General features: G+C 44.2%; 2 protein-coding genes across 3 annotated transcripts; one reads left to right on the top strand and one right to left on the bottom strand.

The window, feature by feature from the left end:
* The first annotated feature begins 28,155 nt into the window (after window positions 1-28,155).
* On the top strand, window positions 28,156-56,998 carry LOC136612378 (lamin-B3-like). Of its 2 annotated transcripts, XM_066592678.1 has the most exons (12): window positions 28,156-28,552; window positions 32,121-32,277; window positions 36,997-37,122; window positions 37,896-38,066; window positions 45,881-46,006; window positions 47,619-47,839; window positions 49,257-49,485; window positions 49,856-49,963; window positions 51,389-51,508; window positions 52,248-52,343; window positions 52,462-52,522; window positions 54,453-56,998. In XM_066592678.1, exons 1-11 carry the CDS (start codon window positions 28,194-28,196, stop codon window positions 52,498-52,500), a joined length of 1,752 nt encoding a protein of 583 aa, XP_066448775.1. In that variant the 5' UTR covers window positions 28,156-28,193; the 3' UTR covers window positions 52,501-52,522; window positions 54,453-56,998. The 2 variants fall into 2 exon arrangements, with proteins under 2 accessions (XP_066448775.1, XP_066448776.1); XM_066592679.1 differs by lacking the exon at window positions 52,462-52,522.
* A 1,689-nt stretch (window positions 56,999-58,687) lies between these two features.
* On the bottom strand, window positions 58,688-127,477 carry SH3GL3 (SH3 domain containing GRB2 like 3, endophilin A3). Its single transcript, XM_066592677.1, has 9 exons — window positions 127,310-127,477; window positions 77,360-77,428; window positions 74,711-74,783; window positions 73,330-73,473; window positions 69,636-69,769; window positions 68,254-68,412; window positions 62,810-62,913; window positions 60,634-60,758; window positions 58,688-59,385 (listed from the first exon to the last, which is right to left on the bottom strand). Exons 1-9 carry the CDS (start codon window positions 127,352-127,354, stop codon window positions 59,180-59,182), a joined length of 1,059 nt encoding a protein of 352 aa, XP_066448774.1. The 5' UTR covers window positions 127,355-127,477; the 3' UTR covers window positions 58,688-59,179.
* Between the last annotated feature and the right edge of the window lie 16,702 nt (window positions 127,478-144,179).

The raw sequence follows: 144,179 nt of genomic DNA, 5'->3' as shown, positions 1-144,179 counted from the left end.
CTGCTGGGGGTAGTTGTCCTAATTCATACGCAGCCAGCTAAGTGTTACAGCAGGCTTACGCAAAATTCTTTCCTGGCTCTGCGTTGCCTCTTACATCACCGCTGTCATCCTGTCCAGAGTGAAACAGTCTGCAGTAATTTTACATAGTCCAGGGCCAGTAGTGGTGGTGAGGCAGGGACAGTGAAAGACATATCCAGTCTATACAGGCAGTGGGCTTTTCCAAAAAAAATTAGGAAAAAAAATCTATTTGGGCTGCCTGTGACCGTCCTGACTGTACTGCGTCTCTGCTGGGGGTAGTTGTCCTAATTCATACGCAGCCAGCTAAGTGTTACAGCAGGCTTGCGCAAAATTCTTTCCTGCCTCTGCTGTGCGTTCCGTAAGCGAAGTCAGCCTCCAACCACAGGCCAATAAGCGGCACATTTAATTACAGCGTTCTGTTTCTGCACTACTGGTAATACAGCATGCTGAGGGGTAGGGGTAGGCCTAGAGGACGTGGACGCGGGCGAGGACGTGGAGGCCCAAGTCAGGGTGTGGGCACAGGCTGAGCTCCTGATCCAGGTGTATCGCAGCCGACTGCTGCGGGATTAGGAGAGAGGCACGTTTCTGGCGTCCCCACATTCATCTCACAATTAATGGGTCCACGCGGTAGACCTTTATTAGAAAATGAGCAGTGTGAGCAGGTCCTGTCGGGGATGGCAGAAAGTGCATCCAGCAATCTATCGACCACCCAGAATTCTGCGCCGTCCACTGCTGCAACTCTGAATCCTCTGGCTGCTGCTCCTCCTTCCTCCCAGCCTCCTCACTCCATTACGATGACACATTCTGAGGAGCAGGCAGACTCCCAGGAACTGTTCTCGGGCCCCTGCCCAGAATGGGCAGCAATGGTTCCGAATCCTCTCCCACTGGAGGAGTTTGTCGTGACCGATGCCCAACCTTTGGAAAGTTCCCGGGGTCCGGGGGATGAGGCTGGGGACTTCCGGCAACTGTCTCAAGAGCTTTCAGTGGGTGAGGAGGACGATGACGATGAGACACAGTTGTCTATCACTCAGGTAGTAGTAATTGGAGTAAGTCGGAGGGAGGAGCGCACAGAGGATTCGGAGGAAGAGCAGCAGGACGATGAGGTGACTGACCCCACCTGGTTTGCTACGCCTACTGAGGACAGGTCTTCAGAGGGGGAGGCAAGTGCAGCAACAGGGCAGGTTGGAAGAGGCAGTGCGGTGGCCAGGGGTAGAGGCAGGGCCAGACCGAATAATCCACCAACTGTTTCCCAAAGCGCCCCCTCGCGCCATGCCACCCTGCAGAGGCCGAGGTGCTCAAAGGTCTGGCAGTTTTTCACTGAGAGTGCAGACGACCGACGAACAGTGGTGTGCAACCTTTGCCGCGCCAAGATCAGCCGGGGAGCCACCACCACCAGCCTCACCACCACCAGCATGCGCAGACATATGATAGCCAAGCACCCCACAAGGTGGGACGAAGGCCGTTCACCGCCTCCGGTTTGCACCGCTGCCTCTCCCCCTGTGCCCCAACCTGCCACTGAGATCCAACCCCCCTCTCAGGACACAGGCACTACCGTCTCCTGGCCTGCACCCACACCCTCAACTCCGCTGACCTCGGCCCCATCCACCAATGTCTCTCAGCGCACCGTCCAGCCGTCGCTAGCGCAAGTGTTGGAGCGCAAGCGCAAGTACGCCGCCATGCACCCGCACGCTCAAGCGTTAAACGTGCACATAGCCAAATTTATCAGCCTGGAGATACTGCCGTATAGGGTTGTGGAAACGGAGGCTTTCAAAGGTATGATGGCGGCGGCGGCCCCGCGCTACTCAGTTCCCAGTCGCCACTACTTTTCCCGATGTGCCGTCCCAGCCCTGCACGACCACGTCTCCCGCAACATTGTACGCGCCCTCACCAACACGGTTACTGCCAAGGTCCACTTAACAACGGACACGTGGACAAGCACAGGCGGGCAGGGCCACTATATCTCCCTGACGGCACATTGGGTGAATTTAGTGGAGGCTGGGACAGAGTCAGAGCCTGGGACCGCTCACGTCCTACCCACCCCCAGAATTGCGGGCCCCAGCTCGGTGGTGGTATCTGCGGCGGTGTACGCTTCCTCCACTAAACCACCCTCTTCCTCCTCCTATGCAACCTCTGTCTCGCAATCAAGATGTGTCAGCAGCAGCACGTCGCCAGCCGTCGGTGTCGCGCGGCACGGCAACACAGCGGTGGGCAAGCGTCAGCAGGCCGTGCTGAAACTACTCAGCTTAGGAGAGAAGAGGCACTGGGCCCACGAACTGCTGCAGGGTCTGACAGAGCAGACCGACCGCTGGCTTGTGCCGCTGAGCCTCCAACCGGGCATGGTCGTGTGTGACAACGGCCGTAACCTGGTGGCGGCTCTGCAGCTCGGCGGCCTCACGCACGTGCCATGCCTGGCCCACGTCTTTAATTTGGTGGTTCAGCGCTTTCTGAAAAGCTACCCATGCTTGTCAGACCTGCTCGGAAAGGTGCGTCGGCTCTGCGCACATTTCCACAAGTCCCACACGGACGCTGCCACCCTGCGCACCCTGCAACATCGGTTTCATCTGCCAGTGCACCGACTGCTGTGCGACGTGCCCACACGGTGGAACTCTACGCTCCACATGTTGGCCAGGCTCTATGAGCAGCGTAGAGCTATAGTGGAATACCAACTCCAACATGGGCGGCGCAGTGGGAGTCAGCCTCCTCAATTGTTTACAGAAGAGTGGGCCTGGTTGGCAGACATCTGCCAGGTCCTTGGAAACTTTGAGGAGTCTACCCAGATGGTGAGCGGCAATGCTGCAATCATTAGCGTCACCATTCCTCTGCTATGCCTCTTGAGAAGTTCCCTGCAAAGCATAAGGGCAGACGCTTTGCGCTCGGAAACAGAGGCGGGGGAAGACAGTATGTCGCTGGATAGTCAGAGCACCCTCCTGTCTATATCACAGCGCGTTGAGGAGGAGGAGGGGGAGGAGGATGAGGAGGAGGGGGAAGAGACAGCTTGGCCCACTGCTGAGGGTACCCATGCTGCCTGCCTGTCATCCTTTCAGCGTGTATGGCCGGAGGAGGAGGAGGAGGATCCTGAAAGTGATCTTCCTAGTGAGGACAGCCATGTGTTGCGTACAGGTACCCTGGCACACATGGCTGACTTCATGTTAGGATGCCTTTCTCGTGACCCTCGCGTTACACGCATTCTGGCCACTACGGATTACTGGGTGTACACACTGCTCGACCCACGGTATAAGGAGAACCTTTCCACTCTCATACCCGAAGAGGAAAGGGGTTCGAGAGTGATGCTATACCACAGGACCCTGGCGGACAAACTGATGGTAAGATTCTCATCCGACAGCACTAGTGGCCGAAGGCGCAGTTCCGAGGGCCAGGTAGCAAGGGAGGCGCGGAGATCAGGCAGCATGTACAGCACAGGCAGGGGAACACTCTCTAAGGCCTTTGACAGCTTTCTGGCTCCCCAGAAAGACTGTGTCACCGCTCCCCAGTCAAGGCTGAGTCGGCGGGAGCACTGTAAAAGGATGGTGAGGGAGTACTTAGCCGATCGCACGACCGTCCTCCATGACGCCTCTGCCCCCTACAACTACTGGGTGTCGAAGCTGGACACGTGGCCTGAACTCGCGCTGTATGCTCTGGAGGTGCTTGCTTGTCCTGCGGCTAGCGTCTTGTCAGAGAGGGTGTTTAGTGCGGCTGGGGGAATCATCACAGATAAGCATACCCGCCTGTCAACCGACAGTGCCGACAGGCTTACACTCATTAAGATGAACAAAGCCTGGATTTCCCCAGACTTCTCTTCTCCACCAGCGGACAGCAGCGATACCTAAACAATACGTAGGCTGCACCCGCGGATGGAAGCATTGTTCTCTATCACCATCAAAAACGTGGACCTTTTAGCTTCATCAATCTGTGTATAATATTCATCCTCCTGCTCCTCCTCCTGAAACCTGACGTAATCACGCCGAACGGGCAATTTTTCTTAGGCCCGCAAGGCTCAGTCATATAATTTTTGTAAACAATTTTTATATGTTTCAATGCTCATTAAAGCGTTGAAACTTGCACCTGAACCAATTTTTTTTTTAACTGGGCTGCCTCCAGGCCTAGTTACAAATTAAGCCACATTAACCAAAGCGATTAATGGGTTTCACCTGCCCTCTTGGTTGGGCATGGGCAATTTTTCTGACGTACATTAGTACTGTTGGTACACCAATTTTTTGGGGCCCTCGCCTACAGTGTAATACAATTAATTTTTTGCCCACCTGCATTAAAGCTGACGTTACATCAGCTGTGCTGGGCACTGCAATGGGATATATTTACGTACCGCCGGTGGCTTCCTGGCACCCACCCATGCTGTTGGTCCACAAGGAGTTGTAACTGCATGTGTCCACTTCTAAAGAACCCCAGTCTGACTGGGGCATGCAGTGTGGGTCGAAGCCCACCTGCATTAAACATGACATTACCTCAGCTGTGCTGGGCAATGCAATGGGATTTATTTATGTACCGCCGGTGGCTTCCTGGGACCCTCCCATGCTGTCGGTCCACACGGACTTCACAATAGGGAGTTGTACCTGCATGTGTCTACTTATAAAGAACCCCAGTCTGACTGGGGCATGCAGTGTGGGCCGAAGCCCACCTGCATTAAACATGACATTACCTCAGCTGTGCTGGGCAATGCAATGGGATTTATTTATGTACCGCCGGTGGCTTCCTGGCACCCACCCATGCTGTCGATCCACAGGGACCTTACAATAGGGAGTTGTACCTGCCTGTGTCTATGAATTAAAAACCCCGGTCAGGTTGGGGCATGCAGTGTGGGCCGAAGCCCACCTGCATTTAATCTGACGTTAGCTCTGCTGTCCAGGGCACTGCAATGGGATACATTTATGTACAGCCGGTGGGTTCCAGGGAGCCACCCATGCTGTGGGTGCACACGGAATTCCCATTGCGGAGTTGTACCTGCCTGTGACTATTTATAAAAAAACGCGGTCTGACTGGGGCATGCAGACACCTTGACAGAATGAATAGTGTGTGGCACATGGGTTCCCCATTGCTATGCCCACGTGTGCAGCTCCTGATGGCGGTGGCACAGGATTATATTTCTCATTGCTTCTGTACAGCATTGTGGGCTATCGCCCCGCCCCTTTTAAAGAGGGTCGCTGCCTAGCCGTGCCAACCCTCTGCAGTGTGTGCCTGCGGTTCCTCCTCATGGCAGACGCACTTATAAATAGACATGAGGGTGGTGTGGCATGAGGGCAGCTGAAGGCTGCGAAGGGACACTTTGGTGTGCACTGTGGACACTGGGTCGTGCGGGGGGGGGGGGGGTTGGGCAGCATGTAACCCAGGAGAAGTGGCAGCGGAGTGTCATTCAGGCAGTGATTGTGCTTTGTTGGAGGTAGTGTGGTGCTTAGCTAAGGTATGCATTGCTAATGAGGGCTTTTCAGAAGTAAAAATTGTTGGGAGGGGGGGGGCCCACTCTTGCCGCTATTGTGGCTTAATAGTGGGACCTGGGAACTTGAGATGTAGCCCAACATGTAGCCCCTCGCCTGCCCTATCCGTTTCTGTGTCGTTCCCATCACTTTCTTGAATTGCCCAGATTTTCACAAATGGAAACCTTAGCGAGCATCGGCGATATACAAAAATGCTCGAGTCGCCCATTGACTTCAATGGGGTTCGTTACTCGAAACGAACCCTCGAGCATCGCGAAATTTTCGTCCCGAGTAACGAGCACCCGAGCATTTTGGTGCTCGCTCATCTCAATTAAGCATGTAAAAAATACACAGGTAATACAGGGGCCACATACACGCATGTAAGGGACCCTTAGAGGGGTTGTCTCACGAAAGCAAGTGGGGTTATACACTTCTGTATGGCCATATTAATGCACTTTGTAATATACATCGTGCATTAAATATGAGCCATACAGAAGTTATTCACTTACCTGCTCCGTTGCTGGCGTCCCCGTCTCCATGGCTCCGTCTAATTTCGGGGTCTTCTTGCTTTTTTAGACGCGCTTGCGCAGAAGGGTCTTCTCTCTTCTGGACGGTCTGGGCACGAGCGGCGTTCTGGCTCCGCCCCTTCTATGCGTCATTGCGTAGCTCCGCCCCGTCACGTTTGCCGATTCCAGCCAATCAGGAGGCTGGAATCGGCAATGGAACGCACAGAGCCCATGGTGCACCATGGGAGAAGACCCGCGGTGCACCATGGGAGAAAACCGCAGTGCATCCCTGGGAAAGGATCGGCAGCCATCTTGGGAGAAGAATTTTATAAGTTCATCTTTCATCACATCGGTGAGTAGCAAGCGGTTTAAAAACCGCTTTAAAATGCTATTTTATGCCAGGGGGGTGACAGGGGGAATGGGGTAATGTAAAATTTTGATGTTTGCCGTGAGACAACCCCTTTAAAGGTGGAAACACAAGGAGCAGAGGGCCACGCAAAGCCAAATAATGCCCACCTGCTGCAGCCGATGCCTGCACTTTTTATTACCAAGATTCTGCAGCTATTGCTCACTGGGGGTGGGCATAATTTGACACTGTAGAGCCAGTACACTGTGAATTTCTACCTTTAACCCATTTCTGTATTTAACATAAACACAGCACCAGAATCAATTTCAGTATATATATATACATACACACAGCACCAGAACCAAGTTCCTACCATAATTGCAACACCAGAAACAAGATTATAACATATGTACATATTTGGTACCAGAACTAAGCTTGTTACATAAATACAGTTCAAAAACGGCATCAAAAGCAAGAACTATTTCCCTTCTAAACATGGCCCATTTCAAACAATGATATCACAACTGCATTTTCACACTCATAATGCAGACGAATGTTTCGACCCGACCTTGTGTCTACTAACCAAAACTCACAGCATGCATCTGGGCGTATTTGCATTGTGGAGTCCGTGGCGAGCGTCTGCCTCCGGACTCCGCAGCAAATACAGACCATAGTATTCAATGGCAAAATGCCATTTCATCTCCATGAGCGGAAATTATTTGTGATTTTCCGCTCGTGGAGAATGAATCGCAGCATGCTGCAATTTTGTGCGGGTTATGCACAGCCGGCTTCCATTGAAGTCAATGGAAGCCGGCCGTCCCACGGCACTTCCGCAGTGAGCACTGCAGAACTATTGCAGGATCTGCGTCACTACAGAGCACCGGTGGCTCCTGCGAATGCGCGACGGAGTGCCGGACGGTACATCTGCAGCGCTGTGCAGAGCCACCAGACAGGTACTCAGGGATCACCGACCAGGCACCGGGACAAACTCCACTGTGGGAATCCAGCATGCGGGGTCCTTTTCACCCGTGTGCTGGGGGTCTTATAGAGGTAGATCCTAATTGGAGTGCTTATACAGAGACTGGTATTGCTATCATACAGTGAACATATAGTGGAAGATACCAGTACTGCACGGGTAATCTGCAGTCCATATAAATGATTACAGTACAGTCATATCTAATAATTCACAAGTGATGTACTCTTTAGAATTCCTTTTTTCCATCTTTTCCATCAGGCCCAGACCACCATAAAGATTTCTTCCAGCCATGAATTGTCTCTATAAAGTTTGTGTTAAAGCATTCTGCTGGTCTGCTGCTTATATATACCAACCTTCTGTTAGTGGCTGCTGGTTTTTTCCTGTTTGTTTAGTATGTTCAGTGTGAACCATGTTATGTTCCTGCATGTCTGTGTATGTTGCCGGAATTGTGGTGTGAGCAGGCATCTTCAGTGTGTGTTTTGATGTGATCAGTGTCATGTTCCTGCCTGTCTGTGCAGGTTTGCCTTTCGCGTAGTATGAACTGTGTCTTGCTGTGGATCCTTTGTTATCTAGGACAAGGTATGTCCCTAGTTCCAGCTCAGAGTCATCCCTGTCTGGACAATCACCCCACTTGCAGGCAGGTTTTCCTGGGGCCACTTGTCTCGTTAGTGTAGGGATTTGCAAGACAACGAGGACCTGTGAAGTAGGCTCGCGGGCTTAAGTATCTTGGCCAAAATACAAACCAATACCTCATACATGCTATAGTTATTCCATCTGGCTAGGTGGGTAGGCATACAGGAGAGTGTTTTGTTCGCTTGGCAGTCTTTGGTTTATGCCTGTCCACGAGTATGGAGTCTGTTTCTCAGTCCTGCATTTCTGTCTGAGGTTCTGTCTGAGTTCGCCTGTCAGCGAGTATTAAAGTCTGTCCGTGAAGTCTGTTTTGCAGGTTTCGTGTTCTGTCTGAGTTCGCCATTTGGTGAGTATGTAGTGTGTTTCTCAGTGCCTGTATTCTGTCTGAGTTCCTGCCGTCTGAGTTCTGTCAGTTCTGTCTGAATCCGAGTTCAGTCAGTTGCATCTGATTCTGAGTTTTGCCAGTCCCATCTGATTCCGAGTTCTGTCTGAATTCCCAAATTTGGACATTTAGAAGATGTAACAGTTTGCAACACAGACATCTTTGGGTCTTCACATTTTTCAGGACCCCTTATCCCTTTCCTAACCTACAACAACTACTGCTACCCCAATTATGTGCCTGTTGCTGGCCATTCTAACTCTATTATTGTACCTGCTGTGTGGTACGGTTTCTGCAAATACTCTGCTTCAGAATAAACTAGACTTGTCAAAACTAAAATTACCTGGAAAAAGTATAGTGCCACGCAGACAGCTCTTTGGAAAACAATAGTGCCAGTTAGATAGTGTCCCTAAAAAATTGTGCCAAATAGATAGTACTTATTGGGTCACAGACTGTAATAGTGAACCACATAGTAAAAGTGCTATTGGCTGTATCCCAAATAGTAATAGTGCTTCTCTTAGTGCCCTATAGAGTAATATTTCCCTCTTTGTGTCCCCACACAGTTATAATAACTCTTTTATGCCCCTACATAGTAATAATGCCCACCGTTGTGACCCTTACCAGGTAATAGTGCCCCCAAGTGCTGCCTTTATAGTAATAGTGCCCCTAAATATCTCCTTAACAGTAATAGTGCCCCTAAATGTCCCCTTAATAGTAAGAATGCCCCTAAATATTCCCTTAATAGTAATAATGCCCCCAAATGGCTCATTAATAGCAATAGTGCCCCCTTAATAGTAATAGAGTTCCCGATTTAGAGGATGAAAACAGGATGAAACAAAACCATTTATTTCTATGGTTTAGTTTTCAGGATTCTTGCGCGTTAATACTAGTTTTTGTATGTGCAAGAAAGATTGGGCAGGACCTATTTTCCCACTTTTTTTTTACCAACACATTTTTTTTTATATATAGCAGCGTGCATATTTGCGCGTACACCAGTCTGTTTTAGCCCGTAATGTGTTAGGCTGGCCCCAGTAAACACTGGTGTGCACACCAGCAAAGACAAGAAAGCTAACCAGCAGGCCTGCTGCGCACTTGCAAGGGCGCGAGTTGTAGATTCACATATAAGAGGAAATCCGCGGTTTGATTTTCCACGGACAAGTTTTTGAATCCTTGTTGCTACGTTTGTATCGTGAGCTACCAGTTCACATATAAATACTGTGCCTTGCTACATTGTGAATTATATCATATGAGTATGGAGTATTGTTATTCTCCAGGTGTATATAATAAGAGTTATCATTCTGAGTGGTAGTCTGGTAGCCAGATTGCATACTGTACTGTGAAATTGGGTTCTTAAACTGCCTCCTATATTATATAACATTGTTCTTTTTTTTAGTTATTTGTTTGAAATAAAAAACTTCAATTTTTGTAACTCTCTCATTCATGTTGTATCCTGTAACCTGTATCGCCTACCATTACTCGCAACAATTCATGGATGATAGTTCGGCATCCAGTTGCTGCTACCAAGAGAACAGTGTCACACCTACCGGAGCAGACAACTTATTCACTTCTGTTAAAGCACCTTGTACCATTTCTGCTGCCATTTAATAAAGTTCCATTGCGATGCACCAGCTGAATGATGTTTCTCAACTTATGTCCATGAGGGGCCCATGTGACAGGTCAGATTTTCTGCCAACACAGATACAACCCATAGTGTTCCAGATCTACGGTAGATACATGTTGGAGATGGCTGCAACTGATTTCCAACACACTGACACTAGGAGGTTGGCTGTGGCCTTAACTAACCTTCCAAGGCCTATGTCTGTTTCTGATTAGCCCCATGTCCCCAACAAGAAGGGTTCTTCATTTTGCTACATCTGTATGTTACTCCTATACTAACTTGTCACACCGCAGCTCTCTGGTTAGTGACGCTGACTTGACTCTTCTTTGGCAGGAAGCCAATCCCTTTTATAGTTTTCCCGATTCTCAAGTCAGTACACAGTCAAGTTTCCAACCATTATGATGCTTGAGGCTGTAGCTCCCTGACACCATATTGGTTAGGGCATGGCACTAAACTCCCGAGAACCAATGTATCCCACATTGCTGAGAACAAGTCTCCAATGCCAAGAGGTAAGATAGGAGGAATACATGTGCTCAAATAACTTTCTGGTCAAATACAGAACAGCCAGGGAGCATTTCTGCCCCATTTACATTGGCACTTGAGTGGAAAAGTTGTGCAAATTGCAGTTCCAGTCAAAGTTTTCTTAGTTGAAGTTCTCTTTATCATTTCTGATAAGTCATTCATATTTACACTGTTATCAAATATAAATAAAGCCTTCCATAAGCTGTCATATCTCAATGTGAAATCTGAAGCGAGGACAACCTAGAACTGATGAAAATTGTAGCTTAGAAAAAGAAAACACAAGAACCAGTTTATCTTATTGTGGGAGAGATTAAGCTGTGACAGTCAAGGTTCTGCATAAAACTTTTTAAAAAGACCAAAAACTTCCCAGGAGGATTGACGTTGCTTAAAGTTATTTAATGCCTTTAGAACTGTCATGAGGTAAGGTGATCAACTATTTCAATATATTTAGATATCGCTAATGCTTTCTTCAGATGCTATGACGGCATTTACTATAGGATACACATTACGCAATCCTGCATTTGTTATGTATATAGCATCACCTAGAGGAAGGAAAGCATACTGCAATTAAAAACAACTTTCTTTCATAAAAGAGTGATTTCTCAAGATTTTCTGCTATTTTTAGTCCACATTAAAGTTTTGTGTTTGCCAAAAATACTGTTTTCATACCTCAGTGGTCAGATATTAAATGTGTAAATGGAAAAGTATTCATTCCTGTTCAAATATGTTCAGATTGCAGCAGATGCTAGAATAATATACAAATTGGGGTCTAATATACAGTTAGGAACCATATTGATAGTTTTTGGAGCCATTTAATGTTTATTAAAGGGGTTTTCCGATTCTTATACTTATTGGTGGCAGTGAGGGGATGAGTTGTATAAATAACAATAATACTTCCCCACTACAATGCTGCACCTCCACCACCAGCTCTGGTCCTCTGGTCTTCTATTTGCTTTGGCTGCAGTGAATTAATTATAAATTAGAAGCCCAAGTGACAGGTCTACATGACATCATCCAACTTTCTGGCCAGATAATGTCACCTGTCAGATGCTGTTGCGCCGAAGCTCTAAAGTAGCAGTCTCGCACCATGGTGAGTATATTACTTTTGTGCATGGTTGGCTCAAAACTATATATAAAAATAACTCAGGAAAACCCCTTTAATGGAAATCTATTTCCCCAGTTAAAAAGATGGACATTTAAGTGGCAAATAGGGACAGAAGGGCTTGGGACAAAAATAAGGACTGTCACCTCCAAAAGAGGGACACTTATAAGGTATGTGTGCTCTGCAGTAATCTGGGCTAGATTTTCCATCAGGCTGGAATTACACAGCCAAAGAAAGGACTGTATGCAAAAGATCAGAGATGCCTTTCCTTTATACTTCTATGAACTCTGCTGATCCCCTGTACCTCCATACAATTCAGCAACTGGGAAGGGTCTAAAGCGTCATGCAACGGCAGTCAGAACTGGTGTATGGTGGCAGTAGTTGGAGTGTGTATGGAAGCAGAGAGTCAGACTCGGGTCTTTCTGTGCTACAGGAGGATCATTCTGGCACTGTTTTCAGTCTATATCCCGGACGGTATGTGTTCTGCTGTGACAGAGATGGTTGGGAAAAGCGTGGTTACACTGATCGGACAAGAGAGAGCGAGGCTGTATGGGTGACAGTTCCCACTGTATGGGATACATAGAGTTTAGAGATGAGCGAGCATACTCGCTAAGGCAAACTACTCGAGCGAGTAGTGCCTTATTTGAGTACCTGCCCGCTCGTCTCTAAAGATTCGGCTGCCAGCGCGGGTGAGAGGTGAGTTGCGGCGATGAGCAGGGGGGGAGAGAGGGAAAGAGAGATCTCCCCTCCATTCCTCCCCACTCTTCACCGCCACTCCCCGCCCCCCACCGGCAGCAGAATCTTTAGAGACGAGCGGGCAGGTACTCGAATAAGGCACTACTCGCTCGAGTAGTTTGCCTTAGCAAGTATGCTCGCTCATCTCTAATAGAGTTCTCTCTATGTCATGTGAATAGTGCCTAATGCCAAAATAATAACTAAAGTTGAAAGATACAATATGAGAGCAAGCCGTGGCCAAATATGCTTGCAGTCAAAAATAATACATCCTTCTTTTCCATATTTTCCCAGAAACAAAACCATATCTACAAAAAAAGCCTACAGCATAGTATATAAAACAACCTAGCCGTTACTTAACTACTCTAATTACTTTGCTTTAAATACTTTTATACAATTTTTAACCCATTCCCGGTGACTCACTAAACATATTTTATAATGCCCCTTGAAAAGCATGTGCTTGACACACATTGCATAGTTAGATGCCCCCCAACAGCCCCATTTTTCAAGGCACTGTACCCACATAACAAGCTGTGAAAGGGACAGAACTTATTCGAATCACCTCTAAAAATGAACATTTCCATGGTATTTTGAAGTTGTTTCCTGGGCATAACATGATGAGACTTAAAATGTCCCATGGTTTGAGATTCAAATACTTGGAGGTGTGAGATAGATATCCCACTTCTTGGCATGGGCAGGGTTTACAAAGTCTTAAAATAATTTTCAGGGTAATTTAGTTTACAATCCACTTATATTCACATTCCACACCAGGATCAAGTATCCGTTATTAAATATGTGTCAACTACAACTATTGCAAATTAGCAACTTGAAGGGAGATAACATTTCTGCTTAAATGGGTATTCCGAACTTTTTCAACTGATGACCTATCCTCTGGATAGGTCATCAGTAGTTCAATGCTGGGGTCCACCACTCGGAACCCACGTCCATCAGCTGTTAGGCCCGCTGTCAGTGCCAATGGTCCGAACATCATCCTCAGCGGTCACAACATGTGGGAATGCCGGCTTCACTCCCATTGAAATCAATGGGAGTGCCGTGCTTCTCGTATGCTTTCTGCTACTCTTATGGCCAGGACATCACATCCTGTCCTGACCATAAGAGAACCAAGAAGTGTAAGAGAAGCGTGACGCTCCCATGGATTTCAATGGGAGTGAAGCCGGAGTTCCCACTTTCTGTTGTGACCACTAATGATGACTTCTGGCCCGCTGGTATTGACAGAGGGTCAGATAATCAGCTGATGGATAGTGAAAACGGTGTGATTTTCACAGACCGAAATTGCATATGCCCATATGAATGGGCCTCGAGGGATGAATTTGACATGGAAACAACATTCAAATTCGATTCGAAGTCCTTAAACGCGTCCATGATTCCAAGCTGGTTTGTCACTTTGGGGTCACAAAGACTCTGGAACTCCTGCTTCATTCCCTCTGGTGGCCTGACTGCAGGAAGGATGTGCTCGGAATAAGATGTGGTCTTGTGAGAAATGTGCTCAGAATAAGATGCCACAAACTCACCCTCTGGGTTTCCTACAACGCCTTCCAGTCCTATCCAATCCAAGGGGGTCTATATCTATGGACCTCATTGTAGAGCCACTTCCCGTTAAAGGGATGACCACCATTCTTGTTGTCGTGGACCGACTTACGAAGATGGATCACTTCATCCCCATCAAAAGATTTCCCACCGCGGAGTATACAGCGGAGTTGATGATCTGAAAAGTTTTCCGCCTACATGGTATTCCTGATGATGTGGTCTCTGACAGAGGGGTACAGTTCACGTCAAAGTTCTGGAAACACTTCTGCACGGCCCAGGGAACTACTGTGAATCTCTCCTCTGCCTTTTTATTCTCAATCTAATGGCCAGACTGAAAAAACAAAATCAGACTCTGGAGCAGTCTCTCCACTGCTTCATTTCCCATCTGCAGGATGACTGGGTGGATTATTTATTAATAGCGGAGTTCACAATACAGTGAGAAGGGGTGTAGTTGTCCACTAAAAACTAAAGACCCATGTATTCTCTCCCAAACGTGGGCAAAAATTCATTGGGCCTTTCCCAGTCTCGGCGAGGGTCATTCAAGTGGCTTCTCAATTGAAGCTCCTGGGCAGCCTAAGGATTCACCCTGCTTTCCATGTCTCCTTGCTAAAGCCATTTCAGGAAAACAACTTCATCGAAAGACATCAACCGCCTCCCCCTCCTGAATATGGGCCAGAGGAAAACTTCTAGGAGCCAGAACAAAATGTGCATGTGCAGAAACTCACAAAAGATATCCAGGGAAACCAGCCCCTGGGATGTCCAGAGGCCATTCTCGAAGAGGAGGGGCTACTGTCACAGCTCAAAACCACGATCTCCTGCTCTCCAGTCAGCAGCTCTCTTCACTAGGCCATCTAGGACTTGGACAGTTCCTTTGCTGAAACCTAGCCTTGTTCTATATTTCTCTTGATCTAGTACCTGCCTCTCTATCCTGGCCCTGCCCTGCCACTAATTGGGACTCTCTATGAAAGGCTGGCCCTGCCACTCCCTCCTTGCATGATTATTCTGCTTCACAGCACTGTTTAGTTAAGCTCGATGTTACTTGCTCTTTCACTATTTCTTTAAGACTACCTGTTAATGACTTCTGGCTTCCATCTAACTACGCTTTCCTCCTCACCCATTTATACTGCAATTGTGACTACCCGATAACAACTCCTCGCTTCCATCTGACTAAGCATTTCACCTCATCCATTGTACAACAATTGCAACTTTGACTACCTGCTGACGACCTCCAGCTTCCTCCTGACAACTCTGTGGTCTAGCACGACTACTATATCCATGGCTCCTATCCAGCACCAGTAAGACATTACAGGGGGCCACTATAATGTTGTAGATGGCACTGAGAAGAGTGACAGTAGGAGCAGAATGGGGTGTTTGTGAGCATCAACCAGTCATGGATGGAAGAAGTCCTCCTGCTGGTCTGAGCCTGGTTGAGAAGAGAAAGAGAAAGTGAAATATGCCAATCAGAGGAGATGACACCTGAATTACAGAAGATAACTGCATTGTATTTAGTATCGCTATGTAAGGGTGGTATCTCACTACATAATATGATGACTGCATTATTTAGAGTGTATCGTCATACATAGAACTGAGCTGCTGTATTTAAGCCTGCTTTATTATAAAAGTTTTCTCCAATGTGTGTGTATATAATTTTTTTGGGATAGGGGGCTTGGACAAAACATATGTCTTTATGCTTATGTCCCTGATCTATGAAGACTTAAAAACAGTGATGCAGCAGAAAGTTCTGAGTAGACCATGACCAGCTGTCATGAGGATTATTTGCAAATGGTGTGCGCGCAAAAGTTTGTCCCCATACAGTTCAATTAATGTCGGTAGCCCTTAACTGTTTACACTTGAACATGTGCAGCCGACAACTCTTGATTTTTGATGCCACATAAAAGATGTGATCACCTGAAAAACAAGTGCTTGCTCATCTGTCGGCATCCCTAATATGGGACAGTGATGGATGACAACAAGTTAGTTGTCAATTATTTTTCCCAGAAACAGATAGATATTATTATGTGACTAAATAAAATTTTAAAGATGACAAATTATGACATATATCTACTGGAAATTTCTTTTTTGACACTTTTTAGGGGTAAAATGATTCTTAAGAAGCATCCCCATTGTATGAATAGCGGTCATACTATATTAATATAGCGCATAAAAGCCAAAGTGTTATGTTAATAAATGTACAGGATAGTTCTAATGCTTAAAGCAGTAATCTAACCCTGCTTGATATTATTATGGTAGCTTTATTATAGCGTAGTGCTGACAGATCACTGCCAGCCTTGAGTCCAAAATGGACACAGAATGCACAGCTATAAAAATACATGGAATAGATCTGGCTACAAGTCGAAGATGTTAATGCTTATCATAACAAGCAGATAGCTTCTTTCCAACAAAACATCACTGTACATTTCTAGCACAGAACATTTTAAAAAATCCTAGTATTTAAGGGCCTGTTTGGAGCCTCCATTGGTGAATTCCATTAAAATCCAAGAATCTAGGAGAGAATCTGGAATTATGCCAGACACCATAACGGAAACCAAATGGGCCACATTAGAATCACTGATGTCTATTTGGTGCCATTCTATTCCATTATAAGGCAGATCTGTTTGGCCATGAGATTCCCCATAGTAAAGTGAATGAACCCTAAAACAGCACTAAATTATTCCATTTAAAAGACGATCATAATCTTGAGTAGCAGTATAACCAAAAACTGAAATATCTACTGGTCTGGTAGACAATATGGTTACCATTACATTTCCCATAGCTGTCATGTTATACAGATAAATATTGCCGACCCCTATAACAAGGTTTGATTAGGCCAAATTAACAATTGTCTTTAAACCTTTCCAATCCGCTGTCTGACCTCTAAAGACCTTATGATTTAAGGCTGTACACCTCTGATGTTTGAAGATGTCCGTCGGGGTTCTCTTACTGTATATTGCCAGCCTCTCTGCTGTCAGAGCCTATCCAACGTGTCACCTCATGCAGTACTGGCTTTAGCCAGCATATAGCGCTGTTGTATAACGGCAGATAAAGAGTGATTCCCCCTAGGAAAACCAGGATACAAATTGGATTGGAAAGGGTTAATACTGTTGTTAAGTTACAAGAGACAACTATAGGCTGTATAATCGCTCGAAATAGCAAATGCAACAGTTGTTCCATGTGAACAGGGCAATCAATAGGGTGACGAGCGAAAATTCACTCACTAGTCAATTTGTTTTAGCTTGTCTAAAAAAATATTCGCTGCTTCATCTAAAGTCGCCTGGAGTTAAGTCGCAATTGTTTATACAACTTGAGAACAAATTTGCATAGAGGTTCTCTTTTTCTCTTTCCTTCGAAGTGGAACAATGGTCACTGCGTAAAACCACACAAACAATAGACGTTCAAGCACTAGCAACTTGCTTGAATGACTATTCGGATCCTTAGAAACAGACTTGTTCTGCTGAACAAACCATGCTGAACAAACAAATATGGCGTTTAACATCTGAGACAGTTGTTAAGGACTGTCACAGTGCAGAGGGATCAGCCTTATTCCCATTTGCACAATGAAAGACTAGAAGCAATGGGATGAAACTGAAAGCGAAAAGACACAGATTAGACACAAAACATTCTGACAGTGAGGCTGATCAATGAGTGGAACAGGTTGCCATAGGTGGTGGTAAGTTCTCCTTCAATGGAAGACTTCAAACAAAGGCTGGACAGACATCTGTGTTGGATGATTTAGTGATCCTCCACTGAGCAGGGGGTTGGACCCTTTGACCCTGGAGGTCCCTTCCAACTCTATGATTCTATGACCCTCATAGTTACTTTTTTACTACATACTTCCTATAAAAGAGGCCCACCTTGAAAACTTTTTTTCCTAGAAGCATGTTCCTTTTCAATCTTCCTACTCTGCATATACACCGCTAAAGCAGTATTTCAGAGTGAAGTATCAGTGCACTAGATAGGGAAGGTGAAGGAGAAGTGGTTGATGAGTGAAGAATGAGGCATTCTTCTCTAGTAAGGCATATTACAAATTATAGTATTACATTGGTACTATTGATTTATGCAAAGTCTGAAAGTATGAAAGGACGATGACTATTTAATCTCTAAATGACAGAACTTGTCCATCATGTGAGAATTACCAGCAAGGTCACATGGATGCACCCAGTTACTGTACACACTATTTTAGGCTCCAAACACATTATTAGAAATTCACTGTCCTACTTTAGCAGGTGTGAAAAGTGTCACAGTTAATAGAAACTGTACTACTGACAGCTCAATATAGCACAGCAGCGCTGCTGGAGTCCAAGGATGCTTATGCCCAGCTTGTGACCTGCCATAATATCACTTGCTATTTATACATGGCTGCAGACATGTCACAGACACTAGACACAACTCGGGCTACGAGAGCTATCACAGAATGACCATAGTACGTAGTGATAAAAGTTTAGCCATTACTTTAAGGTAGATTCTTGTCGTAACTTCTCAATACCCCACACTTTGCCCCCTTTGTGTGACTTTCGGTGGATGATTTTGGTGCCATTAGATTTGGGACATCCTCACCACTGCTGTGAAATCATAAAATGTGAGTTTGATACATTGAGTGACCGGTCAGGCCAGGGCAAAGTTCCTATGTTAAGTCTAGTGGCGCTGTTGTGCTTCAGCCAACAGCACCGCTAAGGAGAGTCAGGGCTCCTTCACACTGCGAGGAGACTATCGGGCCGTGAATCACCCTCGCAATCCATGTGGAACCCCTGGATGCAGGGCTGAAGGAATCCCCGAACACGGCTGTCACAGCTGCGGCAGGGGATTGTGATGTTCTCCCATTGTTTTCAATGGGCTCGATGCTGCTGCCACCGGCCCCATTGAAAACAATGGGCAATATAGCATAAAAAGACATGCTGCAATTTTTTTCCCCTGAATAGTATTGCAACGCGGTGCCACGTAGGGAAACATCGCAAAGGTGAATAAACTCATTTCATGTTATACATAATATATATACAGATAGTCCCCTACTTACGACCATTCGAGTTACGAACTTCGCAAGGTACGAACAAGCCTGTCCTGCAGTATAGTGTAATGCTATGGTATTACATCATACTGTGCAGCGATCCAACAGGCTTCTATTAAGCTGTGCCATAGGTCCGTGATGTTATCGCAGGAGAACGTATGGGACCTCCAAAAGTCAGGTGCAGGCTGTTTCTTCCAGCAGACACCCAGCGGCAGCAGATCCGACAAGCCGAGCTGCTCATCGGAACTGTCAATTCTTTTCAATAATTTTTATTGGGTTTTATAATAAGCAAAGATTAACAGAAAGTTGACATCTTTGTTGCGTTAAATACAATTTCTGTACCGTGACATAAATATTTAAATCCTACAATATGTTGTTGAATAGTAATGAGATTAAGGTTCCTTCTTACAAAAGAAAAAAAATAGTTGCCAGGTTAATGCAGTATGTTACTTGAGTAATAGATATCAACTGTGAACCAGAAACTAGAAACTTATTTGTACCACTTAAAGGCTTTTACTTTATGGCAGAAGGGCCTATTAGGGAAAGGAGGGGGGCTTAAGACATGGAGATATTTGGGAGGGTGATATGTGGAGGGATTTGTATGCTAGTTAGTTAAAGGAAGATGATTTGTCAGCCAAATGTTCCATTTGGATATAAAGAAATCGAATGTCTCATTTTGGACTGCCAGCATATTTTCATAGGTGCAGTTGGTCGAGGAATCTGACAGCGGCATTTAATGTGTTAACAGTTCCGACGAGGGGCGCGGCTTGTCGGAGTTACTGCAGCTGGGTGCCAGTTGTAAAATTCAGCCTGCACCCAATGTTGTATGGAGCGGAATCTATCCGCTATCCCCCTCTATACAAGCATTTGTTTGGACATACGAAAAAAGGAACTTACAAACAGCTTCCTGGAACAGAACCTGTTCATTAGAAGGGGACTATCTGTATATAGTACAGTGTAATGGTTCTATGGCAGCACTCCACTCAATATCAAACATCTGCTGCAAGTGTAATCAGAATCATGTCATATGCTAAAAATGGAAATAGATTGAAAAATTTCATATGTGAGTCTGATCTCATTAATGCAGTCACTAGCCATTGCATGACAATTATGCCATAGCAAATGGAACCCAATGACTGGCGTTTGTCAGAGTTCTGCTGAGGTGTCTTAAAGCATACCTGAGTTTTCAAAAAATTTTCAAAAGCAGATCTTCGTTGGCGGCTGCCATTTGCACCCAGTTTGAGTTCTATTAGTGCAGTTTTTCATGTAAATGTTCAGATTTTTGTGTTGCCCTTCAGCTTGCAATCCACTTACAGGTGGGAGCGTGCCCTAAACCAGCTATTCTGCCAGTACTGTATTGGCCGAGACCCTCTCTCCCACATATCCCATGTTACCTTGCATAGTCCTGCTGCAGTCAGTTGCAAGGCAGCATCTGAATGCTCTCTGCTGCACCTAGTAACTAGCAGCGTCCTCATGTCTCTGCTGCTAGAGAAACCAAATGCCTAACAGGCAGTGGAGTACAAAGCTGCTGGAAGGCAGACCCTTGTTGGCAGGCACTTCAAACTTGATTTTCAGTAGTAAAACAAAGAAATGCTAATGCATGTATATTACAAGGTTGATAATACATAAACAGGCTGTTTGATGAGCATAAATTGAGTAAAAAGTGAGTGTCCATTTATGCTATAGGCTTCATTCACACGGGTGACAAAGTTGCGCGATTTTGTTGCGTTGCTTCAATGCTACAAATCACATGTATGAGAAGCCCATGCTTTCCTATGGGTTCCTTCACACATGCGATGTTTTGTAGCATGCAACAACCCGACAGGTCCCGCAATATGCACGCGACTCGTAAGGTTTTGTAGCCCATGTTTTCCTACAGAGCCTTCCTCTCTGTTGCATCGCATCGCTTGAAAACGCGGTTTTTTACATGCTGTGCGATGCAACTTTGACAGTAGGAAATCCTACTGTCAAAGCCTAAACTAAGCCCTAAGTGCAGAAAAAAATTAAAAAATACAAATTCATCACCTTAGACACGATGTCACCCCGGCCGCATCTTCTCCCCGGGTTCCGGCACTGATCAGCTTCTTCTGGTCTGGCCGGGGATTGAAAAATCTCTGGCTCCTGGAAGCGCTGGCTGTGATTGGCTGACGCTTAGCCAATCACAGCCAGCACTTGATTAATGGCTGTGATTGAACCGGGCTTATTCACACGGGAGTATATCGGCCAGGTTTTCACGCCCGGCCGATATACACTGTCCTGTGATAGACATGATGATTATTTTGGTATAAAATGTCTATCGATTTATATAACCCAAATGTATTTTGCTGTTGTAATGACTTTTAGCTCTGGAGTTTGATCGACACACAATCTAATCATAGTATTTACTAGACAATGGGATGGTGAAGGATGTCTAATGTTAATGTTAGCTAAGTACATAGGAATTACAGAAGTTGCACAACCAGCCTCTAAGAGTTAAAGGGCCATAGTGTTGTGTATATCTGTGTTAAACACTGAGTGTTTACCTAGCCCCCTTCCACTCCTCACAGAAGCTAGTTAAACAATGGGTTGCCACATACACAGAAACTGCTTAAGGTTGTCTGCATGCTAAAGAAGACAAAGTCCATACTATGGCGGACGTGAGGAAGGGTGGGCAGAGAGGTGGGAGATTCTATATGATCCGACAAATGAGAATCCTATATGTTACTGATGTAATTTGTTGCAGGCCCATTGAAGGGCGGTTGTCATGTGTTATAATAAAAGGCTTGAGCCTCTATACATTGTAGAGACTCTCCCAGTTTTAGACCAGCATTTGTGTCTGATCTGGTTCGATGATGTGTGCACACGATACAATTCGGAAGCGGCAAAATACCCCAAAGCCTGCTGGAGAAAATCATAATCCAGAACAGTCCCTCTCTGCAAGGAGAGGAGGCGGGATGGGATGGGAGCAGTGCACTGAGCTCCTGCCCCCTCTCCACGATTTGCAATGGAAGGGGGCAGGACATTGCAAACAGTGGCGAGCGGTGGAGAGGGGTCGGGAGCTCAGTACACTGCTCCTGGCCTGGCCCACCTCCTCCCCCCTGCAGAGAGGGACAGCGTATATCGGCCGGGCGTGAAAAGCTGGCCGGTATACGAACGTTGGAATAAGCCCTTAAAACCGGTTTCACACACGTGTATTTTCGAGTGCAAAATTTGCAAGCATAGTACTCAGAGAACAGCACTCAATAATTTCAATGGCCTCATTTACATTTCCGTATTTTGAGCGCACATTTGGGTTGCCCAAAAAAGAAAATAAAACATGTTCTATTTTTCTGCGTATTTGCAGACCAAAAGTCCCCACAGAAGTCAATATGTGCTCAATACGTAAGGAGATGAGTGAAACACTGTGTAATTGTACTGGAAAAAGAACACATCTAAGGGGGGCAAATATGACAGTAAAATACACCAATGAGTGCGCAAAAAAGTATCATTCATTCCGCAAAAACGCAGCACTCAGGTGTGTGCAAATGCGCTTCTGCTCGCAAGAAGCGGGCCTAAATTTTGTTCAATAACAAGGGGGCAGCTGGGAGCGATGGTGACGTTCCGGATGTCATTATATTCCAGCAGAGAGAGACGGTGAAGCTCTGGATGTGATTAGACTGCTCTAGGGAAAGATGGTGAGGCTCCGCATGTCAAAAACAGGCCAGAGATTCAACTCCTGGGCTCTAATAAGAAACAAGCCAAGCTTTTTCTATTTAGAGAACAATTCAGGTGCCAATACACTGATGTGTAGGTATTATGTTTTGTTTGTTTTTAGCCATTGTTGTATTTTGGAAAACATTATTTATTTGGTGTTCCCCAAGTTCAAATGTTTTTCCAAGAGTGTCCCAAGATTGAAAAGGTTAGGAAACACTGTTGCAGTTTGTGTTTACGATGTTATTACTAGAGAAGCCAGCATTTCACAAATTAGATTACACTGTATCTAATATCATGTGTCACTCTCCTCCAAAGGGCTTATGCAGACAAGCATACATTTGACTCTAGGCGTATGTGTTTATTCAATCTGTATTTGTTGTGTGTGTCCATTTTTTACTCACATGCATATGAAGGCCCAATTGTTTTCTCCAGCTTTGCTTAGCAATGATCTGTGAAAAAGAGCAGGCACATGGATGTTATCTGTGTGTGCTGCTTTCTTCAAGCACCCATTGACTTGAATGGGTGACTGACTTCTGAAAAAAACAGACCAGAATAGATCATACTGCAAGTTTTTAACAAGGACAATAGGTCCAGGAAAAAAATGCATATCTGCATTTGATCCGGTAACTGTAATGGATCAGCGCTGTCCATGTGCAGTCAACTGCAAAAACAGTCAGTTCAGGATTGTGAAAATCGCCTAGGTGAATAAGCCCACTATCTGGAGTAGTGTGCATGTTGCGCCTGAGAAACTCAGATGCAACTCGCATCAGACAGCATAAAAGCACCCATTCGTGTGCTGTCAGATCCCTGCTTGTGCTATTCTCATCCATAAAAACAGATGAGAATAGGATACTCCGAAATTGTTTTCACCTAAATCTGTGTGAAAAACTGTTCATGTGGATAGCCTCATAGACTATTATTGGGCCATCCGTGCGCTTTCCATGGAATGCATGAGAGGCACACGGCGCAAAAATACAGTCATACGAATACATGCATCTTCTCTGCATGTCTGTGACTACAGATCACTGCTAATAGTGATCTAATGGGCTGTCTGGGAATAGCAGGGAAAACATAGATAATAACCTGTGTTCCTACAGTGATAAAAAATGAAAAGCTTGTACAAAAAAATACTAAAGAAAATAAATAAAATGTGGAAAAAGATTTTAAAAAATATATATATTTTTTAAATAAAAAGCTGCCCTACCCCTAAAAAAGTCCGCACAACTCGAATTTTGCATACTAAAAATATTTCTGTAAGTCAATGCTTATCATCCATGTACAGAGGCTGCGGAGAAAAATAAGGGAGCGAATTACATTAATGGCTATTATGCAGTGTTTCATACATCTCCTTGCGTATTGCAAGCACATTTGCTCCCCCCCAATGACGTCTAAGGGGACCTTTGGTGCATAAATATGCAGAAAAATAGAGCATGTTCTATTTATTTTTGAGCGAGCAAAATGTGCGCGCAAAATAAGGAAATGTGAATGAACCCATTGAAAGCAATGGGTACTACTCCCTGCACATTTGGCACGTAAATTTCACACGCAAGTACGCCCATGTGCAGACGGCCTAAAACATAGCATGGGAAAATTAGCAAAAAAGTACATTTTTACTGGGCATTTTTCCTTAAAAAAAACTACTAAATTAATATCCGCTCCAATTTAAAATAATAAGGAGGCCTCATGTGTCCCAAAATAAAGGAACAAAACATTTTTGGTTAGACTAAGGGCTCCTTCACACAGGTGATTGTGATTTCGCAATGTGAAAATCGCATTTGTGTTCAGGCCATTTTCTTGCGCCAGCAATGCTTTTTCCTGAAAATCTTGCATCGCATTGCTGCCGCCAACGATTTTCTTGCGCAATGGAAGTTTCTAATGTTAAAAACGCATCGCACGAACATTGCAAGTTCATGCATTGTGAAGCGATAAAGCGAAGGCTCCATAGGGAAAAAAAAATCGTAAAACACAGAAAGAAAGGGCAGGCAGCGATTTTCAAATCTCACAACATCGTAGGATAGAAAACATCGGAAATGGGAATAAAGCCATGGAAAAGCATGTGTTTCATAATTCTGCGTTTTCTAGCACTCTCGCATAACCCCAAAATTGCACGATTTTCTAGTAAGTGTGAAGGCAGCCTAAGAAACTAAAATAAAATCACCTTTAAAACACAGCATTCCAAAAGGTGAAATTTTGATCTGGGTCCGAAGGTCCAAAAGACCTCTGGTCATGAAGGGGTCAGATCGTCACGCTATATTTACAATAACCCAGGACCGTATACCTTTTATAGGGTGTTTTCTTGACATAGGCACTGTGAACGCTCGCGGTACATACTGTGCATCCATAGGCCCCCTATTTCCCCATAAAGTGTCCTTTTGGTCTCTGCTGGCTAGGACACACCAGTAAACCTTTTTATCACTGTATGGAATAGCGCTATCTGCCACACTATTCCATATGGAGGAGTTCAGCAAAGAAGAAAAAACTTGTACCAGGTGATACGGTTTTTGTTTTTTATGGCTCAATTCACTTTAGCATTATACATCAGTTTTTTACAGATCACTCATAAAATTAAAGTAAGCTGTCGAAAAACAGAAGCATAATAGAAACAAACGGAGATTTAAGTGTCCATTTTTAAAGGAAAAGTTTGGTGAATCGGTCAAAAATGGACACTTAGATCTCCGTTTGTTTCTGTCATCCTTCCGTTTCCCTGTCTGCACATATGCAGTTGAGGAAAGTGGATCCATTAAATATAATAAATAGATAGAAACGGAAACAATTACATTTGCATCTATTTTCCAATAATAACAGTATAAAAAAAAAAATAGAATAAAAACACAAACGGAAGAATTAGAGCTGCAGACTGCGCTATTTTCTCCAACGAAAAACAGAAGCATGACGGAACAGATGCAAACTGAAGGTACATAATATATATATTAGGAAATCAATGGGACTTTTAATGGATTCATTTCTCTGTTTCGAAAATAGAACAGAAAACATAATGTTGATGTGAATTGAGCCAGATGGAAGCCTATGGACAATAAATCCCACTGTACGGCTATATAGCGGCAGTGTGAAAGTACGCTTACATTTACAGTGCATGGTCCTCATCAGATAGTTCCACTTAGGGCTCATGTCCACGGGTGTATGTCCAAAAGTATATGGTTCATGCTGTGTGGTACGAACCATGCTGCGATCTATTTCTCGTGTGTATCTACACAGTGTCTACACGTTCATGTGAATGGATCAATGAAGGTTCATTTACTTTCATTGACTCCATTCACCACGTATCACGCGGCCGTGCTTTGCACACATAATATGCAGTGAGAAAACGCCCGTGGACATGAAGCCTTACTTAGCCAGAATAAAACTGAGGGCAGAAGATGCTGCAGAGATGCAGGACACAGGCTGAGGCTCCTTTCACACGAGTACATAAATGGCGATGTTTTTACGCCCGACCAATATACGTGACCATCTGAGCCATTGGTTTCTAATGCATCCATTCACATGGTCGAATATTTGGCGCGTAAAAACGTTGAACCGTAAAAAATGGAACATACGCTACTGGAATATGTGCCGATGCATATACGGTGCGCAAAAAGATAGTTCTGGAATTATCTTTTGCCCGACATATGTCGGCGGCTCCCATAGACTCCTATGGGAGTTCGACAAAGAAAGGGAGAGGGAGGGATTTTAGCAGCATCCAACGCTGCGAAAAGCTTTCAGGTGCCTCTATATAGCCATTGGAAGGCATCCAAAGGATTTTTGCAGAGAGGTTTTCTTGGGCGGAACGTATTTTTTCACACTCATGGTCGTGTGAATGGGCGAGACAGCCATGATCGCCATTCATGCCAATAAACGGCGTGGATGTGAAAACGTAAACACGCATACGCACGTGTGAAAGAGCCCTGATAGTCAATGCAGCCATAATGGCAAATCCTAACTTGCAGCCCTTAGTTTCTGCATGCATAAAACTAACCAACGGATCGGCCGTGTAAACAGGCAGTCGTTCATTTATAAATGGAGGCGGATGAGCTGGAACGATCCCCGGCCCGCTCCGCCTCCACCCCCTGAGCGATGATCACTCCTGTATAAAAGCGCAAGAATGATCATCGCTGGGGCGCCTTGTCGGACATCTGCGCCCCACAAGTCATCCCGTGTAAATAGCCCCTTAGGCTTGTTTTTAGAGGGCCCGGATTCTCGTGTGAGTCTTGTTTGTTGCGAGACTCACAAAACTAGTGAATATGAAATCCATTTTCTATTTCTTCATGTTCCTCGGAACGCATTGTTCATTGACTTTACTGCTGTGCGATGTGCATGAGAGCGCCATGTGAGGCGCAATACTTCTCATCTTCTGCCGCATGTGAAATCGCGTGAGAGGATTAGAATTTCAAGTGTTCGTTAAAAAAAAAATAGAGGCGTCCATGATTTGTTTTGAGGGTAGGTTATTACACCTTGAGCCGGTTATTATACCTGTAATTAGCATCATTGATCAGCTGACAGTGAATGCGGGTAATGAGCTCATATCAGTATCTGACCCATAAACCTGTCACTCCGGGCAGGCTCACATGAGCGCAATTTAATAGCGTATTACGTGGTGGATGGAGTCAGTGGAAGGACATTGATTTTAATTGAACCAATTACACTTGCGTATATACATTGTGTATAATATGCGCGTATACAAGAACGTAGCATGTTCTACTTTAGGCCTCTTTCACACAAGCCTTGCGATTCTTGGCCGCCCGCAGCACAGCCAAAAATTGCATGAACCAAGTCGCAGCTAAATCCCCCGTATATACGCCACAGCCCGGAACTCGGTGGGTGGGGAGAGACCCAAGATGTCTTCCCCTCCTCTTACCGGCTGATAGTGACAATAGAAGCTCCCATAGAAGTCTATGGGAGCCGCTGCTAAACTCCCTCCCCCTTGCCTTTTTTGGAGGCTCCTATAGGACTCTATGTGAACGGCCTGTGTATTCCGGCAAAAGATAGGATAAGTCCTATCTTCTCCGTCCATCCATGAAAGTGGCCGTCCGGAATCCTTTTATTTTGGCCGGCCAATTTTATGCACCAGAAAATCGCCCATCTGAACAAATGCATTGAAATCCAACGCTTTAGAAGGTCGCGATTTTGGGCGTGAAGAGGCCTTACCGCAAAGCTCCGTGTGATAGCGCCCTATTGGCCTCTGGGCACGCGATAAATGCTGTACATGCACAATCACACTGCAGATGTGCGGGTTTATACACATATGTGCGGGTTTATACACGTAAGTGTCGGTTTATACGCAACGTTGCTAAGCAACAGAGTGGGGAATTTAAAAAAAGAAACAAGTCAGATTGCGCAAAGTGGCGTACGTGAAATACGCTGTCATGCGCAAAGAAAAAACGCTGCCATAAGCAGCAATATGCCGCATCACGCAGCGGTAAAACGCTACGATACACCGTGTTCTCCAGCTCGTGCGGCGAGGCGCCTAATAATCTTTATTAATTGCTCTGTCGGTAAGGTTTTTTGTTAAAATGGCCAAAAATATATAGAACACTTCAGGCTGGTGACGGGTGCAGGTGAGCAGAGCCAGCGGGCAGCACCACTAGTGCCAGCATGCCTCCTCGCACACTGGCCGGTACGTGCGCGGTGGGCCGCAGTTCCCGGGGAGGTAATATATGGGGACACCCGCCGCCGCCGTTGAACCTCTGGAGCTGAGGGCAGCGGTAGAAGCAGCGCAGACATGGCGTCCTCCACACCCGGCAGAGGCGGCCGCTCCTCCTCGGCCGTTGCTGCGTCTTCACCGGGGAGCCCGACCCGGATGAGCCGGCTGCAGGAGAAGGACGAGCTGCGCCACCTGAACGACCGGCTGGCCGCCTACATCGAGCGGGTGCGGGCTCTGGAGGCGGACAAGTCGCTGCTGCGGCTGCAGCTAGAGGAGAAGGAGGAGGTGACCAGCCGGGAGGTGTCCAACCTGCGGCTGCTCTACGAGACCGAGCTGGCCGACGCCCGCAAGCTGCTGGACCACACGGCCAACGAGAGGGCCCGGCTGCAGGTGGAGGTGGGCACCGTGCGGGAGGAGCACCGGCTGCTGCAGGCCAGGTAGGGGCGGCCATGGCTGCTGAGGCTGCGGTCACACAGGGCGGTTTCTGATGCATCACTAAGGTAGAACCGTCATGGTGTAATCAGGCGGCCCAATACAAGTCCCTGGGCTTATGGCCTCAGGTGGGGAAGGTGCGGCGCCGGCGCAGGGGCCCCGCTGAGGTGCGGCGCCCCGGTGCAGCGGCCCCGCTGAGGTGCGGCGCCCCGGTGCGGCGCCCCGGTGCAGCGGCCCCGCTGAGGTGCGGCGCCCCGGTGCAGCGGCCCCGCTGAGGTGCGGCGCCCCGGTGCAGCGGCCCCGCTGAGGTGCGGCGCCCCGGTGCAGCGGCCCCGCTGAGGTGCGGCGCCCCGGTGCAGCGGCCCCGCTGAGGTGCGGCGCCCCGGTGCAGCGGCCGCGCTGAGGTGCGGCGCCCCGGTGCAGCGGCCGCGCTGAGGTGCGGCGCCCCGATGCAGCGGCCCCGCTGAGGTGCGGCGCCCCGGTGCAGGGGCCTCGCTGAGGTGCGGCTGCGACGTATCTTTACCAGCAACCGCATCAGCCTCAGGCTGCGTTCACACCGCCAGGTTCTGGTCGGGGTTTTTGATGCAGGTTTGAGGCCACAACCAGGTGAGGAGCATAGAAAGCCAAAAAGAATAAGGCGGTTTATGTGACTTTTTTTTTTTAACCTAATTGGGGAGGAACTGCAAAAAAAAAAAAAAAAACTCCGGCACTCTTTGGTTAAAGCCCCTGTTCTGCAATCAGAAGCAGGACAGGTAGTCAGCTGTTAGTCATGGCTGATCACCGGGAGGAGGAGGAGGGGTTTTTAACCCTTTCTGCCTTCTCCTTTCGTACACTCAATGAGCGCTATGTATTAAAGTGGAAGTGTTTCATCCATTACCTGAGCCAGCAGTCACGTGACCGCCGGGATCCCCTGGCACAGCAGAGCTGCGGGGTCCTGTTATTTGTAATCTGGGGTTCTTCTCTTGCTGTGAGACCTAAAAGTTGCAGCATGTCCTATTTTCGTGCGAGCCTTGCGCGGGTACAGTACATGATGGGCGGTCTCCCGCTCCGCACACGGATGAGGTGTCCTTGTGCCGTGCAATGAGAGTTGCGCCCCAGGAACTCAAGCGCACATTGCTATCAGACTCTGTAAATATGGCCTAAGGGCCCGTTTACACGGCCGTAGGCCTTCTACGTGGACACGCAGGCGCCTTAAAAAACGCCTGAATAGCAAAGGGCCTGGCGCATATACGCGGAGGCCACAATGCCATGGTGCCTGGGGAGACATTCCCTCTTCTCTCCCCCTCGCCGGCTCACCACCTCTCGCCTCCCCTCCAGCCGTTTGCAATGGTAGGGGGCCAAGCTAAGCTCCTGCCCCTTGTCCAAAGCCAGCTCCGCCCCCTTCTATTGCAAACAGCAGCAAGGGGCGGAGAAGAGAAGGGGGAGGCAGTTTAGCAGTCACACTACTAAACTCCCTCCCACCTCCCTTCTCCAGCAGCTGTCATAGGCTCCCATAGGGATCTATGCAGCTGCTGGCCTTCAAGCGCCTGATCGGGCGCTTTTACGCTGCGGAAATCCGCCCCTGTGCACTGATGCACTGTAAGCCAATGCATCAGAGGGGCAGCGTGTATCGGCTGGGTGCAAAAACCCAGCCAATATACGCCCGTGTGAACAAGCCCAAAGGGTCCATTGGTGAGATTGTAGTATTTTGGACAAAACTTTCCAGCTGTTGGCATCTGGGGGGGTGGGAAGGGTTGAGGGGGGAGGGGGTTGAATGCATGCGTTAACCGCGGTACACCACTTGTGCACAGGAATGGGTGTGAAATTGCAGAAAAAAAATCAACTGCCACAAATTTATCCATCGGCACATACCCCAACAATTTCACACATCATGACTGCTTGAAAATGTCATCTGCGCTCACTCATAGCAGGTGATTTGTGCCCAAAATTGTGCAAATTTTCTGTTTTAACTAGGGATGAGCGAGCGTACTCGGAAAAGCACTACTCGCTCGAGTAATTTGCTTTATCCGAGTATCGCTGTGCTCGTCCCTGAAGATTCGGGTGCCGACACGGAGCGGGGAGCTGCAGGGGAGAGCGGGGAGGAACGGAGGGGAGATCTTTCTCTCCCTCTCTCCCGCCCGCTCTCCCCTGCTCCCCGCTGCGACTCACCTGTCAGCCGCAGCGGCACCCGAATCTTCAGGGACGAGCACAGCGATACTCGGATAAAGCTAATTACTCGAGCGAGTAGTGCTTTTCCGAGTACGCTCGCTCATCTCTAGTTTTAACCTAATTTTGGCTTAAAAGGTTATTCCACATCAGTCAAACCCAGCTGAGACGGGAATACCTGCCCATAGGTCGTGGCCACCGGTGGATGGAATTGTGGAAGAAGCTGATGTGGAATCCGCACCACAAACCTGCTGCTGTCTGACTTGCTATGGATGTGGCACAGATCCATTTGCAGTGTGTTGTGTTTTCACATCATGTGGACAACATCTTGGAAGATGTCACACACGTTGCTGCTACTGTAAATGCCACTGATGTTCCCTGCGGAGATTCTGGACAGAAAATTAATAGCTTGTGTGAACACAGCCCAACAGTAAGACTGTCCTTGTTGCTTGGAGCAGCCAATCAGAGCTCTGCTTACATTTTACTAGAGCAGTTTAAGAATTGAAAGCTCAGCTCTGATGGGTTGCAATGGGCAACAAGGACAGTGGGGGGTTGTTTTTTTTTCTTTTACAATTATCATAAATGAGGCCCAATCAGTTGCAACCATTTTGGTGCAGTTTATGTCAAAATTAGCATTGACAAACGGGGACCATAGTAGTTTTTTGTTTTTTTTTAACTTAGTTTTCTAATTTGGAAAGTATAAAAGTCTCCTTTTGTGGAACTAATGGCCAGTCCAACTTCTTCAATAATTTCCGCTTCATAAATCTGGCGGTCAGACCAAGCGTGTTGCACTTGCTAGAGTCCTGAATGTTTGACTGAATAACCCTATAGATTTGCTCTTCAGGACTCCAGGAGAGCTGGGTGCCAACAGCAGGGGATGCTGTAATGGAACTTACGTTGGTAATTTTGTGTATAAAGTTTCATAGTATCCAGTAATCTGAAATACTCCCTTAACAAAATAATGGTTTAAAGAGGTCGTCCCATGAATATTGTGTACAGCTAAATAAAGATCATAATTATAAACATTTTTGTATTGACTTATTAAAAATATTTCTGGCCCCAAGTATTCTAGAACTGATTTAAAATGGCGCCATCTGCTGTTTGTATTCTGTCTACCTCAGTAATTATCCCACCTTCTCGGTCTTGCTTCTCTCTCTGCCCCATTGGGTATGTGTCAGAAGAGATGTTGAGCGAGCGATAAGAATGAGACCGCATTACCGCAGAGAAGCAAGACTGAGCAGCTGTGACCACATTGAACAATTTCTGAGATGGACGCAGAATAGAAACAGCAGGTGGCGCTGTTCTAATATCAGTAAATACAAATATACTTTTAATTATGGGCTAGATTTAACTTAAAGCACTTTGCATAGGACAGTTCCTTAACTATAGCACAAGCTGTTATAGTAACCATTGCTGATCTCATTTCAGGAATAGTAAAAAAGAATCTGACTTGAGTTTGACTCAGAACCAACTGAGAGATGTGGAAGCCAAACTGAATGTGAAAGAAGCTGATCTCGCCACTGCACTAAGTGCCAAGAGGAGCCTAGAAGATCAGATTCAGGATCTACAGGCTCAAATAGCACAAGTAAGTAGCCACCTGCACCGCGTCTCCTGCCAGGGTGACTGCCTGTATTATGTGCTGAGCCAACCTGTGATCTTATTTATACGATTGTGTATGATTGTACAAAGGCGCTTTGCTCAAGTTTTAATATTCATGTGTTCCAGGATTATCACTGTGAGTTCGGACTACTGTAGCGTGAGATACTGTAGTGTGTCCACTGGTGGATTTGAATTACAGAATCCACGCAGACGATCCGCGATTCAAGCCACCCATAGGGAATCATTGGCGTCCACTGCTGAGTTAAAGGGGTTGTCCCGCGGCGAAATCCAAATTTTTTTTTTTAACTTACCCCCGCATTCTGCCCCGTTAAAATCAATTCCGTTAGTTATTAAAAAAAAAAAAATCACTTACCTGCATCCCCGTTCGTGCAGCATCTTCTTTTCTTCTTTTAAAGATGGCCGCCGGTCTTCTCCCATGGTGCACCGCGGGTCTTCTCCCATGGTGCACCGCGGGTCTTCTCCCATGGTGCACCGCGGGTCTTCTCCCATGGTGCACCATGGATTGTCTTCTCCTTCCTTGCGTTTCACTGCCGCTACAGCCACCTAATTGGCTGATCGGCAGCACGTGATGGAGGCGAAGCTACGTTGACGCGGAGAAGAGGGAGGAGCCAGGACGCCGCTCGTGAGCCCGGAGGGAGTAAGAAGAGGAATCCTTACAGCACAAGCGCGACTGTTCGTGCGACTAAAGAAGCAGCTTTAGTTGGCACCATGGAGACGGGGACGCCAGCACCGGAGGGGTAAGTGTGTAACTTCTGTATGGCCAATATTTAATGCACGATGTATATTACAAAGTGCATTAATATGGCCATACAGAAGTGTATAACCCCACTTGCTTTCACGGGACAACCCCTTTAACCCCTTCCCGCTCCAGGGCGTACCGGTACGTCCTGGCAGCCTGGTACTTCCCGCAACAGGGCGTACCGGTACGTCCTGGAGATAGCGCGGGATCACATAAGATCCAGCGCTATCCCGCAGCGGGAGCCGGCTGTCAGTCACAGCCGGCGTCCCGCTGCAACAGCGGGGGGGGGCATCGGAGATGCGCCGCCCCGCTGTTAACCCCTTCCCTGCCGCGATCTAAGTAGATCGCGGCAGGGAAAGAGTTCACAGAGGGATCGCGCTCCCTCTATGTCTCCGGCCGGAACTCGCGAGGTCATCGCGAGAGCCTGGCCTGTCGCCATGGCAACAGGACGCCAGACACTGGCGTCCTGTATTGCCTGTGCCTATAATCGCTGTATAAGCGATAAGGCATGGCAGAGCAGTAGCTCTGCCATGCCTTATAACAGCGATCATAGGCACAGTGTTGTAAGTCCCTCAGAGGGACTCAAATAGTATAAAGAAAAGAAAAGTGTAAAAAAAGAAAAATTTTAAAAAAAATTTTAAAAAAACCCCTTTTTTTATGCTTTTTCTAATATTAGCATAAAAAAAGGGGAAAAAAATTAAAGCCCCACATATTTGGTATTGACGCGTCCGTAACGAAGTGTACAAAAAGTTGAACACACTTTTTATTTTGTACGATAAAAATCGTAAAAAACAACGCTAAAAAACAGAGGCAAAATGCTAATTTTTAGCATTTTGCCTCCCAAAAAACGCAATAAAAGTGATCAAAAAAGCCGTATGTACCCCAAAATGGTACCAATAAAAACTACAGCTCGTCTCGTAAAAAATAAGCCCTCATAGAGCTCCGTACATAGAAAAATAAAAAGGTTACAGGACTTTGAATGCAGCTATAGAGGAAAAAAAAGATTTCCAAACAAAAGGGGGTTTTATTGCAAAAAAGTGTAAAAACCTAAAAAAAAATAACAATTTTGGTATCGTTGTTACCGTACCGACCCGCAGAAAAAATTTAGTGTGTCATTTATGCTGCATGATTAACGCTGTAAAAAAAGAAAAAGAAATCTCTGGCAGAATTGATGCGTTTTCTCTCCCTGTTATCATAAAAAAAAAATTTTAAAAATTTTACGATATTGTCTATATACCCAAAAGTGGCACCGATAAAAACTACAGCTCGCCACGCAAAAAACAAGCCCTTAGGGCTCATGTCCACGGCGAAAATCGGGCCCGCTACGGATTCTACATGTAGAATCTGCAGCGGGTCCCTCCTGCCCCGCGGACATGAGCGCTCAAAATACGAATAAATAAGAATTTACCTATCCGTAGCGGGCGGCGAAGCTCTGCTCTTCCTCACGGCCGGATCTTCTTTTTCGGCCGGCGGATGAATTCCTGACGCCGGCGGCACATCGCCGGCACGTCGTCGACGTGCCGCGCGCATGCGCCGGGCACATCCGCCGAGCCGAAGCAAGGGAGATGCGGCCGTGAGGAAGAGAAGAGCTTCCCGGCCCGCTGCGGGTGAGTAAATGCTTTAAATTCCTATTTTAGGTCTCCCGCGGATCCGGACGGCTTCCATAGGCTTCAATAGAAGCCCGCGGGAGCCGTCCCCGCGGGAGACCCGCACGAAAATGGAGCATGGTCCAGATTTTTTCATGCTCCATTTTTTTTAAAATCCATTTTATTGACGATCCGCGGGTATTTATCTACCCACGGGTGGTCAATGCATCCCTATGGGGTGCGGATCCGCGTGCAGGTAATCCGCTGCGGATCCTAAATCATATTTTGCCCGTGGACATGAGCCCTTATACGGCCGCGTCCACGGAAAAATAAAAAAGTTATGGCTTTTGAAAAATGGAGATGGAAAAATACCAAAAAATCGCTTGGTCCTCAACGCCAAAATAGGCCATGTCATTAAGGGGTTAAAGCATGCGCATTTGATTTGTGGATCTTTGGATGCGGAAATTAAATCGCAGCATGCTCCATTTCAGTGCTGTTCCCGCAAGGACGGCTTCCATTGAAGTCGATGGAAGCCTTCCGATCTGCGGAATGTCTGCAATTAACATTGCGGATGGGCCACGGATTCCACAGAAAAGCAGGAGTTTGAAAAAAATAAAACACCCTACTGTGCATGTGTGCCGGCCAACGCTTCCGCACACATCCGCAGTGAAGAAATAAGAAATGTTAGATTCTTCTACGGGCTCCCGCATGCAAAATCCGACCCGCCCATGGACATGAGCCTCACTGCTTCTCTGAAAACCCCCAAATTGTTGCTGTTGACCAATAAAAATATTGTTAAATCCAGTCCATAACGGTAAACATTTTGTTTACTCGCATTAAGAAACTTTTTTTTTTTTTTTTTTTTCTGCCAGCTTCTGCCTCTGCTCTGACCACTGCCGGATGGCAAAAACTGCCGCCCGAGTTAGTGGTCGCCGCGTCACAAGTGACGCATCGCCCACTGATTGGCCTGGCCGCATCTAACGTCTGCTGTCCTCAGCAGAGTCGACGCGAGTGCACATGTGTTCCCCCTCCCGGCGCGCATGCGCACTCGCCATCAACTCTCCCTGGACAGCAGAGGTTAGGCGGAGCCTGGACGGCGGGAGCGCGCAGGAGCCGCTGAAGATGACACTGCATGCAGCACCTAAGCAACGGAGGGACCAAGAACAACAGGATTAGGTGAGTGTGGTGTTTTTTAACTTTCCTGTTTCCACAGGTTACACTATAAAGTGATGCAGCGCAGGATGGAGGGGAGTATAATTTTTTTTATTTTGCTGACAGAACCCCTTTAAGTGTAAAATCATTTTCCACAATGCTCTGGAAGGAAAATGTATTATGTGGGATAGCAGTGGCCTATTTGTCACAGAACAATTAGTTGCTCTATTAGCAGATTTTTCTTGTTTTTTTTGTTTTGGTAAAAAAAAACATAAAATCTGGTTGTCAAAGTAGCCTTCAGGTCAACAAGCTAGATGGATATAATTGGAATATTATGTGCACTGGATGATAAGGGGGCACTAGAAGTCGCATTGTTTGCAGTCCTGTAAATTATGAGTCTCACAATGTGCTTTTTTTTTTTCTTTCTGAAAATGACTCTAAATTGCTGGTCGCTGAGGGGCTTCCTTCTTCCTGGCTTGCTGTCAGTTAACCCTTTCAAATCCAATTTGTGTCCTGGTTTTCCTAGGGGGCTTACTCTTTTTCTGCCGTTCTACAATGCCGCTATCTGCTGGCTAAAGCTAGTACTACATGAGGTGACACATTGGATAGGCTCCGACAGCAGAGAGGCTGGCAATATACAGTAAGAGACCCCGACGGATGTCTTCCAACATCGGAGCTGTACAGCCTTAAATCATAATGTCTTCAGAGGTCAGACAATGGATTGGAAAGGGTTAATTGACTGGAGATAGTAGGACAGGGGTCAAGGGGAAGATAAGTTGTACTTATTTGAATTGTATAGGGAGGAGCTGGAGGGACACACATGGTGCAGGAGCTAATGGTGAGTTATCAGCTGCTGTTTATTCACATGTACACTGCTCAGTGATGCAGTACACTCTTACTTAATTGATGTTATGCATCTCCATGTTAGACAGAGAGCACGTCTGTAGTTCTTTGCCCAACATATCGGACACAGCACAGCAGCCAGGCTCCTTCCGCCAGTCCTGAGAATCAGATGTCTACTCTGCAGAGGCAAAAAAAATGGCAATACAGGATAAAAGTCATAATGGCTAGAAATGGTCTTATTCATCGTGTGCACATGGTGGCCTGCTCTGAAAAATTAGATATGGTTTAAATGTGATCCCAGGTTTCCCTTCTCTGTGAACACCCCTGAGTTCACTATGTAATCGACATCTAACTCTCTTTTCAGTTTCAAACCTCGTTAAGGGACACAACAAAACAGCTTCATGATGAAATGCTCTGGAGGGTTGACCTGGAAAACAAAATGCAAACTCTTAAAGAACAACTGGATTTTGAGAAAAATATGCATAGTCAGGTAATCTACAGCTGAAATAAAGGACTGGTTGTGTGGATGGATGCGCAGTAAAAGGATTCCAACTAGTGGCTGTTTACCTTTTTGGGATTTCTTTTTCATTGAATGTAAAACCTCCATTTTAAAAAAACCCATGAAGTTGTGGTCTGAATTTTCTGGCTTGGAAACCCCAAAAATGCAACCTTTTTTTTTTTTTCTTTTAGTGGTTCCAAATTTGTACAATACTAGACTGCAGTAATTGTGGGTTTTTGAGATCCAGAGCGAATTTTATTAACAATGGAGTGTCATTTTTCATCAGTTGTCTGTTCTAGACACACTTTTGCCATTGATGAAAAAGGGGCATTGCTTCATCGAAAGGGGTGTGGCCTAAATGCAGCAGCATGTGCCAAAATTACATGAAAAGTTTGGTACAAAAACTGGTGTACACTTAGCCAACTGGTAGTTAGTATAAAGTTAGACAAGGGTGTCTGAAACTGCACCAGATGTATCATCCAGCAGGAGTGACTGTCCATAAATCTAGTATTTAAATCTATTTTCCGTTTCCATTGTCTAATTAATTATTAGACATGATTAGTAAACCTTAGACTAATTTTTATCTAAACCTTTTTTTAACTTTTTGGAAACAAGTTTTTGTTTTTTTTCCTAAGTTGTGTACATTTAGTTACTGCAGTTTAGTACATTGTATGCCCGTTGGACATTTAATGTCGCGTTAATGTGTAACCAGTTCAGAGATGATCTTCCAGTACTGTGAATTTATTCTTCCTTTTCCTCTACAGGAGGTGTCGGAAATGAAAAAACGCCATGATACCAGGATTGTCGAAATTGATTCTGGCCGCCGCATAGAATTTGAGAGCAAACTAGCTGAAGCCTTGCAGGAGCTAAGAGCAGACCACCAGCAACAAATCCAGGAGTACAAGGAGCAGCTAGAAAGAACATTTAGTGCGAAGGTGATTCTGGGTATAATTTTAAAGGAAGTCTGTCAGCTAATTGTTGCCTATTAAACTCAAAGAGTAATAGGAAATTTAATAGCGCCAGTGATTCTGGTAGCACAAAGTGCAACACAGCTCTTCTACATGTGCGCGTCACACACGCACAGCTCAACTACACTTGCTACATGTGCGCGTCACACACGCACAGCTCAACTACACTTGCTACATGTGCGCGTCACACACGCACAGCTCAACTACACTTGCTACATGTGCGCGTCACACACGCACAGCTCAACTACACTTGCTACATGTGCGCGTCACACACGCACAGCTCAACTACACTTGCTACATGTGCGCGTCACACACGCACAGCTCAACTACACTTGCTACATGTGCGCGTCACACACGCACAGCTCAACTACACTTGCTACATGTGCGCGTCACACACGCACAGCTCAACTACACTTGCTACATGTGCGCGTCACACACGCACAGCTCAACTACACTTGCTACATGTGCGCGTCACACACGCACAGCTCAACTACACTTGCTACATGTGCGCGTCACACACGCACAGCTCAACTACACTTGCTACATGTGCGCGTCTCAGACGCACAGCTCAACTACACTTGCTACATGTGCGCTTCACACACGCACAGCTCAACTACATTTGCTACATGTGCGCGTCACACACGCACAGCTCAGCTACATGTGCGCGTCACACACGCACAGCTCAGCTACATGTGCGCGTCACACACGCACAGCTCAGCTACATGTGCGCGTCACACACGCACAGCTCAGCTACATGTGCGCGTCACACACGCACAGCTCAGCTACATGTGCGCGTCACACACGCACAGCTCAGCTACATGTGCGCGTCACACACGCACAGCTCAGCTACATGTGCGCGTCACACACGCACAGCTCAGCTACATGTGCGCGTCACACACGCACAGCTCTGCTACATGTGCATCATACAAGACACACACTGCCATGCTGCATTACATGGGCATGTCACAGTGCACAGCCGTGCTCCATACAGGTTCTGTGAGAACACTTCTGCTGTCAGGCTCTGCATATTTTATACTTCAGGACCTGTGATGACGTCACCACCATGTGATCAGGGGCAGAGCAGGAGAAGCACTCGAACACAGACAAGTTGTCGTTAGCACTTTGATATACTGACATGAGCGACTGATTATTGAAACTGTACCTTTAACTATTCATGGTGTCTCCCAGCTCTAGGTAAGGGCTGCCTTCTTAAGGACACGGCCTATTTTGGCATTGAGGACGCAATGATTTTTTGGGCCTTTTTATCTATTTTTCAAAAGCCATACCTTTTTTTTTATTTTTCCGTCGACATGGCTGTATAAGGGCTTGTAGTTTGCATGGCGAACTATAGTTTTCATTGGTACCATTTTTGGGTGCGTATAATGTATTGTAAAACCTTATTTTACAGCAGGGAGAGAAAACGCATCAATTATGCTGTTTGTTTTTTGTTTTGTTTTTTTGTGTATTTACAGCGTCAATCATGCAGCATAAGGCCTCATGCCCACGGCTGGGTCAGATTCCGAGTGCAAGATTCACGTAGTGGGATGCGACCCGTGCTGTCTCTTCTCTCTCCGCACTGCGATGTGCCGGCTGGCGCACAGCCACGCATGAGCAGAGCCAGGGCATCACCGGTGACGTTTCTGTGCGAATCTCTGCGAGGCCCGCAAAGAAATAGAACACGCCGCAAATTTTAAAACCGCGCAACTTCTCACGCGGTCAAATCGCGCTGTCAGCATAGGATTGCATAAACTAATGCAATCCTATGGCAGTGTGCAACTGCGGAAAATCTGCGCGGAATCTCGCCGTGGAATTTCCGTCCGTGGGCAGTGGGCCCAAATAACGCAATAAATGTTTTTTGCGGGTTAGTACTATTACGATACCAAAAATATTATAATTGTGTTTAGGTTTTTCCACTTTTGTGCAATAAAACTTTTTTTATTTTTTTGGGGGGGGGGAAATTATAATTCTTTTTACATCACTACATTCAAAGTCCCATAACTTTCTTTTTTTTTTTTTTTTTTTTTCATGGACGGAGCTGTGCGCGGGCTTGTTTCTTGCTTCATGAGCTGTAGTTTTTATTTGTATCATTTTGAGGTACATACAGATTAATTTTGATTACAAACAAACTAAGCATTGTACCTCCGTTTGTTTACACTTTTTGCTGCGCAGGATTATTAATGGGCTCAATTTATAGTACAGGTCATTATGGACACTATACCAAATGTGCAGTTTTTTTTTTTTTGTTTTTTTTAATTTTATACCAGTAGAGGAAAATGACCAAAAAGATTTTTTGTTTACAAGGTTTATGTCCCTGAAGGGGACTTGATCCATAGAAGCTGTGATCACTATGGTAAGGCATTGCAAGATTTCTGTACCAAACTGCCTTTTCGCTTGTAATAGCGATCATTGGCAACAGTAAGGCAGGATGCCTGCATCTGGCGTCCTGTTACATCGCGGGGGTCCGATGACCTCGCAGAGGAAGCACTTTTTGTGAACTCTTTACATGCCGCGATCTACATAGATCGTGGCATGCAGGTGGTTAACAGCAGGGGGCGCTGTCCTTGTGTACCCTCGCTGTTGCAGCAGGAGGCCGGCTATTGCTAACAACCAGCTCCTGCATTGTAATGGCTCACTTCTAAACCCGCACCGTCCATATGATGTAAGGTTACATCCTGTTGCGTTTAGTACCACGTTGCCGTGGCCTAAACTTGTGCCATGTGGCGTTAAGAGGTTAATTCGCCTCAGACCGTCAGATGGGATGTTCACATATGCCAGCAGTGTGGGCTCTTCCCCTCCTCTTCTGTTAAAAATGCCCTCTTCTATGTTGATGGATGTCTTCAGCTGCTGGAAACTGCATACGTTCCATGCAAGGCATGACTGCTGTACTGAGATTTAGGTGACTCTCGGCAGGAATGTCACACGCATGCGTCATCCTCAGTGCAATACGGTCACACTACACGTGAAACGCATGGCGTCTCCACCAGCCAAAGCTCGAGACTTCCATCAACATAGAATGGAGCATTTTTAGCAGAAGAGTGCAATAACTCGGACCACTGGCAGATTTGAATCGCCCATCAGACAGTCCGAGGCTAATGAACTTACGGCGCGGGAAGCCTTTTTGCAGCTTTATTTAGAGATGGGAGCCACAGTGCCAGAGGTGATTGTGCTGTCTTAACCATCATCCAGCAGCTCATGCGCTGGTATATTGAGTTGTATTGGCAAAAATAGCTGTCAGACTTCTTTTTAATGCTATACTGCTGTTCTTTTGTGTGTATGTTTATTTTTTTTATATATATTTTCTCCTTACTGCTGATTCTCTATGTTGGTGTATGATTAAAGTATGCAAATCATCACGCGTATTAGCATAAAAGATGACTATATTGCCGCAGTGCTGGCCTTGTGTACAGTACAGCTGTCAGTAGTTGTGTTGGCACAATGCCTCCTAACTAGTGGCTTTGGAGTCATGTATGCCTCTTGCACCCCTTACCTGTAAAAACCTTTCTACCCTCGTGGCACCAGGAATGTTACAACTTTGCAAGAACATGGTACTAGGGTGAAAACTATCCTCATAGTGTTTCTACCCCCCTCCAACAAGCAGGAGGGTGGTAGAAACATATAGCAAATGGGTTAGAAATAGAGATGAGCGAGCGTACTCGGAAAAGCACTACTCGCTCGAGTAATTTGCTTTATCCGAATATCGCTGTGCTCGTCCCTGAAGATTCGGGTGCCGGCACGGAGCGGGGAGCTGCAGGGGAGAGCGGGGAGGAATGGAGGTAAGATCTTTCTCTCCCTCTCTCCCGCCCGCTCTCCCCTGCTCCCCGCTGCGACTCACCTGTCAGCCGCAGCGGCACCCGAATCTTCAGGGACGAGCACAGCGATACTCGGATAAAGCAAATTACTCGAGCGAGTAGTGCTTTTCAGAGTACGCTCGCTCATCTCTAGTTAGAAACCTTCATGCGGGGAGAAACTTTAAATGACCATGAAGTATGCCACATGGTGGGGGCCCTTTTAAACTGGAAGCAGAGAGGATGTTCAGGAAGAGCCGTAAGTAGATTCGCATGCTCGCTATGCCATCATGTATTTTTGTTAGCCATTAAAAGCTATCATATCTACAAGATTACTTGGTTTCTCTCACTGAGAACAATCACACATTGCTGTACTGCCTAACACTGTACCAAACCTTTTTTTTTTATTTTTGCGAATTCTGTACTAGTCTAAAGAAATTGTTGCCCTGAGATTTCCAGTTTTCAGTTAATCTGGTTCAATGAATGCTTTGCCCTTATATTGAAAGCTTCAGCTGTATAGTGGAGTTCAGACAGAACCTCCTCCAATGAAACGTGGCCGCTTCCCCCTTGGTCGGCCCATCACAAGTTAAACTTACATGGTCCCACGTTAGTCTGTTACTTGAATGGTGCCGCGCTGCACAGTGGGAGGCGGGGGAAACTGAAGAGGCGGCACACAAAAATAACACTGTAGCTGCCCATTTTTTAGGATTTGGCTCCTAGAAGTCAGAACCCAGTGATGGTAAAGGGGTGGCACATCCAGTAATATGCCGTCATTTTATAAGGTGGAAATAATCCTTTTCAGGAAACTTCTTCTTTGGTTCTTCGTACAATTCATGCTAGCCTGTTAATAAACTTGATATCCCTTAGTAGTAAATAATCTCGTATAAGTAGACTTTATTTTGGATTTAGTTTTACAGAATTGTTGCAGCAAATTGCTAATATTGCAGTGATTATCATACAATTTAATAAGCTAACCTATTTGACAATAGTACATAAGGCAATTGGGAAGACAGAGTTAAGCAGCCTTCATAACTGCGCGGGGATTCTATTTTCCTGCTCCATTCGAAAGCAGTCATGGGTAATCCCCCTGCTGAAGGGGTCCACCTTAAGATGGAACCGAACAGCGCCAAACGGACTCCATTGACTATAATGTGCTTCGCTCACTCTCCGCTCAGCTGTTCGGCATTTAACCAGAAGAAGCACTGCATACAGCAATATTTCTTCCAGTATTCTGTGCCGTATCTGCAACGGAGCTTCCGAATGGAGGTTCCAGCGCAGATGTGAAAACAGCCTGATGTCTGTAAACATGGTAGAGTACCTAACTGCACAGAACGGAACCCATTATAGTCATTGGGTTCCATTTACATCTAGTACTTCCACTTTTTCCCTTGTTCGGCTCCTAGGACAGAGTTGAGCAATGGAAAGCCAGAGTAGATCAGCCCTAGTGTGAACAAGGTGATCGCACTGTTAGGTGTCTATGAGGAATGATCTCATGATGTAATTCTTATAAAATGGTAAGGCACCATGTCTGTGTTACAGTTCATTAGGGACATGGTTATTCACTGTGAAAACTGTGAAATATTTATACCTGCAGATGTATTATAAAGGAGTTTCTGTGATGGCTAAAGAGCTATTAGAGCAGCAGCAGCAAAGAGAAGATTTGGAATTAAAACACAGGTTGATAGAGAGGGAGGTCCAAAGACAGATAGAGGCGAGAAAAGCTCAAGACCAGGTACACCTCTATAGGCTGAAAGCATGATATGTCGTAAAGCTATGAAAGTAAATTAATTAGAATGCAATTTATGCGCTCAATATGTAAGGATCAAGTAGAAAAAAAGATGATCAATACTCCCTCAGGAGGGGGGAGGTTCCCCTTGTTGAAATAACTGGGGGGTAAATCTCCACCCATTTGTGTCCACTGGTTATACATTTTTGAACACCACGGGAAACAGCTAACTCTGTCAGTAGGATGCTATACTATTTATACTCCTTGTCTTAATGTGGTATCATGCTTGACAAGGGCTCCCAGTGGGCTGAAACATGTTGCATGCCTATTTTGTGTACTCGTATGTGGTGTTTTCATCAATACGGAGCATTATAAAAGGAATCACCCACTCGTTGGAAGGACGTGGATTTATGTGAAAAGCGACCCCAGGAAACTAAAGATGGAGATTTTTCCCAGAGTTATTTTAACAAGGGGAATCTTCCCCCCTCCTGAGTGAGTATTCATCATCTTTTTTCTACTTGATCTTTACGTATTGATCGCATAAATTGCATTCTAATTGTTTTCCACCCCCATAATTCTTTTGGGGGGTTATACCCTTTTCCTGCATATGCTGCTCTCCACCTCCATAGATTATATGAGGGTCTAAGAAGAATACAGGTTGAGACTCCTTTTACAGACTATCTCAAGGCGCTGCCCCCATTATTCATATTTTGAAAGTAAATTAGGAAAGAATAGATTGTGTTTTAAAGGGGATATCTGGGACAAAAATATTGGCATATCCCTAGAATCGGTCATCAATATCAAAGCAGCAAGGGTGCCAAGGGTCACTTCCCTATCGATGAGCTGTTTGAAGGGGCTGTGAAATTCGGGTGAGCACTGTGGCCTGTGATGTCATACTCATTGGTCACATGGCCTTGTGTGCAATCAGTCACATTCAAATGAATGGAATTGAGCTGTGATACTAACTCTGTGCCTGCTATACAAGAGAGGCCGCATGCCACAGCTGTCAAAATGGTTTATTGATAGGGAGCTAGTAGTCTGGCTTCCACCTGTCTGATATTGACGACCTATCCTGATGATGGATTGTCCATATTTTAGTTCTGGAAATCCTTAAAAAGGGGCTAGCCTACAACTATTCTTCCTGACTCCACCTCAAAGAGGGTAAGTCTCTTGCAAGACTTTTCTGTCCTATTCTGATAATACAATCAACTGATCCTACCAGAATTGGCAGTTTGGACAGCTTTTATTTAAAGGCTATGGAAATCTTCGTAATAAACATGATGTGAGTTGAGTTTTCCTTCTTATGCATTTAGAAAGCCACATACTCGGTTTGCAGACACTCCTACATTCAAGTTTCTGGCTCCAGGGCTTTCACAGCACTTATCAACTAGTCTTCCTCATAAATTCACATAAGCGCAGTTCCCCCTCTCCTCTTATAGAGGCTGTGTAGCATTGCCACACAGTGCTACATAGCGAAGTCCAGCACTGCAAAGCATCCGTGCTAAAAACTGAGCCCACAACGCTTTGTTCTTCTCCAGAGGAGAACATTACTCCATGCAGCTGTTGTCCTTGGCCAGCTTTGAACCTAAGACTTCAGCACTGCAAGGCAACGGTGCTGACAACTGAGCTGCCACACTTCTTAGTTCTTCCTGGCTCAGAGAAGGAGAATAAAAAGAATTAACAGAGAGCATACAACCTCCATGCAGATTTTGTTCATGGTCAAACATGAACCCAGAACCCCAGAGCTTCAAGGGAACAGTGCTAACTACTGTGCCACCAAACTTCTTCCTTCTCCTTCCGTTCTACTTGTCCTCTGGGGGGAGGAAGAAGGAAGAGTAAGCATGGTGGTTCAGTTGCTGGCACTGCTGTCTTGCGGTGCTGAAGTTCTAGGTTCAAATCTGTCAAAGAACAGCATCTGTATGAAGATTTAAAATCCATGCAGATGTTGTCCTTGATGAGATTTGAACATGGTACACCAGTACTGCAAGGCAAAAGCTGGCCATTTAAGGCAAGCAACTCTAATAATGATGCAAACTGCGTTCTTTTTTTCCCCCCCACATCCAGCTATACATGTCCAGGCAGAAAGCCATTCACAGGAATAGACTACTCGGATTAGACTAGAATACCACACAGATTAATAAAAACAAACTGAGTTAACTATAAGCCTGTCAATGGCTATATCTATAACTCCTCTTTATTCTAACCTAACCGTATAGGTCAATTGTTTTTCCATGTAACTGCATGGTAATGAGTGCTTGACTATTTTGCAGTTGGAGAATGCACAGCTGGCGGCTGCGAAGAACAGCGATTATGCAAGTGCAACAAGAGAAGAGATCCTGTCTACAAAACTCAGAATTGATACCATGTCCTCACAGCTGAGCCAATGTCAGAAGCAGGTACTGCCTCGTTACAGTAAAGTTACTATATGCCTCATCTATCAAAATTGTCTCAAAGAACATTGTTCCCCATAGCAACCAATCAGAGCTCAGCTCTGTATGGAAAAGCCTAACTTTGATTGGTTGCTATGGGCAATAGTTTTTTTTTTCTCTTTTGACCATTTTTATAAACTAGGCCCTTTTTGTGTTTTGCACATTCTAGAAGTGCATGTCCATTTAGTGACCTAAATGTTATGTAGCTCAGTACTTTTTGCTTAGAGGAGTTTTCGGAGTTATATAAAAAATGAATTGCAGATAGGTTAGGGAATGATTTTTGAGAAAAAAAATAGTTGCCCTTGGCATGCCCTGGCCGGCCCGGTAGCTATTGCGCATGTGCTCCTGAGATCACAGCCATCTAGATGTAGATTACAGATGTAGATTACGGCCTGGGCATGATAGATCAACAACCTCGGACTGCCTCTGCTGGATGGCGGAGGTGGCTGATTTCCCTGGCAACAAGCAGTAAACAACTTGAAGCAACAGCAAAGAATATCAGGAGAAGGCATTTTTGAAATATATGTATCAAACAGGGCTTAATCTTCATATTTAGAACACCTTGGAATGGATTTGCAAGATGGGAATCCTTTTTTTTTTTTTTTTTTTTGATCTTGCAAATTTCCAAAGTAACTTACAATTAAGGAGGAAAGCTGCTAATTCCTCCGCCGGGCTTGGTAAAGCCGACCACACCTCTTACTGAAGACCCTACCCACTTTTTGAAAAAGTGCTGTGGCCAGTGCTGCAGCAAAAAACTGCAAAAATTTTGTACTAGAAGTACTTGCGCAGAATTTTGCTACTTTTGTACGCCAGTATTCCTGCGTACAGACCCTGTCCCTCTTAGTGTGTTGCCGGTGTTATTTAGAGCACCTATTGTGCAGTTTAGTTATTTTTTTTATTTTTATTTTTTTGTAATCAAAGGTAATTTTTTTTTTTCCCATGTTCCCAAAGCAAACAGCTTATATACTTCCTAATCACTTCAGCAAGAGCTCTGTGTGTTAGGTACTCTCTGAATATATTCAGGCAACTACCTAAGAGCAGGCTTCCTCTGGCTGGGGATGTTGCTAGATAGACTGCACATGATCTCCTTATACTTTATCAGAGGTGTCTAACCTGAAGCGCCAATAATGCACACAACCAAAATAAAAAATGTTAAGGCTACCTTCACACAGGCGAGCGCGATGTCAGCCCGAGAAAGCCGTCCCCATCACTTCTGTGGAATTCTGATCCTCCAGTGTTTTTCACATGCGTTGGAGAATCTGCAAGTGTTTCCCATTTATTTCAATGGGACACATTACATTGCCCTCGTGTGCACATCGCACGGCATGCAATGTGTTTGACTGCCCTATTGAAAATAATGCGATGCGTTCCAAGGGATGTGAAAAAATAGGAAATGCAGTGTTTTTTACCTCGCAGCATCGCTCTTATGTTTGACAGCATTCAGTAGAATGGAGTTCATATTCGCACGTCTCGCAATACCCAAATTCATGTGAATGTAGCCCTAGTCGTCTTCTGTCAAGTGAACGAAAAAAAAAAAAGTTTAATATAATTTTTAATACTAAGCTCTGCTCCCTGTCAGAACTCGGCTCTGGAGAACAAGTTGAGAGAGTTGCAGGAGATGCTGGACCACACACAAGATATGCACCGAAGAAAAATGTGTGAGAAGGACAGAGAGGTGGCCGACATGAGGCAAAAACTGCAAGCACAGCTGGAAGAATACGAGCAGTTATTGGACGTCAAACTAGCTTTGGACATGGAAATAAATGCATACAGAAAAATGCTGGAAGGAGAAGAGCAGAGGTACAGCTTTACTTATGAACTGCCCATAAGCTACACTAATTGGCAATCTTTACATTTCTGTTTAGGTTCATGTTCTTAACCTGGTCTAAAGAGCTGTTAGGGTGAAAACACACTTTTTTTTTTTTCCACCTCTGTCCCTGTGTATTGTAGCGACTTCCATGAAGTGCAGCTCCCTTTCTGATACTTAGGCCTCATGTCCACGGGGAAAATCAGGCCCGCTACGGATTCTACATGTAGAATCTGCAGCGGGCCCCTCCTGCCCCGCGGACATGAGCGCTGAAAATAAGAATTTAAAAGAATTTACCCATCCGTAGCGGGCGGGGAAGGTCTGCTCTTCCTCACGGCCGGATCTTCTTTTTCGGCCGGCGGATGAACTCGTCACGTCGGCGGCACGTCGCCGACCTGCCGCGCGCATGCGCCGGGCACATCCGCCGAGCCGAAGCAAGAAAGATCCGGCCGTGAGGAAGAGAAGACCTTCCCGGTCCGCTCCGGATGGGTAAATTCTTTTAAATTCCTATTTTAGGTCTCCCGCGGATCTGGACGGCTTCCATAGGCTTCAATAGAAGGCCGCGGGAGCCGTCCCCGCGGGAGACCCGCACGAAAATGGAGCATGGTCCAGATTTTTTCATGCTCCTTTTTTTTTTTTTTTTAAATCCCTTTTATTGACCATCCGCGGGTATTTATCTACCCGCGGGTGGTCAATGCATCCCTATGGGATGCGGATCCGCATGCGGGAGATCCGCTGCGGATCTTAAATCATATTTTGCCCGTGGACATGAGGACTTATTGATGGTGAAATCATTTACTTTCAAATCAATTCCATGATGTATCAGCACAACATTAGCTAGATGCTATACTATTTCTGCCTGTTGTGGGTGACCGTTTAATTATCATTGCCTTCTATATTCAGCTAAATAAGCTACCCACGATAAATATACAGTCAGGAGAATGAGCTGTGCTCTCCTCTAATATAACTGCATGACAGGAGCTGTGTGATAATCATCCGTAGCTGTGATAGGAGTGTCTGTGTCCCGCTGTGGCAGTTTCTGTGGTAGCTTCCATGTTATAGCACCACACAAACTGAGAAACTGACTAGTTTCAGACAAGATAACCCCAAGTAAATCTGAGCAGGTCAGAATTGATATCACATGACCATCTCAACAGTAGGAGGCTAGGAGTTTCAGGTAGAAAGGAATAACTAACCAAGGTAACACCAGCAGACTTGGATATACTGGAGGGCTAGCTACATAATGAGTGAAAAACAAAAAATTCACCAGAGTGGCCCTTCTAGAATATATAGTGGGTATACATTAGGAGTAGCATCAATATTGCGTCAAACTCTTTAAACAGACTGAAGGGTGAAGGTACTAATGAAAGATATATATTTGATCAGTTTTACTGTATTTGTATCATCCAGGCTGAAGCTGTCCCCAAGTCCATCTAAAAAAAGCCGAGTTTCTCGGGCAAGCTCAAGTCAATCAAGCCATTTATCACGTGGTAAGAAGAGAAAACTAGAAGAGTCTGAAGGGGAAGAGGGCAGATCAGGGTATAAGATCATTCAGGAAGCCTCCTCTTCTGGTCCAGTCTCTATAGAAGAAGTAGACCCGGAAGGAAAGTACTTGAAGCTTGTGAACAATTCAGATGAGGTATTGTCTTATGTAGTGCCTTGTCTACAATGTGTCCTCTGTGAACATGTGTCTTAAAATGTCATCTTGTTATGAAAACATTTGAACTTGTGTTATTTGGAGCAATTGTCTCAAACCTGTGGCTCTCTGGCTGCTGCAAACCTTTAATCTGCTGAGAATTGGAGTTTTTCAAGAGCCATAACTTTTAATTCAATTTTTAATTAGTCCTTCATTTTCATGTCACTGTTTGTAGAGTTATTGTTTCAGCATTATTGATTTGTTACCCAAGAACCATAACTTGGTGATCGTTGTGTGCAGTATGGTATAAAGTGTGTATTACAGTGCTAGGAACAAGTGCTTGCTGATATATTGTTATTTGTACTCCATACAGGATCAGCAGCTAAGTGGCTACGCCATTAGAAGACGGCATGAAAGCCTGCCTGAAATCTCTTTTAAGCTTCCTGTACGATTTATTCTGAAAGCTGGCCAGCATGTTACTGTGAGTAGCAGCTATACAAATGACCAGACGTGCTGCTAGAACTAAAGGGTCTCAATAGTATCAAATTGTAAAACTGATATTTAGCAACAAAAAGAATATAAAGAAAATTAAGACTTTTTTTTCCCTACTTCTTCCCCCTTGGATTGGTCTGTGGATTTAGATTAAAAATATACACAAACTCTGCTAGCAAATGGATCCCATCAGAGAGAAATATGCCAAATAGGTTATGTTCATGTGGTAGGATGTGGTTTTGCTTGCAGAATTTCCATGTCAACGGGCATAATTCGCCTGTGGAAAATTGCTCTTCTGCGAGTTTCACGTCAAAAAGTAACATGTCGGAGAGGCAATTTTCTGCCCCTCTCCCATTGAATGCACCACATTGATTTATAATGGGGTCCATTCGCTTTCCACTCAGCTGCCTGGTTTTTTGCTTTTTCTTTTGGTATTTTGTGCCAGATCTGTGTCGTAACCTCCGACCATCCTCAACACCTCTTGAGTTGCGTATTTCAAGGACCCTGTTTTTGCCCCAGTTGTTGATTGTAAGCCTTGCTCTTTAGCGGGACTGTGTAGGTGATGGCTTTATTCAACCTTAGACCTGGTTCATACGAGCATGCATTTGCGCGCATGTATGTGCGCACAAATCCTTTTGTCCATGGACGTACCAAAACACGTGTGAACAAAGCTCCGTGCCCATTGCTTTCAATGGGGCCGCCACTGCTGCTGGTGGCCCCATTTAAAGCAATGGGCACGGAGCTTTGAAAATCATCCCTAGCGTGTGTAGGAGGAAAAAAAAATTTTTAATATCCCCCGCCTTTCAGCCGCTGTTGGGGCTCAGGCGCGTCTAGCTGCTTGGTCCCCCTGCACTGCTCTGAAGCTCTTTCAGCAGGCTGTGTCTGATTTGGCATTCATTGAATGACGGCTGTGTGCTGCCTGTGATTGATCACAGCGCTCAGCCAATTACAGGCAGCACTTAGCCATTCATAGTTTAATGCCTGTGATTGGCTGAGCACTCAGCCAGTCAGACAGAGCCCTTTCAGCAAGCAGGGAATTTTAAGTGCAGGGGGACCAAGCTGCTAGACACTCCAAACCGCGACAGCGGCTGAAGGAGGGGGATATTTAAATTTATTTTTTTTCTTACACATGCTAGGGATGATTTTCAAAGTTCCGTGCCCATTACTTTAAATGTACGCACATAAACATGCTCGTCTGAATAAGCCCTTAGTGAGAGATTGTACAGGATAGTAATAGATGTGACACAGCTGAATTTGTTTGTCGCAGTCTGAGGTTGCTTCATTTGTGCATTGAATGAGCTAGGGTAGTACTTTTATTTATGTTGAACTACAGAAAACTCATCTGTAGAAAAATAATTCTTTTTTTCAAAGTTTTTATATATTTTATGCACTCACCAGTACATGTTTCTGCCAGATCTGGGCAGCAGGTGCTGGAGCCATTCACAACCCTCCTTCGGACTATGTGTGGAAAGCTCAAAAATCATGGGGGACTGGAAATGATGTGAAAGTTACATTACTGGATTCCAATGGTGAGGTGAGCATTTTGTGGGCAACATTCTGTTGCTGCTGTAACATCGTCTTGTAGAAAGCTAATTGCCTGCCTCTTCCTCTGTTGTACAGTAACATTCTGGTAATCCAGTATCTTCGAGCGGCGAGGCGCTGAATTAATAGATGGTGTCAAATGTTGAGATACAAGTGTTATAAGCAAATTTTATATAAGACTATATAGAAAGGCGAGATAAGTAATTGCCCTAGAGGACTCTGCATGGTCGTGCCTTTGTGATGTCCCAAGTACATATTTATCACTCTTTACTGGTCACGCTGGACGACCTCTGCAGCACACTGTCACCAATATGTGCCATTATCCTGCTTGAGACCTATGTTGTATATTTTTTACTTTTCTATTGTCATAGGCTGGTTACAGGTGTCCTCAGTATAGGATTTAATGGCTGTCAGTGTAATCGTAATCGTTCCAGAACTGCATTTTAGATACCAGAATTGACAATTGGTCCGCCTCCTGATACTGCTCAGGAATGTTAGAAGATGGGCCAAGCATCAATAACGATAGCAATAGCCATAATTTTGTAACTTATTCCTGCTTGCAAGTTGCAGAGTTTTTATATAGAAGGACCCATATTCTGACAAGGTAATAACACTTTCTGTATAGAGGGCATGAATGTGACACCCACACACCCATTGATAACAGTGAACAGCAATACTGGAAAGTTAGGATGGATCTTCTCATATGTTCTGTGTGTAACAATTGTCTTTAGGAATGTGCTGAAAGGACTCTCTTTAGAGTAAGAATAGATGAAGGGGAAACGGATGAGGAACTTCTTGATGAGGAATTGGCTGAATTTCGTTCGAAGGTAATGTATTATCTTATATTCCCCCCCCCCCCCCCTATCAATGTATTTATCAGATCTAAAATAAAGGACTTGACCATGGTTTTTCCCCATGTTTTGCACATTTTCAATGGCGATTCAGCCTAAAAGAAGGAAAAAGAAATGCTGCCTAGTGTCATGATGCAGTAGACAAGTGTCTACAGGTGAGCCCACTCATGTGGATCATCATGTGCATGCTGTATCCCATGTCGACTAACAAGCATGACTCTCTTCAAGTAATTGCAGAATGTAAACCTATAGGACCATTGCAGAAGGCTCATGCATGTACAAGAAAAAGCTAAATTCATGTTGTTGGATGAAGCGGATTAACAGATTATCAATTCACAGTTCATAAGTGTCATTTAACATCACATGACCACATAACATGTAGCTTCATGCATATTATTAATTTTCATTGTATTTTAAGCAGAAAAATTAATTCTGTTTGTTAACCGTGCATTGCAATATACAGGTGAGTTAATGGGGTATTTTGCCTGTTTTTTCAGATCTATTAAAATATCAGACTATGAATGATGTCAGAAGTAGAAAATGCACAATGCCAGGATTACGATTTATTTGGTCACCCCATTTCCAATAAATAATTGAATTGAAAGTGATCAAAAAGTAGAATGTACCCCAAAATGCTACCAATAGAAACTGCTTGCTCAGCAAACATACAAGCTCATGCATGGCTTTATAGATTGGAAAAACAAACAAGTTATGGGGTCAGAAGAGGGAAGCAAAGCTATTTATTTATTTATGGTTTTACAGCATAAAAAAACTACAAAGTTTGTATTGCCATAACGATACTGAATAAATACAGACTAAAGTTAATCTCTCACATTTAGGCTGGGGTCACACAGGGCTGATTTGCCGCGGATTGCCGTTGCATATCCGCACTGCGGCAAAACCGCTGCGTTTGCAGTGCAATGCAGCACAAATGAGATTTGCCAAAAAGCTGTTCTCACAGGACGGATTTTTTCCGTGCAGCCGCAGTGCGGAAATGCAACTGCGTCGCGGTTTTAAAAGATGCAGCATGTTCATTCTACGGTCTTTTCCGCAGCGCTTTTTTGTCCATAGACCTCGCAGCCAAAACCGCACCAAATTCGCGACAAACGTAAAAAAGCGCTGGCGGATTTTTCCACACGAAAATCCGCAGCAAAATCTGCAAGCCCAAATTAACCTTTGAAGCGGTTTTGCCGCAGAAGCAGTTCTTCTGCGTCAAAACCGCAACGGAAAAAACGCAGCAAAACCGCAACAAATCCACCCTGTGTGACCCTAGCCTTACTGCACTTTGAACGCTGTAAAAACAAAGTACCCCCATAAATGCTGTAACTGCATAGAATTATTATTTTTTTTGTCTATTTCACGCTCCTTAATAGTTTTGATACATTATATGGTACAATTGCAAGTTGCCTCTGCCTACAGGATAGGGAATAATTTGCTGATCGATGTAGGTCTTACGTACCCCTCTTCCCCTCAAATGAGGAGACTGAATGGAGCGCTGGGCACACAAACTGACCAGCTCTCCATTCACGTTCAATAAGATTGCGGAGGTACGGCAGGTCCCGAGGACAGAGCAGTGGTGCAGGATGTGCAGCGAGCTGGAGAACGGTATGTGTCTAGGACAACCCTTTTTAAAGCTTGGCCACTACTCAGATTTTGGTCATGTTAGTAACAAGCAATAAGTTGCTAGACAGAGCTTGACCATATATAATGTTATCCCTGCTCTACAGGATAGCACCACCATTACATTAATTTAAATGACCATGTCAGAGATTTCCAAGTGCACATACTCGGTAATTATTTCTGGTATTCTCATTACTCCTTTTGAGGACCCAGAGTATTTTGGTCCTAAGGCCGCCTTCACACGCTTTGTATTTCCCGCACCATCCCTAAGCTTGAGACCCCTTGTATCCGAACAATACGACATTGTGGCCTTCAGACACCCCTGCTCTAAAGGCATAAGGGAACAGTAGGATTAGGTTTACAGAAGTGTCTCTGGACCACATCTTCCATAGGACTTCCTAGACCTCAGCTATCTGTTTAAAACAGCACATTTTGGTTTTAACGCTTTACCCATTTGACTTTCAGACCCGCCAAGCTGAAGAGGCCAGCTGCTCCATCATGTAACTGAAAAGCAGAATCCGATGAGCTCCTGTGGACTTCATCATTTCCACTTGGTACATTGCCTGACGCATTCTTCTCTTTTTTCCATAAAGAAAAAAAAAAACAACTTAGTTGCTGCTGGACTTTGTCAGGTCTGAGGACAGTTTTTATTTCAATGCTAACCTCCAAAGGAGTAAAGAGCACAAGTTTGCACATACTGATATAGTTTGCAATAACACTAGTTTTTATGTTGTCAGCACTTTTTATGTATGAGAAATACTACAATTTTTTTTTTTCCCTCGATAGTTCAGAGTTTCTAAACCTTCTGAATGGGAGGGTTGTGACAGCGTCAGTATTATGTAGCTGGTTGCTTTACTGTTCCTAGCAGGCAGTTGTATGGTGCAATCTACTGTATGTGCCCTGAGTACGGGTGTAGTGCTTTATAGTCTGTTTCATGGGAACGAATCCCGGGGCGTGGAGCCTCCCAAAGGAAGGCTTTTTTCTTTTCTGTGTGGTAGCGCTGCCTGCAGTAACCAGACTTAATCTAGCGGTGTATGACCATAGTCCATAAGCAGAGGAGAAAGCATAAAAAACTCTGCATTTAAGAACTTTGGTTTTATGTATTGCCGACAGATGATGGCTAGAAGTTTCTAATGTGTTAGAGAAAACCTAATAAAAAGTGCTTGTTAGTTTTCCATTGCAGACAAGGATTGCACTGAAATAGCTGTAGCCGAGACCAATTTTTTTTCCCTCCTCGTTTTGCTAATTTTGCTCACACGGTTTATACGGATGGACGGCTTAGAAGCCTATTACATTGTTGTACATCTGTGCTGTTTGGTTTTCATTTCACCTCATTTAATTGTTGCACTCAATATGTCTTTAGCTTCGTAAGCAGAAGGGAACTGTAAACTGGATGCAGGACTCACTTGTAAGTAATATTGGCTATTTCAGTCTAGTAAATGCCTTCACTCGGCAGGATGTTAAGTGCCTGTATTATTGGCTGGCAGTATAGCATTGTGCCTGATGGATGGGCCATGAAAACCTGTAGACGACTGTATCTGTCAGGAAGCTCTGAATGGGCTAAGGATCTTGTTTGAGATCTTTGTTTATGTTTTGGTTTGTTTTTGTTATTTTGTTACACATTTTTACACGTGGCACTAGAAGTAGTAACAAACCTGCCGGCTCTCCTGATATGTCTGTTTTAGCTCATACTTTTATTTGGAGTGTTTACTAAAACTTTGCTTTGTGACAATCCTGTTTCTCCGGAAGTTGTAGGAGTAAATTCAACAAGTGGCTATTGAGATTTGACGTCTGACAGTGTCAACGTGTAGGCGCACATCTCATTGACAAAGGGAATTGTAAAGCCTAGTTGTCCATAGATACATTTACAGGAGGAGTAACAAAGGGACGGCACAATGCAGCGTTTTAGGAAAAGATGCTTCAGAAGTATTACAGCAGCCGTGTCAGGAGAGCTAACTGGGTCTCCTTCCAGGACTTTTTCAGCAGTATGTTCTTGGATCCTTACATGTTCAGTAGAGGATTATGGTTCATACACATAAGCATATCTCTCTATGTTTTTGCTCACCTTGTATAATTCTGGTGTCTATTCCAGTAAAACGTGATGTTACACCTTAACTTAGGTCAGTTGTATACAAGTTACATGTGTTACTTTACTTTTTAGCTGCAGCTATAAGGATGCTTAAAGGATTGGCCAAATCCAAGGAGCCAGATGGCATTTGTTAGATGTGTATGCTTAGGGCCATACTGCAACTTTGGCCATGACAGGAGTCGCATGAGCAAAGTTTATTAAAGTCAGAGGAGTCAGAGTGAGTTGCAGGTTACCACAACTCGCAGTCCATCAAGGCTGGGTTTTTTTGGTGTGTTTTTTTTTTTTTAATTTTTTTTTTATTTTTTGCACCTTGACTCCATTGACTTCAATGAGAAAATAGAAGTGGCAGTGCCAGGGCGCAGTGAGCTTTAGTTGCGTGATCCCATGTTGCTGCCAAAGTCACCATGGAGCACTAGCCTTAAAGGGGTTGTCAGATTATAATTAATTTCTACCCAAATAGTCTCCCCATGAGTAAAAATAACTGGTCATATACTTGCCTCTCTCTGCTCCCCCGTGTCTCGTACCGCTGCCATCGGTCTTCCCCGTGATGTAGTTTTTACAGGATGTGAGACCAACAGCTGCAGCGTGGAGTCGGGAGAAGATTGTATACCATTTGTTATTTTTACACATGGATAACTATTTAGAAAGAAATTAATTCAGCCAACCCCGTTAATGGTGGCAGGAAAGCTGTAATGTTTGGCAGTATAACTAAGGCACCCCTTCTGTATTACCTGGAAAAGCTTCCCTTTAATGTCACCAAGACTCACGGGTGAATATTTTCTTGCTGGGATGTAAAGAAAAAGGACTCGTCCGGTACTGTAAGTTTAAATAGAAGCCATTATTTTAAGATGTCAGTTATGTTATAAAGTTATTTATTGTTAATTGTACATAACTTCTAGTTTTTCAGATTGGTTAATAAAATATTTTGCCAGTTAATGTTTAGTTTTATTCTATACTTTGATTAAAAAGCCATTATTTGTGTGAACATATAATGAAAATGTGGCATACGGAAATCCAAAGTGTTTAAAATTCCAACAGAAAGCAATGTTGTATATCCTGTGCGGGTTTAGGGCACCTTCACACATGCCAAGAATACTGCAGGATTTCCTGTAGAACATCTCCAGCAGTTACAGTATAAGTTACTGTATGTGGATGAGCGTCACAAAATCTTCACATGTGGATTCTGTAGCGGATTCTAAATCCGCAGTGTGTAAAGCTATGGCTGTGTGATGGCACCCTCAGAATTTTAAAACTCATGTATAAAAGACTGTGGGGGGAAATATATTAAAGCGGTTTTCCAGGCTTAAAAACTATTGATGACCTATCAGGATGTCATCGCTATTTGATCAGTCAGGGTCTGCCGCTTGGAACCGCGATCGATTAGCTGTGCAGGCACATGCTGTCAGCGCCGCAATAACACAGGTCGGAGCGGAATCCTACGTGCCGATCTCTGTGTAGTGGCCGGTGCTTGTAACTGCAGGCATGGCTCTCATTGAAATCAATGTGAGCTGTGCCTGCAGTTACAAGCGCCGTTCACTACATGGGAGAGGTTGGCTTGGAGACTTCTGCTCCAAATACAGAGGTCACAACGGAAACCTCCGCACCGACCTGCCATGTAGTGGCCGGTGCTTGTAACTGCAGGCACTGCTCTCGTTGATTTTAATGAGAGCCGTGCCAGCCATAACACTTCGACCTCTGTTATTGCGGCTCTGACAGCATGTGCTCGCTCAACTGATCAGTCGGGGTCTTATTATTCTATCTATAGGTAATCAGTAGTATTTCTCTGGAAAACCCCTTTAATACAGGCATTTAAAACACTAGTCTTATTTTCACCAACACACAATGTGCCTATTTTATGAAAATAAGGGAGATGGAACAATACCTCTGCAGCGCCACCTTTTAAAAGGCAGCATTCCTGCAAGTCAATATTTGCATATTACCCAGAGGAGCATGAATGGCCTTATAAGTCTTCTCCTTCACTCACCTTCTAGGTGCTCTCCCTAAGGAGAAAAGATTTTATGATGGGGCAGACACAGCTTTATATTAGACGCATCTTCACTTCTCCATGAGCCTACGCTGACATGTATGCCAGATGTGATTGGTTGTACATTTCTGGAATAATTTATGCCACTTTCTGGTGGAAATGATACAGAAATGTGTGGTTGTGGGGATGTCGCGCTCCTCCTCAGGAAGTGGCAGACAGTGGCGCACTAACTTGGTGACTTTATTACACCAAAATCTTGCATACACTGCTTGAAAAATTCTCCATGTGTTTTGAAGTATAACATAGTGTGCCAGGCTAAAAAAACATGAGCTAGAAGCCAATAATCTCTGGACCAACAACCCTTCTGACGTTTAGTGACTATAACATGTAATATTGTACCGCTCAAGAAAGTCATCCAGGCCGCTCTTAAACAGTTATTGAGTTCGCCATCACCACATCCTCAGGCAGAGTTCCATAGTCTCACTGCTCTTACAGTAAAGAACCCCCTTCTATTTTGGTGCAGAACCTTCTTTCCTTTAGACATAAAGGGCGCCCCTCTTGTAAGTCACAGGAATAACAGTCTTATGTTTCCCAATTGCATGTATTCCAACTAAATTGAAAGGCGAATGTGGTTTAAAGATATATTTATTATATTTGGTCATATAGACAGAGCGGTTTATATTAAGACAGTAGAACACAAACTTGACAAACATTCTGGAATGCTGAATTGTGCAACACGTACTAGAATATTCACATTGAAACTCGTGTTTTGTAATAAGAAAAGAAGTCCGGACACTCCAGATTTGTGTAAAATACTTTTAACAGGATTTAGGGGAGAAAAAACTTAAAAATAGTAAACAAACATGCAACAGGGGTCACATATGAAACCTAATGAAACTCTCCATACAATGACAAAATAGAATCTTTTTTGCACGTCCTTGTAACAGTGTCAATGTTCTCATAAAAATAAAAATCGATACAAAATAAATACATATAAAAGATGACACAATAAAATTTAAGTCACTCAAGTAGCAAGGCGTTCACAGAATGCCACATTCAGAAGGTTGTAAGAGTCTATTTGTAAGTGGTGCAGTTGTCTCCAAGACGTCCGTGTGAGGTTCACTGCGGGAGGGGAACCACAACTTCAACATAATTAATTGGAAAGAAGCCCGATTCCCCGTTGACCATGCCTTCAAACCAGTTCTCGTCAATTTGGTTGGTTAATGTGATGATGTCTCCTTCTTTGAAGCCAAGTTCACCTTCGTTCTCGGCGTCAAAGTCGTACAGCGATCTGCAGCAAGGCTGATCTAACTGTATGGTAGAACCTGGGCAATACAAACAATGGATATTAGAATAAGACAATATTGTTCTACGTGGACTCCAACTAGTGAACTGGAATCTTTAGCAATTACAAAAAATTGTAGTCGGGGCCAGAATAAAGACTTACAACACAAATATGCATCTTGTAACAAAAATAATATAGAGAACACTTGTATTTTTTTCTTCAGCAGAGCTGTGCAGGCTTTTATGCTTTGCTTTCACAATAATTGGTACCATTTTGGGGTACATACAACTTTTTAATTGCTTTTAAGGCTCGTGACCTGCCACCGTATAACATGGATATTTGTGTCACAGCCTGACTGCAGTGGGTTCTCCTGACCCAAACTTCAAGCATCATAGGAATCTATGATTCTCAGAGGAGAGCTGCAGTCAGGTTGGGAACCCACGTCTGTCTTACAGATACGAAATCCTGTCCGAAATAATGTGGTGTGTCACCTGCTTTAATGTGTGGCTTTACAGAGGAGCACGATCAGCCAAAAAATTGCACAAATGAGTGTTTTTTTTGTTTTTTCCAGTGATCGTTGTCCCATGTAAACACAGGACCCAAAAAGGTACGGAGTGAGAGATCGCTAAGTAGTAGTGCTTCATTTTAGCTCACTGAAGCAGTGATGAGTGAGTGAGTTCTCACACAGGAAACAGGCAGCTGTACGGTTCTGACCAACTGCCTGTGCAGTCAATAGTGGCGTGTGGCCAGAAGAGAACCCTGAGCGCCCCACCTCCCAACACCCAGAAGTCTTCAGTTGTTAATGTGCCTGACAGTTGTCCTGTATAGAGACAAGTGGTGAATGTAGTCAATGACAGTACAGTGATTTCATTGCTCCACTCACATTGCGTATATTACGTGCGTAAAAAAATGCAGCATGTTCTATTTTGCCGTATATTACGTGTGATAGAGCCCTATTATTCTCTATAGGTGCATAATGAACATTGTGTATGTGCGGTGTTTTATATGCATTTTGCTAGGAAACAAGGCAAGTTTAAAAAAAAAAAAAGCCCGTGCATGAGAGATGCTGTCATACACAGGCATACGCGATCACAATCGCAGTGATCACAGCTCCACACTCTGGTAAAACGCTGCGTTGTACATGCAAACAATTGGAATTGTAGTGCGGCACACCAAGACTCAAAACATTTTAGCTTTTCTACCAATTTTGCCAGAAATCTATGGACTGTTGGACTGTGTGAATGTGCAGTTACATAAGACCGGTGGAAAGAACAAAGGTCACTTCTACCTGATAACTTGATGGATGACGCGCTGGAGATCCCATTAGCCTGTAGCCTTTCATCTGCGTCCAGTACTGACATTATTGATCTTGAATGATGCTGCCGTTTAGGGCGACTGGATGCAGAATTCATTCTGAAAGAAGATGTAAGTTCTTATACTATTCTCCCACGTGGCTGTCTCTGTAACTCCCACAGAGCGGCGGTGGAGCAGCGTACATGCTGAACTTATGTTAACTCTCCACCTGTGGAGCAGCAGAGGATCCAGGACCCCCACTAGTGATTTGTAGGCCTCGGTCATTAACATTCATCCTATGGATTATGGGAAAGCCCCGTTATGTGCAAACCCTGTTATGTGCAGAGTCTGCTTCTAGGAATTTTCTCCAAAATCATCGCAAGATTTCCTGCATTCCCTGGTCTGTATTTTGCCACAGACCCGGCGTATAGAGACTGATGCAGGAGCCCATGTGTATATAAGAATTGGGCCGTGTCCAGATGGCTGTATTTGGAGTCACAAGGATAGTTATTATGGCACCCACAGAAATCTGTCTTCATACTGTTACTCTGTGCCCCTCTGATTTTATAATGAGGCTTTTCTCTCCATGAATTAAACAGTCATACTGTGCACAGTGCTGTATAGAAGTAGGAACTCTCTGTAGCATCTCAGGGGTCCCTGCACTTAAGACCTCTTTCACACGGGCATCAGCGATATCGTCACAAGAAAGTCGCAGCGATATCTGTTTTTTCTCGCAACAGTATTTCAATTTTGTAGCGCTCTTTTGCTAGGATTTTCAGGGGACTTGAAATATAAGCCCTACCAGGAAAATAAGGCCTGTCTGCATTGAAAAAAAAATATATATCTAAAAAATACATCACCTAACAGGCTCTGTCAGCTCCGGCACTTGTGTGTAGTCTTCTGTCAGTGCTTCTTGGTAAAGGAGTTTTAAAAAAACCCGCCTCCAGGAAGTGCTGGCTCTGACTGGTTCATTGCACACTGCAGTGATTAGTTTTTAAGTGCTGCAGCTCAGCCAATCATAGCCAGCGCTTCCTGGAGGCGGGGTTTTTAAACTCCTTCACCAAGAAGCACTGACAGAAGACTACACACAAGTGCTGGAGCTGCAGAGGAGACATGCGGCGGAGCTGACACAGCGCGGGTTAGGTGATGTATTGTTTTTTGTTTTTTTTTAATGCAGATAGGCCTTATTTTAGGGATTTTCCAGTAGGACTTTCTACTGTAAAAGTTGCACCGCACGAAAACTGCATTTTTAGGAGATGCAACACAAGGGAAGGGTCCAAAGGGAAACATGGGCTACAAAACTACCGCCAATCGCGGCTGTATAGAACATACCATGATTTTGTATTCTCGCAATGTAGCAGCCTAAAAAACACGGCTTTGTGAAGAAAGCATTGGCTTCACATACATGCGATTTGTAGCACTGTTGCATTGTGAGACAATTGGGCGATTTTTGCCGCCCGTGTGAAACCAGCCTAATTAGTGCCAATGTACCATGAGGCTTAAAGGGTAATCGCACTGTGCTTTGACTCTCCTCCATGCAGTCCTTGTTCTTGCATGCACTACTGTTAGGCTGGATTCACACACACAGTTCATGATGTACTGATTAGCCAAACCCAGCAGAGGGATACAAAAATGCAGATGTATAGCGATGTGTTCACATACAGGTTTTGTTCAGGCCTTTTGATGCAGTTTTTAAAACCAAAATCAGGCGTGGATTAAAAAATGCAGATAAACAGAGCCTTGGCCTTATACATGCTTTCCCATGTGGACACATAAGACTTTACTCTGTGCATTTCCTTCCTTTTCGATTTTCTCCCAGTTCTGGCTACATGTGTGAACCTGGCCTCGCTCTCTATGCCCATATGCATCTCCAATTTGCTTGCTAGTATCTATTAGAACTCTGTACTTAAATCCTATTTTGGGCCGTTCAGCGTACAGATTATGTACGTATGTTGCCTCTTAAGGTCATGTATGTCGGATGCAATCTTTAGCCGACCCACAGACCCCTATCCATAGAAGGGCCTGAATAGATGAGGGACCTATAAATCTCCCCTGCATCTTATCACCGCCCAAATCTCATCACAATCTGGTGTTGGGGCCTTATATAAACCATAAGAACCCTGCATGTAAATGAGGTTTTCCCCAGAATACATCATTGTATATCTGCTCACCTGTTGTGTAGTCTGCTGTGGAGGTCCTCCATGATCTGTGTACATTGTCTATGGTAGTCGTATGCAGCCTCTACGAATACTGCCAGCTGGCTCACTTGCTCTAGCTGTAATAAGGGGGAGAGCCGGGATTAGGAACAGGAAGATTAGATTTCGCTCACCACTTTGTATAGTACACACTCTTCTTTTCTGGGTGATCTGTAGCTCGTCTGCAGTTTGATATCTCAACCAGTAAGCCAAATGGCTGCTGAATGCAGTGGATTACCAGAAGTAGTCTTCAGCTATATTGCCTCACAGACCACAATCATGGAGTCTGTACTGTAAGAGGGATCCATTCATGAGACTTATGTTGGAGATTTCAAGTACCTGAAATCTCCAATAAGGACCAAAGGGGAGCTGTATGGAGTTCTGAAAATCACTATTTGTCTGAGCATGAGCGATCTTCTGACGAATACACTGGTGGAAATCCAAAACTCCCAGACAGAGTTGCAGAAAATAAATGAAATTTTGATCAAGAGCTCTCCATAAGATGAGTATGGAATGAAGTATATTAATATGCAAATTGTAGTGCTCTTTGTTACAAACTAAAACAATGTAGTAATAACAATGTAAAGTGTATTATGTAAGAAGGTCCGTTGTAGGCCATAGACTGGTGGTGACCAGCTCTACCACATCGTAGAGGTCCAGCTCCGTAGACCCAAGTGTCTGACTTTGAGGGAGGTCGGGGCCGGATAATTGGTATCTTACAAATGGGAGCATCATATGGTGAAACCTTCTGGTGGCCTGGTCATAGTGCAATGTCAGTAGAAGACACACAAGGCTCCAGTCCACGCAAAACGCTAATACCACATGAAGACCGCCAAATTGTGCACATGGCAGACACCGGCGACTGCAGCAACGAGCCCAGCCGTGGATGGAGCAGTCACCCTATGAACACTTGTAAACGGAGCTCTAAGCTGGTTGCATTCTCAGCCCCCCCCCTGGCATTGTGTTCAGTTAACCTGATTTCACTCTCGGCAGCAGCTAAGCTGATACACTGTTAGATGGAACAGATCAGGCTTTTTCCATTTCATATTGGTTTCTCTCCTCTAAAAATTGAGAAGAGACACAAACCCTGAACCAAGCAGGTGTGAAAGCAGACTAGTGAAAATTTGAAGTGTATCTTTTTGGTTGGATTTCAGCTATTCTGACAGGTATGTTTTGAGTAAATATCTGCAATTCTGGAGCATCTTTTCTTAGAAATCTATACTCTATTGTTCCTCTGTTATTCCTCTTGGAAATGTATGAATAAACTGACAACTGGATGTTGCCACTTCGCGTGTCAATGGAATATGTCCTAACAGTCTGACACTATCCAACGGTTTAGGAGCACACTTACTGCCAAGGAGAATGCTCACATCCAAGTGTCAGCTTATTCCTTCATTTCCAGGGGTGATAACTGAGGAATGGCACCACATAGAGTTCTTGTAAATACTAAACAGTTTCAGGGTATCTTTTCTAAGTCCTCCCTCAGGCTCATGTCACACAAACTTATTTGTGTGCGAAAAGTTTGCTCACGTAATACGTAGAAAACAGACCCCATTGACTCCAATGGGTTTGTTCACAAGCACGTATTTTATGTATGTATCTCAGTAGTGTAGAAAAAACAGCATGTTGTATTTTTTTTTCCTGCGCAAAAGGACCGCATCTTGAACTCGTTAAACTATTCGTCCATTTCAATGGTTAAGAGTATCAGTGCGTGTTTTTTTTGTGTGCAAAAAGTACAGTAAAATGCTGAAACGCATGCAAAAATGCAACAAAAATTCTACAACCATGCGTTGCAAATAAGCATACACATGTGACACAGGCCGCAGTAGCATGACTGAGCTACTAAAATATCCCATCTAATAGTACCTGTAGATGAATAGAAGTGCTGGAGCCTGGAATCAAACCAGCACGGCCATCCAGCAGCAGTGTTCATGCGATATAGAAGTTAGATCGTGACTACTCGTACATCTACAACAGATAATGCATGCTGCACGGCTCTCTGCCACACTCAAGACAATGTCACATCCCTTGTAGAAAATCACTACCCAGTCCAAGATGCAGATAAATAGACAATTGAAATATCTGCATGATGCCAAAACTGACGATAATGACAAATCTGACCCTATGTGTACAGCACTTCACAATATGTTGATACTGCAGTATATACTGCAAGTGCCAGAAAAACATGGAATGACCTCGCTAAAGAATTAGCATATATTTTAATAAGTTCTCCAAATCACCACTAGAGGGCAGCGTACAACAACACTGTCATAGGAAACCAGCGCTACTCTCCTACTTGAAGAGACCGGTCTGCTACTACTTTGTGTTACATATCATATCCCGAGCTGGCAGGGTCCAACACGACTGTATTATAGTTCTGGTAGTGAGCTGTAAATTCCCTGCTAAGGGCCCTTTTAGACGGAAAGATTTCGGAATGAGACGGAATTCAAACGAGTGAAATTGAACAATAGTTGTTCAGTCTAAACGCACCCTATGAGGAACGACAATTTGATCAATTTTCTGGCATAAAAATCATTGTCTCATTCAGTTTACATGGCGCTCGTTCCATCCGTCCCACTTAGGCCTCATTCACACAAGTACCATCCGCGCACACAGGACGCGCTTCTATAGGAACCAATGGATTCCTATAGAAGCGTTCGCATGAATGATTCTTCGGTGCGCTAAATTAGCACACCTAACAGAGATAGGACATGCGACTGCAGGTCGCATCTAGGCTGTGTACAAGGATAGGACCTGCCCTATCTTTGGTGTGTGCTTTCCATAATTTCCCATGGGAACTAGAAAGCACTGAGCACGCACCTGGGATCATGTGAACCGCCTACTTCAAGTAGCAGGAATTAACCCGCTCACGCTATCTTTAGAGCAGTGTAGCTGCGATCTTTTCATCTGGCCATACTGCTCACAGACAGCGCTCATGTGAATGAGGTCTTATACAGCAAATGTGACGACTGAACGATTTCTTGTTTGAAGGACCCAGCAATGTATCTGCCTGTATAAACAGGCTGCCCGAGCGAATAAGTGAACTCTGATGCCGTGCGCTTGTTCGCTCGCTCAAAAAATAATCACTTGATGTAAATGGACCCCAAAGCTGGGCTCATGCAAACATATTTGCGCATGCAATACACAGAGAATAGAACCTATTGATTCCAATGGGTTGTTACATTTTTTTTGTGTGCATAAATAAGGCCTCATGCTCTATTGCACAAAGGCCCTAGAGAGGGCTGCACACTTGAGCAGTAAAAAGAACACATTTGGAACTAATTAGGCTAACTAGCCTTTTAAATTGGGGCGCAGCTGTGTACCGTGCCCATGCAAAACGGCCAGCATAAACAGTACAATAATATGCAAAAAAAAAAAATACTAAGTCACAGTGCAAATATGTTTTTGTGCATATGCTTGTGTGGGTCCAGCCTAAGTCTTTGGGAAAGGTTTTCCTGATCTACGTAGACCTGATGTGATCCTGTACTTGGCGGTAAGTATATGGCTTCTGCACGGTGCTGCAATGCGGTGCTGTCCACTCTGAAAAATGTTCCAGTGTTTGAATACTGACTAGGACTACAATTACATATCTCACGTGTCACATATCAGATACATATCTTGTGCATCACATAGCAGATGCATATATTGTGCTCCACATATCAGATACATATCTCGCACACCACATATCAGATGCATATATCATGCTCTACATATCAGATGCATATCTCGCACACCACATATCAGATGCATATATCATGCTCTACATATAAGATGCATATCTCGCACACCACATATTAGATATACATTTTGGCTTCTAATTCTATCCCATGAAGTGTCTGCCATGAATATTAATGAGTCTGCCAGTTCTAGGGGCGGCTTTTAATATTAATTACAGATCAGCACTGCAAGCCCTGAATTCTGCATATTGATGAAACAGATCATACAGCAGATAATTCAGTTTACAACATGACAAGCTGCTCGGAAACAGAATCAGTCTTGTTGGCCTTGCGTGTCCTTGCGCACGAGACGTCGGCCTTGAAATTATTTAATATACAGTAGCTCAACCTTAAGGGCTCTTTAACAAGCACTTTACTCTTTGATGTTTGAAAAACACATTAAAAAACACTACTGGGAAAATGTACGGAAACTGGTGTCTAATATGGCATTGTATCAAAATACGTTGGAATACGATTGGCCACATTTATTAAGACAAACACAACTTGTAGCATTTTACTGCTGTGTGAGCCAGCGCTTTGCTGTATATGGCAGCGATTCTTGGATGGCGCATGACAGCGAATCTCACGCACCCCGTCACGCGCAGTCTTCCGTTGCACATAGACAATGTAATTGCGTATGTACAGTGTTTATTACGCACCCATAAAGAGAATAGGGCTCCATCGCGCATAATATGCAGGATAGAACATGTTGCGTTCTTTTTTATGCACGTATTATACGAAAAGGGGGATTGATCAATGAAAACATTTGGCGCTTAGCCAAACAGAGCCGGCACTTGATGAATGGCTGTGGTTGGTTCATAGAGCGCTGGCTCTGATTGGCTAAGCATCACAGCACTCAGCTAATCGGAGACAGTGCTTCCAGGAAGCAGGGATTTTTCAATCCTCGGCCAGAAGAGATGCTGAAGAACAGTGCTGCAGCACAGCCGGACAGCGCTTTTAAGGTGATGTATTAATTTTTTTTGCAGCTAGAACTTATTTTTGGAGTAGAGCTTATATTTTAAGCCCTCCACCCCCCCCCATGAAATCCTCGCAAGTGAAGACACAAAGTTGCGCAACTTTGTAGCGCCACAAAATCGTGGTATCGCCGTGATAAAATGCAGCGATATCACACGGACCACTGATGTGATAGCGTTGCGACTTTCTCGCGTTGCTATTGTGTCGCCAGTGTGGATGCGGCCGAAGGCACATTTTAATGGGTGTGTTTCACATACTGAAATTGGACACACTTGTGTGAATAAGGCCAATGGTGGTAACGTAAAATGTGTTATTGTCACTCTCGGTCATGTGCTCCATTGTAGTGTCCTGCCAATTTAAAGCAGCCTTATAATTATGGAGGGGAGTAGAAAATCCCAGGAGTAGCATTCTGCGGTCTGGATGACATAACAGCTTGTTACATGTGATAATGAATTACATTTTGTGCTTTGCTCATAAGTACATGATTGACTCTATTTTCTCCCAATAGAACGTACAATAGTGGGACCAGTGAAAGGCTTTATCATCCGGTCGGTCACATTCACCACAGTCGGCAGAGTCTGTATGTCGAATGTAGTTTCAAGTTACAGAGGCCCAGAAAAGTTTTCAGTACTTTGAAAACAATGTAAACTTTGGCCATTGTAACTTGAGTGGTCACTGTGTGCATTTAGCATTGTGATCTGCGCCCCCCGCAGAACCATCTAGACTTACATCATTCTCGAGGAAATTAAACATGCTGCGTTCTGCCACTTCTTTAGATTCTTCAAATTTTTCCACTGCTTGTCGAATTTCTTCATCAGGAACCTTTCCTTGCCGTTTCTTCTTATAATCATAATCTAAGCGGCGGCCTTCCAGCTTTTTCAAATGATACTAAAGGGCAGAAACGAGAAAAATCTGAAATGCTACTGATTTACAACAACTGCCCATCATTCGTAAATAAAGATGATGCACTTTTAGCAAAATGCTTCTTTCTGATTTGTACTGTGGGCAAAGTGGGATTGTTCTCAGTGAGAGAAACCAAGTCATCTTGTAGATATGATACCTTTTAATGGCTACCAAAAGCACCCGAAAGCTCGCTATAACATCATGTCTTTTTGTTAGCCATTAAAAGGTATCATCTACAAGATTATTTGGTTTCTCTTGCTGGGAACAATCACACATTGCTCTACTGGCTAACACCGTAGTACCTAACCCCCTTTTTTCTGTTTATACTTTGGACAAAAACATTAAAAAGGCTTCCATCATACAATATTTTTGCTGCAGTTTATTGGACCCCACTGATGATGAACAGCACCCCTAGGTGGAGGTTGGGCCCTCGGTCAGGTTTGGAGCTGGGCGTCTGGTGACCACAGAAGACTCTGGATTTGAACTCTCCAGCACTGCTAGTGGCAGGATAGGTATTACCATTTTTGGACCAGATTCTAGCCCGATTGTGGGAGTGCACCAACACAGACTGGAACATAACCCAGCTGGCAGCCATTCCTTCCTCTCTCTTCAGAGTGCAAAGCCATGCCAGGGAGCCTGGTACAGAATTCCCACTGGCAGCCGCTCCTCCCTTACTTGCTCTGACACTACAAGAAATCACTTTCTATTGCTCCCAGAACATTCAGGACCTTTCCAAACATATGATCTCCTGACAGCCTATCACAAAAACAGTATATATTTAAATTGCAAAAGGCACTAACGCTAAATGGCCACTAGAGGGCAGTCTTCACCCACAGTTTATCACAAATATACACATACAATATCTGACAATATGAAGACAAGCTAATAACACACGTGTCACATTCCTTCACCCGGTTACAATGATATACTGGAATCACACATGCAGTTATTAAGGGTAAATTCATATACAACAAATTTGTTGCAGAACCTCCTGCAGTTGAAAATCTGTTCATCTATCCCAATGTGGTTGTTTCTGTAGGAAGAACCTGCGTTTCTACAAACTACTTTCCGATAAATGGACAGTCACAGAAGAAATGCTATTCGTAAAACCATCCTCAGTCATTCCTTTAGGTTTTATGCGCACATGGTTTCAGAGGCGGCTTTCTCCTGGGACTCATCATAGCTTCTGGGAAAAGATGAACGCTTACCACAATTTCTTTCAAGTCTTTGTCTTGTAAGGACTGCAGAGGATCGAGAAAGTTCTGCTTGACATTAATATCGAGAGAGTCCTTCACTTCTGCCATTTGTTTCATGCTTTCCCCAACATCCAGCAAAGCACTGCCTGGTATAAAGAAAAGTTCATTGACAAACTGCAGACAAGCTTTGTAAGATCAAGAGTAATGGCCTTACATAAGGAAGATTTAGAGGAAGAGTCCCAGTGGTAATAGAGACTAATGCAATAGAACATTCTCTGTACAACACTGCCATATATGCTGGTGCTACTGTGTTTCTCCCCCAAAATAAGCCCTAACCTGATTTTCAGGGTGGGGTGGAGGTTGCTTGCAATATAAGCCCTTCCCCGAAGATAAGTCCTAGCTACACTACATCAAAAAAAACAAACCAATACTCACCTAGCAGCTGGCGTTCGGGTCCTCGCTCTGGGCTGCGGCACTGCTGCAGCTGTCCGTGTCCTCCTGCACACCGACAGAGCAGTTCATCCTGGTAGTGGGGATTGAATACCCTGTCTCCAGCAAGCTAATGATCTGATTTGTTAACGAATCAGCCATTCAATGTTGTCATTCAATGAATGGCTGTGATTCGTTAATCGAGCACCGGCTTTCATTGGCTGACGCGGCACTCAATTAACCAATCAGAGCATTAGCTTGCTGGAGGTGGGGTATTCAAGCCTCGTTACCAGGAAGAACTGCTGTGCCGGAAGACACGGAAGCCTGCAGCAGCAATGGAGACCAGCGCGAGGGAGATGGCTGCTAGGTGAGTATTATAAGACACCCCCACCCCAAAAAATAAGACACTGTATATCTTTTGGGGCAAAAATTAATATACGCCAATGTCTTATTTTCAGGGAAACATGGTATATCAGTGTCTAGAGTACAGCGATCTGCTGGAAGCACACAGATACTTCCTTTTCTGTAAATACTATTTCAGCACATCAGAACTCTGCCAAAGAACTCAGAATTCAGTTGTCGGTGCAGTGATTAAAAACATTTCTATATAAAAATATCAACAATAGATACAACCACCAAATTTAACCCTTTAGCCACCAGGGATCTGGAGACATTTGCACACTGCAGTAAAACAATAAATTTTAAAAAACAAGTCCTACCGTATCACATCACCATTCCCAGATACTTTTTGAAAGTAGATACCTGACAATTTGTGAAAATGCCACAAGGTCCTGTACACTCATGTGCGCCTTCATACAACTCTGCATTAACAAAATGCTAAATATTTGCGGCTAATAGCATAGCAGAGCGTGAGAAGCACAACACCTCCTAAAATTAACATCTCAGGATCTGCAGAGTTCATACATACCACTTTATCCCTATGTCTACATGCATATATGTAGTGGCCCAGAGTTAGAGTGTCTCTCTGTGACATTTGTCCTCTTCTGTATTGTAATTGTGTCTGTGTAGGTGTATTCATGTTTGTCTATTTTTTGTGTTGCTTCAGCCTATTCTGCTTGCCTATTTAGTCTCCTTAACTTGCTGGATGTGTGACATGTGAGGTTGGTCAGGAACGTTGGGGGAGGAGTTAGTGGGGTATGTGGTGTGTTCCCTTCAAGTGTCAGAAGCACCTCCAGGGATCGACTGTTAGATAACTGAAACTGCGGATGTTCACAGTCTGGGTATGAGAAGAGTGACTTCTGGATACAAACTTGTTGAGGTGAAGAAAAATACTAATGTGCTTGAAAATGTTATGCCTAAGACTGTTGTAACGCTTTGTCATGGAAGAATCTAAGGTGATTGTACAAGTAAAAGAAAACCACGTGCCTCCGGTTTGAAACTATTCCTTTGACTGTGGACTTTATTATTCGATTCGCTTACTGTAAAGGGGCACTGACGTCACGAAAACAAATACGTAATAAAGTTATTTAGCATGGTTGCTATGACCGGGTCCTGTGTGTAGGTGGGCCGGCTACGTTTTGGATCTTTCAGGAGAAGATGGTAGAGTCACCCGTGACACATAATCAGGTTTTACCCCGCCGTCTTCCCCAGCCAGAGAATTGACCCTGTCCCCTGCATGTAGCCACACAAAATCATCAAAAATAAAGAGAGTAAAAAACTCCACAACCCAAGTGCCATGAATCATTTTGGGTCAAAGAGTAGACCAGTATTTCCCAACTTCAGTCTTCAGGGCCCCCCTAACAGGTCATGTTTTCAGGATATTCTATAGTAAGAACACCTGTGGCAATGTCTGAGGCACCGACAATAATTACATCAACTGTGCAACACTGAGGAAATCCTGAAAACATGAGCTGTGGGGGTCCCTGAGGACTGGAGTTGGGAAACACTAGAGTAGACAAATGGCCTACGATGAGGTATAAAGGCGAGTATGTTTAATAAAAAAAAAGACCTCCTGTATGTAATAATCAAAGGGCTAATATTTTGTCTGGCCTGCATAGGGTCATGAACAAGTATTCTATCCAAAAATGTATCGCACCCCTGGGGGTTACTGTAAGACTGAAGGGGTAGAGAACACAATAGGAGACAGTGACAGGCAGTGATCTTTCTTTTGCTTTTACTAGAAGTATCCCTTTTTGTTGCCTGCAAAAGACAACCAGGAAGTCAAACTTTTCATCCTGGACTTCAAAGAAGTGCCGCCCCCCAAATATTGTAGCAGGAGCTTCACGCTCGTATACTTTGAAAGCTAAAATTCTAGCCTTTAATATGATACAATTAGCTCGAGCCCTTATATTCTAATGACAATAGTATCAAGTCATGATGTATTAAGCATGTACTTGGCAAGAGAAATGTTGCAGTCCATAATTCTGCAATGATGTATTTAATGATATTCATGAATATGGATCTCAGACAAACTATTTTTTTAACACAGAACTACAAATTCCCCGCCTCCATCCTGCCATAAACATGAATGAAACAATTCTAACTGCCTGTAGATGCCACTAGGCATACGGCATACAAAGTTATACACCAAACTCAATAAGCAATCTGTCTTCAGAAACTTTTCCGTACGCCCTGGTGGAAGCAAATAAAACTTTTTACTAATGCATCTGTTAGGGCCCTTTCACGCAGAATGATTATTGTTCTAAAAAAAAAAAAAAAAATCAGCAAAATGAATGAAAATAAACTATAATCTTTCGGTGTAAATGCAGCCAAAAATGAAACGACGAACAATAAATTGTTCACTTTTTGTTGATTTTATGCAGACATAAAGAACATTGTTGGCTCGTTCACTAATCATTCGGTCTAAATAGCGCTCGTTCAGTCGTTCTCATTCACTTAAATGTTGACAAATGATCGATTTCTCCATTGAACGTGCCAACAATGTATCTGCATGTATAAACAGGCGCCCCTGAGCGAACTTTGATGTCATTCGTTCATTCAAACTAAAAAATTGGCAGGTCTAATAGGACCCTTGCTTATTGGTCATTTGCACAAAAGAACACTAAATGGGCAAGGAACATGTAAACATTTCCAGTTGGATGAATGACCCCATTGCCAACATATGTGGGCAACAGCATTATGAACGGCGTGTGAACATGCGTGCTGTTAAAAATCTAGTAAAGCTGCTCTTTAATTAACAAAACACATATATAAGTTAATTGTGTGCCGGGAGGTCTGGCCAATGCCAGCAAAAGTTCTAGTCATGCTAAACAAGTTATATATTCTATCTAGGAAGTTCTACAATGTGTCCACTCACCAAATTCTGAGTCATCTCCCAGTTCTCTCCCATACCGAAGCATGGAGTCTCCTAGTAATCCTTCTGTCTGAGGGTAACCTGTAGTTTTTACTTGTCCTCTGATTTTGGACATGGTGTTTATCATTCCCAGCCTGGCTCGATAAGCTGAAAAACAAAGAAATGGAGTAAGTACACTAATACATAAGTGTATTTCATGCCATCCTACCCTCTCCTCCAAAATACACATCAAGAAGGACTTTGTTGCTACCAACTCAAACTGAAACCTCTTACACACTAAGGGCTCGTTCACACGGGCGTGGAATTCACGCTGCTGTTAGCTGCGCAAAAAACCCCCGCAACTTTAGCTGTGGAAAAAGCGTCTGAATGGATGATTTTCCCATGTGGAAGTCGTAAGCTTCAGCCATGATCTTTCCACGCTGAACAGGAGGGACTGAAAATATGAGCTGCTAGAGAAACAGATGAGGGAATTCCCCAGCGCTTCCCTTCATCTCCTTGGAGGTTCCCTTCATTGCTGGGGGCTCCCTTCATCTCAGTATGGCTGGAGGGGTTTCCCTGCAGAGGAGATGAGGGGATTCCCCAGTCGCACAGCTGGGGAATCCCTTCATCTGCCCTTCAGGGGAACCTCTCCAGCTGCGTGGCTGGGGAATCCCTTCATCTCCCTTTTCAGGTGAACCCTCCAGCCACATTGCTGGGGAATCCGTTCATCTCCCTTTGCTGGCCGGCTCGTATAGTCTCCCATAGGAGTCTATAGAGGCTTCAGCGCTTTACGCACCAAAGATAGGTCAGGACCTATATTTTCACGCAGCAGGGAATTTCAGTCACTGATGTCCTATCTTTCTAGGTGTGATTTTTTTTTTGGTATGGCTAAAATTCCTTGTTTCCATAGGAAACCACTGGTTCTAATAGTTGCGTTTTTTTATGCACATGTAAGTTAGCTGTGCAAATTCCCTCATGTGAATGAGCCCTAATGTCTTGTTTATATCAGCATTAGAGGTTTATGTTTCCCTGCTGTGTTTGGGGAGCAGGAAAATGGCCACCCCAGGTTGAACGGAAGTGTCAAGTAACGGAAATGAACTGTGCCAAGTGGACCTCAATGACTAAAACTGGGTCTGTTCAATCAAACAGCATTCCATTTCATCCTGCTTTTCAGGGGAAAATAGTGACTGAAGTTCCAAACGGAATAAGTCCTTAAACTGCAAAAGAAGGATTGGTAAAAAAAAGTAACAAATAACCAGTAACACAAATAATAATAATGCTAAACTATGTTACTTGTGGAGACTCCAAAAAGATAATTGCATTGAATGAATTATTTTTAATTCTCTTTGTGATGCAATAAGGGCCAATGTACAGGAGAAGCAGTGGGCACATGACTAAGTCTTACCTGGATTTGGCTGCAAGTATTCTGTGGTTTTGCAGAGTAGTTCAGCAACCACCTTGTTGGTGATGTCAATTTTCTAAAACACAAATGTAACATGAGTATGTATTTGTACTGCTCTTGTTTGAAATATATAAACCTTCCTAATAAAGTACATTATTAGGCAGCATGCGCACATTAGACTTTAGATCCTGCATCAAGAGTTGTATTCAAAATTGCAAAAATCTTCCAGCAGTTCAGCAATTATGTAAAACGTAACCCCTTAAGGACCAAGCGCCGTAAATATACGGCGCTTGGTCCTGGGCTTTAATCCTGGCCGATACTAGAAATATGACGTGGGATAAAAGCCCCTGCTTCTGCAATCTAGCAAGAGCAGGTTGGGTTGTCAGCTATTAGTCACTCCTGAAAGCCCGGAGAAGGAAGAAGCGTTTTTAAACTGCTTCTGCCTTCTCCTTTCTAGGCTGCATAGTACAAAGCGCTTATTTGAGGCTAACAAGTGAAACTTGCGAGCTGGCGATCACATGACGGCCAGCATCCCTTGTTACAGCAGAGCTGCAGCATCCTAGTAGAGCCTGATCAGCTCTGCTAGTGACTATTGTCACTTCAGGGGGATGTTTTCTTCTATAACTGGGGCTCCTATTGATGCCCCAGCTACAGTGGAAAAGTGTGAAATAAGTGTAAAAAAAAGACCCCCAGAGGTCTTATATGACATCATGGGGAACATGGATGGTAAAAAAATAGTTACAAAAATAAGTAAAAAAAATTACAGAATAAAATAAAAATATATACATAAAAAAGACAATCACCCAAATCCGCCAACCAAAATTACCACCGTATGCACCCTATAAACAAAAAAACTTTACATACTAAATATCAAAACATCTGAAACAAAATGAGGAACCCATTCCCATGCTTTATTTGAGCGTAAATATACTCTTTTTTTTAAAAAAAAAAACAACTATAAATGTGAAGAAAATATATTTTTTAGCTTTTTACCCCCAATAAAACGGAGAAAAAAAGTCAGTGCAAAAAAAGAAGTTAAAAAAATAGCCATATGTGTCACGGGAATAAAAGATGCAGCAAAAATAATTTTGGTAGCTGAAGGAAAAAAAATAAGGCAGAAAAACCACCACATGGGTAAAATCCCTAAAAAGTGTCTGGTCCTTTAGTAAAGGGACTCTGTCAGCTACTTTTAAGCCCTATCAGCTAAGCTTATGAGCACAAAGTAGGAGTTGGGGGATGTAAGTTGCTATTCTAACCTTCCCCACCGTTCCCGTGGTGTCAGTGCTGAAACCAGCTGCTGCAGTGCATTGAGTGGTGCGTAATCCTCCCAGTTTAGAAAGAAAGGAATACTTGGGCATAGCTCAAAGAGCTGACACCGGGGGAACAATGGGGAAGGTAAGTGTAACACTTACATCCCCAGACTCAGTCGGTCACCTACTTTTAGCGCTGACAGTCTCTTTAAATTTCATTCCATCTTGATAAAAGCACAGCTAGCACAGGCGCAGAATATATAAGCGGGAACGCTCTTAACGTGTTTCGAACTAGAAAAAGTTGGTCCTTGCTTGTGAATAAGAACCAAGTAAGGACTACGTTTTTCTGGTTTGAAATGTGTAAGAGCGTAGTCCATCTGTCAGGTAAACTAGGTGTACTCATGCTATGAAACCCTGCACCTCTCACTATATTAGGAGGCTTAGGGTACTTTTACATGGGCCGCTAGTCGCCTGAGTAATCGCTTGCTCACTTGTTGCAACACTTGGTTTTCAGCTCATATATTCTCTCACTATATTCCCTGCAGCCGAATCTGTGGTATGCTATACCTTGCCCTTAGTGGCATTGCTTCTAGGATAGAGTACAATGCCCCACAGAGGCACCATATGGCGGCACATGGAGTGCCCAGGGTCAGTAATACGGACCCGCAGGAAATGTGTGTGCTGCCAAATAACTACTTGTTACGAAGCAGTATTAAAAACCTAAGGCTAGTTTCACACAGGCGATCGCGATTTTGCCGCAAGAAAATCGCAACAAAATCACATCTTTGTTCCTGTGATTTTTGATGCTTTTGTTAAAAAAAATAATCTCGTATCACTGCTGCCCACACTAAAATTGAGCATTCAACGCCAAAGTCAATAGGACTTTCTAATGTTAAAAATGCATCGCAATGCCGCAGCACTGGCCCCATTGAAAGCAATGGGAGAAGATGGCGATCCCCTGCTGCAGCTGTGACAGTAGCGGCAGGGGATTTCTTCATCCCGGTGGGAAGTCCCCTCCCTCTTCACTGAACACTGTGACAGCAGTGGCAGGGTGTTCAATGATGAGGGGACTCCCCACAGGGATGAAGAAATCCCATGTCGCTACTGTCACAGCTGCAGCAGGGGATCGCCATCTTCTCCCCCTTTGAAAGCAATGAGATGAAGGGAACCTCCGCATCCAGGGTTTTCAGAAGCATTGCGAGAGCAATATTGTGCCGTGAATCACAGCTGGCTGGCTCTCGCCAGTGTGCAGAAGCCCTTAGGCTGAATAAACTCCTACCAAACTGGATACAAAGAATGGACGGCCAAGAAAAGGAAAGGAAAAACCTGGGTAATTATCAGGGACATGTATAACAAATTCATTTTTTTTTTTTACAAAAGTAAATAAAAATGTGAATCTTACTCTTTCCATTTCTTGAAAATCATGGTCGAGTTTTGTTCCTTCGGCTCCACTAATCTTCTCACTTAAAAGCTAAAAGTAGAAATAAAAATCACACAATTATCTCACAGAACAGTCAGACATCAAACACCGCTCAAAGATCTCCGCTGCTTGTATGATCGTTACTACAGTACGGTATTATACATTTCCAAGGCTTAATTATGGAAAATGCTAATTATACACAGATACGAAGTGTACATTGCATAAGGCTATGAGGTGGGTCTCGCGGATACGGAACCTCCCAGTTGTCGGTGAGGCAGTCTGGACAGAAGTGATAATATGCTGATTGCTCCTGCTGCCTCAGCCTTTAGGTGGATGGAATATCTGGATTGTATTTGTGGCAATGTTACACTGGGTTCACGGGACAAAAAATAAATTGGGCAGTGTTTGCATTTTGTCATGGACTTTGAGTTGGGAGAGCCCAAGCTCTAGCTGGCCAGGTCCAAATGGTCTGCAACGCTATTAGTCTCTGTAAAAAAACTGAAACATAAAGTAATAGAAGCAAACTAAAAGTTTTCGGTTTTTTGTTTTTTTTAAAGCCATTGAAATCAATGATGAAAAAAACTGAAAAGTTTATCTCCATTTTTATTCAGTTTTTCTGCTCCAAAAACTGAACAGAAAAACAAAATTGTGACTGAAGCCCTAGTGCGGGTGTGAATGGGTCCTAAACTGTTATATACTCTAGCAGGGTGCTTGAAGAAGAGGCATACACGGTCCTGTATGATCAATGAAGCCAAGAACACCATTGGGTCATTTTCTAAATCTTCGGTTATCACAAGAAACAACATGCAAGTGTCCATCACCAAGTGACATCACATTCCTATTAACTGTTTGTTACCTTCTCAGATGGTTTTAGAGCCTCGACACACCAGTTATTGTTTATAACGCAACTATTGTATCTATTCCTCCCATATAGCTCTTTTCATGGAAATATAAGAGGAAAGTGGTTTCCCACAAACGGCAATGAATAAGCATGTGCGGTGCCGCTCTGTTCAATGCCTATGGTATGGACAGAAAGAAGCGAGCTCTGTACTTACTTGTCTCGGCTAGCCCCATAGACTTTGAATGGAGTAGTGCACACATGCCTGAAAACCATTCTACTTAAAGTTCTCCTTACCGTGGTCATACAACAGGGGGCTCTGGACTTCCATGAAAGTGATCAGCAGCCAAGCCAGAAACCTACTGCACACAGATAAGGGACAGTCACCCCGAAACAGCTGTCTGTGTATGGTTATTCTGGCTTTTGCTCACAATTCCCACTCATTGTTATAAGACTTGTTTAAAAAGTCTGACATTGACTTGCAGGAATGCTGCCTTCCAATAGGTGGCGCTGCAGAGATACTGTTCCATCTTGCTATGTGGAACAAAACTGCCATCTTTTTCTAATCCTATGGAACTCCTTTAATTGTATGTATTCTAATACACGATGAATATATTGCTCATGGCTGGATCAATTCTAGAATGCTCCTAATACCGGGCCCTAAATGTGTGTCACCGTATTTTGCCCACCCACTATCATACATATCACTTTACAATGAGTCATTAAAACTTATATCTGTGCAAACAATGAATAAAGCACCGCTGAAGGTTCACTTTGATGCACCAACCACAGTGCCAGGATCATAAGAGACAAAGGAAGGCGTCCATCTAAGGTCACTGCATTGTAGCCTCTCCTACACCTTATCCGGGATAAAAAATGTATCAAGCAGATATAATGAAAATGTGATAAAGCAAAGGCTCCTTTTGTTTACTGATGAATGAGACATCCACATAGCATATTAGCTGCTGTGAGTCAGTGTGCGCCAGGCAGAGGCACGTCACGCAAATATTCTGCATCTATTAGACGTTTTACTGCTGACAGCACCCTGAAGAACAAAGGATCTCAGCATCTCCAAGCTACAGCATGTGTATTACAATCATCGCTTTGTTCCCATCTTCATACTGCTGCCTTGGGGATAATTAGGAATGTCATTATCTAGGATATATTAATATATATATATATATATATACGCAATGTAAGTGAGTACAATATCAGAGCATAAGGATAATTTATTGCGGAAAACTGAACTCTTGACAGGAGGCTCTAGTACCCTGTTGTACCGCCTCTAGCTTGGATACAAGAGGTAATACGGGCAGGCATGGAGGCTCTAATACCCTGTTGTACCACCTCTAGCTTGGATACAAGATGTGATATAGGCAGGCATGGAGGCTCTAGTACTCTGTTGTACCTCCTCTAGCTTGGATACAAGATGTGGTACGGGTGGGCATGGAGGCTCTAGTACCCTGTTGTACCGCCTCTAGCTTGGATACAAGAGGTAATACGGGCAGGCATGGAGGCTCTAATACCCTGTTGTACCACCTCTAGCTTGGATACAAGATGTGATATAGGCAGGCATGGAGGCTCTAGTACTCTGTTGTATCGCCTCTAGCTTGGATACAAGATGTGGTACGGGTGGGCATGGAGGCTCTAGTACCCTGTTGTACCGCCTCTAGCTTGGATGTAAGATGTGATACAGGCGGGCATGGAGGCTCTAGTATCCTGTTGTACCGCCTCTAGCTTGGATACAAGATGTAGTACAGGTGGGCATAGAGGCTATAGTAATCTGTTGTACCGCCTCTAGCTTGGATGTAAGATGTGATACAGGCGGGCATGGAGGCTCTAGTACCCTGTTGTACCACCTCTAGCTTGGATACAAGATGTGATGCGGGCGGGCATGGAGGCTCTAGTACCCTGTTGTACCACCTCTAGCTTGAGTACAAGATGTGAAATGGGTGGGCATGGAGGCTCTAGTACCCTGTTGGGCCTCCTCAAGTTTGGATGCAAGATTTGATACAGGCAGGCATACAGGTTCCGTATGGTATCCTGCGGCATATCGCTCCACATTTGCGGTAACTGAGCCTCTAGATTGTGTAAACTTGTAGGCTATCTAAGTTGGCCACCCAGATGGTCCCATACATAATCTATAAATCTAGGCACGGAAGTGCGGCAATGTTTTGGAGACATTCCTCTGTCCCCCTTGTGTGTGAGGCTGAGCATCCTACTGGAAGATGTCTCTTGGAAGTCCTGCCATGAGAGGAACACATGTGGCTGCAGGATGTCCTGAACATATCGCTGAGCTGCCATCATCCCTTGAACTATTACTAGGGGTGACTGTCATATGCGAGAGCCCACCGGACCATCACACCAGCAGGGGGCAGTGTGTCGCTCTATAGGTTATTAAGTTAGATGGAAACCTTTAGGCCGGCTTCACATGGCCCGTGAACAGTGTGGAACTTCCGCAGTGGATTTTGTTTTGGAAATTTTGCAGCATTCAAGCCATGTGGGTGGAGGCAATTTCAGAAATCTCCTTCATGTGGTGCGTACATTTTCCACTACAAACTCTTGGCCAAATCTCTTCCACAGCATCCTTGAGGCGTCTAATGGTCAACAAGCTCTACACAAGTGGGAAAAGAGGTCACTACACATAAGGAGCCTCTGAGAGCCTTTTATAGACCATGAGGGGGAACCACTTTTAGGGCCTCAGGTGGCAAGACCGTTCATCTAATCACACCACAACTCTAATCATTTGCATACCTACCTGAGATGTAATCTATCTATCTGTCAGAAGTATGAGAAACTAAAAATGTGGTATAAAAGATGCTGCAAACATGACAACTTTTTCCCAATACAAGTTGCAACATGTCAGAAAGCAATTCTAGGCCAAACGTTTAGATGCCATCTTCTTACATTTATATTCTGTGCTTTCTGACATATTTGTAGGGAATGTTATCAGAAAGGAAGAAAATTTATCTCACAATTCTGGTGCCTGCCACTTTGTTTTATTTATTAACCAATTGGCGCCCTACAAACGTGTTGCAGGGGCGCTTATTGGTTTACAGAGGGAACCCCCTACCAGCTCTTACCGTGGCATATAAAAAGTCAACGAGCGGGAATGGAGATAACTCCGCAGGAGAGGGTCAGCTAATTACATATCATCAGCACTGTAAATGGACAACACATTGCACCAAGTTTACAGGAACACAAATTAAATCCGTTACGCTCTGCTGTGACTAATGCAGGGGCTAATGTAGGCTTCATTATGAATCCTTGCATCATCACTGCCCCTCAGGACCTGCACAAGATTCACCAGAGCCGTGTTGTGAGTATTACTTGAAGGACATAATCACACGCTGCAGGTTTGTTGCAGAAACTGCTGAAAATCACTTGTATACATCTAGATCAGGCTGTTTCTGCAAACCCTAGTCAGATAAATGGGACAGTCGCAGAAATCTGTCGTGTGAACAATAACATACTGGAAAGAGGTTTTGCAACCACTTATACTTGTATGATCAGAGAGAAAGTGGACACTTGTGATCAATCAACAGTCGGATCTGTGACTCTCTGTAGTGAATGATTCGCTGTGCAACACAATTTTTGTAACAGATGGGCGATTTGTCATAGCGTGATCTGCATCTAAAAATCGCACGCGGAGCACGAATGACACGCTTTCTATAGGATAACTATGGAAAGCGCAGCCCAATGTACACGAGCGGAAAATCACTTGCAATTTTCCGCTCTCCTCTAAAAATGGCAGCATACCGCGATTTGCCGTGATTCTCCGCAATCAACCTATCATTAAGATAGGTTCGCCGCGGTAAAACAGGCGGGAAATCGAGGTGACATTAGTGCTCCCTCACAGTGGAATATCGCTCACTATATTCTGTCAAACCCGTGGACACTCAGCTTTAGGCCTCCTGCACACGAGCGGAAATTCTGCGGCGGGATTTCCCGCAGAATTTCTGCCCATGCAAGCTGCCATGGGATTGAGCCCCGCATAGAAATCTCACTTCCCGACTGCCGGCTCCAGTATGCGCATGCGCCAGCTGCCCAGCAGCCGGCACATCAAACAGCCGGAGCCGCGGAAGCAGGTGAGTACGCGCTGGTCCCTGCAGGAGCGCGGAACGGGTCCTGCTGCGCGAATTTTCGCAGCCGGATCCGACCCGGCCGTCTGCAGGCGGCCTTAAGCAGATAGTTGGCTTATAGTAACTTTAGTGTGTGGAATTCAAATATGACATCCGTTTTTTTTCTGCCACATAAGGCTTTCCAGTTTGGGGGAATAATGTAATGCCCGCCCATTCACTTTAATGACTTATTGCAGTGCGTAATACACCCCAACAAGGTCGTGCTGTGTATTTTTTTACGCAGTTGTACAGCTTATGAAAAAATATGCTCATGTGAACTAACCCATTGACATCTCAGTCATTGAAGACCGTTACAAAGAGAAGTACAATCCGAATATGATGGGCCACTTTTCTGGTTCTTAGGCCGCCTGCACACGGGCTGAAATCCCGCGGCGGGATTTCCGCTGCTCAAAGCCAGCATAGGATTGCGTTAACGAACGCAATCCTATGCAGATGGCCACGTGAAATCTCGCACGGCAAACAAACCGCGGCATGTCCTATTTCTGTGTGGGGCTCGCAGAGCCTCGCACAGAAACGTCACTCACCCGGCCGCCGGCTTCGGTCTGCGCATGCCCCGGCAAATGAAAGAGCCGGGGCCGCCGGGCGCGGATGAGTATGCGCTCGTCCCTGCAGGCGCTCGGGTCAGGTCCCACGGCAAGAATACTCGCCGCCGGATCCGACCCGCTATTCTGCAGGCGGCCTTACAGAGAGAAAGTCAAGATTCAAGCATCATTTTCCACCAAAAACAGTTGAATAGTAATATTACAGCGCCTCCAAACTGTTATCATCTTAGGCAGCTAAGGCTTATTTTCGGGGTAGAGCTTATATTTCAAGGCCTCCCCTGAAAATCCTCGCAAGGGGTGCTACAAAGTTGACACCAAATCGCAATATTGCCGCGAGAAAACGCAGCCATATCGCACACGCCCCCGATGCGATATTGCAGCGAGTTTCTCTCATACATATCGTTGTCGCCTATGTGGAGGTGGCGTTAAGAGTTTAATGTCCACATTCCTGGCGGTCTAGGACAGTGAAGAGGTTAACGTTTGTATGCCTGGTGGTCTAAGACAGTGAAGAGGTTAACATCAGTATACCTGGTGGTCTAGGACAGTGAAGAAGTTATTGTCAGTATACCTGCTGGTCTAGGACAGTGAAGAGGTTAATGTCAGTAAACCTGGTGGTCTAGGATAGTGAAGAGGTTAACGTTTGTATACCTGGTGGTTTAGGACAGTTAATAGGTTATTGTCAGTATACCTGGTAGTCTAGGACAGTGAAGAGGTTATTGTCAGTATATCTAGTGGTCTAGGACAGTGAAGAGGTCAGTGTCCCTGGTTGTGCAGCAGAGTGAAATGACTAATAAATTTTAAGATCTCAAGAAGAGGTCAGTGAGGGAAATTAAAGGGGTTTTGGGGGACTTAAAAAATGTTTTGCGGTAGGAAATGGTATAAAATAAAGAAATATGACACACTCACTTTTTTAAGTGGTATCTCATCAAGGACACGAGCCCTGGTCCCTTTTGCTCCAATGCCTGAAGAAGCTGTAGCAACTATGTGCTATTCATTGCAAACGTGACTGTTCGGCCAATCAGTGGTGATTAAGCCATGAATGGTAGATGACTGCTGAATCCTATGACTGGCTGAACTGCCACATACAAAATGAATGGCATGAGGCCGCTGCAGCTGCTTTAAGGATCAGAGCAGCGGAGATCAGGGCTTCTGTGCTGGAAAAAGGGTGGGCGGTAAAATAAGCTAGATTTCTTTATTTTCCACCAATCATTGCCTCTAAATTTTCTCTTAGATCCATAAAACCCCTTTAAACTTGCATACTTGGTGTCCGGGGGTCACTTATCCTTGCAGGCTTCAGCATTGTCCTGACTGTAATGCCGATTGCTCAGCTTCCAGTTTCCTTCCTGCACTGATCACTAAGATCTGCTTCTAGCTGATTTATGAGCTATCTACAGCCCATCCTGAGTTTTGTTACGGCACCTTCAGATTTCAGCATACACCCCGCAATCACAGATTGTATCCAGACCTACTTGGTTTTAAAATAGTGCTGTTCCCTTTTGCATGATCAATTAAGAAAGTAAATAGTACAATTTTCCTCAACTTTACCTTTGCTGTATACTGTAGTAGTAAATGCTTTTATATCAGGCAGAGGCTGCCATCATTTCTGTATTGCCACAGATTCAGAATACTGCAATGCAATGATCTGAAGACAATTAGCAATATCTGATGCTTTCTAATTATCTCTTCTTCACGCCTCATCACAGAGGTGCTATGTGTTATATCTGTATTTGATGCTTACAGTCACTTATGTCTCTGCCACACACATCCATCACTATAATGATTTAGTCAGTGTGCCTCAATGTATAAAATCACACACTTAAAGGGCTTTTCTGGTTGTAACCTATTGATGGCCATCCTCAGAATAGGTCCTCAGTAGTATATTGTTTGGGGCCCCTTTGTCGACCAGCTGTTTGCCAGAACAATGTGCTTGTGCACTGAGCTGATTTCTGCAGGAAGCAAACAGCTCTGCTCTTACTTAGTGGCCAGACTTGGTACTGCAGGCATAGTTCCCATTCATTTCAATGGCCACCACAATAATAAGGAAGCTGTCTGCTTCCTACAGAATATAGTTCAGTGCACAAGTGTACTGGACTGGCAAATAGCTGATCAGCAAGGGACCCGGGTAAAAGACACCCGCCGATCTACTACTGATGACTTTCCCGAAGAACGGCCATGAATAGGTTACAACCAGGCAGCCCCTTTAACAACTATATTCTATTCAATGAATCTCAGTTCTCTAAATATAAGCACATAATACAAGGGGTTTAGATGGGTGTGCGTATTACACGCATCTGTGAAATTCACTGGCTGCGGTTTGTCACTGCTCAAGACCTGCAATCATTATTTACATGCTGAGTCGGGAATTGAATCTCTGAGTCATCTATCTTGGCCAGATCCAAGTATTATACGAGCACAGGTGCAGTTTTATAATGAGAACAGCTGAAAATACCCCAGGACCGTGATAACCAATATGACTAAAGCATTACTGGTAAATGCTACATGCTGATGGTCACTCTTCTTGTTCCTTTTAGGGAAGGTCATGGCTTCCTCACCAGGGTTGTTCATTAATGGTGATGGTCACATCTAGCGTAGAGCGAACTAAAACAGCCGAACTCTGTTTCAGGTCGATCTTTGCTAACAGCACCCTTCTTCATGTGGTTAGCACTCTTGCCTTGCTGCACTGGGGTCCAAGGTTTAAATCTCAGCAAGGACAGCATTTGCTTGAATGTTTGTATGTGTTTGACCAAACACACACAGGGAGAACTTACAAACTCCATGCAGATGTTGTCCTTGGCCAGATTTGACCTTAGGACCCCAGGGCTGCAAGGCAAGAGTGCTAAACACTAAGCCACATTTGGTGTTAAGGCAGCAGAAATGCAGTCCTAAGCTCTTGCTCACGACCTGAAGGTTGCGAATTCAATGCCTGCATGGTTCAGGTTGCCGGCTCAACTTGACTCAACCTTCCATCCTTCCGAGGTCGGTAAAATGAGTACCCAGCTTGGTGAGGGGTAATAAATAAATTACCCGAATGTGCTGCGGAATAAGTTGGCGCTATACAAATAACAAGATTTATTTTATTTATTTATTATGATGATGGGTACTGTTATATCTTGTCAGCACCAGGAAGCTAGGGGGTTGACAGGGCTTGCATTAAGGAACGCCTCTATCACACCCCTAGCTCCCGATTGGCTGTCAAGGTCCTAGCAGCGTGTGTATGGATTTTTTGCCTTGCCTGGAGGGTTAGGGTTAGTTTTCCTGTTTGGCTTACATTATTACTAATAATGTAAGCCTAACTGGAAAACTTAACCCTAACCCTCCAGGCCAACCACAACTCACCCCTGAAGCAGACATCCCCCTACCATCTCCCTTGCCGAACCGCTCCCTCCAAGCTCCGCTGAAACTGTGCTACTGGCGCAGCACTACCAATCTCTCTGCTCTCTGCCTCTGCCCTGCTAGGTCCCCTGCAAAAGACCTGCCGCTGTCACTTAGGAAGCCTGCGAGCATCTCTGCTGGCGACCCGCTCCCTCACAGCTCGTGACACTGTGCTACTGCCGACTCACAGCTCCGTCCCTCGCCTCACCAACTGCAGCAGAGATTGCAGGGCTCCGGATGCGCTGTGGCCGCTGACAGCTATGTCCCCTGCCATGCCTCTGCCAGTGTGCCACGCAGGCTCAGTGCTCCATCCAGCTCCCTCCCCTGCTGAGCTGCTGCTCACTACTATGTTTTCTGCAGTGAATCACGGCAAATTGCGGCATGCCACGATTTAGATCCAGTGAGCGGAGAATCGCTATGATTCTCCACTTGTGGATACCGCGGCTGCACTTTCCATAGCAACGCTATGGAAAGGGTTCACTGCGTTACCCGCAGCCGGATTATCGCCCGTGGACAGGCAGCCTAACTTCAGCAATAAATGTTAGTCAGCTGCTGCAAAACCAAATAAAGTTTTGGGATGCATTAAAAGAGCTATAGGGGCGAGGGACGAGAACATTATTCTCCCACTATATAAGGCACTAGTCAGGCCTCACATGGAATACTGTGTACAGTTCTGGACACCGGTGCTCAGGAAAGATGTTACAGTGCTGGAGGGGGTTCAAAGAAGGGCAACTAAACTAATAAATGGAATGAGAGGACTGGAATACCCAGAGAGACTATCAAAATTGGTAGTGCACTACGACATTGCAGGATATAGACATTAAATAGTCAGAAGGGTTGTTGATCAGGGACTCTTGCGACTGCCGGACTTGGTGTTAGAAGGGAACTTTTCTCTGAAGAATGTTGATGCAGGAATTATTCTGACTGCCATGGAGTCGGGAAAGAAATGAGGTAAGTTGGCTTCTATCGCATTGGGGGGGTTTTGCCTTCCTCTGGGTTAACAAGGCTGAACTGGATGGACATTTGTCATTTTTCAGCCTAACATACTATGTTTCACTAGGTTTCTTGAATTGAACATTATTTTGCATACTATCTATAAAAGAAGTCTGAGAGTGAAGAATATCTAATCATCACAAGTGTCTGTGTACCAAAAGAGTAATAGATCCTCAGGGGCTGGGAAACGGTGAGGCCGAACCGCATCTAATGGCAGCACACTAAGTACCTACAGGTCCATAATACAAACCTATAGCCAATCCATGTCCCACTACAGCATGAGCCCTATATCAGATCATTACAATGTCTAACATTCTGCAAGTAATCCCAACTTCCCAAAATGATTAAAAGTGTCCCTTTTCGAAGCAATAATTTGAGTTAAAAAATGGTGTGAACCAAACAAGCAAACAAGATGCCACAAGATTCCGAGCTGTATTCTACCTCTACAACTCCAGGAATGTCACCTAGCAATGCTGCCAATTTGCAAAGTTATGAATAGCTTTATTTTCTGTCTCCGGAGAATACATATTGGGCGAGTCTTAACTTGTTGTATTGTTTGCTGTATGTCTTCTAGATTCCCGCACAACAATCTAACCATTAGTTACAATGGCTGATGGCCAGGAGCATGGCTTTCAGAGGAAGTATGATACGACAGCTAGTGCCATAAAGTTTAACTTTGATTGTTGAGGTCTCTCACAATGTGCTTGTTCTGTTGGAGGTGTCCCTACTGTGCGCTTCTGGTAAACCAAACCAGGAAAAGGAAGCCACGAGAGAAAAATGTCCAAGTCTGTATCCTGTTCAGCAGACCTTTTTAGAAAGGAATACTGCATTTAGTGCAAGATTAATGTTCTGAGTATCTCTGTGCATACCTACTACACAGCTATACCAGAAGAATTCAGCTTTGGAAATACAATTACAACCAGCAACACCACAACAGATCTAGAAATATGGGAAATAATGTTCAAGTAGAACTCCAAAATCCTAAGCTTAAGGAAAGTTACACGACTTTCTCAAGTACTTTGTGTCAGTCACCACTTCCATTGAGTAAATGGGAATCTACGCCATATTAAATCCACGTGGCAGAAAAAAAAAATGTATGACCGACCCGTCAGTTCTTGATACGGATGCCTCCGATACAGATGTGAACAGAACTTTAAAAAAAAAACCCTTAGCCTAGTATATCTCCAACACTTAAAAGGGGTTGTCCCCCGAAAGCAAGTGGGGTTATACACTTCTGTATGGCCATATTAATGCACTTTGTAATATACATCGTGCATGAAATATGTGCCATACAGAAGTTATTTACTCACCTTCCCTGCGCTGGCGCCCCCGTCCCCCATGGTGCCGTCTAATTTCAGCGTCTATTCGCCCGATTAGACGCGCTTGCGCAGAAGGGTCTTCTCCCTTCTGGTCGGTCCGGGCACGAGCGGCGTTCTGGCTCCGCCCCCTTCTACGCATCATCGCGTAGCTCCGCCCCGTCACGTGTGCGGATTCCAGGCAATCAGGAGGCTGGAATCGGCAATGGACCGCACAGAGCCCACGGTGCACCATGGGAGAAGACCCGCGGTGCATCGTGGGTGAAGATCCCGGCGGCCATCTTGGAGGAAAAGAAGGAAGAAGTTGCAGAGAGGGGATTCGTGTAAGTAAAATTTTTTTTTTAAATTTCAACACATCCCTTGGGTTTGTCCTGCGCTGTCCTGCAAAAAAAAAAAAAACGTTTCGGCGCGGGACAACCCCTTTAACTGATTATCTTTTTTCCCTTCTGGTTATTTAGCTTTTGATTCTCCGATTAGACCTTAAAGAAACCAAGCAGCCAACACTGAAGACAATATATCATTTTGTAAAATCCAAACTAAACCTACAGTCCCGGGAGAAAGTTTAATCCTGGGACCAAGGGATTTAAAGGGGTTGTCCCGCGCCGAAACGGGTTTTTTTTTTTCAATAGCCCCCCCGTTCGGCGCGAGACAAACCCGATGCAGGCATAAAACAAACAAACCGTCCAGTACTTACCCGAATCCCCGCGCTCCGGCGACTTCTGACTTACCTTGTGAAGATGGCCGCCGGGATCTTCACCCTCGGTGGACCGCAGGTCTTCTGTGCGGTCCATTGCCGATTCCAGCCTCCTGATTGGCTGGAATCGGCACACGTGACGGTGCGGAGCTACGAGAAGCCGCTCTCCGGCACGAGCGGCCCCATTCAGAAGGGAGAAGACCGGACTGCGCAAGCGCGTCTAATCGGGCGATTAGACGCTGAAGATTAGACGGCACCATGGAGACGGAGACGCTAGCAATGGAACAGGTAAGTGAATAACTTCTGTATGGCTCATAATTAATGCACAATGTACATTACAAAGTGCATTAATATGGCCATACAGAAGTGTATACCCCCACTTTGTTTCGCGGGACAACCCCTTTAATACCTGCTGCTGTACTCCTGTGCTTTCTCTTCGATCCACTGGTTTGGGATCCTGTTTCCAAGATGGCCACCACAAATTTCTAGCTATCTCATGCACACTGTGCACTGCTCTCCGATTGGCCAACACTGATCATGTGAGCAGTGTTGGTCAATGAGAGAAGATATAGTTCATTGGTAGTCTTAACACTACCAGTGCACTATGCGCATTAGGTAGTCTGAAGATTGTGCTGCCCATCTTGGAGAGCTGAAAACAGCGGATCAGAGAGGTATCAGCAGAGAAGACCAACAGCAAGTAATATAACGGTCCTCTCCAGTCCCACAAGAAAATTTTGGCCTGAAACCTGAAGGTCACTTTAAACGCACACAGGATGTCCTGAGAAATACTTATTCAGGGACAGAAGTGATCTTTCCATCATTGCATGAGGATACGTGTGGAGCTACTTGTTCCAGTGCTATAACTAAAGGGAATCAACACAAATTAGCCGAACAAACAAAAAATTCTGACTGTAAAGATAAAGGCAAGACTTGTACAAAAAAAATTAGCTTTAGCATCTTACAGAAAGTGTACAAAACAACCAACGTCAGCGGCTGTACAAAGTTGTACACGACTGAATGTGGTAGAGCGGATGGCATGTAGTATTTCTGGGGTCATTATTTCATATGCCAATAGCATTCATATTTTAGCTCACCAAGAACACAAGGTGCTGCTGGGTGTCCATTGTAGACGGTTGTTGTAAGGTGGCCCCACAGAAAGGGATCCAAAAGGGACAAAGTCTGGGAAACATTGTGGTCAAGGAACAGGGCTGTGAGCCCACAAGAAATCCACAATGGTCATGTCTGGGGAATGTGGTGGCCAAGGAGCAGGGTCATGAGCCCACAGGACAAAATCCACAATGGTCATGGCTGGGGAACGTGGTGGCCAAGGAACAGAGCCATTAGCCCACAGGAAGAAATTCACAATGGTCATGTCTGGGGAATGTGGCAGCCAAGCAACAGGGTCATGAGCCCACAGGAAAAAATCCACAATGGTCATGGCTGGGGAACGTGGGGGCCAAGGAACAGAGCTATTAGCACACAGGAAGAAATCCACAATGGTCATGGCTGGGAAACGTGGTGACCAATGAACAGGGCCGTGAACTGACAGGAAAAAAATCCATAATGGTCATGGCTGGGGAATATGGTGGCCAAGGAACAGGGCTGTGAGCCCACAGGAAGAAATCCACAATGGTCATGGCTGGGAAATGTGGTGGCCAAGGAACAGGGTTGTGAGCTCATAGAAATATCTGATCTTTCCATCTAAAGGCCCATTTAGATAGTGATTATAGCTCAAAAGATGGCTTTTGAGCGATAACTGTTGCATCTAAACACGCTGCCATCCTGCACTATTCGTTCATCGCTGATTTTTAGCAAGCTAAAAGTCAGTGATGACTCTTATCAGCACCGCACGCTGAGTTCTCACCGGGATAACGCTAATAGCATTCTTTCAGCTGGTATCTCGCTGGGAGTTCTCAGCGGGGTACCAGCTGATAGCTCTGAGAACAAAGCAGCTGTTTGCATATAGAAAGCAGCTGCTGTTCTCTGAGTTATCAGCGGCGTCTCGCACCACCTTCATTTAACTCTTAAGTACCTAATTAGCTACCTAAGAGTTTATGCAAAGATGATCGCTCAAAACTGTCGCTAAAACGATAGTTTGAGCGATTTTTGAGCGATCATCTTTCAGTGTAAATAGGGCTTTATTTCACAGATTGCATGAATTAATTTGTGGCATTTTAATTGCCACCAATGAATAGATACATTGTAATGCTAATTTGTCTTAAATAGATTCTCTTCAGCTATTTTAGCACTGGAAGAAGCAGCTCCATACACATACCCTCATGCAGTGCTGGAAAGATCTCTTTTACCCTTGGATAGGTATTTCTGTGGAGATCCTGTGTATATACTGGTATATATTTTTCTTCCACAGTCATATGTAAAGTGGTACTCTACTTTTTTGGGGGACCTGGGGATAACATGCCAGAATAATTCTCTGCTGCTCCAGCACTGTGATGGCAGCTCGTTGTTGTCACCCAGCATCAATTTAGAGAGCACTTCTAGATGTATTGCTGTCTGCTACTTTATAGTTCCTCCTTTTATAGTTCTTGTGAAAGGAGATGTGGTCAAACTGTAAATGCTTATGTAATGACAAGTTAATTGACAGTATTAGGGCTCGTTCAAATGGGTGCATCCAGTTTTGGTCCATGAAATACCCGGCGTTTTCACAGACCAAAACTGTCCGAATTCCCTGCCTATTGTGGTTTTTTGCGTACGTAATAATTGTGCTTTTCACGCGCACAAAAAAAAAAAACCAAGAAGGCCTCATTGATTTCATGCATAAAAACACAGTGAATAGGATATGCTGCGATTTATTTATTTTCGCGTGCATGAAAAACACGAGTATCGCAATGCAAATCAATGGGTTTCAGCTTTCCGTCTTATGCGCATATGGTGCACAAATACGCCACTGTGAATGAGCCATAGTCATAGTAGCAACCTCAAAAAGCAAACCTCTTGCCAATCGTAAGCAAACGGTAGACACCATTAAATTTGGAGCGTTAAAATTGCTACTATGGATAAACTAACTGGTCATAGAAGCTGTAGTATATACAGCTCGATATTGTAGAAGAATGGTTTAAGATTGGGACTCAAGACAAGACACAAGACAATAATGTGCCCCATGTGCCCTTCCAAACCTGTTAGATTAGTGAAACAAGCTAATATCTTCAGTCTGATGACTAGTCAACATCTAAGAAAAGTCTATTTCCTTTGTTCTATGAAGGATGCACATTACAGCTGTCCCTCCAATTGCTACTCAATCTGCAGTCACTGCATACATACATATATATATATATATATATATATATGATAACTGGAGGGAAACAAGTTGTATCAATTGGCCTCAAATATTTACGATACTTTGTGACTACACTAGTTGAATCACCTTATCCCATGTAATCCCATGTAAATCCATTGTTTTCAGGTTCGACTTCCTCCTAAATCTCAATTTCCTTACAATTTCAGCTTCTGTAAATCATGTAAGAAAATGCATGAAATTTAATGCAAAAAGAAATTGTTTGGATCAATACTTACCAATACGTCCTGCATTTGTGGAGAATTACAGAATTACATCTATCTATCTATCTATCTATCTATCTATCTATCTATCTATCTATCTATCTATCGGAGAATGACTCGATAAAGAGCCCACTGTGTTGCTGAGAAATCACATTTTCCTGCATCACCTCCATCATTTCTGTTCTGTCTGGCAGCTCTATAGAGGAGTGTGATGGCTTTGTTTAAGTGTTAACTTTTTTATTTACAACTGAACATTAACATCCAGCAACATGTAATGGGATATACAGTCCAGAGCTCCAGATGGAAACCAAAATTGTCAACAATGTGCCTAAGATTTTGTAGATGGCAACAAGATTTTCCAATCTTGTTGCCATTTTTAACTATCCTTGCCACCGCACAAAGCGCACAGATGAATTTAAGAGAGGTTTCTTCTGTATATAGTAGAAACATCCACTGGGCACATCCCTATATGGTGGAAGGGAGCCTCTTGTCTATGGATGGGGGAGGGGCAGAGATGAGTGGAGTTAAGGCTAGTTGTTCTTCACTACAGTGCTTTTTATTTACAGTAATTATATTGTGTGTGGGAAGGGGGACTGGATGCAATGATAATGTGTGGGGGATGGGGACTTGATGGAATTATATATTGAATGGAATGATATTGAGGGGGACTAGATGTTTGATATTGTGCAGAACAAGGGATCTGGATGCAGTGGGGCAGAGAGGGACCAAATGCAATTATAGTGGTGGGGGAGGGGACAGGGTGTAATTATATTGGTCGGAGGAAGGGGACTGAATAGAATTATGCTGCAGAGTGAGGGACCAATCAGAGACTGCTGTGGTCGTGGCATCACTGCTCAGATATCGGGAACCATGATACCAGGAGATTGGGACTTGACTGCTGCGGCCTCTGATTGACATACAGTGTGCAGATGGTAGCCAGGGGCATAACTATAGAGGATGCAGAGGATGCGGTTGCTCCCAGGCCCAGGAGCCTTAGGGGGCCCATAGGACCTCTCCTCTCCATATAGAGAGCCCAGTACCATGAATAAAGCATTATAATTGAGGGTCCTGTTACAGGTTGGGGCCCAGAAGCTTCAAGTTACGCCTCTGGTGGTAGCCATTCCTAAACAAAGGCTGGGAGAACCATGGGGCTGCAGTGTTGGATCGCTGAGGCTTCGGACAGGTAAGTTACTTTTATTACTTTAGCAGATTGGGGTGCAGTTTAAAAAAAATAAATAAAATCACATTACACCCAAACAACCCCTTTTATATTACTGCCATAAGCCATGGATTCTCTGCATGTTTTACATGTGGATTTATCGTGGATTTCTCCCTGCTCTTTGAAAGGGGTAAAATCCGGGCAGATTTATACGCACCATCGCTAAGCGACAAAGCGGGAAATAAAAAAAAAAAAAGGTGGCGGTAAGATACCCTGTCATGAGCAGTCCAAAATTGTTTCCATTCACAGCAGCAAAGCGACGCGTTATACACGCAGCATTTTACGCAGACGCTCATGTGAGCCCAGCCTTCGGGTTTTTACCCACTAGCGTTTTTTTTCTGCAAATGTCAATGGGATTTTCTAATGTTAGAATCGCATCGCACAAAAATCGCAGAGGCGCAAACTTGCAATTTTTGTGCGATACGATTTTAAAATTAAAAAGTCCTATTGACATTTGCCGTGAAAAAACGCAGCGCTATCGCAGCGTAAAAAAAAAACGTTAGTGGGTAAAAGTACTCTTCTGTACTTTCCATCCTTTTTAAGTGGAAATCTAGTATAAGAAAGATAAAATCCAGCATGTACGTCTAAAGAACACGGTGCAGTGGATATTCCCAGATATGAAGGGGAAAGGGTGACGACACGAACCCCAACATCCTGTGCTTGTCATAGGGATGTAAGACGTAGGCAGAACGACGGGAAACAAAGCACCTGACCGGAGAGGAAGACAGATATGTGCCGGACACGGCCAAGAAGGGAAAGTTCACATCCAGGAAGGCCAGAAGGTTGAATGAATTGAACAAACAGGAACAACATGATCATCAGCTGTGAAGACACCAAGTAGCGGCAGCAGCCGTTTACAGATCTCTAGAACCTCATTTGTTCTTATTTATTAGACACTAATAAGTATAATTAAATAGCAAAATATTACTTCCTTGACTCTCCATCACAACCCCTAGTGATGTAACAGAGGCGATCAGCTACTGCAAAGAGCATCTAGTGAGAGGATCGATTGCATTTGTGCATTACACAGGTGGCCAGTGCTTACCATGGATAGTGTCTAACGCTTCATATGCGGGCCCTGAAAATAATGGCTGCCACTCACATAGATATGGGAGGCAGTCAAAGGGGTTGCTCAAACTGTCTAGTATTAAGGCCTATAGGCACACTAATGATCATACAGGAATGGGAGGAATTATATATATGAGATGATTAAAAGGAGACCTCCACAGGGCTGTGGAGTTGGAGTCAGAAGAAGACCCAAAAGACGAGCTCCCTCCATGTTTTTTGGTTTTGCACTGCTTCTTTCAGTTCTGTGATATCCATGCCAGTATCAGCTCTGACAGTATCAGCCATCGTGTTCTTTGGCGGCTGGCTCTTCTATTACCACTGATCTGTCCAAGCATTATAAATTTTTCTAGCGACTCTGCTCGTATTATATGGCCAAAATCCGTGAACCTGAGCTGGCCAACTTGCCCTCCAGTGATATATCAGGTCTTAGGCCAACTGTGCACGGGCGAGGCGGAATATCGCTAGCAATATTCCACCACCCGGGAGTAGGGGACAGAACTGTCAGCTCTCTGCGGTGAGCCAATGTGACAGATAGACTCACTAGGGAGAATCAGGACAAATTGTAGCATGCTGCGATTTGAGTCGTGCAAGCAGAGTATCGCTATGATTCTCAGCTTGTGGACAGGGGGCTGCGTTTTCCATACCGCTTTCCAGATCGCCTATGGACAGGACCCTTTATACGATTCAGGACTAGAGATGAGCTCAGTTAAGGCAGTTACTTGAGCGAGCATCACTCTTCTCAAGTAACTGCACACTCGTCCTAGCATTTTGGGGGGTGAGAGAGAGATCTCTCCCCCCCCCGCTGCCCCCGCCGACCCTTCCCCCCCCCCCCCCCCGAATCTGCACGGAAGAGTATGCAGTTACTCGAGAAGAGCGCTGATCTCTATTCAGGACTTCTGTTTTTTACTCTCGTCGTCCAGGGTATACACAACAGCTTCCGCCAGCACCACAGCTTAAACGCATCAATCCTGCTATCAGCTTTTTTTGCAGTCCAGCTTTCACATCCATACATAGGCTTGACTTAAGGACTCCACAACCCTGGTGTAATGTCAGTATTGATCACTCCATTTAATAAATGACACAGATGCTCCTCTCATCAATGGCGTTAGATTAGCAATGCAGAAATATCTGACAGCTGACCAACTAAGTGCTTTTTTAAAGGGGTTGTCATTTTTTTTTTTTTAAAATAAGTGCTCCCCATGCCCAAACATAGTAAGTGATCCTATACTCTCACTTGTCCTGGGTTCCCACAACTGCAGCACCGCAAATCCAGTCCCCCATCTGACGCTGTGTTCACAGATTGAGCATGTGATTAATGCGACTGCACATAAGACAACTACCACGAGTCAAGACAGATGAGCAAGAGATCTATGATGATGAAACAGAATTCCTCTGGGAAGAGCACTTGTTTGGGCCAAATTAAACCCATGTCATAGTATAGTGTGCATTCAGCAAGCAGCAGTCACGGGGCATCTTTCCTCATTCCTTCCTGCACACTATTAACATTAATCACCCTCATTACTACATGTTCAGAATTGCACAAACACTTATTTTCTGCTTTTCCTATTAAGAGCTTTGCATGAATCAGCGTTGGGCATTGTATATGATTTATAGCATGAGTGACACTTACATGTCACAATTACACAGATTATAGCACAAGTTCATAAAGTGTTTTAACATTATTGTTCCATCAGTTAAAAAAGTACAAATCTTGAAAATTGTGCAAGAATTTGGTGCAAATGGTAAATTTGGTTAGATGGCACCCTAAATGTGGTACTGTACCAGGGCCAAGTTAATAACAAATACAGAATCTGAACTAAGCTCAGTACATACATATGGCACCAGAACCAAGCTTATCACATAAATACTTTGGTAGAATGAAGCGATTGTGTTATAAAAGCACCAATGGGCTCACAGCGGTGCCTGAGAACATCAGAGAAGAGAAGACAGAGCCATATGGTAAGGAGAGAAGACAGTAGCTCCACAATAATCTGCCATACGGAAAAAGAAGATCATCTGACAAGGAGGACCTAAGCAGGCGATCAGCCCCAGCATAAATCTGCCTGATGCCCCTCACATGCTGACAAGGACTCCAGTAATAGAAAGCAAGTATCGGCCAAAGGCCTCCTGCACACAAGCGGGAATTCCGCGGCGGGATTTCCCGCAGAATTTCCGCCCGTGCCCGCTGCCATAGAATCGCATTAGATAACGCAATCCTAGGCAGACAGCCGTGATTTGTCCGCGTGTTCACACCTGCGGCTATGTTTGGAGCCTCTTGCATATGAAATAGTGCAGCATGCTGCAAGCTCCATGGACCCCAATATAGTCAATGACACAGGCGGGTGCCTTTGGTATTGTCATAGCACAGACCTGTTCTCAGCAGCAATACCTTTTTCTTGCTTCCATGATGGAACAGGAAAATGGAATCCCTGCAAGCAGATGTGTACATACCCATATAGTTTGGAAGAGAACTTAAAGTCAATACAATTTATTTAAAGGGGTTGTCAGAGTTATGTAAAGGGCATGTCAATAGGTTCCCTGGGGTATAAAATAACAAGCAGCTGTTACTCATCTCTTCCCGCTCGTCCCCGTTGACAGCTCCAGGTCTCCCTGCTGACACCATCTTTACACGCTGCAGTCGGCCTGAGCCATCTCCCAACAAGCTGCTGCAGTCAATGACCATGCTCAGCGTTACCGACATTGTCATTGGCTGTAGCAGTTGGTTTACGGTACGCCACAGGCAGCCTGTAAACAAGCAGCGGGCACCCGAAACCACCGGTGGGGTAAAAGTGGGAAGAGGTGAGTATCAACTGCTTTGTTAATTCACACCACAGGGGCCCTGTCGAAATGCCCTTTACATGACTCACTAATAATCATATACTTAGAATGGATTCACACACTCTGAGCACACTATCCTAATTCACATACTATAAAATATACATTGTATTCAGATGTATCCATGCTTAGCCTTACTTGAATTGAGTTAGTTATGCAATTTGTCATCATCGGACCCATTCAACACAATCTTGCTCCATTCAGTAGATAAATGTAAATTGTATTACAGACTGAAGTCTATGAAGACTCCATATGCCGCACCAATATGCTGAATAGTAAATGCCGACACACCGCACGTGTGCACATACAAGAGGCATCTAATTTTAGCATGCATGTATGAGCAGCCAGCTCATCTGATGAAATCTACCCTATGGCTACCTTAGTCAGCAAGAAGATAAGCAACTACACGTGCCGCTAATCAATAATAATAACAGATGTCACTTGTCTTCATTATATGCAACGACGGAAATGAAGTCTATCGCATGTTGATTAAACGTCTAGTTTCATAAGCCCAAAGACACAGATTTATAAAACCTGATGAAAGTCACTGGCTCCAGTTAAACAAAGAGCATTTCCTACTACAGGAAAATAAAATGACCAGTAAATATACAGTAACTGGTTGTCTTCTCTTCTGAGAATACCTGCTTTTTTGGAGAGTATGGATGAGAACCATCTTGGCAAACATTACAACTCCCAGCAAGAGAAACCAAGTAATCTTGTAGATATGATACCTTTTAATGGCTAACAAAAATACATGATGTTATTGCGAGCTTTCAGACCTCACAGGGTCCTTCCTCAGGCTTCATGAAATAAATCAGAAGAGGCATGCCTATATATACACACATACTTATGACAAGGCACAGACATGGTGGGATTAATTTGCACTTAAAAGAATATTACAACAGGATGAGTAGAGAAATAAATACTTAAATAGTCCACTGATAAAGATGTGAAGGTTTTATGGTATCTGAATTAGTGTTAGGGGAGTCACCAGGCCAGAAACTCCCATGGATCAACATTGGGGTGTAACAGGCTGTACGGGATGCACATATGTCTTTTTTCGGCCTTATATACTATGTTACCGTGTAGGTTGTCTACCAACTTTTCCAGAGTCCTAAAATGCAAATATTCCCAGTTACAAAATATTCACGAACAGTAAATTTCTGCAACGGTCTCATTAATTGCAAAGAGGCGTGCAGTAATCTAAGGCAGGTGCTGTAAAAATAGTCGCATTGAGATGCAGGAAACTGATTTTCATTCACAGAAGGGTCTGTAAAAATTCTTCCACTTGTGAATATACCCTTGTACATCCATGTGAAGCCTATAATGGCAGTCATACTGGATTTCACCGAAGAGTAGATATAGAATATAAAAATATGACATATAATAAAATAGTTTAAAAAATTGGCCAGAAAAATAACTCAAACCACATAAGGGAGTTTTCAGCACTAAAATGCTGATGACCTATCCTCAAGATGTGATCAGTGGGAGTCCAAACTCTTGACTGCATACCAGGCAGAGGGCCATTCAACCGAATGGGATTGAACTGTACATAGGCCATGTGACAAATGAACTTAGATACCTGACAAGAGACCATGGCACGGCCTCTTCAAACAGATGATCGATGGAGGCCCCACTGATCGAATATTGATGACCTATCCGCTTCACTCCAAGCCACACTTTAGGTAGACTGGTGTATATAATATCGGTCTGAGTAAATTCCCTCCATGTTTTATTTCCCAGCAGAAGTCAATGAGCAGACAAATCCAGTTCTATATTCCATATGTAATACAGTTATTTATATGTCTGCCAGGAAACTTTGAAAACAAGAGTTTGAACAGAGCATAATAATTCGCTCCTCCGCTTGTAGCTTACATTCCCAGGATTTTCTATCACACCACAGGGTTCTGGTTTGTATAATAGACGGCCTTGTAATGACATTTTTATATATCTGCAGCACAACCAATCCCCGCAAACTGTTTTCTGAGCGCTGCCAAATCCGCCTACCGGCACGTGTACTAGGCTGGGGCACGCTGCACAGTCTTCTGAATTCGCTTCCAGTTCACCTGAGTTAACTATAGTTTGTATAGTAACAGATTTGGACAATAACTGCCTTTAAAAGGGTTTTCCTGCAGTATTAAGTTTTGGAATAAAACATATATCATTTAGAAGAAATTATTCATCGTAAGCTGATATGTGGGGTAATGGTCCATTTACACGGGACGAGCTGTGGGGCAAATGATGACCAATAGAGATGAGCGAGCATACTCGCTAAGGGCAATTACTTGATCGAGCATTGCCCTTAGCCGAGTACCTGCCCACTCGGGAGCAAAGATTCGGCTGCCGGTGGCGGGCGGGGAGCTGCGGGGGAGAGCGGGGAGGAATGGAGAGGAGATCTCTCTCTCCCTCTCTCCCCCCGCTCCCCCCTGCTCATGGCCGCAACTCACCGCTCCCCCGCGTCGGCAACCGAACCTTTTCTTCCGAGCGGGGAGGTACTCGCTAAGGACAATGCTCGATCGAGCAATTGTCCTTAGCGAGTATGCTCACTCATCTCTAATGACCAACACTTGTCCCTGTGATGCTCGCTCTTGTGCTGTTACACAGAAGCAAGTATCGCTGGTATTACTTTCAGCCAGAATGGAGGTGGAGCGGGCCGGGGAGCGTTCTCCCTCTGTCAGTCTCCATTCACAGTAAGCAGGCAGTCGTATATTTATAGGCTGCAGTTGTAGAGATTAGTTTAATTGCTGGCAAGCACTTGCATTATTGCAAGCCCCATTCAGATGAATGGGACAGTCTCAGAAATTTCTGCACCAAAAATGCCCCTAAGGGCTCCTTTACACTGAAGAGGACCATATCAGGCCGTGAATCACAGCCCGATATCGCACTTGCCACCATGTGAAAGCCCGTGGATGCGAGGCATTTTAATGTGAAAACGGCCAGGAATCACTGTGGGGACAAAGGGAATCCCCGCCATGGCAGAGGATTGCAAAGTTCTCCCATTGCTTTCAATGGGGCCAGCCGTATTAAAAACAATGGGCGATCTCACAGAAAGATCGGACATGCTGCAATGCATATCGCTATTTGGGAAAACATCGCTAATGTGTATGAACTCATTCAAATAAATGGGTTTCATATTTGTGCGTCTCACAAGGCACAAATCTAGCACAGTTTTTGCGCTAGTGTATAGGTAGCCTAAAGGCTCCTTCACACAGATGTATTTAAACGCATTTTATTGTGCGCAAGATTATAGAACTCATTGATTTCAATTAATTCACTCACACTTTTTCATGTGCATGGAAAAAAACACGGCATGCTCTACTTTTGTGCGCAAATGCATATGTAATGGGATGCAGAAAAAAGGAAACATCTGCAACTCATTAGGCTAATCATCCATTTAAATCTGGGTGTAGTTGTGTCCGATGTGCAAAAAAACATGCACTGCGAGGGCAAAAAGTCCCGTAAAATGTACTGATACACGTGCAAAAAAGCCTAGCTGAAGCATGCGCAAAACCACATACACCCGTATGAAGTAGTGCTAAGGCCCATATGTTCCAGTAACAGAAAACCCCAGTGAAGCTATTATTCAGCCACTGCTGAGGTTCTTCCCCTTGTCTTGAAACATTGAAAAATATCCCTTAACCCTTTCCAATCCAATTTGTATCCTGGTTTTCCTAGGGGGCTTACTCTTTTTCTGCTGTTATACAACAGCGCTATATGCTGGCTAAAGCCAGTACTGCATGAGGTGACATGTTGGATAGGCTCAGACAGCATAGAGGCTGGCAATATACAGTAAGAGAACCCCGACAGGCGTCTTCCAACATCAGAGCTGCACAGCCTTAAATCATAATGTCTTTAGACGTCAGACAATGGATTGGAAAGGGTTAAGGGTTCTAGGGTTCATCAGTTGACGCCACAATTCCGCAGCAAGCACAGATGAGGAATGGCCATTAGCTATAAACCACGTGCAGTTATTGTGACTCGGCCACAAGCATCTTTAGTCTTTGCTGTTGATACTTCACTATGATCTAGAGACCCTCGGAAGGCTCAACCCTTCTTTCTCCGATGGCAGATGTCAGGGCTCTATCAGGCTGCTCCATGAATCATGCGAACATCTCTCTAATGTGTATAGTCAGCTTACAGCTCAGCAGCCGGCATCTGTCCACTTCTGCTTAATACACTAGGAAAACAATATTCCAAGTGAAGACATTGCTCTGGAAATCAGCTTGTACTATAAAATAATTAACGAGGTCGTGTTTCATAAGATAACAAGAATCCCCATGATGTCGGTTCATGTTACAGCGATGGCATCTGAACGGACTCTGGTGTTGATCAGAGTACCCAGCCCTTACTGACCTTGCACAGATCTTCAGGCGCACGCTTAGGGAACACAAATACTTTCCATCCAATACTTCTCTGTTATGCTTGTAACGCAAACCATATATGGATAACCTTACAGGACTACTCTTGCCAAAAAGCAACGGAAGTCCAGCAGAACAGAGACTAGCAATTCTTGCTATGAAGTTCCTGCTTCCTCTTGAAAAGAGGTTCTGCAGCAGCACATACTTCTTCTAAGGAATGCTGTAGCCTCTACTGCAGGTTATAAATATACTGGAGTCACCCGGGAGTTCCAGGAGCTGCAGAAATCCACTATGTTAATGGCCTTGCACCTTCATGTTGTCATAGAACTTGGTAGCTTGTAATGTTCTTTCTTGCAATTTACAGTACAAGATGTATCCCATATAGTAATACATAATATAATAATAAACATATCCAATAATACACATACACTATAATACACATACTGTATGGAATAATATAATAATCACAACAATGCAAATTGTTTCTACTAAGACACAACGTTTAATTCTATACTAAAAAAGTTTAGAAACAAAAAAATTGTTTAACCCTTTCCAATCCAATTTGTATCCTGGTTTTCCTAGGGGGCTTACTCTTCTTCTGCCATTATACAATGGCGCTATATGCTGGCTAAAGCCAGTACTGCAGGAGGTGACACATTGGATAGGCTCCAACAGCACAAAGGCTGGCAATAGTACAGTAAGAGAACCCCGACGGACGTCTTCCAACATCGGAGCTGTAAAGCCTTAAATCATAATGTCTTTAGACATCAGACAGTGGATTGGAAAGAATTGAACTAAACTCCATTCACAAAAAAAAACCATAAACCTCATAAGACCCGGATGCTACTATGGAATTATTACGATCATGGCGAAGACTTCTTTCATACCATAAATTTACCTCCAACGCCGGTTGGAGGTAAAATCATGCTTGCTCTTTTTTAAATGGAGCGCATCAAGAAGACAACTCCTGTTCATATACCCTGTTAATACATAAGGGCATCACAGAGCAGGCAGGATCCCCCACCCGGGAGCCTCTTCTATGAGCTAGAACAGCTCCCATTCAGATGGGCTTTGATTTATTCTCATATCACAAGGATTGCTATTTACCTGAATGATCATCATGTGAGGGTACTTTTACATGGTCCAGCTATTGGCTAAAAATTAATGAAACGAGTCATTTTTACCAATAGTTGTGCCATGTAAACGTGAGACCCAGTAGGGCACTGAGCAAGTAATTGCTCATTAGTTGCTATTGCTTTGTTACAGCTCAGTAAAATGCAACAAATGAGTGACTTCTCTATCAATGTAAACAGGCAGTCGTTCATCTAGGAATACCTGCCTGTTCACAGTGAATGAAGGCAGGTGGCTGGAAGAGATCTCCGGGCTCCCTTCACTGAATGACTATCCCCTGCAGGAGAAGCTACCGTTAGAATGCCTGGTTAGCCGCCACCTTCCCTGGCAAAATCAATTGTTAGCAAGGGTGCCAGGTGAGGGGTCCAGGACTGCATTCCGAAGGGCGTTGTCTCTGATGGGACAACCCCCTTAAGGCTGCATTCGCACCTGCCATTTTTGCTGTAGTTATTGTCAAGTTTTACTCGTTAAATGAAAAAAAAAATTCTCAGAATATTTACATAAAAATGTATCAAACAAATAGCAAAACCGCAGCAAACACACATGAGCCCAACAGAACTTTCTTCCTGACTATGCGACGTAAAATGCTTTACAGGGGGTGGACAAAAATATGGAAACACCATACGGAGTGCATGCCTTAAATTACATGGGATTCAAAATCATATTTCACAATACTACCAGTAAATTTTAAACATATCAAAAGGGCAGCTCAGTAATAATGATTAAAATCCCACGCAGATTCATCCAAATAGTCTGGGATCCATATATGTGTACTACCACGGACTTAGTAGGCGGTGCTGTAGTTGTTGCGTGATGCAATGATCTGTATAACAGCGCCAACACGTGGTAAGCATCATTTGTCTTCTACGCAGTTGTGAGGGAATCACGGCAGAGCTGCCGGAATTCCAACACTGTCAAATTGTTGGGGCCCGTATGGTGGGTGCCTCTGTAAGAAAGGTAGCGGAAGTATTTGCTGTATCATGAGACACAGTATCCAAGAGTAGGACAAATACAGTAAGACTGTAAAAACCACCTCCGACAAATACCAGCATGGACGGAAATGTGTGTTGACTGACAAAGACAGGTGATCATTGTGTAGGCTGGTGATGGAAAAGAAGTCGACTACAGCTATGGTGCTTGGTGTTTCCATATTTTTGTCCACCCCTTGTAAAGCTACAGGGGCTCTATGTGCCACAGTACCATAGGTGCCATATGAGAGACACACTGGCACTAGTAGCAATGTTTTTTGGGGAGAATAATACTCCATAACACAAAATCCAATTTTGTTTCTGTTGGATCCCCATATGCATCTGCATGAAACTAGTGGCATGCAGGGGTGCAGTAAATCTGTCCATGCGTTGCCTATAATAACTAGGAAGAAGGTGACATGGTCCAAATCTGTGTTCTGCGTTGCCACCTATAGATTATACAGTAAAAGAGATGAATACCACCAACTTCCACCACGTTGGCTTTCTCTAATGAACATGGCGCTGATGAAAAGCTTAGCAAACAAACAAAAGGTGAGCATGAAGATGTGAAACAAGCAGAAAGTCATTACAGAAGAAGATCAAAATGAAGAAATGATATGGCAAAGATTATGCTGGAGCTCTCTACCTTACCTAGCAGAAGCACACAAATTAAACCAGTCAGCAAAGCTTCATTCTTGAATCCTGCGCAATTCCACTTACATCTTAAAATGAGAGTAATAGGTTACTTATAAGAGTTAGATATGGGGTCCAAGATGGAGGATAGGTGGGGTCCTGACCATTTGTATGGTGGGGGGCAGATACAACTCATAGAGGAACTGCTGAAACCATCCAGTAAACAATTTGAGAACATTTACTCAAATTGAAGATTCACCCCTGTTCACCTTTGCTGGTTTATTCTAGAACAGACATTGATTTCCTCATGGCTGTTCTTCCCCATCTCCAGAATCAATCCTGCTTGTAAACAGAATAATTAAGGTAACAGAAGTATATTAGGTGAAGGTTTTCTTGTGTATTAGTGAAGTGCATGATCAGTAATTTCTTAATATACTCAACTGTCTTTATCCGCATCGCTGTGCTACTGTTGTTGCAGTCTCCAGTCAATAATATCATATGGATATATGCATCGAGGCCAGTATTAAAGGGCCAAGAGTGGCGGAGCCTAAGATTACTCAGAACCTCGGATGTCTCTTCCTCCATGTCCCTGGCAGTCACGTGTACAGATAAAATAGCTTTCCAGTGAGAGAATGGTGCCAAATAGCTGACCATATCTCAATTTCCCGACCCCCTGTGAATAGGACATGGGTGTGTGGAGTTTTCTGCATTTTCAGGCCATGGAGATAGTATAACCCCGAAGTAACACATTTTCATGCATCTACATAATCTTACACTTGTGGTATTCCCATAGTTAACTTTGAGTTTACATAAGACTTAGAACTCCCACATACACGTTCTTCAAATGCTTTGGGTGGATAAAAGAACTGTATTTGTCTTCGGCCAGAGATCTGGCTTTGTTTGCTGTAACATTTCAGTAAGAATCTCCCCCTGTGCACATAAGCCTGTTTTGTTTCCTTTTATTTCAACTCTCAGCAATTGCATTTACCAAAGACCTAAGTAAAACAATGTAAAAGTTTAGTCCTTGTTATAAAACTGCATGTGGACATAACTCCCAGGATACTGCAGTAATAAACTGTGGTTATCTGATTTCTACATTTCCACTTGCAGCAAAGTTCATGCACTGAAGTGAATTTTGTATAAAATGGTTAAAAAGGGAGAAAGGAGAGAGAGAGAGAAAGAGAGAGGGGAAGAAGGGAAGGCGAGAGAGAGAGAGAGAGAGCAAGGAGGGAATGAGAAAGAGAAAGCAAGAAGGGAATGAGAGAGAGAGCAAGAAGGGAATGAGAGCGAGAGAGCAAGAGCAAGAAGGGAATGAGAGAGAGTGTAAGGAGGGAATGAGAGAGAGTGTAAGGAGGAAATGAGAGAGAGAAAGGAGGAAATGAGAGAGAGAGAGAAAGGAGGAAATGAGAGAGAGAGAGAGAGCGTAAGGAGGGAATGAGAGCGATAGAGTAAGGCGGGAAGGATGGAGAGAGAGAAAGGAGGGAAGGATGGAGGGTAAGAGGAAGGAAGGAGAGAGAGAGAGAGAAAAAGAAAGGAGAGAGAGAGAAAGAGAAAGGAGAGAGAGAGAAAGAGAAAGGAAAGAGAGAGAGAAAGAAGAGAGAGAAAGAGAAAGGAGAGAGAGAAAGAGAAAGGAGAGAGAGAAAGAGAAAGGAGAGAGAGAGAAAGAGAAAGGAGAGAGAGAGAAAGAGAAATGAGAGAGAGATAGATAGATAGAGAGGAAGGAGAGAGAGAGATAGAGAGGAAGGAGGGAAGGAGAGAGAGGAAGGAGGGAAAGATGGAGAGAAAGAAAGGAGGGCAAGGGAAAGGACGGTAAGTGAGAGAGAGAGAGGAAGGAGAAAGAGAAAGAGAGAGAGGAAGAAAGGAAGGAAGGAAGAAGAGAGAGAGAGGAAGGAAGGAAGGAGAGAGAGAGAGGAAGGAAGGAAGGAGAGAGAGAGAGGAAGGAAGGAAGGAAGGAAGGAAGGAGAGGAAGGAGAGGAAGGAAGGAAGGAGGGAGGGGGAGAGAGAGAGAGAAAGAGAAAGGAGAGAGAGAGAGAGGAAGGAGAGAGAGATAGAGAGGGAGGAAGGAGGGAAGGAGAGAGAGAGAGAAAGGAGGGAAAGATGGAGAGAAAGAAAGGAGGGAAAGGAAGGAGAGTGAGAGAGAGAGGAAGGAGAAAGACAAAAGAGAGAGAGGAAAAAAGGAAGGAAGGAAGGAAGAAGAGAGGTAGGAAGGAAGGAGAGAGAGATGAAGGAGAAGAAGGAAGGAAGGAAGGAGATGAAGGAGAAGAAGGAAGGAAGAAGAGAGACAGGAAGGAAGGAGAGGAAGGAAAGAGAGGAAGGAAGGAGGGGGAGAGAGAGAAAGAGAAAGGAGAGAGAGAGAGAGAAAGAGAAAGGAGAGAGAGATAGAGAGGCATGAAGGAGGGAAGGAGAGAGAGAGAGGAAGGAGGGAAAGATGGAGAGAAAGAAAGGAAGGAAAGGGAAAGGAAAGAGAGTGAGAGCGCGAGAGGAAGGAGAAAGAGAAAGAGAGAGAGAAAGGAAGAAAGGAAGGAAGGAAGAAGAGAGAGAGAGGAAGGAAGAAGAGAGAGAGAGGAAGGAAGGAGAGAGAGAGAAAGAGAAAGGAGAGAGAGAGAGAAAGAGAAAGGAGAGAAAGAGAAAGGAGAGAGAGAGACAGAGAGAGAGAGATAGAGAGGAAGGAGGTAAGGAGAGAGAGAGAGGAAGGAGGGAAAGATGGAGAGAAAGAAAGAAGGGAAAGGAAGGAGAGTGAGAGAGAGAGAGGAAGGAGAAAGAGAGAGACAGGAAGAAAGGAAGGAAGGAAGAAGAGAGAGAGAGGAAGGAAGGAGAGAGAGAGGAAGGAAGGAAGGAAGGAAGGAGGGAGGGGGAGAGAGAGAGAAAGAGAAAGGAGAGAGAGAGAAAAAGAGAAAGGAGAGAGAGAGAAAAAGAGAAAGGAGAGAGATAGATCAAGAGGAAGGAGAGAGAGATAGAGAGGGAGGAAGGAGGGAAGGAGAGAGAGAGGAAGGAGGGAAAGATGGAGAGAAAGAGAGGAGGGAAAGATGGAGAGAAAGAAAGGAGGGAAAGGGAAAGGAAGGAGAGTGAGAGAGAGAGGAAGGAGAAAGACAAAGAGAGAGAGGGGAAGAAAGGAAGGAAGGAAGAAGAGAGAGAGGTAGGAAGGAAGGAAGGAAGGAGAAGAAGGAAGGAAGGAGAGCAAGAAAGGGAGAAGGGAGGTGAAGGAGAAGAAGGAAGGAAGGAAGAAGAGAGAGGAAGGAAGGAAGGAAGGAAGGGGAGAGAGAGGAAGGAGAGGAAGGAAGGAGAGGAAGGAAGGAGGGAGGGGGAGAGAGAGAAAGAGAAAGGAGAGAGAGAGAGATAGAGAGGAAGGAGAGAGAGATAGAGAGGGAGGAAGGAGGGAAGGAGAGAGAGAGGAAGCAGGGAAAGATGGAGAGAAAGAAAGGAGGGAAAGGGAAAGGAAGGAGAGTGAGAGCGAGAGAGGAAGGAGAAAGAGAAAGAGAGACAGAGAGAGAGAGAAGAAGGAGGGAAGGAGAGAGAGGAAGGAGGGAAAGATGGAGAGAAAGAAAGGAGGGCAAGGGAAAGGAAGGTAAGTGAGAGAGAGAGAGGAAGGAGAAAGAGAAAGAGAGAGAGAGGAAGAAAGGAAGGAAGAAGAGAGAGAGAGAGGAAGGAAGGAGAGAGAGAGGAAGGAAGGAAGGAGAGGAAGGAAGGAAGGAAGGAGGAAGGGGGAGAGAGAGAGAAAGAGAAAGGAGAGAGAGAGAGATAGAGAGGAAGGAAAAAAGAGATAGAGAGGGAGGAAGGAGGGAAGGAGAGAGAGAGAGGAAGGAGGGAAAGATGGAGAGAAAGAAAGGAGGGAAAGGAAGGAGAGTGAGAGAGAGAGGAAGGAGAAAGACAAAGAGAGAGAGGAAAAAAGGAAGGAAGGAAGGAAGAAGAGAGGTAGGAAGGAAGGAGAGAGAGATGAAGGAGAAGAAGGAAGGAAGGAAGGAAGAAGAGAGAGAGGAAGGAAGGAAGGAGATGAAGGAGAAGAAGGAAGGAAGAAGAGAGAGAGGAAGGAAGGAAGGAAGGAAGGAGAGGAAGGAAAGAGAGGAAGGAAGGAGGGGGAGAGAGAGAAAGAGAAAGGAGAGAGAAAGAGAAAGGAGAGAGAGATAGAGAGGGATGAAGGAGGGAAGGAGAGAGAGAGGAAGGAGGGAAAGATGGAGAGAAAGAAAGGAGGGAAAGGGAAAGGAAAGAGAGTGAGAGCGAGAGAGGAAGGAGAAAGAGAAAGAGAGAGAGAGAAAGGAAGAAAGGAAGGAAGGAAGAAGAGAGAGAGGAAGGAAGGAAGGAGAGAGAGAGAGAAAGAGAAAGGAGAGAGAAAGAGAAAGGAGAGAGAGAGAAAGAGAAAGGAGAGAGAGAAAGAGAAAGGAGAGAGAGAGACAGAGAGAGAGAGAGAGGAAGGAGGTAAGGAGAGAGAGAGGAAGGAGGGAAAGATGGAGAGAAAGAAAGAAGGGAAAGGAAGGAGAGTGAGAGAGAGAGGAAGGAGAAAGAGAAAGACAGGAAGAAAGGAAGGAAGGAAGAAGAGAGAGAGGAAGGAAGGAGAGAGAGAGGAAGGAAGGAAGGAAGGAGATGAAGGAGAAGAAGGAAGGAAGGAAGGAAGGAAGGAGGGAGGGAGGGGGAGAGAGAGAAAGAGAAAGGAGAGAGAGAGAAAAAGAGAAAGGAGAGATATAGATCAAGAGGAAGGAGAGAGAGATAGAGAGGGAGGAAGGAGGGAAGGAGAGAGAGAGGAAGGAGGGAAAGATGGAGAGAAAGAGAGGAGGGAAAGATGGAGAGAAAGAAGGGAGGGAAAGGGAAAGGATGGAGAGTGAGAGAGAGAGGAAGGAGAAAGACAAAGAGAGAGAGGGGAAGAAAGGAAGGAAGGAAGAAGAGAGAGAGGTAGGAAGGAAGGAGAAGAAGGAAGGAAGGAGAGCAAGAAAGGAAGAAGGGAGATGAAGAAGAAGGAAGGAGAGCAAGAAAGGAAGAAGGGAGATGAAGAAGAAGGAAGGAAGGAAGAAGAGAGAGAGGAAGGAAGAAGAGAGAGGAAGGAAGGAAGGAGAGAGAGGAAGGAAGGATGGAAGGAAGGGGAGAGAGAGGAAGGAAGGAAGGAGGGAGGGGGAGAGAGAGAAAGAGAAAGGAGAGAGAGATAGAGAGGGAGGAAGGAGGGAAGGAGAGAGAGAGGAAGGAGGGAAAGATGGAGAGAAAGAAAGGAGGGAAAGGGAAAGGAAGGAGAGTGAGAGCGAGAGAGGAAGGAGAAAGAGAGAGAGAGAGAGAGGAAGGAGAAAGAGAAAGAGAGAGAGAGGAAGGAAGAAGAGAGAGAGGTAGGAAGGAAGCAAGGAAGGAGAGGAAGGAAGGAAGAAGAGAGAGAGGAAGGGAGGAAGGAGAGAGAGAGGAAGGAAGGAGATGAAGGAGAAGAAGGAAGGAAGGAGGGAGGGGGAGAGAGAGAGAAAGAGAAAGGAGAGAGAGAGAAAGAGAAAGGAGAGAGAGAGAAAGAGAAAGGAGAGAGAGAAAGAGAAAGGAGAGAGAGATAGATAGAGAGGAAGGAGAGAGAGAGAAAGAGAAAGGAGAGAGAGAGAGAAAGAAAGGAGAGAGAGACAGAGAGAGAGAGGAAGGAGAGAGAGATAGAGAGGAAGGAGGGAAGGAGAGAGAGAGAGGAAGGAGGGAAAGATGGAGAGAAAGAAAGGAGGGAAAGGGAAAGGAAGGAGAGTGAGAGAGAGAGGAAGGAGAAAGAGAGAGAGAGGAAGAAAGGAAGGAAGGAAGAAGAGAAAGAGGTAGGAAGGAAGGAAGGAAGGAGATGAAGGAGAGGAAGGAAGGAAGGAGGGAGGGGGAGAGAGAGAGAGAGAGAGAGGAGAGAAGGAGAGAGAGGGAGGCGGGAAGGATGGAGAAAAAGGAAGGAGGGAAGGATGGGAAAAAGGAAGAAGGGAAGGATGGAGAAAAAGGATGGAGAAAAAGGATGGAGGGAAGGATGGTGAAAAAGGAAGGAGGGAAAGAGAGAAAGGAAGGAGGGAAAGAGAAAAGAAGGAGGGAAAGAGAGAAAGGAAGGAGGGAAAGAGAGAAATGAAGGAGGGAAAAAATGTGAAAAAAGCTTTGCAGTTCAATTTATAAAGTACCCTTTAAATCATGCTGCAAAATTCTGTTTTTCCACATGTTACCATTTCCATTTGGGGTCTTGTTTGCACCACTGCATGCACATTACAATGGGTAATACTGAAGACGCTAAAACGACATTCAATTGACTACAACTCACTTGTGAAAAGCTACACCTCCCAAGACTCCTTGCAGCTCCAAGACTGCTCCAGTGAGTCCAAAAGAAAAAACAAAACACTGGTAGAAACGCACCATGAAAATGAAATGCCAGAAGAAACACTTTATAAATTGGGGAGGGGCAGATCTGAGAACAAGTAGTATATGTATTTCTGCATATGGTTATTTCCAAAATATCATCCTATTTTCTAAGCACACGTGGGCCGAGGCCTGCACAAACTTACGCTGCGACCTCTGACATATGCATAGGAGATTCTAAATACATATGAGCAGATTCTGTGGTAAATCTGTGCAGCCCCTGCAGTATGATGTGAACCTGCACATCAAGCTTAGACCTCAAATGCAATCTTTCATTTACTAGTTTTTAAAGTGACCAGAAGAAGCATTTTTCTCCTTGGCCCCAATTCTGTTTTAGATTAGTAAGTAGGCCATATTTCCCCTGACAGCTAGCACTGCCAAGCTTGTATTCATGATTCACATTCACAGCTGTTATATGACATGCTGCAAGAACAAGAGTGAAGTACAACACACAAACAGAGGAGGCTCAGGCTAAATAGACATAGTTTCCAACAATTATTTCTTCTACATAAAAAAACGTTTTATACAAAGACTATTATCTGGTATGAACATTCACCCGAACATTCGATTGCTCAACAATTGGCCATCTGAATGCACAACATTCATTTGCCAGGTGACTGCATGTATACTTATCCTTGTTGGCAGCACATTTCCCCGTGTAAAAGGGTGATGCACTGCCGACAACGATAATAATAGTCTATGGAGGTGAATGATTGACAGCGAGCACTCGATTAGCTGATCGCCCGAGTCCCTAGCCGATCAGCTATTGATGACCCCTTCTGAGAACAATTCATCAATAGCATTTTCCTGGAAAACCCATTTAATTTTTTACATTAAACTCATTTATCGTAAATCCATATTGAGTTTATTTTAAAAAATTATTATGGGACTAAAAATGCCCTTTAAAGTACATGGGCCGTGCCGTTAGCATCAAATCTGTCTTTTAAACTCTTTGAGGAAAGTTTTTTGTAAATCCCCATGATGCAGCTACTGTATATGCCAGGACAAATGTAATATTCAAGCAGCATTAAAGCGTTTTTCAACTAAAGACAATCACGTCAAAAAAGGCACTAGGTTGGGATCCATTAGCTGGGATTCCAGAAGTCTTGGGATGGATCTTGGATGGAAGTTGATGGCAGCATCTTTGAATTATGGGAACCTTAGAATGCTCCTGTGGAGAACACTACTCATCTGAAATGCTGACCAGGACCCCTTAGTTCTTGGGGATAGTGGGGGTCTTTTGTAAATGAGGATATGCCGGGACGCCTCTGGCAGTACTGGACATCTGCCATATTACCAACTCCTCCAACATCGTACATCTGTAAGGTTGGTTTCATACCTTCGTTGGGGATTCAGCTTTCCTGCTCTGTTCAGGAAGCAGGAAGGGGGAATCTCCGCGGCCAGGCGGCTCCATCTTTAGACAAAACCAAACACCTCCGGGTGGACCCCTTTGACTATAATGGGGGTCCTTCCACTTTTCGCTCAGCTGCCCAGCTTTTCATTGTGGTATTAACAGCCGGATCGCTGATGGAACCTCCGGTTGGAGGTTCCGACGCAGATTTTAAACTGACCTACGGTGCAGTAAAAACTAGAATTCTTCTATCTTATCTTGTCATTCTAGCTATAATAAGTCATTCATGCATGAATAAATGAGCTTCACTTTTAAACCATTCTTTCTCAATCGCCCTGTATAAGCTTTATGTAACTCAAACCTTTTATTTAATTACTTCACGCTGGCTGCAGCTATAGTACAGCCTATGATTGTTTACAGAACACTAAATTATGGCTTTTAGGTCATAATTGGATATGTTTCTCTACAATACGCAAAGTAAAAATCAGTGACAACAGTAAAAATGCAATACAGATGTATTAACAATATGCTCGATTTCCTGGCTATTTAACTACAGTTCATTTAAGGTTAAACAGAAGGTTGTCAAGAAGAGGGGGCAGATAGAACAGCGTAACACACGACTGCATGATCAGACTACACACAGGATGTGTTTGTAGTCTGTTACCATGGAGACACACAGGTCTGTCTAGGAGATGTATACACAAACCGACGGGAGTTTTTTAGGGTATTTTTACATGGGACCACTGTCAGGTACTAAAGGGCCCAACAGCTGTCCCAATGATTATTACTCCTAAGCTTATACACAGGAGAGATGATCGCTTACTGAATGGAGGAGGAGCGTGCTGGAGATCTCTTCCGGCCGCCCTCATCCATTCAGAGTAAGCAGGCAGTCATGCATAGATGCACGACTGCCTGTTTACAAGGGCTGACAGTTGCTTGGATTTTAAGTTAGCTGAAAACCAAGTGACTTCAAAAAGGGAGCAGTTCCCTCTCCCCTGTAATTGTTCTTGGGTGACTATCGGCCTGTGTAAAAGAGCCCTTAGTCTCAACTTTTTCCAGTTCTTTTTTTCCTTCTTTAGGGCAATACAAACTGGTATCATGTTAAACATCTATGTAGCCAGCTAACGAAATCAAGTAGAGTTAGTGGGAAACAATGGACACCACAACTATACTTTACTTTATTCTCATCCCAGTAATTTAAAGAGGTTTTCTGGGACTTTATTATTGATTACTTATAGGTCAATAGTTGATTGGAAGGGGTTCACCACTCAAGACCCCCAGAGATCAGCTCTTTTCAGTCTTGCTGTCATCACAGAAAGAGCTGGAAGATGACAGCTCCATCCGTACTTCAGTGGCCAGGATTGATAGTGCAGACACAGAATTTAATAGGAGTTGTGCCTGTATTTACCAACCTGGGCCGCTAAATATGGTTATGGCTATCAGCTTCCACCTCCATCTGTACTGACTGTTGGCCCCATATCAAATGACTGTCGGGGGTTCTGAGTGACAGACCCCGCTAAAAAACTATTGAGGACTTATCCTGAGGCTAGGTCATCAATAGTAAAGTCCTGGAAAACACATTTAACCATTGTGGACAAAAATACTGCAAACCGTAAAAGGTAGTTGACAGCTTCATACTGTCTATTACATTGCATGTAAGGGACGATACCAGTGAATTTCATGGCGCACAATTACTAATAGATTATGAGAGAGGCATACCAGTTATGCTCTATATTGAGCTACTAGAGAGCAAGAGGCTCATATACTCTACTTCTTCTCCACTGTCAGTGCCCACCCAACACATACTACCAGAATATTCACAATAAAAGGGATAGGTTCCAATAATAATATGTTGGGAAACGTGAACTGAGCTTTACATGAAAGCAGACTAACAGCTATCCAAGACCTTTTTCTGCCTTTCCTAGCATTAGCGACCATTATAGTCACCATCTGGAGCCCTACCTAATGACCACCGTATTACTATGCAATCACATTTAGCTTTTATTACTGCATGCACTATTACTATGGCGTGTCAGAAAGTCTATCATTACAATGTTTCATTACAGAAAACCTCATTTATCTTGGACGGAATCTGCACTTTAATTTAAAGATAATATATTACTGTCTGCAATTACCTTAAGATCCGCTGCTAATGATTAAGAAAAAGTGACCTTTTTAATGCCTTAAAGACACTTCAACTATAACACTTCAAGAACCTTGTACAGGGTCAATAAAATCAGGGTTGTAAAGAGGCCATGATTTATGCAGATCACACCCAGTACAGATATTCCAGCCGCAGAGTTTTACACCATCATGTTTTGTACTGATAAGAATGTTAAAGGGGTTGTCCCGTGATAGCAAGTGCGATTAAGCACTTCTGTATGGCAATATTAATGCACTTTGTAATATACATCGTGCATGAAATATGTGCCATACAGAAGTTATACACTTACCCCCTCCGGTGCTGGCGTCCCCGTCTCCATGGCGTCGACCGAAGCTGCCTTCTCCCTGGATTAGACGCGCTTGCGCTGTCTTCCCTCTTCTCTCCGGCGTGCTCGCGCTGCAGAGGTCTTCTGTGCGCAGAAGACCTCTGCAGCGCGAGCACGCCGGAGCTGGAGAGAAGAGGGAAGACAGCGCAAGCGCAGAAGACACCAGTATACAATACAGACATATAGATTTAATATCTCATGGATCCCAGCGATTTCAAGTAGAATTTTCTATTTCAATCACTTTTAAATGTGTTTCAATTTCTTACCATGTTCGAGATCTCTGTTTGTTGTCAGTTAGGGAAAAACCATTGTGTTTACTCTGTTCTGTTAATCACCAATTTGTTTCTGGATATGATCAGAACAGGTTTTCAGCCTCTGATTGCAAAAATAATTTTAAAGGGTAGGAAATTGACACATACTGATCATTATTCCTCAGGATAGGTCATCCATACCGTAGTTGATCAGCTGGGGTCTGCTGCTTAGAATCGTTACTGATCAGTTGATCGCCTGGCTCTCTGCCAGTGCAGCGGAGCTGGACATCCACATAAGTGGTTTGGGCCAGGTAGTGTAATAGATGGCTTCATTCCTATTGAAATCAATGAGAAAGATGCCTCCTATTACACTTCTGATCATAATGAGCCTCAATGAGGAGCCAGATGTATAATAGAAGGCATTCTAAGAGTTGGTGTGTCTACATTGTTAGTGAGCAGAATTTCCAGATAGTCCAAGTGGTCTGCAGCCCACTGAAATAGAAAATGCGCCTTGAGCTGAGCCGCCAACAGAGAAGGTGATGTTTATCGCACATGATTTGGAGTAACTATTAAACCAGAAATCGACCCGAAGCTGAAGAGAGTTTTTAAGAAGATGGGGAAGGAGATGAGAGGTGAAGTCAGGATTAGTAAAAGGTCATCTGCGAAGAGACATAGCCTCTGTGCATCACAAGTTATCTCTATGTCTCGTATATTAAAATTTTGACGAATAGAGATTGCCAGCTATTTGAAGGTAAAGATAAAAAGTAAAGTGTAGAGAGGACAACCTTCCCCAAATGATAAAAAAAGAGGATCAGAGGAGAATGCATTGAACCAGACATAAGCCTTAGGAGTTATAAAGCACCTTAAGCCAAGTGACAAAGTACAAAAGGAAAGCCCACCAGTCCAACACCGCAAAAAGGTAAGACTACAACAAGGTATCAAATGCTTTTTTAATATCTAAGGGAAGAGTGATAGCTTGCAAGCCTCGAAGTTTGTAGAGTCAATGAACTGCACCACGTCCACTGCTGAGACCCCCACTAATCTGGAGAATGGAGATCCCATGACCCCACCTCATTTTCCTCACTGCAGGCTCGCTGCACCCCTCGTAGTGAGGAGGAGATTGAATTGAGAGGCAGTCAAGTATGCATAGTCCATTCATTTTTAAAGGGACTGCCAGAGATAGCTGAGCACTTGCACATTGAAGTAAATGGAGAGGATGCCACACATATGTAACCGCCACTCCCTTCAGTTTTCTCCTCACTGCCTAAGAGTGCAGCGAGCCCACAGAGAGGAGAAGAGGGGGTCACGGTGGTGAGACTGCCACTGATCACATTTTTATCACCTATCCAGTGGAGTATGAACATATTCTCATCCAGAAATGCATCGCGGGATTAAAGGGGTTCTGACACGAATAAGGTTTTTATGCTTTAACAGCCATTGTTCCCTGGTCTGCCTAATGGATACAGGGAACCCACGATTAATGGCTGTTAAAGCATAAAAACATAATACTTACCTAATACTTACCTTGTCTTCTGTTGTTGTCATTAGGGGGGTCATCTCCCGGCAGGCAGTCTTCTTCCTCTTTTTCCTCCGATGAGCCGCCCCACTCCAGGATTGCACGCATGCGCAGTGGAGAGGTGCCCTTTGACAGGAGTCAGGATGGGCCACCTCTCCACTGCGCATGCGCAGAGCTCCGACTTCAGCCAGGACGGACGGGCCGCCCACATCAAGCACTGCTTGTGACATGCTTGCTGTGGGCGGCCCGTCTGTTCACCTCAGAAGTGGCGGACGGACGGAGCAGAGCAGGAAGCGGTCATTTTGACCGCTCCTGCTCTGCTTCTACAAGCCACAGATGAAGAAGCCGGACGGAGGGGATATGCCTGGCAATCGGTCCTGGCCAGGCAAGGTGAGTAAAAAAATTTTTTTTCATGTCAGAACCCCTTTAATATTCCCAGAAAATACTCCAAAAAAATTTAAAATGAAATGTTGACCCTATAACAGACCCCAAAAGAATCAGCCTACAAAATACACTTATTAATAGGGCAAGTATCACTTCTATGAGCATGTAACTATGATGCAGGAAATAACTTGTTTCCTGTAACTGGGGACCAAACGGTTTACCAGGTAATTATCAAAATCCATTGTGTTCCCATAACTCGTCACATAAGGGGATTTCATTAAAATAACATGGCTAAACATATGATTTACAGGTTCCACAGAGCCGCACATCATCTTTCCAAGCCTGTGAGAGAATCTGCAGCAGAGCGATCTACATATTATGTGCTTTCATTATGATGGAAACCAGAAATTGTTTGGGGGATTTTTAGCACAATGAATCTTTAGCAAATGCCCAAATTGTCATGTAAACTTAATAAAAAGTGTACAGATTTGGAAAAGTCATTGTAGTGTTCTCCTGCTATCTAATGCTACTAAATATTACTGTAAGGGTGGTTTCACATCTGCGTTGGAAACTCCAGTCGGAGGTCCCACTGCAGATCCAGCCCAAAATACCAGAAGAAAAAGCGCAAGCTGAAAGGAAAGTGAACTTATAGTCAACGGGGTCTGTTCTGCGTTTTTTGGTTCCATCCTAAATTATCCTTCTATACCCCAGTGCTTCCTTGAAACCATACCACAAGACATTAGCAGCAAGAGCCTTCATTTTTATAGCTGGGATGGCACTAGCTTGATAGATACTTGCCATGGGAATGGGCAAAGCAGTCAGTAATTCTAAGCCAAAATGTTATAGACTATTTTACCATCCACTATACAAAGCCTCTTTGAGGAAGAAGGGATCCTTCTGTGGAAACATTTTTCCAGGGTCTGTAATAGTAAAAAGGGTGACAATCCCTTCTATACAAATTGAGGCACATGCAATGTAGTCATATATGATGTCCATGAGAGTGTCACATACTAGTCCATATGTATTCTGAACCATCACATAGGCTCTTATATCAGAAGGTCTCATCCATCAATTAGACAGATGTATTGCATACTGACCACTTTCTTACATACAAAGAATTTTGCTAAAGGCACATTTATAAGGAAAAAGAAACTCAGACCTTAAAAGGGACTTATTTCAGATGACTTTTCAGAATAAGCTACAATGTGTACATGAGGAATAACACTCTTTCATGCCATTATATCACTTGTATCTTGCATTTTTCACCAGTCTTGCCCTCTGTAGACTCTATCTCTAATTCTTAGTTTTCTGTGAGCTGGTGGATGAAGACTAGCTTCTTTGACATCTCCCATACACTGCATACAGAGAAGAGGAGATCCTGCTCCCCTATCTCTCATATAAAAAGAAATAAAATGTAAGAAAATATATGCACTATGACAGCGCTCCACCAATGGAGTACATAATGGCAGAGAAAAATGTATAGAATTGAATACAACTCACCCGGTGTATGGGGAGGGACCACTCACAGGTGGAGATACTCTCTCGTAACACCTGTACATTCACATCAGTCTTTGGAATACCACAATGTGAAGTGTTACCCTGCCAACACAGCATCCACTCCTAAGAGAACACTGGGAGCCTCTAAAAAGCCAAAGGGTCTACAAGACGTATATATTAAAAAAAATGGCTAAATTGAGATATTAGGGCTGATTCACTAAGTGTATTACCCTAAGTGCAAGATTAAGCCTTTTTAAAACTTTTTTCACATTATATACAGAGAGGCAGCAGCATAACAGCATGGAGAGCATCATAGAGAAGTACTGAGCAGTGTGGATGTGATTTTAGTAGTTGCGAGATAGTAAACACTTAAAATTAGCTGTAGTTGCATCTCTGTGTGTCTCTCACAGCTTCTTTCTGACACTTGGCATCTTCTCCTTCCCCTCTCTATACTGTTGCCTGATAAATAAAGCAAGGAGCATTTTTCTCTGATAAGATATATATTACAAAGTGTCTTAGATACACCTGTACTACTGATTTACGCAAAATATGTGCAGTGACTATTTAAACAGGTTTTGCCAAGAATACAACCCCTGTTCATATTCTCGATTAGCGCATATGAACATCATAGAGAAGGGATCCCTCCTATGAGCCGAAATAGAGAGAGTTTCTCATGTTATGGCGGACTTGGAGCCATCTTTGTATTACAGGATGGCCATTCATCAGGATAGCCCTTACGAAATACCACGTTTCACCTCATTCTGAAATGGGTTATCACTTGTGGGACAACCCTATTTAATAATGAATATATTGCCCCATAACAATTTCACCTAATCCAATTATGTAGATAGGTAGACCCATGTCTTGTATACAAAGTATCTCCAGAAAGAGCAATAGTTCATTAGCAATCTTGTCTTCAAGTGGAAGTCCACTACAGTTCCATTTATTGCCATAGAGAGAACAGACTTCCTGATCCTATTCTAGAGACCTGGCCAAACACTTATTGGCCACTTACTTTTATGTCTTTGCATGGAGGTACTGCCTGCACAAAAGGAATAATCTTTCTATAGCGCCGAGATATTCCGCAGCACTTTACATATCAGAGGAAAATCAGACATTACATACAATATTAAACTATTAAGCTACTTAAGTATTAGGAACATGCTCAAAACACAACTCCATAGACTGGGCAGATGTTGAAAGGGCAACACTGGATTTTTTGTTAGAAGAGATGTAGTCAAATAAGTCCACCTCTTTCATTTTGCCATGTTTAATAAGAGATGCCAACAATATCCAGTGACATCAGCTTGAACTCTTCAAGCACATAGTTATCAAAACAGCCATAAAAACTCAAGAAAAGTAAAAGATAGACTCACAGTAAAAGTCTGTATCACCATGGGAGATTGAAGATAAAAAGTTCAATCTATGAAGGTTCACGCAAGGATCAGTCATTTTACGGTACTAGGATTAATGTCCCGTCCAGCAACATATATAAGACCAACTGCAACTATCTTTAGTTCCCTGGTACTTGCCATTTCCTATGGCCATTCAATTGTATTGGATAGGAAAAAGTTAATAAATCACATTCATTTTTCAATCAGACTAAATTTTCAAACTTTTTTTCCCCGTCTAGAGGTCCATTATAACTAGATGTAATGCAGTGGCGCCCGTGCCTCCGTCTGTTACTAGATAAGATCATTATTAGAGATGAGCGAGTAGTGCCTTAGCCGAGTATCTCCCCGCTCGTCTCTAAAGATTCGGGGGCCGGCGTGGGTAACAGGTGAGTTGTGATGGGGAGCTGGGGGAGAGAGAGATCTCCCCTCCGTTCCTCCCCGCTTTCCCCCGCCGAGTAATGTGCCTTAGCAAGTATACTCGCTCATTTCTAATCATTATCCATTCATGCAGGGAGTTTTTTGTGATACATACTCCGCTGTTATCTCACGGTCCTTTAAACCTGTCGATTTGCCATTTGAACGAGTGAAGACTGCCAGAGTTCGCTCGTTTCAAAGATTTTTTAGAACAATAATCGTTCCATGTAAAAGGGCCTTTAGGTGAACCGGTATTTAACCAACGAGAGTCAGAAAAATCTCTGAATACAGCACGGATGAAAGTGTTGGTACTAGATGATATCATAATGCTGGGGGTGATAATAATGTGCATATGAACAACTATCACAAGTCATTGAACATAATCTTGCCATCTGTCTTTTTAGTATTTTGGTTTTGTATTACATTATATTATATTAGTGGAGGAGATTGTATGTATAATAAAACCAAACTGAATTGTGGTCACATTCAATTATTTCCTATGGAGAAACACTGTGACACATCCAAATGTTTCCACCATGCACAGGTTTTGTGATAATTGCAAGGTCACGTATAACTTTTTCTCATAGGGAACAATTGAAGTAGTATCTCAGCTGAGATTTTCAGTCGCCATATATCCATAGTGTAAAGATATCACCAATATCGGCCTCCGAGACTAAAAACATGGATGCAGGTCAGCAATAAAACTTACAAAAACTTCAGTGCCCCTTTACCTAAACAGATTGTCGCACAAAGAGAAGTTACCCCCTATATACAGGATACGGGGATAGTTGTCTGACTGGTAGGGATTCAATCTCTGGGACCTTCACCGATCACGAGAACAGGGTCCCAAGTAGCCCAAATGAATGGAGCAGTGGTCATACATGTGCTCTACCACTTGGGACTAGTGAAGTAGTATCAAGTAGTAGAATGGCGCAGTAGTGCACACGGATGACCACCACTCCATTCATTTGGGGATAGTAGGGGGTCCATTCATGCACAGGGACAACCGCTTATATTCTCTTTTGATGCTTCCATGAATAAATGTATAAATTTAGAGTATGTTGTTTTGAGCTGTCAGAAAAGTCATTAACACATCATCTATTATTACAAGACGTATTTCATTGCTGAGTTCCACATTCCTCCTGTATATACCTGTTCCCAATTATCTCTACCATCATCCAGCAATTATGTGCAGCGATCAGGATGCAAATTGTAGCAGAGATGACTTTGCCATTTACTGTATCCCCTCGCGGTCATCTCATTTTTACCTCATTACATCTCGCTAAGTTGCGAAAACTCAATTGGTTCAGTTGGATAATGAAAACTACGACAACACATATTAAGGTATGCCAAATCACAAACTTATTTTGTCACCTCAGCTCTGCTACACCTGTATGTAGAAAAGGCAAAAAAGTTAGGTGGAACAACCCTGTGGTGGTGCCTAAGGGCCTGTGTGGCTATATGGAAGCCTTGGGAGCAGATAGCGGTTGTTTATCAATTATGGAGTTGCTGCCCAATGAGGTAACTAAAGTGCAACTAATATTGGGCATGTAGAGACACAGAATGAACATATGAGAAATCTAAGGAAATGGTGCAACCTCCCATTAAAGAAAGCAGTAGTCATAGTAATATAGTATGTAAGGCCGAAAAAAGACATTTGTCCATCCAGTTCAGCCTATTACCCCCCCCGCAATGTTGAGAAGATGACATTGTCGAGAAGATAAATCCAACTGCTTTGTTTAATGGCACCTATAAAACTCGTTTCGAAGCGCAGGAGACTCTTCTTCAGTAATGCCGAAACATGTAGGCTGCCTGTCGACGGGCGTTTAATTGATTGCGTTATTCATTGCGTTACCCGTGGTCAGATAGGCTGACCGCAGAGAACTGACAGCGACTCCTCCTCCTCCCCCACGGCGGAATATCGCCGGCGATACTCCGCAACGGCCATAGACAGGGGGCCGTACAGTCAAAGAATAAACAGTTGCTTAGCTGTACATTTGAGGGGGGGGGTCACCAACATGAGGCATTGATGAAGAGATATTGTCGGGTCTATCCTAGCAGAGAAGTGGCTAAAAGTTAAGAAGGTAAATCCAACTTCTCTTTTTATTGTGATTGTCTATGGCAACAATAAAACACGTTTCAAAGCGCAGAGGCCTCTTCTTCAGCAACATGTACAGCCGGAGAATAATCAGTTGTTTAGCTGTACATTTGCGGGGTGACAAGCATGAGGCATCCATGAAGAGATACTGTCGTCTCCAGCCTAGTGGAGAAGTAGGCCGTAATCGAGAAGATAAATCCAACTACTCTTTTAATTGTGATTGTTTATGGCAGCAATATAATACATTTCGAAGCGCATGAGCCTCTTCTTCAGTAATCCCGGAACATGTACAGCTAGAGGATAAACAGTTCTTTAGCTGTACTTTCTGGAGGTGACAAGTGTAAGGCACCAATGAAGACATATTCTGGCCTCTGCTAAGCTGGAGTTGAGAATATCTCTTCCTCGGTGCCTTGCACTTGCCACCCTCCCCTCCAAATATACAGCTAAACAACTGTTGACCCTCCAGCTGTACAAGTTCTGGCATTACTGAAGAAGAGGCTCACGCGCTTCAAAATGCATTTTACTGCCGCCGTAAACAATCACAATAAAAAGAGAAGTTGGATTTATCTTCTCAACCACTGCTTTCTTTAATGGGAGGTTGAGCCATTCTCCAGTTTTTCTCATTTGCTTTTTGTGTCTGCTGCACCCATAACTACTTCCAAACAGCATCATTCACATCCCCAATAAAGCCCACCAGTACGTATTGAGTCATTAGAGAACACAAAGAGGCTGGGGTAAATGAGCTCTTCTTATAAATGCCAGTTAGCGTTCTTTATCTCTCCTATCATCCCCTGTGTAATTACTGTCATCTATCATGTGACAGTCTGATTAGATGGATATGCATTATTGATCGTGTTGTGATCCTCAGCATCAGCATTGTTATAATAATAGAGAATATGATCAGCTTGCTGTTGGATCTATGGACAGATGAATAAAGGTGGCCAATTTTTGGCCCAGGTGGTACATGGGCCAATTTTTTTTTTTAGACAAATGTCACAACGCAACGGAAAGAACAGTTATGTGTCGCTAGTTAGAGTACATTGGAAACTTTGCTATCGCTACAGCGAACTACATATGTATCAGACATTTTATAAACCCGTATGACAAAGAGAACGGCAACTGTAACACGTATAGCGTCATTTCAGGGGCTTTTAAAGAAAAAGAGTTGGCTCTTTGCTGATCCGTAAGCTAGCTGTAGATGTAAAGCTCCATCACGCTGGTCCGATAAATGCTCTCATCATCACTGACTATTACGCTTGCCATACACATAGGGTAAAAGTTGTGCTAAGCCACTGATTTTGCCATTAACTTAGAATCTTATGTGAATTCTCCTCTGATGACAAAAATCAAAGGAAAGAAGGATATCAAGCATGTTGGAGTAAGACATGCCCCCTCCTGGAGGTACGCTGTTGTCATGGGGTCTGGCAGCGGCTTATTCCACGTTCCTATATGGAGTAAATAGGCATGTTTCGCTCAGCATACATGTTTATGGTGCAGTCAGTGAAATAGCTGTCAAGCAAAAAAGAGTTCAGTCGACATTTATCATGGGTGTAAGGGGGTGTTGAAGGGGTTTTCCAGCTATTTAGTATTGATGACATATCGTCAAGATGCTATAGCTTATCAATAGTCAATTGGCGGGGGTCTGCCACTCGGAATCTGCACCGATCAACTGATCCTCTGGACTGATGTTAGTGCAGCAGGGCCAGACATCCACATTGTTACAGAAGGCATTGCTCCCACTGACCGGGCATAGAGGTTAAGGGGTTATGATAGTAGGTGGCAACAGGGCAAACAGCTCTGAGTACATATGCAGATAGAACAACTGAGTGCTGTGATGGCTAAATAGTAACAAGCCTGAATCAGCCGCGCGGTACAGAATACATGTGGGCTGGAAGGCAAGAAAGAGTCCCGAGTTGAGATCAGTTTACAGAGAGGACATCTTTCTTGCGAGCTGAAGAGACACTCCTGGACTATGCAGGGGACTGAGTGTACAGCTATCCTCCTGGTTTGTGGGCAGTGAGGGCAGCAATGGGGCAATACCATGAGACATTTCTCCTCCTCTCAAGTATCCAAAAAAATTAATTTGCATGTAAAAGTTATTGCTTGTAAGGTGGCAAGTGTTCTGCTTTTATAAATTATTGTTATTGTACGTTCATGTTATATTGTAACTAAAGTGAATGTAGTCTTTAAAGAGACAGTGCCCTCAATTGTATGGACTTGGATTGTAGTTGCAATTACCCTGCTGGACCTTAGACCGTTCTGTCGGTTGCAGCGCAGAAATCATGCAATGGTCATGTTACACGCCCGTGGCCGTAGGCAGTCCAGGCCCATGGCCAGCAGCAGCTACAATGACCCACAGAGATGCAAAGTGATTGCTTGCCAAGTGACTGGGGCGACTTATAGTTGGGGCAGGCTGGGGTAACAATGTAGCTCCTGATACAGTAGGGTAGGCTGCATAGCCGGCAGTGACTTTGGGGCAGCCCGAACTAGTGGGAGGTTGAGATCCCCAACACTGGCTAAGGACCAGACTGAGGAGTCATGCCACGTGTAGTCTTTAACCCCGTAAGGACATTGCCCCATTTTTTTACTCCCCACTTTCAAAAAAATCATCTCTCTTTTATTTAACAATCAATGTAACTGTCTGAAGGCTCGTTTTTTGCGGGGTGAGTTGTATTTTTCACTGGTACTGTGTAATGTATCATACATCTAAAGTTAAAGTAAAAATTTCAAAGTGGAGGGAAATGGGAAAAAAATCTGGCACCTGGCTTGTTTTTTGTGAGACATCCTGTTATTTCTATCGGTACCATTTTGGAGTACAAACGACTTTTTGATCGTTTTTTGTACTGGAGACGGGGTAACCAATAAAAGCTCAATTCTGGGATTGTGTATTTTTTAATTCGGACAATGTTCACTGTGTGGATTACATAATGCGTTAAATAATGCGTTGTCAAACTTTTATGAACGCAGCGATACCGAATGTGTTTTTTTTAATTATAAACATGGGAGGCTTTTTTTTCTAATTAATGAAACTCCTTTTTTTTAGTCCCCATGGGGGATTTGAACTAGTGATAGGCAATCAGTCATGGCTAGTGCTAGAGGCCTTCAGAAAGCCCTGGGCTGCCATGGCAACTGAACGGCATACAGTGATCTCATCCCGGGAGATTTAAATGTCACAGTGAGAATAGACACAGTATATACAGGGTTAATAGCGGCGTTAACGCTGATGATATCATAACTGTGATTTCACACCACATGACTTGTGATCAACCAGCGACTATTTGTTTGGTAAGCTGAAGCTAAACAGCCAGAGGCTTATCGTTTGTCAGACCGCTGGCGGCCATGTTTACACCCAACAACTATTATTCGAATACCCTCTTTCGTGCGATTATTTGGCGCTGGTTGTGCCGTATAATGCTACCTTTACTTATACATGCACAAGGCACAGCTGTGGCACACACATCCGGATTATGGTTCCCCAAGGGTCCTCTGACACGGAGCAATTAGTCGCTGGAACGAGTGAATGATGAAGGCTGATTTTTCTTCCAAATGATATCCGTTTACATGCGCAAATGATTGTTTACATGTTTTCGTCATTTCGCTTGTTCAGTTGACCGCTGGTCTGTCAAGGACGAACAATCATTTTTATGCTTGCATGAAATAGAGAACGAATGATAAGCGAATGATTTATCATTCAATCGTTGACCATGTTTGCAATGAACGATAATTATCATTCCGTTTCACACGGTCCAACAACTAATTGAACGATATTTCCATGTAAAAGGGCCTCCTGTGTGCCACCACACCATATTGTCCCCTAGGCACCTTTCCGGCAGGATACCGCCATAAGACGGCGTACAATGGAGCATGTCACGATTTTTTGCCCTGGCAGATGTATATAAATGAACCCTATAAACTCCATATTACAGACCCGTACAGCTCCCCGACAGGCCCGTTCCACCACAGTGTAATATCTGCACCACATTTGTGTGCCCATATTCTGCCCGTAGTCTGACCGAGGGTCTACTGACCCAAACTGGCATCACAGATCCCCGCTGTTATCTTGAATGGCATAGATCCACCCCGGTTCTCTGTGCATGAGCTTTCCAGGGACAGGTAAGGACCATCTCAGATAACCGTCATTACAGTTAGGGCCAATTAGCGGTTGAACAGGCGAGTGACGTCATCAGTAGCCCATTTGCTCTGGACAATATAAGCGAATGGGAACGACTGAGCGATTGCGGTTTAAACCGAGTGATAAGTGAACGATGATTTTTTATAATGCATCAAATGAACGACGGAGAAAAGTCAACGATAATTGGACATTTTTTTTCTGTAACGACAATCGTTCCGTCTAAAAGCCCCTTTAAAAACTAACGATGAAGAATAAAACTTGAGGGACCTCCGGTCTACGTGTGACCCCACTGCCACCACTGTCTGGTCCACGGACAGGGCAGTCATCAGCTTGGCACTGATGATCCATGGCACACAATACATCGTGCTGCTGACAGATGATCACTGCCATGTAGCATCCCCCTCCCCATGATAGCCCCCAGTACAGCCCTCTGCACATCGTCCACAGCCCTTACCTGGCTGGCTTTATGGAACTGCTTCTTCAGTCCTGCCACCGACATCCTGGCTCACGGCCGGCAGTATCTACAACGGGAGAGGACAGCGGTGTGCACGGCGCTCAGCCTAAACACATCAGATCCCAGCGGCGGCGGCTGACACCCCGGACAGCAGCGAAGACTGTGTACAGACGCCTCGTCCACGGAGGAGACGCCTCTCCGCTGGGATTGGAGGAGGCTGGTTATGCAGATGACGTGGGCGTGGCTTGTATGGTAGTCATGATCGCAGCTCGGCGAGAACAGTTTGAGGGCGGTGGTCGCACGTTACCTGTGTATGGGGTATACAGCACAGAGTATATAGGACAGGGGTGTGCACATATATGGCTGCCATTAGGGAGGCGCTATAGCTGACTGTTAAGGAAACATCCTTTAATCCGTCATATAAGAGACCACTTGATGCATGCCGGGGTATCAAATGAATAATGGGAGGGTGGTAGAAGAAGAGTATAGCAAACTTTTATAACGTATTTGCGCGCACAATACGCAGTGAATAGAACCCACTTATTCCGAAGGCTTTGCTCACATGCGTGTATTTCGTGTGCGCATTTTTCACAGCACAAAACTAACAGAACCTGCTGTAACTTTCTGGTCATTTGCACACCAAAAGTCCCCATAGAAGTCAATGGGGGTGGGGGTGGGGGGTGCACAAGGAGATGCATGAAACACTGCGTAATTCCTCTGGAAAAGAACGCATCTGGAACTCAGTCATTTCAATCGATGCCTTTGTTTGCCGTGCGTAACTGAACATCTGTTCTCCTTTTTTTTAAACTCACTCTCACTAATGCGGAGTTTGAACATTCTGGAAAAAAAACACATTTCTTGCGCTGATACGCCCCGTAGCGACAAGCGTATAAGCGCATGCGCCATCTGGCTTTGCCCTAAATAGAACCCATAGATTTCAATGGGTTTGTTTACATCTACGTGTTTTGCGCACAAATTTCGTTATGCAGCATGTTTTTCTGCACATTTGTGCACGAAAATAGCACATCTTGAACTAATTAACTTAATTGCCCATTTCAATGAATGGGAACATGTGCATGCGCAAAAAGCACAGAAAAACGTGCTTACACGCATAAATACGCAGTGCCCATTGTGCAAATATGCGCGCGTAAATAGTTCACGCCTGCCTGACACCGGCCTAAGGGCTCATGTGCACAGGCGTTTCTTCACCGTGTATTACGTGTACGTTGCGCGGCCGTGTAATACACGGTAAATGGAGTCAATGAAAGTTAATGGACTATCAGTGATCCATGCACAAATGTGTGTAGACACTGCGTGTAGATACACCTGAGAAATAGATCGCAGCACGCTGTATTCCTCTGTGTACCGCGCAGCGTGAGCCCTGTACACTTGTATAGGCAGCGTATGCAGCGCTGTCCATATGCAATACATTGCATATGGGCAGCATTTTCATACGTAACCCCGCTATGAAACACAGCGGGAAATGGAAAAAAAATCACAGTGAGGGGACCCGCAGCGTTTTACCGGTATGGCCGTGGACATGAAGCCTATAGCCTCCCTCACCAGACATTGTCTACCACGATTAGTGCGACGCTTTCAGCACCACGCTAATCGCGGTATAACGCTACCATTGTTCTCAATGGGACCAGCACCACGATTTTCGAGTGGTGTCTGTTCTATTTTTGCCTGTTTAGCGCTCCTCTTCGATGATGAGGTATGCTGAGCTCCGCTGTCGGATGCAGCTACCAAAAGCAAAAGTAAAATTGCGGCATGTGTGAGGGCGGCCTAAGGCTTCTTTTATCACACGGCGTTTTAGGAAATCTACCCCCGTTTTTCCTGGAGAGCTTTTTTCCTCTTTAAAAACGATTTCATACCAACTCAGAAGGGATTATTAAATGCCCCGCAGACCACGCTTTTTGCTCCCTTTTTCTTCACGTCTGTATGGGGGGGGGGGGACCTGTTGGTTGCTGTTCCAGCTGTTTTCTATAATGGCTGAGATAGGTTCTGTCCTGACTTTGTCCAGGGGTTCCGTTTTTGGGAATATAAACAGATACCCCGACAGGACCCCTGGACTCAAATCGAGATGTGAACGGAGGCCAAGAGATTCATCCTGTGACAAGGCGTGACAGAGTGGTAAATGTCTTAGCTAGTGGCCAGGCGCCAAGGTTTATTTAAAGAGACTCTGTCACTTTCTTTTAACCCTATAAGTAGGTGACCCGCTGAGTCCAGGAGTGTAAATTTTATACTTACCTCCCCCGTCATTCTACCGGTGTGCGCGCTGACAACCGTCACTGAATGCATTGAGTGGCGCTGCAAAACAGGCCACCCATTATAAAATTAGAATGGAATACTTAGCACGCCAGAGGTGGTTTTCAGCATTGACATTGGGAGAATGACAGGGGAGTTAAGTAATAAAACTTACATCCCCGGACTCCACAGGTCACCTACTTTTAGGCCATAAGCTTGGCTGATAGGGCTAAGAGTAGGGTGATAGATTCCCTTTAAAGTGGTTTTGTCATTGGAAAAAAAAAATCCATACTTGCCTATTTTTCCCCAGGCAGCCTTCTTACCACAGCATCTCCTCCCTGGTCTTCTCTTGGCTCCTCCAGTCACCTCACCGCAAGCCGGACAATTCTTCTGTTTCCTGTTATGTAACGTCCATTAGATACATTCTGCTTCCTGCAAGGCAGTGTACACTACGTTACTAGTGACATAGTGTTCATTACCCTGTAGGAAGTGAACTGTAGCTTATGGATGCTATATAACAGGAAAAAGAGGATTCGGCCTGCTGGAGGGGAGGTAACCCGGGGGACTGGTGGAGCCAGGAGAAGATCAGGGAGGAGAAGATGTAGTTAGAAGACTGACTGATTTTTTTTTCTAATGACAAAACCCCTTTAATGTTGCTACACTCTATTGTGTGACATGTTTGCTGTGGAGCACGAGGAGGAATTCCTGGCTTTTTTGGCCTCCATTGGGTAAATGAGGGATTATGAATATGTTTAACATATGCAATACTGCAAAACACAGTTTGAAAACACCCTATCTAGGTGAGGGGGTTCTAGAATTCAACTGGGGTGGGGTATGGTCTAGCATCAGTGGTCATGACCTAGCTTTGTTTGTGGACTGCATGTTTGGTCATGGCCACAGTAAAAAAAGATGAGCCACATCAGGGCGTAACTAAAGGCTCAGGGGCCCGAGTGCAAAAGTTCAGCTGCCTCACCCCCCCCCCCCCATCTGTACCCGTACCCATACCTGAACTCTGTTGCATACAGTTGCAAAACAAATTTACATACATGATCTAGCCCCTTGGCATAAGCTTTCTCAACATTACTCATTTCATGAACTACGTGAAAATTTGCTTGTAACCCCTTAGGCTGACTTTACACGGGCGGCCACAATACGAGTCCGTGAATCCCGCACCCATATCGTGCTCCCCACCATGTGAAATCCCCATTGAGGTGAAGCATTTTTAAGGCAAAAGAGCCTCGCATTGCTTTGGGGAAGAAGCAACCTCCACTGCGGCTGTCACAGCCGGAGCAGAGGGTCACAGCCGGAGCAGAGGATCACATCCGCGAGGAAATCTCATGTTGATTCATGGCCCAATATTGCGCTCGCCCGTGTGGTTAGTCTTATACCAGCATGGTCTACATTGGTGTTTACAGGAGATGTACATCCCCCTGTATATAGTGATATGGAGCATGCTGGTATAACCTGGATATCTCCTGTATATAATTATGTATGTACAGCTAGTATAACGTATACCAGCTATACATATTTGAGTATATACAGTACTTGCCACCACATGTACTCCTCCTCTGCTCCCCGACACCGTCAGTGCAACGCTGGCCAGACCAATCACGTGGCCAGCACTGCACTGATAGGCTGCAGTTGTGACCAATAACAACTGAAGTCTCTCAGTAAAAGGGAGGAGTGCGCACCCGGGGAGTCTGCAGCCTGTAATTGGCGCCTGGCTTCCCTGGTAATAGCCTTCCCCTCCTTTAGTGCCACCCACAGCCAGCTCGCGGGCCACAGGACTGAGACTGCATATGGCAGTGGGCCTGCGGGTGCCCCGTTCACTAAGGAGCTGGGTCGCAATTGCGACCCTTAGCAGTATGCCAGTGAGCCAGACCCAGCAGCACTTTGATGTTCTGCTAGGAGTGTGGATGCCAACATTTACAAGCTTTAAAAAATTCATCATATTTATTAGAATAATGTAAAAAGACATCTTCTATTTTTATGGACCAAAGTTTTCTCTTGTTACGGACTAGCCAGGAATTTACAATTGGCTAGGAGTCAGAGCTAGAGAAGGGAGAGCTGAGCAATTATGTTTTAATCACATAGTGCATATAGTGCAGTTACATTTTACAGAGTGTGAGTTACATATGCATCATGTGAACAGTATATGAGAGACATGGACAGTCCATGAGGAGCAGGTGAATTGAGCAGCATGTATGCAGTGTGGCATGTGTATGGTGAAGTCAGCCTGACACGTCTACTGTGATTAACAAGTGTAGTGTGAGCAATATGTACGCCTAATGTAAAGACTGTTTATGCAGAGTGAGTGGCATGCACAGAACATCCTGGTCATTGAGCTGCTGAAAAAAGAAGGAAAAGAGACAGCCATAATTACATTTATTAAGAAGAAAGAACCAATAGGTCTTTTCTGCGCCCAGGCTGAGGAACATGGATGCAAGCTGGGACTTGTCTAGGGCCTTGACAGTAGCGGCCTTAGAATTGTCAGTCTGACAATGGTGGTCATTAGAAAACCTTGTTGGGTATCATATATGATGTCATAATAGTAACACGTGCTCAGCACTCATACAGATTTATTATCTGAATAAAACTGCACAACTATTTTCTATACCAACCACATAACAATGCAAGGTTCTTAGCAGATATTTTAATTAAAACATGTGGGCCCATCTGTCAAAAGGCTCCAAATGGATTTAGGGAAAGTGGGATACCTGGCTATACACTCCAGTTCAAACGCCTGGGATAGATGGATGAATGGAGTACATGAAAAAGTGAAGGCAGTCACTCCTCCACAAATGCAAATGTAACAAAAAACAAAATAAGCCATGGCTTATGTGTACCCTCACATGTAATTTATTTGTTGAAATTGCTGACTTTGTTTTTTGCTTGGAGGCTTTTTGACCCAATGAGAGGTGTCTTTTAGAGTTAAGAACTTGTCCAGTAAGGTTCGCCTTGACGTGACAGATGGGCCTACATGTTGTGATCAAAATATGTGCTAATAACCTGGCATTTTTATGTGGTTGGTATAGATCAGTGGTACTTAACGTGGGCATTATTGCCCCTTGAGGGGCGTTTTTACTTCTCGGGGGGGGGGGGGGTGGAACGAAAAGGGGCAGCAGGGGGACATTGGAACATAATGGGGCGGTAAGGGGCTGTTCTGTGTTTGCTTTGTTGATTTTTTTTTGTCTAGTAATGACATTTTTCTAAAAATTAGTAGTGATACCTTGGTTTTCGTTGATAATCCATCCAAAAACAATTGGTGAAATCCAAAACCGACAAAAACTGAGGCAATTATTTCCATATGAATCACTTACATGTAATGGGAGTTGTGTGCACCCTGTGCGCCTCTATCATATAATGTATGACTTTTATAACTCCATTACTCCGCTACTGATCAATCACACGTCATAACACTGGATAACCTACAGCACAACCTAACCCGCTGTATTCCATAATGCCGCTGATTGGCTGGAATTGCTTTAAACTTTCACTTGTGTGGGTTTCTGGGAGTTGTAGTCTTAGTAGACACCACGTGTCTTTTCAGAACACTGATATAAACTACAACTCCCAGAGACCTACACAATTTGAAAGTTCCAGCCAATCAGCAGCATTATGGAATACAGCGGGTTAGGTTGTTCTTTAGGATATGCAGTGTGATTAATCTGTAGTGGAGTCATGGAGTTATAAAAGTCCCACATCATTATATGATAGAGCGACATAAGCAGTGCATTCTTGAAGCATACTTTATAAAAATGGCTGAGAAGAAGAAATGCCATCAATATTCAAATGAATACTTGAAATATGGATTCATCCCTTCTCCTACAAACGATAAGCTTCCCTTGTGCCTAGTTTGTGAAAAGGCATTTTCGAATGAAGCTATGAAGCTTTCAAGACTGAGTGATCACCGTGCAAAAATGCATTCTGCAAAGTGGGTAAGCCTATTTCATTTTTCCAAGGTTTAAAGTCAAAGTTTGAGAACAGCAGCACTGTAGGCGAGCTATTTAGAAAATCTGCTCTCAATGCTGACAAAGGCCTCCTTGCTTCCTATAAAGTCTCTTTATTAATAGCACAATGTGGCAAATCACATACTATTGGGGAAACACTTGTGTTAAATTGTATTAAATAAGTTCTAGTGAATCACAATGATATGTCTTGACGCATGTGCACTTGTGCCACAGGGATGCCGAGACCCGCAGTGAAAGGCAGAGTGGGCAGCAAAGATGGTGGAGTTCCAATCACACGTGTGATAGTGATTTTGAACAGGTAATGATGTTTTGCAGTTGGTGGAGGTGGAACATGTTGGTGATTGGTTTATGTGAACATGGGATACACTATATATTGTCCTGTCATATGTATTTGGATTGAGCTTGAGGAAGGCCGTCAGGCCGAAACATTGCTGTCTATTGTGATGGGAGAATAAACCTCTTTTTTTCTACTGCACCTTTGCATGCTTCCAGTCCTACATTTATTTCATGTGGACTTCCTGTGGAGTTTGTGTTTTGAAACTCCTTGACCGTCTAATGCTTCTGAACGGCCTGGCCCAGTGTGTGGTACTGTTGGTACAAATCTGCTTTACACAGCTTCTACGAACATTTTGACACAGTAGTCGAGTTTCTTCGGCCGATTGACCAAAACCTTTGTGATGCCATCGAACTACGACATCTTGACGTTACCCATCTCACAGACATATTTGAAAATGCATATCACAATATTTTATATACTATTGTTAATGCTCTTCAGCTTTGTCTAGAGGCCAGATGGACTGCCAGAAAAAGCAGAGCCAACAGAAAACAAGGTGGTATTGTACTTTCCTTCATTCCAGGAACTGTCATAGACACAGCAGTTGGATCCCCACCTTGATGGCGTATGCTAGTAATATGTCATTAGGCAACTTCTTAAATCCTAATAGGATCCTATTGATCATGAAATAGGAAAGTGTAAGAAAAACTCTGGGGAGATTTTTTTAAATGAATGAAATGTAAAATGGTGCAGGTGCCCATAGCAAATGAATAGGTGGCTGCTGTCATTTTCCAAATGGGATTTGCTGTGATGCCAGTGGTATGTAATGACTACAGCAGCACTGAATAGAAAACTATGGATATCAGACAGAAATACTATTATTGTGGAATGTTAATTGCGGTTCATAAGATGCACATTGTAATATATTGTAATTTTACGGAGGTATTATATCTACAGTGAGACGTTTGCAGTTCCTTTGTGCTATCTGTGCGGTTGTAAAGAGGATTGTGATAGTATATTCTTCACAGACCCATTCAGTGCTTAGAAGGATGCTTAGTGTGCTGCGTAGGTGGGAGATGGGAGAAGCCCTTAATGAGTAGATCCAAGGAATATAATAGGAATGATTTTCAATCAGCTCCTTCCAATTCATAATATAGCTCCTTATTTCATTTATTTCCCTAAGTATAGAACTGGGCATTACCACTGCAATCACATTCGCTTCACATCAGGGGCGTAACTAAAGGCTCAGGGGCCCTGATGCAAAACGTAAGCTGGGGCCCCCCTCTATCTGTATCTATACCCGTACCCATAGCTAAACCATGCTGCACAGAGACATAACTTGAAGCTTCTGGGCCCCAATGCAAAACTTGTAATGGGGCCTCCAACTATAATGCTTTATTCATAGTACTGGGCTCCCTATATGGAGAAGAGAGGCCTTATGGGCCCCCTAAGGCTCCTGGGCCCGGGTGCAACCGCAGCCCCTACACTCTTTATAGTTACGCCCCTGCTTCACATCATAAGCTTACAAGGAGAAGATTGAGGCCTCATGTCCACGGGGAAAATCAGATCCGCTGCAGATTCTACATGTAGAATCTGCAGCGGGTCCCTCCTGCCCCGCGGACATGAGCGCTGAAAATAGGAATTTAAAAGCATTTACCTTTCCGTAGCGGGCGGCGAAGGTCAGCTGTTCCTCACGGCCGGATCTTCATTTTCGGCCGGCGGATGAATTCCTGACGCCGGCGGCACGTCGCCGGCACGTCGTCGACGTGCCGCGCGCATGCGCCGGGCACATCCGCCGAGCCGAAGCAAGGGAGATGCGGCTGTGAGGAAGAGCAGAGCTTTGCGGTCCGCTGCGGGTGAGTAAATGCTTTTAATTCCTATTTTAGGTCTCCCGCGGATCCGGACGGCTTCCATAGGCTTCAATAGAAGCCCGCGGGAGCCGTCCCCGCGGGAGACCCGCATGAAAATGGAGCATGGTCCAGATTTTTTCATGCTCCATTTTTTTAAAAATGCCTTTTATTGACGATCCGCGGGTATTTATCTACCCGCGGGTGGTCAATGCATCCCTATGGGGTGCGGATCCGCGCACGGGAGATCCGCTGCGGATTTTAAATCACATTTTGCCCGTGGACATGAGCCCTGAGAATACAATGGAAGGGCTTCTTCACACAGGCACATACGCAAATACGCTCGCAGCTACACAGCGTATTTTCGCATGAACCAGTCCAAAGTCTTGGTAATATCGGTCATTATATAGTGCGTTTTCTTCAAAAGCAGTATGGAGGTAATACGTAATCACAGTATGTAATATTCAGTCCTCGTACTTGATAAGTAGGAATGTACATTAATTTTTTGTGAAACCCTAGTAATCCTCTAGAAGTACTAGTGCTCTGCATGCCAGCTCCTAAATATCTTGTATGTGACTGTGTTCTTAATGCAGTATTTCAGTATTCGGGGCCCCATTTCTAAATTTGCCCGGGGCCAAAACCAGCCTTGATAATAATTATAAACGCTGAGTCAACAGCAACATTTTGATTGCTTCCAAGAACAACAGGAGAGTTTATTGGAAACTGCGCAGAGTAAAAGCAAACTGAAAAATAAGTGAAACCAGGAAAAAGGTCATGATGAAGTTATGTTACATCGATGATACATTTTACATATGTCAACGTCAAAAGCAAATTTTAATAAAAGGTAGAGTTTCACTTAAATTAATATATTGCATGGCTGAGAGATTCAAATGCCATGCAACTGTTAGGTTATGTTAACACCACATTTGATGTGCATATTCAGCATATCCCCAGGGAGATACTCTGGGTATATACACTGAATAGATTTATAGACCCCTATTGACCCTATGGATGGCAAAATAGTGTCTTTTTACTATCAACCTTGTAGGTATATATCATACCTTTTTTAACTGCAAGAAAGTGTCTCTGGTGATGGTGCGTGATGTAGGTTTCAGGATACGATGCTGCAGACAGAGTTACAAAAAATATTCAAGCTTTATATTAGGAACAAAAACTGTAGAAGAGCAGAAGTATAATATGAAGAAAACAGATCAACTTTCACCGTTATGCTGTATTAACTATGACTATCTAAGGCCGGTTTCACATCTGCGTTGGAACCTCTGGTCGGAGGTTCCGTCGAAGATTCGGCTGAAAATACTGGAAGAAAAAGTGCTGCATGCAAAGCTTTTTCTTCTGTCCAAAAGTTTGTCGACTTTACTATAGTGGGGCATGCCCAGTGTTGTTCAATTACATCCAGAGACAGAACCACTGGCATAACTATAGGGGATGCGGTTGCACCCGGGCCCAAGAGCCTTAGGGGGCCCATAAGGCCTCTCTTCTCCATATAGGGACCCCAGTACTACGAATAAAGCATTATAGTTGGGGGTTCTGATACAGTTTTTGCATTGGGGCCCAGAAGCTTCAAGTTACGCCTCTGGATGGAACCATTCAGGTGTGGTGATTCCCCTTTCCTGCTCCCTGAACGGAGTAGAAAAGTAGAATCCTTACTGCAGATGTGAAACCACCCTAAGGCTGGGTTCACACAGGGCGGATTTGCCGCGGAATTTCGCCGCGACGAATCCGCCTGCAGCCGCTAATCTCAGGATTAGCCAGCCATGTGGACGAGATTTCTCAGAAACCTCGTCCACACGGGACGGCCAATCCGCTGCGGTAAGTCAGGCAGGAACCGCGGCTGCGGCGACCGCAGCCGCGGCTTTAGAATATGCAGCATGTCTATTTTTTTTTTCTTTCTGCTGCGGCCGCGCTCTCTTCTATGGGAGCGCCGGCCGCAGCGGAAGAGCAAGCGGCTGGGCCGCTTCAAAGCCGCTGTGGGTTTTTCCGCGGCGGTTCTCCCGGCGTAAATCTAGCGGTTTTTGCTGCGGCCAAACCGCGGGATTTCCGGCGGGAATCCGCCCCATGTGAACCCAGCCTTAGGCTTAGAAATATTACTATATATACAATACAAACTAATACTGTTTCACATTTTGTTTAGAATAATCACAATGTTGGTAACACCCAATATTAATAAGGCAACTCGAATACAAACACAGTTCAGTAGAACTTCAAACCGCAGATTACTGCACACAGCCCATTAATAAAGGAATACTCTTCCTCACTTTGCAGTATCTGCAAAACAATCAACTTATACACTATTTGTATAAAAATGTCCCGGCTTGAGCCCGGTCAAATTTCCTATAATAGTTCACTCCTAGCTGGTCAAGCCCCAGGTAAATCCCTACCTTCTTGTAACTGCTATTCAAACCTTCACTAACACGCAGCAGGCCTGTTGGCTAACTGACAAATCACTTATGGTGTGTACACCTTTGGCTTTTTACGAGACCGGCCTCACTTACAATCCAATGTGGAAGTACTCTTAAAAACCCTCTCTTGCAAAGCAGTCCTACTTTATTTTGGTACTTATAGAAGTTTGCTGTCTGGGATCTTAACTGCCTCTGAAACAATGAAACCAGTGGTTCAACCTGGCTCCCAGTCTTCTTGCTTCCATCAGACCCTTACTTCCCCACTAGCAGCGTATCTCTCTTCTACAGCCTCTATAGTGCCTGCAGGTCATTGTACCTTAATTTTGTCGCATAAATCCAGACATTTGCCTGCTGTATGCAGGGAACGTGGCCCTTTGTCATGATGTCAGTAGAGTCATACATTGATATCAAATACGTAAAAAGGCAGCTTTAAGGCAACATAAACCAAATGTGAATTTCAAATGCATTTTAAAAATCTATAGTTCTTGATAAAATATCGCCCAGGTAACCAGCAGTCCTGAGCGGAAAAATGTCCTTGATTGCTCTTCGTGTTGTGACCTAATAGCGCCACCTAGCTGTTAGCATGTGTATATAAAAACACGAATGTTTAGCCGGTTGTTAAGGACTTGATTAATATAAAACATAGAAGCCGACATGGACTGTGTATAAGAGTTGGGGGCTATCAGAGCGTATAATGTAAGGCATAGAAATATAATATAAAACAACATATAGATGTAATATCTGAATCATCCGAAGCCATGAATGATGACTGTAATCTTAGTTTACTAAAGCAGGTATAATACAGCCATGCTCTCTGTTTTTCTTCTCATCATTTCAAGCATTGTAACATATCTCAAGTAACAGATTTAGAATGAAGGACATCTTTGTCCTCCTCCCTTCTCCTTATACAGCCACAAGATTTCACTTTGTAACGTTTGCTTCATATTCAGTTTAGCCCTTCAAAGTACTTCTTTCTGCTGCTTCTTGCAGCACATTTCCCTATCATTGTACATATATCACTGAAATATAGAGTTTATAGAATTATATGTTGCAGGAAATGTCACATTTGTCTATAATCAATATATTTATGTAGGGTGAATATGGAAGCATGTAGATGAAATGTTATGAAGCCCAGAAGGATATGTGATACCACTCTAGTATATTCATGTAATAAGGGTCTCTCTACCCTCCTAATTTCCAATTTCTGTAATAAACAGAATCCAAGCCTGTAACCAAGAGGACATATATATATATATACTCCACATAGTTCTTTTTGTATGCCAGAATTTTTTTATCATGCCTTGCGTGCAATGTGAGAATAAAGAAGCAAAGATCAGCGCCTGCTCAGCCGTGACAAATTTTAGATTTATGTGAATACATATGCACTCAGCTGGTGCACGGTAAGACCCTCTGCCTGGAAGGTCTACCGGCACCCTTTATCCACGTTCGCCTGTACCAGTTCTTGGGGTCCTCGATCGGGTCTCCAGAGAGCGGTCAATGGGGTAACAGCCTTAAACGGGCTGTTTACAAATATAACTTATAGCAGCAAAAAAATACCCCCGCGCTCATGGGCTCCAGGAACATTAAGGACACAAAGGTCCGTAGGATATAACTATATTTGTATTAGTTTTCCAGTTGCTACGCGTTTCGGCAGTTTAAAACCGCCCACTTCAAGCATAAAAAACATATCACAAACATACATTTATATAGATTATCAGAACTCGCATTAATTCACGGACGCCGCTGGTCGGGGCCATCTTTGGATCACGTGGGGTCATACGTCATGATGATCACGTGTCCCTCATGTCATTCTTACGATCATGTGATAATTCCCGATCGTACTATGCACTGCCCGTTCATACAAAACCGGCATTTTTTATCATTAACCTTTTTGTTCTTTCACTTTATACTCTTATTTTTATTTTCTTATTCTAATTAGATTTATTGATAAAAATAAGAGTATAAAGTGAAAGAACAAAAAGGTTAATGATAAAAAATGCCGGTTTTGTATGAACGGGCAGTGCATAGTACGATCGGGAATTATCACATGATCGTAAGAATGACATGAGGGACACGTGATCATGACGTATGACCCCACGTGATCCAAAGATGGCCCCGACCAGCGGCGGCCGTGAATTAATGTGAGTTCTGATAATCTATATAAATGTATGTTTGTGATATATTTTTTATGCTTGAAGAGGGCGGTTTTAAACTGCCGTAACGCGTAGCAACTGGAAAACTAATAAAAATATAGTTATATCCTACGGACCTTTGTGTCCTTAATGTTCCTGGAGCCCAGGAGCGCGGGGGTATTTTTTTGTTGCTATAAGTGCAATGTGTGAACAATTTTAGGTAATACAATGTGAAAAGTCCAGTGGAAGCATTCATGAGTTCACAAATTCCATGTATCCACAATATCTTCATGGAGGATCATCCATGACAGACCAGCATGTGCTCATGCCTACGTGACAATTTGGTGAACCGATTCTGCATGGAGCTTAAGAAAATCGGTGGTCCCTTGAAACGTTAGCAGGGTGTACCCCTAAGTATCCCTAACTACGTCATCAGTAGCTAATGACATAACCATGGCACTGATATCAGCCTCTGTGATATCCTAACTAATTAAGGAGCCTTTAATGGGACAGAAAAAGCATGGGCCACCTCTGCCCATAGTGCTTTTATGTGCAGCTTTCATAGCCGTGTAGCAGCTGCATTTCCCAATACTAAACCAAGGACCCTCACCCTTAGTGACATCATCACCCACTATGCCCCTTCTTCAGTATCATCATCTGTGACATCACCACCTCTGACCTTAAAAAATCAGTGTCACAAATAGTACTCTTAGTGATGTCATCACCCTGTCAACACCTCTATAACATCATTATAGTACATACAGTGGTATCTTACAGGGGACCCACCTCATGTCCCTGCATGGCTCCACAGAAGTAGATTCCGGGTGCTGAACTGGATGTCTGCAGTCCAAACCTTTCATCAATAGAGAACATTTGGCACATTATGAAAAAAAAATCAGTGAAAGACAACCCAGGACTGTTGAGCAGCAAAAATCCTACATCAGACAAGAACAGGACAAGAGTCCTCTCCCAAAACTCCAGCAATTGATCTCCTCACTCCCTAGATGTTTACAGACTGTTGTAAAAAGAAGAGGGGATGCTACACAACGGTAGACATGACTTCATCTCAACAACTTTTGTGAGATGTGTCGCTGCCATCAGTTTCTAAATGAGTTAATTTTTTTTAATGAAATTGAAAACTTTCTCCGTTTCTCCTTCTGATACGTGTTATATCTTCTACTGTAAAAAAATATGGTTGTGAGATTTCAAAATCACTGCATGCTTTTTGTCTTTCATTTATTTACATTTTACACAGCGTCCCAACTTTTTGTGAATTGAGGTTGCATCTATTTGTCCATTTTGTATCTCAAGGGATCCTTATAAGGCAGTATGGATCTTAGACTATGAATTCACCAAAATACATCATGACAAAGGAAGAGTGAATACTGTGAGGTTTGAAAAAGAGACATTGATTTGTCACGCCACAGCACATGTATAAGAAAAATAAATCTATTGCACAGCCATAAGAAGATAATCAATGCAAAACAAACCAGTGACATTCAGTGGTGCTTTGATAATTCTCTCGCTGTTCTGCACTGAAGTGCAGGTTGTTATGGATGTACTTCTCCCGGCTCTGACATCACCTGGTTGCTAGGAAGTGGAACAGCTCAGGTGCGGTCATGATCATTTTTTAATGGTACCGCGCTATGGAGAAAGTTATTTCGTGATCAGTGTTATTCCTTTTATTTTGTGAACCCCATGTCACACAGCCCTACATCAGGTTAGGACCATCCTTTACATGAGTCACAATAGGATAAAGAGTCTGAACAAACCATCAGATTCATCACTACTTTTAATGGGGCTGCCCAGCATGTAAGAGATATTATTAATCAACACTGAGACTTACGGTGTATGGATCCAGACCTGATGGGAGCTGTTGGCACTTGTCCTTCCATAGCGTACTGGCGAGGTAGATCATTGAAAGATGTTGGTCCATAGCCAGTTCGTGGTTAACCATCCTGGTGTGTTGTGGCTATGGTTATCATTGTAGGGCCTGTATGGTGTGCCCATCTATACACATAGGATGCACCTTCCAGAGTGAGCAATCTGCCCAACAGTACAACATTAAACATCTTATTAGCTGTAGGTCTAGGTGGGTGGTCTATTTAGCTATGTGTCAGTGTAGTAAGTAGTATGTGGGTAAGACAGTGAGAGACTTCCGGAAAAGAACTGGCGAACATATTAATGATATACGATAGAATAGGGATGACGCAATTGCTCAATCTGCCAAATAAAAAAATCTTAAAAAGTATAAACAATTGATATCCGCACAACCGTGATGATCCATCCTACAAAATCAACAAGTTATTTATTCTGCACAGTGAACTGCATAAGATACAAAACTAAAAATAAATGCTACAATTGCTATTTTTTGTACATTCCGACCTTCCAAAACAGAGTAGAATAGAGAGTGATAAAAATGCTGTATGTACTAATGAAACCTACAGATCGGGTAATTGAGCTGAGCGCTCCGATCGGGGTATGCAGAACACAGCTGGAGCACTGTGCTCTGCATACTCCGGCTGTGTTCACGGAGCAGGATACAGCTGAAACAATAGTATTAGCTGTATCCTGCTGTGAACTCCTGATAAGGCTGATCGTTCTCTTTCAGCACGCTGAAAAACAACGATCAGCGACTGATTACCGATCAAACGGCTTTGAGAGATTTTTCAGTGAGAATCGTTGTGTCTAAACAGCCTTTAGATAGGGGGTACCATGCCCCCCTTCTTATCACTGCGGGCTCACTGCACCAACCCACAGTGAATAGGAGATTAAATAGAGCAGTGGATGTACATGTGTTGTACTGCTCTTTTCATTTCAATGAGGCTGATGGAAATAGCCAAGTAAAAGAACTGCTGAAAAAGAATGGAGCTGCACCGCACATAAGCGACCACCACAACATCAAATCGTCTCATCAGGAGATACAGTGAGCCTGCAGTGAGAAGGAGAGGGAAACACAGGACCTCAGTTACTGGGATCAGTGGGCACCTCAGTGGTAAGACCCCCACTGATTAAACTTTTATCACCTAACCTATGGATAGGTGATAAAAGTCAATTGCGGTACAACCCTTTTAAGTACCTGTTCACATAAGGGTTTTTTTTTTTACTGAGATTCTGCGCCAAACAGGAATCAGCACTGTAGTTTATATGGCATAGAGTTTTCTGTACGTGGACTTGAAATCCGTGCTATGGAACAAAAAAAGGAATATGTTCTTTTTGGGTGCAGAATCTGCATTGGAAAATCCACACACAGATTAGTCATATTAAATGGATTTTCTCATAGGCTCGGACTGGCGCACAGTGGAAAATATGAATAACCAAGTGGGCCCAGAGCCAGGAGTGGGACCCCAACCCTCACCCCCCCACATGAACAGCGCACTTCACTGTACATCCATTACAATACATACTGATAGGCAGAGTATAACATCTTATGCAAGTAATATTTGCATGTAGCTGTACAGTGAGTCCCTAGAATAGATTTTTTCTGGTGCACCATAGGCATCCCAGTCTGACATTGCCTATACATTATAATGTCACCACCTCTGTAACGTCATCATATGCACTTATGCCCTAAAAGGGACCTCTAGCCCATGTCCATGACATACCTTTCCCCTACAATCATAACAAATGTTGTCACTGTGTCAGTAGCGTCAGTGCTTGTGGCATCATACCTGCAGCACCCACAGCTGACCATTAAAAGGTACATCCTACTTTATCACATCCAACCCATGTCTATGGAAATCTACTTAAAATACATCATTAGGGTGACTACCCACTACAGTTTTTTTCACTGCGAAATTCGCAGCGTTTTTTTTCTGCACGGGTCTATGGGACTTGTAATGTTAAAATCGCGATCGCGCAAAATCACGATTTTGCGTGATCGCGATTTTTAACATTACAAGTCCCATAGACCCCTACAGAAAAAAAACGCTGCGAATTTCGCAGTGAAAAAAACTGTAGTGGGTAGTCACCCTTAGTG

Source organism: Eleutherodactylus coqui, chromosome 2, assembly GCF_035609145.1.
Source record: "Eleutherodactylus coqui strain aEleCoq1 chromosome 2, aEleCoq1.hap1, whole genome shotgun sequence".
In the NCBI taxonomy this organism is placed as follows: domain Eukaryota; kingdom Metazoa; phylum Chordata; class Amphibia; order Anura; family Eleutherodactylidae; genus Eleutherodactylus; species Eleutherodactylus coqui.
The sequence above is the reverse complement of the archived record's forward strand: the minus strand, read 5'-3'. Positions and strand labels throughout refer to the sequence as shown.

What these genes read in the sequence shown, in the direction of transcription:
- LOC136612378 (XM_066592679.1), top strand. Translation starts at nt 28,194, where the DNA reads ATGGCGTCCTCCACACCCGGCAGAGGCGGCCGCTCCTCCTCGGCCGTT. An exon ending in TTGTGAACAATTCAGATGAG is followed by an intron (nt 49,486 to 49,855) that starts GTATTGTCTTAT and finishes TACTCCATACAG; the next exon opens with GATCAGCAGCTAAGTGGCTA. An exon ending in TACTGGATTCCAATGGTGAG is followed by an intron (nt 51,509 to 52,247) that starts GTGAGCATTTTG and finishes AATTGTCTTTAG; the next exon opens with GAATGTGCTGAAAGGACTCT.
- SH3GL3 (XM_066592677.1), bottom strand. Translation starts at nt 127,354, where the DNA reads ATGTCGGTGGCAGGACTGAAGAAGCAGTTCCATAAAGCCAGCCAG. An exon ending in GGGAGATGACTCAGAATTTG is followed by an intron (nt 69,770 to 73,329) that starts GTGAGTGGACAC and finishes TCTTTATACCAG; the next exon opens with GCAGTGCTTTGCTGGATGTT. An exon ending in CACAGCAGACTACACAACAG is followed by an intron (nt 60,759 to 62,809) that starts GTGAGCAGATAT and finishes ATCTTCTTTCAG; the next exon opens with AATGAATTCTGCATCCAGTC.